The sequence below is a fragment of the Thunnus maccoyii genome, chromosome 23, assembly GCF_910596095.1.
Source record: "Thunnus maccoyii chromosome 23, fThuMac1.1, whole genome shotgun sequence".
Lineage (NCBI taxonomy): Eukaryota > Metazoa > Chordata > Actinopteri > Scombriformes > Scombridae > Thunnus > Thunnus maccoyii.
The window spans coordinates 6257412-6369507 of record NC_056555.1 but is presented as its reverse complement, the minus strand read 5'-3'; the positions used below and the strand labels follow the sequence as shown (position 1 = coordinate 6369507).

At 40.9% G+C, this 112096-nt stretch overlaps 3 protein-coding genes across 5 annotated transcripts; 2 read left to right on the top strand and 1 right to left on the bottom strand.

The window, feature by feature from the left end:
• Window positions 1-6217: 6217 nt before the first annotated feature.
• arid2 (AT rich interactive domain 2 (ARID, RFX-like)) lies at window positions 6218-47969 on the top strand. Of its 2 annotated transcripts, XM_042403229.1 has the most exons (22): window positions 6218-6947; window positions 9203-9388; window positions 9512-9605; window positions 10534-10631; window positions 23842-23975; window positions 29055-29273; window positions 29655-29722; window positions 31502-31571; window positions 31878-32128; window positions 33523-33619; window positions 33719-33928; window positions 34328-34492; window positions 35977-36055; window positions 36564-36698; window positions 37406-37620; window positions 39345-41812; window positions 43866-44020; window positions 44173-44311; window positions 44560-44645; window positions 44984-45107; window positions 45640-45731; window positions 46208-47969. In XM_042403229.1, exons 2-22 carry the CDS (start codon window positions 9297-9299, stop codon window positions 46317-46319), a joined length of 5103 nt encoding a protein of 1700 aa, XP_042259163.1. In that variant the 5' UTR covers window positions 6218-6947; window positions 9203-9296; the 3' UTR covers window positions 46320-47969. The 2 variants fall into 2 exon arrangements, with proteins under 2 accessions (XP_042259163.1, XP_042259162.1); XM_042403228.1 differs by lacking the exon at window positions 6218-6947 and having other exon boundaries at window positions 7674-9388.
• A 4662-nt stretch (window positions 47970-52631) lies between these two features.
• Window positions 52632-69213, top strand: scaf11 (SR-related CTD-associated factor 11). Its single transcript, XM_042403323.1, has 14 exons — window positions 52632-52821; window positions 60848-60894; window positions 61102-61247; window positions 61754-61837; window positions 63226-63305; window positions 63448-63527; window positions 63608-63645; window positions 63765-63838; window positions 64306-64431; window positions 64939-65039; window positions 65740-67953; window positions 68331-68661; window positions 68809-68982; window positions 69100-69213. Exons 2-14 carry the CDS (start codon window positions 60876-60878, stop codon window positions 69125-69127), a joined length of 3495 nt encoding a protein of 1164 aa, XP_042259257.1. The 5' UTR covers window positions 52632-52821; window positions 60848-60875; the 3' UTR covers window positions 69128-69213.
• Window positions 69214-72643: 3430 nt separating this feature from the next.
• On the bottom strand, window positions 72644-84462 carry slc38a2 (solute carrier family 38 member 2). Of its 2 annotated transcripts, XM_042403732.1 has the most exons (17): window positions 84349-84448; window positions 84118-84211; window positions 82746-82862; window positions 82525-82606; window positions 82314-82429; window positions 80287-80360; window positions 80093-80185; window positions 79600-79675; window positions 77877-77959; window positions 77617-77675; window positions 76961-77128; window positions 76775-76854; window positions 76502-76602; window positions 75327-75451; window positions 75087-75231; window positions 74893-74990; window positions 72644-74574 (listed from the first exon to the last, which is right to left on the bottom strand). In XM_042403732.1, the coding sequence occupies exons 3-17, from the start codon at window positions 82859-82861 to the stop codon at window positions 74458-74460; spliced, it is 1533 nt and encodes a 510-aa protein (XP_042259666.1). In that variant the 5' UTR covers window position 82862; window positions 84118-84211; window positions 84349-84448; the 3' UTR covers window positions 72644-74457. The 2 variants fall into 2 exon arrangements, with proteins under 2 accessions (XP_042259666.1, XP_042259665.1); XM_042403731.1 differs by having other exon boundaries at window positions 84118-84462.
• Between the last annotated feature and the right edge of the window lie 27634 nt (window positions 84463-112096).

Here is a 112096-nt window from a genome sequence, read left to right as displayed (position 1 = left end):
TATTATTGGACACTGTGTCCCACAATGCAATGTGCATGGAGCTATTTATAACTGAACATAATTATGAAGTGAAAGAAATTAAACTGTGGATGTCAGATGGCTCCAGTATTAATATAAATTAAAAAAAATTATTTTTGCAGGCTGTCCTTTACGTTTTCAAACATGCCAATTGCCAATAATGTTACAAAGAGTATTCTTAATAGAATTAGAAAAAAAATGCCAGTATACATAATAAATTAGCTTGATTTTTGAATGCGGTATTGGTAGATACTCTCGTCCCAGAATGTAATGCAATGCTGTGGGAAATTAATTTAAATTGTGCATGTTGTTGAGACGAATCCAGACATATAAATATATACAATAAAGTACTAAAATCATAATTGTAAAGTATTTGGCTTTCTCTTATGTTTGTACTGTATACTAACTGCCATACAGCATAGTATGAAAGTAATTACATACTTTATACTTTATATAGACAGCTGGGCACTAGATTGTGAGAAGGATCTGTTGGAGTGTTGCAACATCACTTCCATTTAGTGATCACAGTAAAAAAAAAGATGCTTAATGTTTTTAGGGTGTATTCTGGGAATTTAGAGCTGAAGCTCCAGCAGTAGAAGGTTTTGTGGAAAACTCAAATGAAACAAATTCCTTAATCACCTACTAAACACCTTCTGAACTAAGGGCCAGCTGGGAGCAGTCTTGTTACCATACCATAAGTATCTTGAACAGTAAATGGGAAAGCTCTCATGCATTACCTGTATATAGGCTGAATCCATTGGCAGACTCAGGCTGTCTGAGGGGCAGAGGCAAAAAAATATAAAGGGTACCTGATACATTCAATGGGCCCCCATCAAGACAGAACAACGATGCATGTTTGGTAAAAAGGCTACATCCCTAGTTAAGACTCAGAGTATAAGGAAAACAACACCTCTGTAGTAAAAAGAATTTACTTTTAAACATTTTTTGTAGACATCTCTGTAATAAAATGCAGGGAATTGGTAATGTTTAAAATGTTTATTTCTCAAACACATCTGTAGTAAACACATTGGACTATTAATAATTTTGAGAGTTAGCTGTTTTGAGCAGTCTTATCAGGGAAGTGAGAAGCAAGATTGGTGAAATCAAAAGAGAATTCTTTTGGCCATGAGTTTGTAAATCTTAATGACCTCGTTATGGTCCATTGGGATGCTCCTCTCAATGGACAACAGCAGAAGATCTGAGAGCATCTGAAGCTGGATCTTGATCAGCTTCAGTTTGGAGAATGATTGCTCAACAGATGCAATTATCACTGGCAGCTTAGACTGCACTGACCCAAAGACAATAGAACAATCTAAAGAGGCGTGACTGAGCAAACTAATACTGTATCAAAATCAACTGGATGGAATAATATCAGCTACAATATGTAAGGGTGCTTTACTTCCCTAATGGTCAGCCTACATAAAGTATACATTAATTTCTACCATAATAGCCAGTTTACTCCATCGTAAGAGCATCTTATAGGGAACAGTATCTCACGTTCTTGACTGGAAGGGCACTTCACAATGTTTTTTCCCATACAGTGTGCCCTACAGGGCACTTCACCATGTTCTTTTGTTCACTGAAAGGGCACTCATCATGGCATCATGTTTTCTCACAGCTGAGGGCACCTAAGAGGAAACTATTTCCACTTTCTTTTTCACTGGAAGGGCTCATATAGAACCTCCAGCTCACCCCATTACAATGGCAGCTTATAAGGCACTGCATTACATCTTGTGTGGGCACTTTACAGGACACTGTAGCATTTTCTTCCACTGAAAGGGCACCCATGAGGGCCCTTCATCCTGATTTACCATAACTAAGACAGCCATTACAGAACTTTGGTCTGTATTCTCCTTTGTGTGGGCATCTTAGAGGGCATTTTATCATGTTTGCTCTACTGTGGGGGCATTGGTATTTTTTAGCCCAACCAGTCTGCCAGTGGCTGGATTACTGTATGAACAGCAGCAACAACAGAAACCAAAAACTACAAAAACAAGTAAATCATTGCATTAAACATACAATCAATCAAGATGACACTGAATATTTTGACGGACTGATATATTTCATGATAATCCTCAACATGCCTCTGCCCTGAACTAGCTCCCAACCTTTAAACACAAGCGCCACCTAGTGATGAAAATGGACAAACACACGCATCAGTTTTCAATTAATTAAATAGTTTGGCCACTATTTTTGAAAAAAAAGGAAGAAAAAGATTGCAAATAGCAGCAGAAAAAAAATCTTGACGCATCTTTTGTTTTGTTGATTTGTCCATTTAAAACCTTTTACTCTTTTACTTATTTTTCACAACTAGAGTTTTATTTCTTTGAATCTGGTTCATTCATTTATTGTAAGACTGTCAGGTCAGTCCGTTTATGAATGTATGGAAGTTTATCATCATCAGGCACAGAAAAGAATGATCTGATTACATGCAGTGAAAAGCTCTTGTGTGTGCTTGTGATTTAAAAGGTGGTGGTTTAAATCTCAGACGTGGAGGAAGAGAGTGTAGAGAGTCTGAAACACCTTCCCCCTCTTCAATAGCACTGATGATCTACCACTGAGCAGGGAAATTCACCCCCAAAGACAGCAGCTTTCTCGCGATTAGTCATATAAGGCCTGTTTTGAAGACTGACATCATGTTAGGTTCCACATCTCTTAAGCATCATCCTTATTCTTAAATCGTCAGTTTGGTTAGAAACCAACATGTCTTGGTGGACAATTCAATTTCAAGTATATTTGTATGTGAACGGTGCCCCTTACTGACACACTCTCACCCTTCCTGTGGGTTTGGTTTACTTCTGGAAACAAAAGTGTAATTTACATTATGTTAATACAGACAAAACCTAAACAAAACGTCTTTAACTGCTTTTTGAGACACACACTTAATGAGTTCCAGAAAATTTACTGACCAAGAAGCATTACCTTTTATTCAGCACTGCAACAGTGATATAGGATAAGAGCTTTAAAGATAAAGGGTATTTCAGAGCCAAGAGACAATGCTGCTGATGATCCAGATTGTGAATTGTCCTCTGAAGAGGAATCGGGGGAAGGTTTGTTGTGTAACCTCCTGCAACATTTAATCAAAGGGCAACACAGAAAATGTCCACAAGAGACGAGGGGATGTGAAAATGTGGAGATGGTCACGAAAAGGTCACCATTATCACAACACAGCGTCCAGTGAGATTATACTGCTTCCTGGACCTACATGACTTGCTGCCACTTGAATTCATGACATTAAAATAAAATGTAATAACTAAAGACCAACCAGTTTAGATTTACAGTGGACATAATTAACTTAACAAAGATCAAAGCCACTGTGTCAGACTGACTTGCATGCATATGCTAATATTAGCTGTTAAAGGCAGCTGCCAGACAACAGAGTGGAGAAAGTGGAAGACTGGTCTTTCAACCACTAATCTTTCAAATAATTTCACATCATCCCCTGATGTGCATCAGTGACCTTTAGTGACCGACCGGTTAGGAGGCCCTGGGGCCTTCTAACCCCCCACCCACTGCTCTCTGTGCATAATGTCTGCACTTTATCGCCCTTAAGTTCCTTTTAAGTACAGTGTAACCAGGATTCTTAGGCTACAACAAGTGTTTGATTGTGGAAATTTGTCTACAAAATAACTTTATTTGGAAAATGCACACTGTGAGCATAATCTAAACTAAAATAATAAAGCTGTACAACTATATTTTATCACAGGACCCCTCTACAAGACCGCTAATAATCCATCACACACCTTACTTGATATTGTACTTGTGTGGTGCATATTCTCTTACAAATTTGTAAGTAATCAAATCACCAAAACCAATTGACATACAGTGAACCCAAAGCCTTTAGGTCAAAACTTACAATATTAGCTTTTGGGTTTGACCTAAACCAATACAGGATACATTTTACTCTAAGGCTATCTATGAGTTCAGGAGCTCAAAATACAATATTGTACATATTTTATGGCGCATACTCAAAGTTTTAAGCATCTATTTAATTCAAGTAATTATTCAATTTGGGATCAAGATACAATGCCCACTGTCATTATTCAGTCACATTAATAGGCTGCATTTATATATCCCCTTTGCTATGAGCAAACAATAAAAAACCAGCATAAACACGTTCATAAGTGGTTTGTGTGTTATCATCACATCTTTTCATCTTTTATTCTATTATAATCATCGTTATTTTGTATTTGTTTTGTCTGTTTTTGTGATGTTTCCTCTATTTGAATGTACACATTATGGTATGTGTTGTTGCTTGTGTGCTTGCTCTGTGTATGTTATGTCTTTACCTCTGTTGGTCTCTATGGCCCTGTTCACACCTAGCATTAACATGTGTCTTGGGTGATCTGATCACAAGTGGACAGCTCTAAGTATGTACTGTCACTCTGCACCAATAAAAAAAGAAAAAAAAAGAAAGAAAACCAGCATAACTCAGAAAATAAACTATATAACTGTAGTTTATGATAGATAAATTACATTTGGATGGATGAAAAATTTTTGACTGTTTAACAAGTTTTAATGCAGTTGTAATTCTCATCCTTCAGCTTCTGGTGCAGTCTTATAAAGATGCGACAACATTTAGTTCTCTGGCCTGCTACTTATTTCTTGTTTGATGTGTAGCAAAATGCATATTATGTATGTATGTATATATGAATATTTTATCCACAACAATCTTGTGCAAAGATAAGACTGACTTAAAAAAAAACAAAAGACAAATACACAATAAACACAGCATAACTTCCGGCTTGATCAGGATCACTGTCGCCACCAGGTCACCACTCACTGCTCCCTCCCCTAATCTCCCAGGATGCATCATGCTCCAACTGTGACTGTATCCAGTGTAAAACCTCTCAACTGATCTCTTTCAAGTATGTTCCTAAAGCAACGATGCGAATCCGTCTAGTCATTTAGACATGATGCCTAACCGCCAGAAGATGGAGCCACTTTCCACCCAATAACTCAAGCACAACCTCCCCTCCCAACCCCCCCTGACTTTAGAGACATAAACCTCAGGCGAGGAAGCCACAGCGAGCAGGGAAGTGTAAGGACGTTACACGCGGTTAGCCTCCCACTGGGATCTTTTGTCTGGGTGCTTGGAGGCAGCTTGGGCATACTGGCCCCATTTGCGCCATATGCCAGGAGAGGACTGGCTGTCACATCAGATGAGGACCTCTGTGTGATGGCATAACTGACCGTGTTGCTTTTAAGTGCACATTCACAGTCACTGCACACCACTCATCACTTTTAAAATGCAGTATAAATGGTTGGCTGCAAAGATGTTGAGGTGAGGACTGAAGTTCAGTGTGTTTTATGTTTATAGATTTTAAACCTACATTTCTGATGTATACCTTTATGAAATTCATTCATAATGTAATTCAAGAACTGACAAATTAATTTACATACTGTATATCATCTTTTAAGAATAAAAGCATAAATTAATACTTCTGGAAATATACCTGATATTCATCTGGTGACTGCCTATTATGATGATTTGTTGGGGGTGAATGGTTAGGGTACTTTGAATTAAGCTGAAACATGAAAGTTCATGTATGAAATATGTGTTGTTGTTGTTGTTGTTTAATTGCTAATGGCAGATGCAAAATTTTACCCTACGTTTCCACTGCAATATCAGGTCTGACATATAATATCTTAATTTTACTGTACCTATATTTTGGTGGAAACTGTTGTTTTTCTGCAGGCAAAATGGTCCATCTATCACATAGGAATCTGAAAATCTATCCAAGAAAAAATCCCTAGATTCTGTTAAAAAAAAAAAAGATAAGCTAATTACCTGGGACTACCAAATTGATACACATCAGGCCGTGGACCTGTATTTGATAAGATATAGTCTCAGGGATCCCCATCTGATAAGATTTAATTATTCCATAACTGTCTATACTGTAGATTGGCAGATTAACAGTGAAGATTGTGAAACAAATCAACCAGTAGTCATTCTTACACATTCTCTCATTGGGCTAACTTATAGTCAATCAAATAATAGTGAAATTAAAATATTCCCCATTTTTCTGGGGACCCCCTGGAGCCCCTTCAAGGACCCCTGGGGATTCCAGGACCCCAGGTTGAGAACCACTGTCCTAAAGAGATACACAAATACACGTAAGACGAAAAACTGCAGAACAGCACTGATTTACTTCCCCCAATGCACCTTATACCTACCATAAAGAATGCATTTATGCATCAGAATAATCGGGCCATTTTCTATCAAAGCATTCATAATACAACAGTATTTTTGCTTGATTATGTGAACTATTACTAAACAGTAAGTCCATCAATTCATTTCTTGCAACTAAAATGCAACCAAAGTGCATCTTGTTGTCATTTAGAGTGGAATAAAGAGCAAGTTTGTCAATAGGGAACTGGCCACAATATTACAGTTGTAAATAAGAAGCTATTAGTGACTTTAACTAAATTATGACTAAGCAGACAAGCAAGTGAAACAAAAACATTTCATGCTTTCAAGCGTTGACAATACAATTATACACTTATAACATTTATTACTTGTCAGTCTAAACGTTGAGCTCTCTGATTCACAAATACAGAGCTGATCATTATCTAGCGTTAGCCAACAATACACTGCATATACAGTGGTGGTAGCTACACCCGCAAAGTCGGCAAATAGACGCAGTGTAGAGACCAACGACGCTAATTCATCAATTCAGTTTATTGGTTAGCTACAAGTCGCATCATTATTACTATCATGAACCATTTAGAGTTAAAAGGAAACCAAATAAAGTAGCTATTCAGCTTGTATGCAAGGCGAATACGGCGGCTAACTAGCCTGTTAGCAACAACGAATCTAAATGGACGCAGTTTTCTTGCGGCGAAAACAGCTCAGGGTTAGCTGTAACATAATGAAGTTGATAAACCGTATTATCTTATTATCCCAGTTTGCATGGTTGGGGTTTCTGGTAAGCTGCTAGCATTTGAAGGTAACATTGTTAGCAATATTGGCAGTTTTTAGGAGGGGACTGGAATCTGACGCGCCGATGCTAACGCTTTAAACAAGAATTTATTTGATGGAAAGTGGTTGATATTGATATGGTCACAGCACGAACAGTAGATAAACTCTCTGTTAACGTGAGATGTCAGCAGCTAATAGGATTAACACAAACTGCTCAGAACAGCTTGGTGGTAATGTTGCTAAGTTAGCTACCGTTTGCTAAGCTATCGATGCTATATAACGACCGGCCCAGTTAGCCCAGAATTCGGTCGACGGGCGGGGAGTCCAAACGGCCGTGAGGTTAAACTCCGGTGTGCCGCAGTTTGTTTGCACAAAAAAGAGCTCTAAATAGAAAACCACACGCAACGACAAACACTTTTCCGCTGTCTAGTGTCAATTCCTCAAAATGGGGTCTGTAAACGTACGTCTCCGCCATTTTGTGACAGGTTTTTCATTGAGCAAAGGGGGTACGTGTAATGGTTGAATGTAACCCCATCAACAAGATATCCGCCTTGCTAGTCGCAGGGAAAAGGGATCAGGAGTAATTTTCAACCATCCCATGAGATAAAAAAGTCGTTTGTGAAGTGGTCAGCAAGGGATAGGAGCAGCTTAACACAACGCTTGCACATTTTTAGCAGCAAATTGCTCCAAGAAAATATTCACAAAATACTGAAGTGACCGTATGTGAGTAATCAAAACTTTAACATCTAAGACAATAAACTGATACTTTAACAGGTAGTGAAGAAGTGCGTAATAATGATAATGCATTTGAATTTAAAGCATAATACGTCTATGTATTTTTAGAAAATCTTCCAAAATTAACAACATTGCAAAACAAGTGACACTATATGTTAGACTAAGCCAAATCAAGTTCGGCATAGAGCTGAACATGAAAATCAATCAATATGTGTCATGCTTTTAATTAAGAGTCTCCGCCACAGATGCACTGCGACACTGTTCAATATGAAATGAGACACAAAGATTGATGCATTTCGGAAGAATATTTGTGAATAAATGACTAATTTAGCCTTCAGATGTCAATCATGAAAAAGCACATGGCAACCAGTAAACAACAATCACTCTTGTATTCATAGAAGTAGTGATCTGTTTTTATTCTTATATTATTCTAATATTGAGAGGAATTATTTCTGTTGGACATCAGAAGTTTGCCCCTATACCATATCTTATTATAGAATAATCATCTTTAATGGCCAAATGTGTTTACACATACAAGGAATTTGTTTTAGTGGCTCTCATTGTACTTACACAGAATAACAACACAACAAATCTTCATAAATATACATAAGGAATGACTATATACAGGTGAAACAGTTTCTGTGAATTGTAAACAGGATACGAATAGTGCAAAGAAGTTAGAAGTGTTGAGATAAATATTAAATGTCAACAAGCTATATGACTTTCTGCAGTCTTAAGTAACTCCATATTTGAATGAATTTATTTTATTTGAAATTATTATTTATTATAATACTTCAAAAAGTATTTAATCATGGCCTTGTTAAAGGTGACAGTAGTTTTTGTTTTCTGAGTGGGAAACCCTGTCTTCACTTAACTAATAACAGTGAAGTAAGATACTAATTTTGAAGCCAGTTATACACATACTTAGGCTTTATTTCAGAATAATAAAATAGTATTTTACCAATAAAATGTAGAGTTGCCCTCCATTACGCGCCAAGTTGGGATAACAAGGGACCTATGTTAATTAGTGTTATCCCCTCCCCCCACGGGACATTTCCAAGTACCTCCTGACCCGTTTTCCAAACAGTGAGACGAGTTGTCAGACGGTCCCTAAAAAAGAAAACAGTCTCTATTGTTCCAGCGGCCGCTCAGCTCTGGCCGGCGCAGTGCCGCATTTGGCCGCAGAGGGCGCTGCACGCATGGCAGGCCGGGCGCCGCGGCCTTCTCATCTTTTTGTCTGAGAACTGGATCCCTCTGCCGCTCTACAGTGTGTGCGATAGCCTCGGAGCTGCGTCCGTAACACACTGTCAAACCACTCCAAACGAATACAACCGCGACCAAAAGCATTAATTCAACACGTTCTGCCATGGCGTTTTTAATCTGCCGGTAAATCGGTCGTATTTCTGACTGTTCGCTGGAACTTAGTCCGGGGTTGAATCGGGCTTGCTTTCTGTGTGCATCAGTCTTTATTAGCGAGCTGCCGCTCTTCTTGCTACCAGCTATTTCTTTAACTTTTTAAACACTCAGCTTCGCGAATGACTGAGCGCCGGCGGAGTATGGGATCCTTGGTGTCTTAAGAAGCGACTGAAGTGGGGTTTAACCGTTTTTGCATGCAAAAACAATGGCAAATTCGACGGGGAAAAATCTACCAGATCAGCGAAGGAAAGGACAGGCTTTCCTGGACGAGCTGCGGCAATTTCACCAAAGCAGAGGGTGAGATTGGGGCGTCTTTATCCCCGAGAAATACAACTTTAAATCTGCATTGCATGTGACTGTGAGTTTCCCACAACTGTTATTTAAACATATGTCCATTTATTTCCCGTGTTATTCCCTCAGATCGCCGTTTAAGAAGATTCCTATCGTGGGTGGGAAAGAGCTGGATCTGAATGCTCTCTATATCAGAGTCGTCTCTTTGGGTGGATTTGCTAAGGTGAGTGGGAACTAAAAGTGGATTTTTCTCCACACTCTGCTGTCTGTCGGTGGACCACTCTACAACTCCGTGTGGGCACCCCGGGACAAGTGTAACCCTCCAGAAAAAAAAAACACAACGTTAGTGTGTCGGTGTTGGCCTTGTGCTAGTTTGCCGTGTATCTCTATGCAATGTGGTGGCTTGTGTTGTTGTGTGGTTTTGAATTGAGAGTCCAACCGCTCGGAGTCAGAGTGCAGTTGGAGCGACTCAAAATTAGCGGGCACGTTTAACATCGATTATCGGCACGGAGCCCGGCCTCGCAAAACACCGCGGAGGACATAGCGTCTCGCCCGGGCTTTTACCGGCAGTTTCCACCCGGGGAAAGCTTGATTTTTTTCTCTTTCTCGCCATAGCCATCTTTCTTCGGCTTCATGGCTGATCACAAAATGTAGGCCTCACAGGCCCATGTAGTGAATACAGTAAACGGTACAAAACCTACTCTAAAAATCACACGGCTCGCCGCAAGCTAAAAGCATTTGTTTTTGGATGGTTGTTGGGAGTTTGGCCTCGTTTGGTTTTAACGCCAAAAATGGAAAAAAGTCAAGTTAGCTTGTTAGCTATACTGCTAACTAGCCTCAACAGTAACGATAGTATCCTAAAGGGAGTCAGGCAGTTGTACTCACTGATGTGTCAAATGTAAATATGTTTCGGATAATAAACACATTGTTAGCTAATTAAACGCTATTGTACCAAGTGCTCTGCCGGATAACTTCATGTTGTTCAGCATTTTTACATGTTTTCAGCAGTTTGAGAAAGTTATTGATTAGGGATTCTGATATTGCCTCATTGTGGGAACCTGTAGCAGACCAGATGGTTGCAGTGTAACCGCTCTTTTTTTATTGCTGTTGCCGGTATTTTATCTCCTAACGCACTCATTTCTCCCTCTCAGGTTTCTGACAAGAACCAATGGATTGAACTTGGAGACGAGTTTAACTTTCCAAGGAGTTGTTCCAACGCTGCATTTGCTTTAAAACAGTACTACCTTCGGTAAGTAACCTCGCATGGCCATGCAGCTCTGTTCCTCTCAGGTAGCATGTGGGAAGTGTTTACAAATGTTAAGATGCAGTCAGCAGGATCTAGCCTCTTCGCTCTCCTCTGCTAGGAAGCAGCACTAGTGCAATATTTTGACAGTCAAAGCAAGGTCTATATTGTGTACATTTGTCATGACAAAGTGGATGTTTACTCACTTTCCTTTTCCATGTAAGAACTTTAAAAATAACTCTACATCTTTTACCCAAAAAAAAACAAAACAAAATCTGTGATCACATGTGTCTTCTTTATTTTTTAAAGTCTGGAACATACTTTTGAAGAACATCATCGAGGAGCATTTAGTCTGTAACGGCTATAAATCATAAATTAGTGACAGTTATCCCTTTCTGTAAATGGTGTAGCCAGAGGGCTTCTTGGTTTTGGTACAGCACTAATGATCGCGCTGATCTTGGTGTTGTAATGTGTATCGCATGCTGCCTCCAAGTCTCAACACAGTCAGCTGCCAGTGATGGGAGTCTGGTGTAAATGCAGCTCTCTCCAACAGCTGGCATTTGTGGTTTTGGTGTTACTTGCTTTCTCTGTACTCCTTTTCTTCCCCTCCCACCTCCCATACAACGATTGTTCCCATCACTAGCACCTGCCTGCAGGGGATTACACCTCTGTAGCAGAGAAACTCGTGTAGCCACTCGCGGATATTTTTTACGGGCAACTGCAGATCACTGGTTGATATCATAAGCAGAGACTAATTATCTGTGCACTTCATCTAAGTTGGCTTTTGATGCATGTTGAATGTGTAGCAGCTAATTTGATCTCTTAACTGTGCACAGCTGATGAGACTTGTAGTTCCTTTTTTATAAGTTCCATCAGTGTTGGTTGCAGGGAGAAACACCTCAGGCACATGTACAGTAGGCATGCAGTGCCACTGTAGGTAATGTTGGTCCTCCTGAGAACCATAATGACCACAAACCACCGTTAACCTGCTACATATTTTGTGTGCATGACAATACTCTCTAAAGCTTTTTCTTTTTTATAAAGCAAGATCATGTAATTGAGTGTAATGGTCGGCTTGGAAGCTCAGACAGCTGGCAAGACAGTGGTTTAGCTGTGTGCGTCCGGTAGAAGCAGCGATAGTAGGAGGATGTTGGGTTTCTGGGATTTGATTTCAAAGTAGAACTTATCCTTCTAGGCTCAGTAAAACACTATCCTACAGGAATCTGTTTTTGTCTTTGTCCAACAGGTTCAGTTTTTTTTTTGTTTTTTTTTTGAGTGCGCCTGAAGTGGCTTTCACAGAAAGTCAGTGATCTGATTTGTTGAGCTTCTAAAAAATGTAGGAGGACACAGGCCAACTAATGTCTATTATCTTATGTCAGACAGGGGTTTATAAATACCAGCAGTCTGATCCGATCCCTCTTCTGCAGATGACAAGATGAAGCAGAGAATCATAGGGAGCTATTTGTTAAGCTCACAGCTGTTTTTTAAGAATTAATGATTTTTCCTGAAATCTTTACCTGTGTTTCTAAGAACAGCTAGAACAGCTTGTGTTCACCCTCTAAGTCAATGCAATTATTCCCACAAAAAAAAAATATTTTTGGAAGGTATAGCAAAGAAAAGCCTGACAGCTGAGTCAACCGACACGCTGGATGTCCCACTCGTGTCGCAACAACCGTCGGAGCTACTTTGTAAAGTTTATCTAAGGCAGCGCGGGTGTAGTGGATGTCAGAGGCAGCAGGCAGCTAGACTGGTCTTGCTTCAACTAAGGCTGATAATAGAGAGACTATCCTCTCCTCCCTCACGCTGCCTTTTTGCTGACAGAGTGCGATCACTCCAGGACTACTAGCGGATAGAAATTAGTCTTTTTTTTTTTCCCTCACTCATAATTTAATCACTGCGGAGGAAATTTTCATTTTGCCCTCATCTGAGTTGGTCAGAGGTCATAGCAAGTTACACGGCAGATATGTTCTCACTGGAACTGGTTCAGATTCAGTGTCTCACTCAAGGACACTTAAGCTGGGTGGATGTTTGCTAATATCAGGTGTTAATCTTGATTATCCAATCCAATGACCATCTGTAACCACTGGCTGCCCGGGCATTTTTAAGCTGTGTTGGCATTTTTTTTTCATGTGAATGAAACAACAAAGAACAATAGATGATGATTAGATATCAAGTAATATTGAATGATATTGTACTTTGGCTCAGTTTTAGGCATTTGTGGTTTCAAGCTGTCAACTCTAGTACTTGATGCTTTTTTTTTTTTTTTTTTTAATAAAGTGACTTCTCTTGAAAGAGCTGGCAGGTAGGAGCAGGGATCAAACTTGCGACCTGATCCTGCTACAGGACGGTGTGTGCGTGTCGACCATTCTTTCCTCTTCTCCTGTGTGAAACGAACAGGACGATCGTGATGTGGCTCGGCGCTGGTCAGCACTTCCCACTCAGAGCGGAGTAATAAGCAGCGCTGAAGTTCAGTGCCAGCTCCTGCTGCTGTCTATTTGATATCTGAATGTCACTCGGTAATAAGTGAGAGATGCTTGCCAGAAACATTTTTCCAGCTCGTTTTCAACTTGTTGAAGCGCTGCTCCGACATCAGTCCTACCAACGGTGCTGATTTCATTTCCAACTTCGGGGGGGTGGAAGGATCCGCACTCTGGATCAAAGCGTTGGCATCAAATCACACTGACACACTAAGGGCACAGTTGAAGAAACGCAGCACTGTTTAAGTCCAGCTTCATTACCACAAGCAGAAGACATACGTTTCTTTTTAAAAATGAAGAAGTGTTCAGGTGTGAGAGCGAGTGAGTTATTGATCAATAAGACATGCAGTAAGATGTTGCCAATCAGAACTGCTGATATAAAGGGCAAGTGTTTCAATAAAATCTGGAACATGAAATGCCACGGCTAGGAAAATGCTTGAAAGTCTGAAAAGTAGAGGAACATTTTTTAAAAGGGTTTTGAAAATGATTTAACAGCCTTTTATTTTGAAGTTTTAAAATATAGCAGCCAGTGTAATGTTAATCTGGATCTGCCTGTTTCCCCACATCTATTTCTGTGAGTCCCGTTCCAGCTAGAGAATCTTTTTACACTTCCATAAGTTGACTACATTCATTCTACACGTTTGTACTCCGCGCTGTGTTTCAATGGGTCTGGTTAGAGTTACAAAAAGGCTGCTTCCACTTTTCATGTGGCTACACTGATTTGGCTTTTTCACGTCTCCATGGTTTTCTCCTCCGTTATTAGTTTCATATGATTTTTGGAAGTGGTTCGTACTAAGCTCTTAACCCTCGTGGGGCAACTGAGTCCTGATTTTTTTTTTTTTTTTTTTTTTTCAGTAAAACACCATTCAGTTCATCCAGACACACACTGTAATTTGAGAGTCAATGAGAGGTGTTTTGAAATAAGGCCTCTTATGTCGCCACAGTCTTTGACTTATTCTCCAAACTGCAGCGCATTGTATACAGAAGCCAAGTCAGGTGACGGATACCCTGGTTCAACCTTTGTTTGCCCTCTTCGTTGCATCCCCATCGGGAGGAGATCAGGCCCAGGAGGCACTAACATCGGGGAACCACTCTCTTTATCTTCTGCGTTAGCGCAAATGTTCAACTTCTCTATCGTTTTTGTGCCTTTTATCTCAACAGAAATGGTTTTTCTGACTTTTTTTTTTGCATGTTTAGAAATTTAAACACAAGAGAACGTTGCTCTGAGATACTCTCATGTCATTAGGGATGATTAACTGATTTCACTATTAACCACACTTTAAAACACCACAATCATGCAAATATGGGTTTCTGTTCTCACTTTCAAAGGGACATATTATGGTGTAGTATTTTTCTCTATGGACAACAGTTGTACTGTGAGGAAAATTAAACAAAACTAGACAGTTGAAAAAAAATATATTCATAGGCATAACCGTCAAACTGCAGGCGGAACCAAAACAAGCCTGGTCTACCAGCTTAAAAGGCCGTGCTGCAACAAGTTCAGGTACGCAAAGTTACACATCCTGTCACCTTACTTGTGTTTGAGGAAGGGGGCTACAGTAGTCTAAGGAGATAAGAAGTGTTCTGGCAAAGACAGAGGGACCCGACATTGAAGCGATGTATCCACCAAAAAAAAAAAAAAGTATTTTGGATACATAAAGAACGGACAGAAGACGGATGTCCAATTTGTAAAACTTGCAGAAGAAAAGTCACTGCTGAAGGATCCGACACCTCAAACTTTATGCAACTTGGAGATCACCATCCAGCCATGCATGCTCAAGTGAAGGTAATACACCAAGTCATAGCTCAGTTTAAAAAAAAAATCATTACTTCAGTGGCAACTTGGAGAGAGTCGGCCTTTCAGTGCAACGTAAACCAACGACTACAAAGTGCAAAAGGAGCATTGCACCATTTATGAATGAATGCTCACCAAAAATACATCTTTCCCTCAAGGGCTTCAGTGCAGCCATTTACATCCTGTTGCTCCACTTCCATCTGTGTTGAGTAAACACTACGTATGGTAGGTACATATGTTCAATGCAAAAGACCGACTTAACATTAGAGTTTTGCAGACTTCCAGCACTATACCATTGGGGCTAATTAATAGCATTTCAGTGATTAATAACACCTGCAGAGGAGACGTTCTCAATTTCTTTCTTTCATTTTTTACTAAAACTGAAAAAAGAATATGAGCATATTATTCTTTCAGCTCTGCTGCCAAGGCCAGTTTTCAGTGTCCTCAGTGATTAGAGAAAAAGAAACCAGCACTTTATGACACTTCTTTCTGCTGAATCAACCACCACACAGTAATCTTTCTTTTTCAGAGTTGAACATGCTGCTTCCTATACAGCAAAATCTATACAGCAAAATCATCATTTCACACTTTCATATTATTTCACTATAACCGTTTTCAGTGCTTTATGTGTAACAGGTGCTTTCAAATATACAGGTTTACTCAATTCAGTCAAGATTTGAATGTTTCACATTTTAATATTAATCCTCCTAAACCGTTTCTAGCTTGTGAGCCCACATTCAGGGCCTAAAACTCCCATGACCCCAGCAATTAGATGTGTTTTTTTAGTTGTCATGTGAATTTGAGCATGACATACTCTTTTCCTCATTTTTTTTTTTAGCCATGAAAGGAGCTGCAACTGCATTTTAATTAATGCCATTTCAAACATATTAAATTCATTTTCTCATGGAAAAAATGTCAAACGTATCAGTCATAGAAATCTCCTGTGGCCCTGACTGCATATCAAACAATGCCATGAAAGTTTCTGAACCAAAGATGGAGAAACTCTTGAGGCAGCTTTTCTATCATTTAATGACACTGTACAGGGACTAGCGGTGTAACGGTTTGTGCAGTCGCCCCAAACCGTTGGGTACAGGATGATCAGTTTGGTACGCGACTATCCTCAGTTGGGTACGCTCCCTGACCCAAACAATTACTGTCAAAATAGTTAAATAATCCACTTAATCTGACATGCGGAACAATATAATCTAGCGCTGGAGTTCCACCTGGAACGTTTTTGCAGTGCACCACTTAGCTATAGAATGCAGATAGCATGCTCATGGACGTATGTTCGCTGGCTGAGCATAGTTACCCTGGTTACCCACGTTCATGTAGTGTCACTGCCGTCATTATTAGTAAAGTCTGGTTAGGTTAGGCTAACCCATGGTGGCTAACTTTGAGGCTAACTCCCTTCACTTTAATCAGCAGGTGGCAAGCAGGACACAGGAACCTGGCTTGGGTCTTGAGGAGTTGTAGCATTTATTCACCGACAAATAACGTAAACTGTACACACACTGCACTGTTATGTTCACAGATCTACTGCTAACTTCATACTCTGCTCCAGTCACCAGCCTCCAGCCTCACCGTCACACACAGTCTCTCTCTCTCTCTCTCTCTCGACCGCACACTAGCTACTCTCCGCCTTCATGGAAGACTAATAATACTCTCTATTTTGTCCTGAATTTCAGACGTTCGGGGTCGTCGTCTGTCCATCTTTTGCGTGGATTACATTAATAAATTACTCATGTTGGCTTTTTACTCTCAAAGCTTTTATTGCACTTACAGTAAAGTGTGCACATACACTAGCTAAATAACATACACATTTTGTTTCTATCAGGAGGGTGGGGGGTCTTGTCTGAAGGGCGGCCCCTCCATGGCAATAGTAGGGGAAACACTGATATGGCGTCTCCCCATCCCCCTCCCCTCTCTGACGGTCGCCTTCGAGTGAAGCCGATTTGAACAACTATAAACATATTTGATTTCTGATGTAGTTGGACAAGACGTCTTAAGAAGCAGTTCTGATTAATCATAAATCATCATACAACTGTCAGCTGTCAGCAGGTGTCCTGACTCCTTGCAGGAAATAGAAAGGTTGTTTTCCTTTTTCCACTGCAGCACAACTCAACTTTCATTAAAAGTTACAACCAATGAGCCATTGTTGGATGTTTACATTTTTCAAACTAAAGGATCAAAATGTTTTCTACCTTTTTTTTCCCTGCTGTACCGAAATTATACCGAACTCTGACCCTAAAACCAAAGTACATACCCAACAGTGAATTTTTTGTACTGTTACACCTGTAATGGAGACATGGACAGAGTTTGGAACAGGCAATCACCAAAAATGTATCAGACATTTAAAATAATTTGGAGACTGCTGTATGGTTAATGTTTAATGTAATGTCAAAAAGTGAAGCACACCTGAACTGTTAAGTTAAAGACATATTCACATATCGCATTATTATGACATCACTGTTTTTACTGAAAACAGAAAACCAAAGAAAAAACATCGAACTATCTCCCAGCCTTACACCACAGACACACATCACTATCTCGTTCTGCTTGGCGGTTGTTCACTTTCACACCTGTCACGGGATTATTCTGGTTACCATCATCAGTGTTGCTCTTACACTCCTCACTGCGTATGTGGATAGACTCCCCTGCTCATCTGAAACATCTGGATGAAGTGGCCTTTGATCTGGCTTGCATTAGCTGTGGTTTTATTCCCCCCTGCCTCATCTGAGCTGCTGCTGCTCAGACTTTAGAGATGCTCTGATGACAACCGGTTCTGGATAAAGACGAGACTGTGTGGACTAGTATGTCTGTTTCTGCCTCTTTTTTTTTTATACAGCATAATGAGAGACTTCTTAACAAAATAAGAACTGTAGCGCAAACTTGCTATCACGTTTAACATCTGAAAGCTCTTAAGACTTTGTGTTTTTAGCCTGTCTGTAATTTGACCTGCCCTCCAGCAGTGTTGGCCACCACTGATAGCCTAATCTCTTTCTCTCAGTCTCTTTGCTAACCAGCAGATGGACAGCTCTGCGTTGTACTTGACAGTGGCGCTTCAATCTGGTTAGAATCTGTTACACCACTTTTTTTAAAAGGCGGGTACAGTTAAAACATTAGCACTTGCATGGATTCTTTGCTGGTAGCTTTTAATGGACGTTAGATATAGCTATTGGCTGTGGGTCTGGAGTGGAAGTAGTCATTTTACTTGCAAAGTTTTCTGTTCTGTTTCATTTAGTCCAGACCAAGTGTAAGAAATCAGTATCTCGGTCAGAGAGAATATTCAAGAGAATGTCCCTAACATGTTTGCGTGAGAAGGAGACCTTTATGTATATGGCGAGAAAATCCCCAGTGGGGTTTGTTGTGGTGAGCGCTATTTCCAGAGATACACTACGTATAAGTCTCCACCAGTGTCATTTTCTGCACACTGCCTCTAATGCCACTTAATAATAATTTAAAAAACTCATGCATTCATTGAGCCTCACCGCTGACAAGAAAAAAAAAACCCCATTTATGATTAATGATATGCTCAGAGAAAGAAGACACAACGTCTAAAGTCATTTCAGACAAAAAAAAGTGGAGCTTTTTACAGAATTACAAAACAAAAAATGTACAGTCTAAGGCAATGTGCTTGAGTGGTCACCAGCCGTAGCTCCCACTATAGAAAAGCAACACTACTCTAAGGAAAAGGAACCTTTTTTTTTTTTTAGAAAATATCATTGCCAACACTTGCGGTTATGTCTGGAAAAAAAAAAAAAGTACAAACTTTGGTCTCTAAACGAGCACTTTTTCTCCCTGACAACTATCACCTGGAGGAACTTGCACTGGTGTGAATATTCTTCTACCACAAAAGGCTCCAGTTTGAACCCCAGTAAATGTCACAAACAACCAGATTGACCAGACTGGACATGACTGGAGATGTTTGAAATCCTGAAAGATTGGAGTCATATTAGTATTGCTTAATCTTCTGTGCTGACCTTTCCAAGAGATGCACTTGCGCAGGAATACCATCAGAGCACAATGTTAATACTGTATCTGAGGTTATTCAACAGTTTTCATTATTTGAAGCCTGTCAGGGACATGAGTCTTATGAGTGCTGTCAACTTACTTGCCTCATACTACACTCTGTGGTCTGTACTTGAAGTTTTACAGTATTTTCTCAATTGGCTCAATAAACCATCTCGTCATTATTGACAAAGCAAATCCCCCCCCCCACCCTTCCACCACATCAGCCCGTGTCGGACGGCGGGCTCCATTAACTCCCAGCAAACATTTCTCTCCAGAAATCGGTAGTGGGTGTGTGTTTGCATGTCTGAGTCCACATCCAGCAGGGGGCATTCGACTCCCACACACCACCACCACCACCACTGCCACCACACTGAGGGCATTTGGGCAGCGAGGCAGCTGAGAGTAATTGAAGCCAGGAGTATCTGCACTCGTGTGATCCAGATGACCGTAAATAACACACAACCCCTAATGACAGTGGCTGTTTGCAACCGCACATCTCTCTTCATCGCTTCTTAAGCCTTGTCGGTCCCCCCCCCCCACCCTTTGCACTTGTTTTTTTGTTTTTTTTTTTGGAGGGAAAAACGTACAGGTGAAACACGCCTCGGCATTAGCAGCGAGAGTAAACACACATTTCCCTAAACGGTTGGAGTAGAAATGATGAAAGCCTGGTGGTTTCTGCTGGTTGGTTGTTGCCTGCTACTCAAGTGGGAGGGGAATGATGTTCCTTTCATCACGCGTGTATGAAAAAAGGGGAAGTGCAGACACAAGCAGCTGCAGTCGACCCCCTCCCCAGCTCCCCCCCCCGTGCACCCACCCATCTTTAGCCTCTTTCTGCTTGTGCCCAGACAGCGGTTGATGACGCTGCATTCAGGAGCGGGGCCTATCTCTCCCGCTCTCTGTGCTCGCTCTCTCTCTCTCTCTCTCTCGCTCTCTCGCTCTCTCTCTCTCTCTCTACAAATGAAGCCTGAGTGTATTTATAGTCCAGCGTGTCACCCAGCAGCCAGCGGACGGGGGATTACCTTGGCCATGATGAACAAGCGGGGCCTCATTCAGAAACAGGCACTCGCTCGCTCGGTGACTCACGGCCGCACAGGCAGGGTTCACCACACTATCACCGCTGAGGTATTTCGCTGCGTGCGCGTGTGTGTGTGTGCGTGTGTGTGTGTGTGTGTTTTGTTTGTCTGGCAGATTTCCCCCGTTTTATTATGAGATGTTTCTCAAATCCAAGAAAGCCTGAGTGGATGCTTGCATGCTCGTGGAGAATATTTTTATCAAGTCGAGTGCAAACTTCACGAGAACGCGAGAACGGAGAAGGATTACAGTCACAGATGAATTGCTCGCTTGATGTTGGCTCACAGCTGCTTGTGTCACTTGTTTCTACTACAGACTGTTGCACCGTTCAGATGGGAAGTGATATTACTCAAATAACCCCGTTTACATCACTTGTATTAACCTCTTAATCTCAACAAGGATGCTGGTGTCCTCTGCCAACACTACTGTCTTTCAGAAGCTGTGGGGGGCTGAGTTTGAAAGCTAGAGTAAAGATTCTGGTATCATATGAAACTAGATGACCTGAGGCATCCAATGGTAGGAGGCGAAATAACAATCCAAAGTTAAGCTAAGAACTGGCATGAATGAAAATGGGTCTTTCCTTTTACAGACATGCCCACTTTATGCTAATCCCATGCAGTTTGGGGTAAAACCATGCAGATTTTTTGCATTCAGTATAAATGTATTATTTTTGCCTATTCTGAAAATGGTGTAAATATATTTCAGCATACCGGGGTCCCTAAACAGTCTTGGAATTGCATGAATTTGGTGTGACTGCAAAGCCGAGACTGTTGTGGATTCAATGAGCCCGATTGTATTCATGTGTGATGACGTTAGTCCTCATAGTAGCCGTTTCATTGTAGTGAGACCATTTTTTTTTCACTGTATAAATTGAGCTATTGTGATGTCTTTGATAATCACAGTCTCATGAAACTGTACAACCACAAACTAGAGACCTTGGGCATCAGAGGATGGATGACTTTTTTTTTTTAGGTATATTGACAATAAGGGGGTTTCTGAGCAATTTCCCCAAACAGAAATGCTCACCATCTAATCACCAAACATTCTTACAGAAATCTCTAAATGTCAAAAGTTTTTGATGCCAAATCATAGTGTTCCTCTTGGTGTCTTAATGTGGTATTTTAGAGGGATTTTTTTTGGACAATTTTTATCCATTTTTGAGTGGTCAAAAATAGTAAAATTTTACAATTGACAAATTGTATCGACCCAAAGATTGCTGCAGCAATTTTGGAGACATAATTGAGCATGTGAATGGCCATCGTATACTTTCATCATAATGTCCTCAGCCCTTATACACTATAAACTTTCAAAATTTGAATAGGTGCCTAACCAAAACACAATGTTTATTACAGATTTATGACTAGACGAAGTTGACACACAGTGCTGCATCTCAAATTAATCTTATATACTGTTGACCTGCTAGCTCCCCCTAAAGCCCCCCCAACCATGAAAAGACAAAAATACCATTATTACACTACAACCACAGTCTGATGTGCCGGCAACTGAGCAGCTCCACTGGAGCAGATGGGGTTATCGGCCTTGCTTAAGGGCACCTTAATGGTGGTAATGAGGGAGGGGCAAGTGCTGCTTTTTCACTTGCCCCCCCCCCCCTCAGAATTACCCTGCTGGGGATAGAACCCACAACCTTCTGGTCACAAGCTCACTCCTCTAACCTTTAGGCCACCACTGCCCTATGACTGTAAGATCCCACAGTCATGTAACTGACTAATGTTGCTCTCTGCTGCAGTGACACTCGTCAGCTCTGTGTCATGCAAAGACATGCTTATCTCATGTGGTGCTCATTTTTAGCCTCAGTTCCTAAGTGGATCATGCTTCATGTGGCTGAAAGCACCACAGTCTTGGTAAAAAAACGGTGGTCACCAGCTCTGTCAAGCCAGAAAACAACTTCTAAACTAGCAGTGCTGAGTGTAAGTGGCCATCAAACTGCATCTTAGAATGACCATCGACCTGTGTGATTTACACTGAATGTGCAGACTAATACGTGGATGGCCCCACTTTAGTGTTTCACACTCATGTACATATCATGCCTTTAGTAGATTCATGTTTATCTGGAATTTAAGTGAGAATCTAAAAGATTTAAGCTTTTGAAATTCTCCAACTGTCTCAGTTTTTGTTACTGTGGTTTTTCTGACAGTATGGAAGAGACTGTGAGGTCTTTTCCCTCCAATTTTCTGTTGGTGATTGGCTGTCTGTAGGTGGTGCTCTTTGTCTGGTTGCTTGCACTGCTCGCTATCCACTTGTTTATCTCTTTGTAGTTTAGTTGAGTTTACGTTGAATCATTTCAATGTCCTGCTCTCAGCTGATAGAAACAGTATCCTGTTGTTCCACTGATTAATATGAGTGTTTTCTGTATGTCAGAAGCATTAGAGGAAAGGTTAAGACGTCATATTGAGGGACAGTCACACTGACTGTCCTGGTACAGTAGGCTGCCCTATAAAGTCACATGAATTAATTTCCCCTTGTCATGTTTTAATTGCAAAGTGTGGGGGTTTGCTGCATCAGCGAGTCGTCTCCTTGACGATACGTACAGCTGTAGAGCCTTTGTGATACAACCTGATATAGAAATAGTGATTCATCTCACCCTATTTGAAATAATCTAAAAGCTGTGACTCTTGTTTAAGGATTCTGTCTCGCATCAACGACGGCTTGTTTCTCCTCCTATAAATATGTAATATGATTTACATGTGGGTGGTTTAACAGCTGGTGTACTGTAAAAAAAAAAAAAAAAAAAAAAAAAAAAATCAAAAATGTTTCCATACAGTAGCTTTTAAATTGAAAGAAGCAGGTTGGTGTTTAACATAATTAATTTCTCTAAGGGTAGTTTGTGCGCTACTACCATAAAGGCACCCTGTGGAGTTTTGAACCACCAGTAGGGTCATTGAGCACTACATTACAGATGGGGTCTCCCTTTTTGTTTGTATCACGCATGGGCCGACGGATGCGACTCATGTGCTGCCATCGGTTTCATGCCGTTTGGCCGATTGACAGTCGGTTGCAGTGATCCACCACCAAACGTAGCCATGTGCCAACTAAGTCATTGAAGAAGACTACTAGCTAATAAACATACCGGAGTTTAAAAAAAAAAAAAAAAAAAAAAAAAAGGTGTTTTGCACATGTTTTATGAGGAAGGAAATGCATTCAACACGTGTGTTAGACTTGGAGAAAACACATCTTGGTGAATAATACTGAATATAAACATAAGTTTTGTTTGTGTAGAAGAATGCTCCAGAGGGCACCTTTAACATTCCACATGATGTCCTCGTTATTGTGTATTATTTACATTTTTACAGTCCAGTTACTGAAATCCTAAACAAATAGAGGTATATGTTCTCTCTGTATCTTTAACACTGCAGCTTCTCTTTTGTAGTGTGAATACTCTTCAATTAAAGCACAGAAAACATGATGGAGCCACCCAAACTTAATACAACAATAGAGCTTAAAACTAAACAGGGTTATCAATCTTTAAGAGACAAAGCCATCCACTTAAACCTGCAGTAGCTTCATACATTTACATTTCACGTTGTTGCAGTGAACCAGAGAAGGAGACAGCCTGTGAGAGTCTGTGGCAGAGTAAACCGTTTCCCCTCTAATGGGGGATTCTTGGTGTTTAGTCGATAGAAGCTCAGTGTGTACTCTAGTATCACAGAGGAAGGAACGACGCTTGGGCTTCAAGGCGTCTGCGCTCGTAGGAAAATGTTGCCTGCCCCGCATACATGAAGAAAACAAATCTTAAAGTGACTCAAGTGTTGGAGAGAAAGTAGAGAACAAATTCACAGCAAGCAAGTCTTGGCTCATCGAATGTTTTGTTTCTTTTTTTCTTTTCTTTCCCCCCCCTTCACAGATACTTGGAGAAGTATGAGAAAGTCCACCACTTCGGCGAGGATGATGAGGAAGCGCAGCCGGGGAATCCCAAAGCCTCTCTTCCAATTGGTGCAATTCCCAGCTCTTATAACTACCAGCAACACATTGTATCAGGTAGGCAGGCTGTACTTGTTATTCACAAGCTTTTTTTTTTTTTTTTTTTTTCATTCTGATTCATGAGTTCAGCTGTTGTTTTTTCACTTTCTTTTTGTTTTGTCTTTTTCTTTTCACTTTTTCACTTCTGTATCTGGTAGATGGATTTAATTTCTATTTGCATACTTTCTTGTTTTTTCTGTCTCACTCAGATTCTCATTTTCTCTCTGAAGTTCACTCCGTCAGTCTCTCCGTCTTCTCTCTCTCTCTCTCTCTCTCTCTCTCTCTCTCTCTGCCCCTTGGCCAACTCAAACACTTAATCCTCACAGATGTGATTACAGCAAAGCATCACTTCATCACAGCTGTATGTGAGATGCATGGGAAACCGGTCAGCCCACAGGTCAAGCATATGCATAGAGATGTCTCTCAACCAATAATAGCTGTTTGTTTCGATGTCGGCTGTGTTTATTTCACAAGAGAGGGGAAAAAAAACACCATGAGGAAGGAAATGATTCAGGGTTGCCACGGGTCTGGAAAGTACTTGAAAGTGTTTGGATTTAAATTTAAAAAAAAAAAAGAATCAAGATATTGTAAGTGCTTGGAGCAATAAAGAGGTCCTTCAAAGCCTACTAGAGTTTGAGCCTCGTGTGCTCCGTCATCTCAGAATTCACCTAATGATGCCGTTTTCATACATCTGCAGTGATTCGCTGACGGCTGCGCTGTGTCATCGGCTGTCGCGCTCTCTCATAGGTGTTTCTAGTTCAAATATGCGGCTGGTCACCTAGGTAACCCGCATTGTTTAGTCCCCCTCTCTGGTTAGGGATGGGTGACACACACACACACACAGCCTGCAGTGGCGCAAGCTATCGTCATGTACGCCAACCACAACCGGCTATCAGGAGAAAATGATGAATGAAAGCGTGCGCTCGCTGTTGAAATAATTATGCAATGTGTCGAGATGCTGCAGAAGTTTGTTGACAATAAAGACGACATGTTCTTCCTGTTATATTTCTTTTTTTTATATATAAAAAAGTCTTGTATTTGGGTCTATATTAATCTGGCAAAGTTTCATCCTGATGGAATAAAAGGATTTTCTTTTCCTTATTCCCGAGCGGTGCCTGGCCTTAAACTTCTACCACCATCTAATTAAAGTAAAGCCTTCAAGTCTTTGTATAGCACCGCGCTGGGTTAGACTGCTATTTGTGAACATCCGTGTGAATTATTGGTCTTTATTTTTCAAATAATTTGTCTTTGAAAAGTGCTTAAAAAGTCCTTGAAATCTATCATCACAAAAAAAAAGTGCCAACCCTGATGATTGCACACTGTAATTTTAAGGTCCAGATAGCTTTAATTTCTCTAATAGGCTACATGCTGCACGGTTGCTGACAAATTGCTCCACTCGTCAAACACTTAATTTCAACTGCTAGAAAATCCACTGTAGTGTGTGATGAAAACATATCAGCTGTTCATTTGTTTATCTAATGTGAATGCTGGGGGGTTGAAGCTAAAACTACCATCAAATTGATTATATTCCTACATTTCAAACCAGTACAAACATCTTCCAATTAAGCAGTCATCTCTTTTGATTTATTTTTTTTTTCTTTAAATTTAATCTGTTGGTTTCTCATCTTTCATTTTTGCCTCTTGGTTAGGTTGTTCTGCCAATTTAAAGTTTGCTAAAAAAGCTTGCAGTTTTTGGAACATAATCTACATGGAGATTTTTTATTCATAATCTCATGACGCAGGTAGTCTTGAACACCAACTATTAACATCCCAACCGCCTCGTCAGGCCATTCAGTTAAGTCTGCCTCAGTAATACTCGCTTTTCAGAGGAGAAAAAACATTTATTGCAAAGTTTAGAGAGGAAAAAAGAAGAAATTTCTCTATCTGTTTCTTCTCCGTTTTTTGTTACTTGTCCAGTTCATGAGCCTACTTTATTTGTACGTCACATTTATCACTTTTATTGCATAGTGACTCACTTAATTCAGTAGTCACCTTGCTAAGTGCTGCCGTGTTTGAACCAAGGCTATGAAGCATGCGTTTACAGTAATTGTTAGTCTTCCAGCTCGTTTCCACCTTTCTTGGAAGTTGCCTGCACACACACAAAAAAAAGCATTGATTAATCATGTTTTAAGCCTAAGCGTGCTGCCGCCTTTCATGATGAAAGGGCAGCCTCTGAGTAACCACATCACATTTCAAACAAAATGTTTTTTGTGCAACTTGCCAAGGCCAACCTCTTGTCTGCACTGTCAAACGGCGCTCACACAACAGTGAATGCGAGCTGTCCATTAGTCTCGCTGTGCTCTGAAGCGATTGACTGTCCTGACAGCAGTTATTGATGAAGGGAAGAGGGAAGCACTTGTTGGTTTTTTCCCTTTACCTCAGTTTAGATTAGAGCCTCTAACCTTTTAATCGAAGGCTCTTTTCTCTGTCAGCCCCGCTGCCTGCTGAGCCCATTGACTCCAAAACACGACCGGGGCGGGAAGAGACACACGACAAACAGTGGTGAACTTTTGTTTGTGGAGTCAGACATTAAAGAACACATTGGCTTCCCCCGCCCCAACATTTGACAATGCTACTCTCTTTGAAAGTTTGTTATCGTAAGTTTGAAGTAATGATGCTTCTCTAATGCTTTGCTTGTAGGATTCAGAATTAAAATTTTGCAGACATGCCTTGGGACTTGGTACTTTGGGAATTATAGTAACTAGCTCATTGTTTTGGGTTTCCAGCCCACAAATTTACCGTTGTTTCACTCACACCACACTCGTTGCATCAGGCAGCTGTAAAACTCTAAAAAAAAAAAAAAAAAAAAAAAAACACCCCCCCACCCCCCACTGTACACCACCTGCCCGGCACCAACATACAGTTAGCGACTTAGCTGGTGAACGTAGCGGAGCATTTAGCAGCTGAAGAGCCAGATATTTCCCTCAGGAGTTGGTGGAGACCAAAAGCAGAGCCAAAAGAGAGTGAGCATTAGACAGGTGGCCAGAAACACAACTCCAAATGAATCATAGTGTTATGTGTCAATCGGCAGCTGTTTGCTAACAAGTTTGCCGTATCAACTCATAGAGTAAATATGTTGTTGTGTCATTGCATTTTTAAAATATTCTTATTCTAGTGCTCGATAAATCACCGGAATAATCACATTTGAAATGTCAGGTCGGAGAACCGGGCTGAAACGGTGAGACTCAGTGGTGATTAATTATTGGACAGTTGCTCTGGAAATGTCTGGCTGAGCTGTGGTCTGCTTTGCCTCATCATGTTTTGATTGTAGGCCTACAACAACTGTTAGTTCCCTTTGCTTATAATGTCTTGTGTGTTGGTTTGGGCGGTATCAAGTTATTACAGTATACCTGGATATGTAGAAATCCTGAATGTATGATTTTCACTACCGTCAAAAACACAGACGCTCCTCTTTCTATTAAATGTTGTATTGAGGTGATGTATGATTGTGCACAGCACGGGCCACCAGAGGTCAGTCTTTACTGGTGGAACTGGCGACTGTGAGTGGTGGAGATAATGTTACAGGACTATTAAAAAAAAAAGACAAATGCCTCTGCATCAGTGTGGGAGCATTTTGGGTTTAGTCCCGAATTCCACTTATAACTTTATCTTGATGACTTCTTCTTCCATCTACAAAAGCAGTTTATTAGCCAGATGATTTTATTCAACTGCCTCCACCACCCAGCACATCATCATCATCTCCGTTCAGCCCACTGATGCGTCGTATCCACTGTGGCAACAAGTGTCATGGGGTCCTCCAGCAAGGATCTATGGAAGAAAGGCACTTATTTCCTATCTATTCACAAGTACAAGTATTTAAACCCAGAAAGACTTGTCTAAGTAGGCTAATTGCATATTAGACACAGAGTATTGTAGGCTAGACAATGTCATACATGCTACAATTACTTCTATCACCAGCAGCTCAGCTTTTTTTTTGTTTACTTTTGTTTTTTTTAACACAAGAACCGTAATATACCGTAGTGAAATGTCAGGAAGGTATGACAAAATAGATGGTGCCCAGGCCTACTCGTGTGTCAGATGGGATGCTGTACAGTGCAGGTGTTGGGGGAGGACGAGTAGAGACAGGCGGGTTTTGAATGGAGCAGTTGCAGCTATAATAGCAACTCTGCTGAATGAAATTTGCCTGCGCAAACCTTTTTCAGCATGAAAATCAAATTCACTCAGCAGGACTCCTCTCTCTGTTATGATTGGTTTCCAGAGGCAGCCGTCTACAAAGATTCTGCAGCAAATTGAAACATCCAGTGTATTGAAAATGACACCTATGCACACAGAATGATTGATAATAGAAAATCAAACCGCAGGATGGGAGGAAACCTTTTTTTTTTTTTTTCTTTTTTTTTTTCTAATCCAGTAGATTGCACTCTCACAGACTGAATCATCTATCATTGAGAGCTGCTGAATAATAAGATTCATGTAATGATTCTATTCCCACACACTGTATTTAGAATTAGAAGTCTTTTAATTATAAAAAGCCCATCATGGAGTTTGAGTCAGAGACAAACACAATTAAAAGTTAAGAGAACATTCATGTTCCGTGGTCAGACAAGACACGGCTCATCGAACTAATTTGAAGTAAAGACAGCTTTTACCCAACAGTTTAATGCCCCATTTGGTTTGCTTAAACTCAGTTAAAGGAAAATAAATCTTGGCTAAACTGGTTAAAGGTGTACAGAGGCAACAGTAGTACAACTGAGGGCTGTATCTCTCATTCTATAACTAATATTCACTTTTCACCTTTTTAAAAGCCAAATCTACATTTTCTTCAACTATAGTCTGTCTTAGCATGCTTCATTTCTTCACTCTAGCTACTCCAGTAGTAGTAACCATGACTACGGTTTATATTTCACATCAGCGTAACATGTTGAAGCAATTTATGTGCCACTTTTGCTTTGATGGCTGGATATGCAGTTTCCTCATTGTGAGTCTTTAAATACAACAGAACCATTTCTGTTTTCCCTGTTTCTACAACTGTATTTAACTTTTAGTATTACATCACCACATTTAAGTTTATGAGTTGCCAGTTGGAAGTTTTTGGAGCATTACCCTAACGTATCCGGTTTATTATTTTCCCACCAGACTATCTCCGCCAAAGCTATGGACTGTCTACGGATTTTGCTCCGCCGTGTGACTACAACAAACTGGTGCTGTCTCTTCTTTCGGGCCTACCCAACGAAGTGGACTTTGCTGTTAACGTTTGCACTCTGCTTTCCAATGAGAGCAAGCATGCCATGCAGCTGGACAAGGACCCCAAACTGGTCACGTTGCTGCTGGCCCACGCTGGCGTCTTTGATGACTGTACGTTCCTGAGCTTCTTTTTTTTTTTTTCTCTCTTCACTTAATTAGTTGTGTGCTGTAATTGAAAATGGTGGATGTCAAAAGTGCATTTAAGTTGCATGCAAATTATTGAAGTACTTTTATTTAGAAAAACCTTAATTTTAATCTTAATTGTGCAGCTCTAGAGTAGAACAATTATTCTGCAGGTAAGACTCTGCAAATATTTCCCCATTTGCTGCCCCCTTCTCTCATCTCTTTGTTCTAGGATCAAAGGTGCTAGCTTCTTATCATTTCCTAGATATAATTTATTAAGGGGGAATTGAAGAACAAGAGAATGGAGACAAAGAATACTAAGCTGAAACTCTTGATGCTTCCTCTAACCATCCCTCTGTGCCTTTGTAGCGCTAGGCAGCTTCTCCGGGGTATTTGGGACGGACTGGAAGGAGAAAACCTGCCGGGACTTTGTCAGGGTAAAGTAAAAAAAAAAAAAAGAAGAAGAAATCTTTATTGTGTGACCCGTTATGTGTTCTAGTGGATATGTCTTTTTATTTGACCGTTCTGTATATATAATTAACGCTGCTTGGAACCAAAAACTGCCAGAAATATAGTGGTTGCTCCTCACAGTGGAACCTCAGAGAGCAGTGTTCTCTGAGGCATCTTTAAAACAGGATGGAGGTCAATTCACTTTGAAATCAATCAATTTTAGATGCAGGAGTGAGTTCTCTTGGCTTTTAAGTCCTTAAAGTCCCAGTGAAACAGAAGTTGGAGCGTCTGTAGCTTCTGTACTGTGACGTATTTCCCCAGTGAAACGGAATATTTGAGAGACGTACAGTCACAAGAGGGATTTAAATCAAATTTGATTGGACTGCTAAAAAGTGGGCAGGGCTTACAGAGTTAAGTACAATATTGAGCTACTCCTGTCTGTCTTCAGACTTAGCTGCTATGACCCACAAACGGTGAAACAGGTTTAATATGACCAGTGTGGCTATTTACTCGCCCAAAGTCACATTTCATTGGATGAACTTTAGTAAATGTCCCTGAGTGCAGGATGAGTCAAACATTTGAAACGGTTTTACAAGAAGAGGAAATACAGGGATTTAAAAATAGTCTGATACTGATTTTTTTTTTTTTTTTTTTTTTTGACAGATATTTGGCGTATAACGAGATAAATGAACAATTGCAAACACAGGATTACAACTTTTGTTATACTGGGACTTTAAGACAGCGCAGAGGTCACAGTTAGCTAGAGCTAGAGCCAACAGGAAGCTAGTATCTTGCTCATGGTCACATTGTATCTAACATGAGAGGTTTATCCAAGGGAAGGCTGGTCTTCCTACTCAGACTGTGAAGTTGAACTAACCCATCAGCTGACATTGTTAACCTTAGTTCCATCTGTGACCAGAGCACTTCCTACATTTCTCTAGGACTCCATCCTTTGAATAACGTGTGACGAACACAACACTGAGTGTACAATGAACAAAAGGTGCTGTCTAGTGAGGATCCCTGCTAACGTTAGCAAGCTAGGCTAACTAGCTTCCCCTTTCTGAGTGGAATACAAACTTAAGAGCATGATGGGTCCTCCCAAATGTAAGTGTTGTAAATGGACAAGTGTCTTTAACAGCTAACAAGTGATAACCAGTGCTATCTAGGCTTATTGAAATAGGGAGGAAATATCAACATTTGTAGTCTACACAGTGACAGTAACAGACTCCAGTCAGTAGTGCACCATGGCGGTCTCCTAGCAACGCCAGCCCTTAGGTGTCAGTCAACTACAGCCATGGGAAATGCCCACCCAGAGGCTTGAAGCTTAATCGCTGTTTCCACAAATATGCCCAAAAAACAACTTAATCCTCTTTTGAAAAAAATGGAAAAATATGCGCAGTTGCTGCAGCATCATTATAGATTCTGTAGTAGAAAGTGTAGAGGATTCAAATTTCAGTTCAACTTTAACAACATGGTGCATGGTTTCATGATTATGGGTATAATTGCATTCACTGGCACCACTGCCAGATTAAGCGTATATGTTGGCAGCGCCTACCAGGCTGTAAACTGATATCCCAGTAACCTGAGTTTGTGGGTTTTGTGTGATAGTCATGCTATGCTAACTTGAGATTTGGGTTGTTACAATTGATTTGGTGATGACATGAGAGTCATTTTATGTAGTTAATTTAACATAGTCTAATTTGGCTATAATTGAGTAGCTACAATCCATCAAGATGTGTTACTAACAGCTGCTTTTTTCTCTGCAGTTCTGGAAAGAGGTGGTAGAGGACGCTGAAGTCAGGGAGCTGATCTGGGACAAGAGCAGCCCAGCACAAGGTAAACGCCCTTACAGCTAAAAGCCACACAAAGCAATAAAAGCGTTCATTCCTGTGTGCTCCCACAGTGTATTTATTGACACCTAAAATGCTGTGACATGCTCAAGTGCACAGACTTTCTTTACTATGACTCCCTTTTTAATTTTTCTTTTGTAATACCTGTAATTGAGAACGGGGATGGATCTCATTTGGTTTTTAAAAAGATTATAACCCCTCTCTTTCCCCCACCTCATACACATGAAACATTTCACATTCCCTTTTACCTAGCATGGAGCTCTAAATGGTTCCTCTTCTGTTCTGTCTTCAGATGGTACGTCGTCTGAGGAGCGCTGGCAGAGCCTCTTCCACCCGCCGCGGAACTCTGGTATCAGTGATATGGAGGCCCAGCGGGTGCTGCAGATTGCCGTTATCCTGCGAAACCTATCCTTCGAGGAGGCCAACGTCAAGCTGCTGGCGGCCAACCGAACGTGCCTGCGCTTCCTTTTGCTCTGTGCCCACTGTAACCTCATCTCACTCCGACAGCTCGGACTCGACACGTTGGGCAACGTGGCTGCCGAGGTGGGTCTGGTGTTACTGTTTCGGGGTTTGGACATTGTTGAGCAAAAAGGGAAATTAATATAGAAACATTTTACAGTATGACAGAAGAGCTGAAAAACTATGTAGAGTCACAACTACTAATCAGTGGCAAAGCACTTCGCCAAATATAACCAACCCAACTTTGAATAGGTACCTTTTTGAAACGTGATGTTATGGATTTGGGTCACTTCTGTAATATAGTAAAAATGAGGTGTCTGATGAGAAAGATATGTTTCCAAATGTAGGTTAGTGTGACACAGTAAACCGTCTTGTCTCTACTTCATAACAGTCTGTGGTGCAGTGGTCTGAACAGGTTTGAGTGAACTAATAAGAGATTGTGTGTGGGGGGGGGGGTGTTTAGAGCTTTCTACATGAATGATACATTGGTATGTTATAACTTGAATCACTTGCTTGTTGTTTTCCAGCAGAATAATGAAGCAAGCAGCTCGTGTTAATATGAAAACGTGCGGCATTGACAACAAAGTGTCATGATTTACTGAACAGCCACTAAGCAACTAAGCTTATATTATCTTCCAAAATCAAACGGATTAATGAATAAATAATGAGCTCCTGTTAAAAACAGACATGTCTGTTCAGTTCATCTGGGACAGAGCGGTGGTATGTTTAGAAACGAAATCAAATGTAGCTCTACCTGCAGCTACCTGAAGAAATGAGGACTACGGCTGCCAGATGGTGTGTTGTGACACATGAGGCAGTCTGTTATTTAGAATAATTTTAACACATTAATTTGACCCAAGGTGAATCATCACATCTCCTAGTAGTAACAAACATACAGGCCAAACCATCAAGTCCAACATAGAAAAAAAGGTTGTTTTTAAACCATAGAAATGGAAAATGTTTGTGAAATATTGGCTGGCTCCGAAGCCATAGTGCTTCAGTATCAGATTTATTAATATGAGATATAGAGATGAGCCCAAATCAGCCCTCTATTTTTAGAAACTGCATGCATATAGTCCCTGATACAATCAGTTAAGCCTTTGATGTCATTAGTTGGATGGTTGGGTCTTGGGCACTTAAAACATTCTGTAGATGTGGTACTGCAAAGCCTTGGTTTATCTGTGAATGTTAACAATATAAATACTACTAGAGCACCTTTTTGGTTCACTATTTGTTGTGAAGACCTGAAATTAGTAATGAGTCATGATGAAATTGCTGTATTTTTGCCTCCCAACTTGCAGCTTTTAACTATAGTAAAAGCTATACTATAGGTGTTTTAAGTGTGTCTCTTACTCAGCTTGCCTGTTATCTCAATGAATAATACTGCGGAGGACAGTCTGTCCACTCCGCTAAATGTTTTGAAGCTGACTCATTGGTCGGTGGGATCCTCAAATAAATCTTCTCCTGACTTCTCGTAGCTTCAGCTGGATCCCGTTGACTTTCGGACGACCCATCTGATCTTTCACACCATCACCAAATGCTTGATGTCCAGAGACAGGTTCCTCAAAATGAGAGGTGAGTTTTTTCTCTGCGGAATTTGTTTGCATAAATCAGATGTAGATCAGACATCAAACTCTGGCCTCAATGCGATGATTGTTGTCGCGTTTCCTTTAGCCATGGAGATCCTGGGCAACCTCAGCAAAGCAGAGGACAATGGCGTGCTAATCTGCGAGTATGTGGACCAGGACTCGTACAGGGAGGTAATGATGCTCCTCACCTTGCCTGACCTCATGCTCCTCATGGCCTCCTTGGAGGTGCTGTACCTGCTGGCCCAGCTCGGAGAGATTCCCTGCAGCAAGATCGCGTCTGTCGACCACAGCATAGGTAAGAATCCTCTGTTATCATATCTGTTTTTAACCATCATTCAACATGTGAGCTGTGGTCCAAATGAACCATGGTGGAAAAGTTTACTTACTGCCTAATTTTGAGTCATTCAGATTAATTCTACTTAATAAGTGAACCCAGGGCTTGAAATCTTAAGTCACATGGGCTTAGTAGATTTGGTATTTTGTCTGCCTGCCAAGTTTTGTCACTCTAGTCTCTCCACTCATGAGTAACTGGCTCAAATTTCAATCTAGCTCTCCTTTTACCCATGAAGTATTCAGGTGTTCTTTTCTCTGCTTGGATTTGAATTGTGTTCTCACTGGATATCTTTGTAATAGCTGTAATGTCCTTGCATGTTTCAACTAAGCTCCTCTGTGCTTTCCCTTTCTTTCTTGTTAGACCTGTTAGTGCGGTTAGTATCGGTTGACCTTCATACGTTTGGACCAGACGCCCTAACAGCGGTGCGGTTGATCGAGCATCAGGCCAACGCCGAACAGGCAGCCGAGGTCCGACCACAGCTGGTAGAGCAGGTACCTGCAGCCGTGCAGGGAACACCAGCGCCTGGTGAGTGTTTGTGCAGCGCCTCCGTCTGTCCCTCATACACAATCTGTGACACCGCAGAGGGGATTTAGGTGAAACCCGTCCCTCTAGGCTAATAAATTGTGACAAAGTTTCTGTCTCAACAAGGGTTGTACGTTCTGCCCCCTGCAAGGCAAACAGGAAAATTACAAGGAGGGTAAAATGATTGGATAATACAGTCCTTGTTTTGCTTTGAGTGGAGTGTGTAATGGTCAGATTAAGAGCAGAGCTGATTGTTGCTGGCTGATCTTAACCAGCGATTTTAGCAATAATAAAGGATTTTCATGTGTGAATTTTAACACCTAGGTGTGGGAAATCAATGCAACTTTGAATCTTTTTAAACTGTTACGGTTCACTGGAAATCTGGCATATAGCTTATTCACATGCTGTGCAAAATATGTGAAATTACACATATTAGCCGTTTTTTAAAAGTCTGGCTTTGCTCATAGAAGTTCAGATGCCAGGATCGTAAGGACATTTCTCTGCAAATTAATCACATATGAATAATAATGACAATGTGGCCGCAGTATGTGAACCATGGTATAAAGAGAGAGTAACAGAGGAATCCCATAAACGTTATGTTTGAGCCAGATGAGCTTCAGTCAACCTTGAACAACCTTGACTAAAACTACTACAGAGTAGATTCACCACAATTAACCCGAGAAGAAACCAAATTAAATTTCGGTTGTGCCGATACTTGGTCAGTCTATTAAAATCTATTAAACTCAAACCAGCTCTTTATTTCACTCTGTGTTTGTGTCTTTAGGGCAGAGAGAGAAAAACTTGTTTAATAGTACACAACTGCCCAAAGCTGTAACATTTAGTCACTTATACTGATTAACTCACCTGTTGCTCAGCTACTCAAGATTCTAACATTAGAGCCGTGTGCTGTATCCTTTCCTAAAACTTGTTTGTTTTGTACCAAGTCCTGGCTGAAATGCCTCCTGCATTATGACATCCTTTTTCTTTCTAACCTGGTATACATTGCTTTGAATTTTTATGGGGGGGAATCTAATCAAACGGACAGGTTTCTCTTGCACCAGTTCCATTACCTATTCAACAATTCAAAAAGCTGAGATGTGTTTCTGTTTAAAATCGATCGTCCTTTTGTCTCCGCCCAACATGATACAAGCAGGTGGCAAAGGAATCAAGTGCAGATGTGAAAGCAGCTTCCCAAATTGCTGGCAGCGCCATGAGTGTGTGAAATAACAAGTGACCCCTGGTGGGACTCAAACCCTGCTAACCTTGGAAGTGTTGTTCCTTTGCAGTCAGTGTGCTCCACAGGCCACTAATGCAAAGTTATTAGTTTGCTGACATCTAGTGGACGGCCTGGGGAAGGCAACAAACTTGAAGTTTATTGAATCAATAGGCAGTGTTTTTTTTCTTTTGCTTTGTAGTGCCCTCTTTCAGCATTCAGTAAATCACACGGAGGAATTTACCTACATGGGTTTTTCTTTTTGTCTCCGCAGTAACAAGGGTCCCAGCTCAGTCCACTCAACCACCACCTGGTATTGTTGAACTAGATGGGGAGAAATTTACACTGCAATGGTAAGAATGATTTATCTAGACATATGATGATTGAAATGAAGAACGAGTATAGATACAGATAAAGTATTGATTTTCATTTTCTATTCTAATGCTGTCAATGGGTCTTCCGGCCGCTCAAAGCACTTTACACTACATGCCAGCATTCACCCAGTCACACACACACACACACACACACACACACACACACACACACACACAGTCATACACTGATGGCAGAGGCTGCCATGCAAGGTGCCAACCTGCTCATCAGGAGTTCTAATGCTCATTCAGCACACACTCACACACCGATGGCACAGCCTTTGGGAACAATTTGGGGTTCAGTATCTTGCCCAAGGACACTTCAACAAGCAGACTGGAGGAGCCCATTAGTGGTCGACCCGCTTGGAATGCGTTATGATTTTTTTTTTTTTTTTTTTTTTTTTTTTTCATTCTTCTTGTTTTTAAATAAGACATTGCTTCTTTGTTTGCATAATAACCACTCTACTCACGGTCTGTGTTTCTCCAACAGGCTAAACGCACACTTTGAGACAAACCCTGAGGGCTCCGTGTCTCGATCAGAAATGTACTCCGAGTACCTGGGCATGTGCAGCAAAATGGGGCGAAGTAACATCTTGAACTCCAATGGCTTCCTCAAATGTCTGCGGTCAGTCCCGACTCCTCCCCTGTGTGATGCTTTTATGTTCCACCAGTACAGAGCTCTGAGTAATGTCTGCTCCCTGACCAGAGTTAAGATAAAAAACAGAAATCCGTGCCTCTTGTAGAGCAGCTTTAACAAAGCATAGCTGTTGTGGGTTTTAACAATGACAATAACTCCTCTAGCAACATAGTAGCATGTTTTGTTGGAAGGCATCTTTAGTTTTATTGATGCTTCTTAGTCTAAGAGTGCATGGGAGACATTTGTGGCTTGTAGAGTTTTATCTAGAAAGGTCTGAATAAAACGTACATATGAAGTGTGCATATTATGCAACAGGAAAAAATAAATAACCTGAATATAAGCAGCTTGATAAGACTGTACTACATGATGTATTCACAGGCTACTTGACACAGAAGTACTTAGAGCAAATGCACCTTTGAAAATAAAGCACATTGCTTCCTGTATGAGATTTATTTTCCATGAGGGTATGCACTCTCTACTGGGTGTGTAGAACAGGAAATGTAAAATCTTTTTATGAATTAAATAGCAGCTGTGCTATATCATCAGAAAGGCTTTAAGGGAATTAATTTAAAAAAAAGTCTAAAAAATGTAAAACAGGATCAGTAAATCTGCAAGAGAATTGCAATACCTTTCCTTTAGCATTTTAGCTATGCAGTTTACCCATGTGACGATCCAATTTGCCCCTGCCACCACAGGACTGTGTTTCCAAACCACACAATGCGGCGGCAAGAGGAGCCCAGGGCCAACGGCCAAGTTCAGATCCTCCTGGTAGGGCTAAGGCGGAGGTCAATCCCCCTGCCCATCCAGCTGTACTACCAGCAGCCTCAGCAGCAGCAGCAGAATCCGGGTGCAGCACCTTCTCCAGCAGCTAAACAGGAAGCTCCTGGAGACCCTCAGGCCCCGCCTCCAGGTACAACAAAGAATTCAAATCTTGTCATCACTCCTGTGAATATCTGAACTGTCGTTGATCAGACTGGATAGACACATGGGCATTTTTTTTGTTGAACTGCAGTAGTTTTGTTTACCTTACTTAATAATTTACCAGTCTGATACTTACTCATTTACACCCCAGGAAAAAAGTTAACAAAGTCCATCTGTCTAGTTAACAAAATGGTATGCATCAGATCTTTTTTTGACCACCTAAGATGCTGACTTTTATAATATGTTCCCTCCGGGTCAGTTTTGATGTGCTTGACAGAAGAGGTTTTTAGTTAATCGCACAAACAATGTCAGAAGCTGAAGAACTATGGAGGAAAAGAAAAGGCTCTTCAAAAAAGTGATATTGTGGAGAAGGATGCTGGCAGATTTGCAGAGAGAGCAGAGCTGGTACCAGTGGGACCAAGATGGCTGAACTAATTACAAAGGCAAACATATTGAGAAAATGATCAAAGGAAAAGAAGTCACTTGGAGGAGTTTACATGGGAAATTGAAAGGAAGCAGCTAAGCTGTATCACATGTCATGAACACAGAAGACATTTAGCAGTGGTGCATTGTTTGTTTTGCATCTATAAAATTGAAATGATTTTGAAGATCTGTGGTTGAAACAACATACAAGGTAATTCTTTGAATATTTGAGTATACTGTGCACTTGGTTGTTTGAATGGTATTTTCTCTTTGCTAGCATCTCAAATATATCAAAGCATATTAAACAAGATTACAAAAACTGCAGGAACCAGGCCATTCAGCTATACTACATGTTTAATGTTTTTGGGAAATGATCACAACACATAGTTGCTAAAGTACACAGGATTAAGGATCATGTGAACAGCAATTATAGCTTGTATTGAGCAACAAAGTCAACCTAGCTCAAAAAATGTGACCCACTTTGGGTTGATTAAGGGGATGATGTGAATTAAACAGAAAATGCCTCCTTGCTATTAATTAAGAGTCAGAGTACAGTAGTAAATCTCCAGCCAATTCCTGGTTTTAAAATATGTCTGAGTCTGAAGTTTTTGGCTCCTGTATTATTCATGTCGGCAAATGTGTTGCACCATATATATTGTACACTTCTATCTAGTTAACATGTGCATTGCATGCTGTACTACACACTTGTGTTGTCCTAGTTATTGACCTGTTCTGTCAATTGTTAAAGGCCCACTGGTACATACTGTACATTACTTCACATTAGCAGAATAAACTGCCTGATTCAGGCAGCGACTTTTGTTATTCACTCAAACAACACCTCAAGTGATATATTAATGTATGTGATCATGCACCCGTCACCAGGATTGTTTAAGCTGTTAGAAATCAAAGCACCTTACATTACCTTTCTTTGGGGTCGGGGGGTGGGTGTTGTTAGCTTAAGGAAACCTCGGTGGTGGTCTGATAGGAGCCATGGGGTGAGGAGAGCGAAGAGAGAGATGACGGAAGCAGCGGGGGAGAGAGGAGTCTCGGTGCAGGTGCCTCCTTCTCCTTTCCCCCCTGCTGGCCACCACGATGTTGCTCGTGCTGCCAGTGTTTTGTCGGTCTGCGTCCAGCTCGCAATGAGGCCCTACTTACATTACAGTGTTCTGGTTTTGTACAAGTCAATCAAAAGATTGAAAATGCTCTTTTTAAACTAGGATAATGGGGGCTTATGTTGTTTGTTCTTGGACCTAAACATTTCTGTGTGTTTATGTGTTAATGTGTGTCCAGGCTTACCTCCCGGGCATCCCATCCTTGGACCTCTGTTTGTCCGGGCCCCGGGCCCCAGCCTCAGCACCGGAGGTGCCGCCCCATCAATGGCCTTCACTACACAGGAACCTCCCCATGCAAGCCACCCGACTGTTTCCCGGCACCCTGTGCCCCCGCAGGTGCCTCCACAGTTACCACCGCAATTACCACCAAATCCTCTGGCAGCAGTACAGCAGCAGCAGCAGCAGGTCCGACCTGGTCCAGTGGTCCAGATTCCAACGTCGGCACCGGCCACCCAGAACCACAGCCCCCAGAACCCTGCCGCCCCACCTCCGGCTCAGCAACAACAGCAACACTCCCCCATGCTGCCCACAGGGACACCTGTCACGCTATTTCAGCAGGTACCACAGGGCCACATCCTTACCGCCAGGGTGCAAGGTGTGTGCCCCCCAATCACCCAGCACCCACCCCTGCCTCAAACCCCTCCCCTGTCTGGGCCGCAGGGTGGAGCTCCCCAGGTAGAGTCTCAGTGTGTTGCTGCAGTATCAGCACCCTCCCCTTCCATCCAGGTGGGAGCTGGTCAGGCGTTAAGTATCGCAGGTGTGCCCAATTCCCAGGGGTCACGTGTCACATTTCAGAATATCGCCCCCAAACCAGCGCCAAACCAGTCAGGTGGACCAGCAACGACGATAGCCACTCCTAACCAGCAGCCTCAACAGCAGGCGCAGAGTGTAGTAATAGTCAGTCCCAACCCCCAGCAGAACCCCGCCTACACCCCTGCCATACACCAGATCGTTCTTGCCAACCCCTCCGCCATTCCTGGTGCCCAGACTATCCAGATAGCCGGGCAGCCTGGACCTGCTTCCAGCCCCTGCCCGCCTCCTGCCTCTCACTCCAGTACCCAGGTCCAGCCTAATCAAACTGTCAGCCACGCACTGTCCATGAAACGGCATCAACAGCAGCATCAACAGCAGTCACAGCTCCAAATTATTTCCCAAACTCCTCCCTCTCAGCCTACCTCCACTGAGTCCAGCTTGATCAAACAGCTACTGCTTCCAAAGCGAGGGCCTTCTACGCCGGGAGGAAAACTAATCCTACCCGCTCCACAGGTGCCCCCTCCCAACAGCACGATAGCCCCCAGTCCACAGGTCATCTACCAGGCAGGCTACAGCACCCAGGGACCCTCTCCTCAGCCTCAGCAGCTCAACGTTCAGCTGGTTCCTGGCCAGCTTCCTGCTGCAGGAGCCCCGGCCCTCCAGACAGTCCAGCTCTTGCCAGGCCAGCTCATTTCCACTAGTAGCTCAGGGGCAGCTACCATCATCCAGGGCCCCACGGCAGCTGCACAAGTGACATTCACCGTGGTCCCCAACACTGGCTTCAGCACCTCTACTGCTGCTGTTGCTGCTGTCAGCCAGGGGGCGGTGGCCCCGGGTGTTCCCCCTCCTCCATTCTCTACTGGAACGGTGCCCCACCACGCCCCTGCAGCTCCACCTCCACCCCCGCCCCCACCACCACTGCCAGCTCCCCTCAGAGGAGACAAGATCATTTGTCAAAAGGAGGAGGAGGCCAAGGATGCCACAGGGCTGCACATCCATGAGAGGAAGATAGAGGTGATGGAGAACTCCTCTTTGGCAGAAGGAGACTCCTCCAATGGCAAAACCAGTAATGGCGATGTTGCGGCAGGTGCCAAGCTGCTAAATGGTCGGAAGTGCATGGAGTCTAATCTACCTCCATACCACTCAGGGAACAGCCAGGGGGCACTCAATGGCCCGGCTACGGAGAGTCCCCCTGCTAATGGGAAGCAGGCCCTCTCCCCTGGCCCGAACACCCCTCTGGAGGGCAACCCCGACCCCAAAAAGACTTTAGTCAACGGGGTGTGTGACTTTGATCGGGGTGACAGTGGTGGCAACTTTAACAAAAACATTCCAAATCACATTGCTTCCAAACAGTACTTGGGGAATGGGGAGGTGGGCCCCTCTGAGAAGAGTCACAGCTCAAACCCCCCTCTCCCTAGCCCTCCCCCTCCCCAGCAGGACACTGCCAAAGCCCAGCAGGCTGAGCGCCTGGCCAATGGACCCCAGGCAGTAGGCACCAAGCCTCCCTCGGAATTAACCAATGGACCTTTGGGGCCAGGCCACGCTGTGCCTGTGCTAAGACAGCAACTGCTACCCAATTCCTCCCTCCCCTCCACTGTTAATGTTACCTCCCAGAGTCTTGCTGCCTCTCCTGCAAATGGAGTGGCCTCCGAGGCTCGAGGCCTCAAGAGGCCAGCTGAGAATGAGGACCGCAGTGCAGCGGCAGCATCCTCGGGGATCCCCAATAAAGTGGGAGTGCGGATCATCACCATCAGTGACCCCAACAACGCCGGCAGCAGTGCCACCATGGTGGCGGTGCCAGCAGGAACAGACCCAAGCACAGTAGCCAAAGTAGCAATAGAGAACGCCACTCAGCAGAGGAACTGCTCGCCCACACAGGCAGCTGGCTCAACGGTGAGTCATTGTAGGGTTAGTTTCACAGTAAGCCACATTTATCCACAATGTGTTCTAGTAGTGTGACTTGGTGTCAGGTCTGCCACAAACTGTGTCTACACTAGAGTACTTACTAAGTCATGTATCTTGTCTGTGGTGAGTGTGTTTGTAGTAGTAGGTACGCTTTGGCTTTTTCATTGCAAAGAAACGTGTTTGTTTACATTCAGCATTACTCATCAGACACATTGTGTGTCCTTACCGTCAGATGTTGGTGGCATTTCCCACTTCAAAACATATGCATATCCTTTTTTTTTTGTTAATTTGTATATGTACTGCTATGACTATGAAGTTGTTTATCAACTGTAATCCGTTTGAGAACAAACTGAGAGGCAGCTCAGTTTGCCCCTAGTGTTTGTTTTTTATTGGACAAGACATCAAACTGATCTCTTCCGAGATACAGCGACAGTATAAATGAAAACAAATTTAAAACTGAGAGCGCTCATTGATGAGAAGTTTTATATTTTTTTTCAATCTATGCCTGTCGTGGATGTGAATGTTGACAGATAGCTAGCCAGCCATCATTAGGACACTCCTGTAAACTGAGATATGTATGCATAAATAGTAACACATGCACTTTGCTGTTGTTAGGACAGGCCAGGTATAATCTATGTTAATATTTGAATGAAAATAATCAGTTCATGCATGTTAGAACAGCTCAATTTCTACAGAAAAGACATTTTACAATAGAGAAAGATATAATTTATAATTGATTCATCGAGAAGCTCTAGTTTGTGGTCTTGTTCTGTGGTCATAGTGTCAAATAATGAGCTGTATCACTACTCAGTGTTAACGTAGGGGACATTGTTCTTGCTACAACATGCTATGAGGCTTTCAGGAACACAGCACCATTGACATTTTACTACTGAGCAAAGACTACAGGATTTTTAAATTATGTTTGACATTGTGATAATCATAGACAGCTCAGGAAAACATTGCCTTACACTACCACTAGTGGTCAGAAACTCCAGAGTACCTTTTTAATATGGTTTCAGTATTTGATTCTGATGTGTAATATTTTAGTGTTAGGCCACAAACTTAAGTGTGACAATATTGTGGAACCACAAATTTGCAGCTTGAAAAGATTGCATGTGTGTTAAAGATGGAAGTGAAAAAATGTGATTTAGTTTAGGGCTGATTTAAAACAGTAATTCTGACACTAAACACTGCCACATGTGTTTATTGTAGGTCGTACAAGTCGAGTGGAATCATGTTTCTAATTACAATTCTTTGGCATGGCTTTAATGTATTAAATGCTGTGACTGTGTTGCACTGTACAGTTATGACAAAAGCTGTGCGAATCACGAAACTGATGAACCACGTGTCAAAGAGCAGGTGATAGAAATATGCGTCTGGATGCATCTTTTCTGTTATATAACAGAACATCTGTAACAGGAAAAGTGTCAGCTCAATGATGTTACGCTGGAAATGGGTTGCAGACACTGAAAATCTGTCGTTCTCAGTGTTTGCGGTTCATAAACTTTAAACAAGTCGATCATACGTCTTGAAAAGGCATGTGTTTAGGAGCGAAAAGGGTGCAGTACAAACAATTTTCAAGTCGCACTGAACTCACAACAACAAAAATAAAATATCCACACACTTCACACGTCATGTGGGCTTGCGGGGTCCAGATGTGATGAGTTATTTCGGAGGTTAAGAAGGTGAGGCCAGTTAAGACCATGTGGCTCTCACTGATACCCACCTCCTATAGCAAAGCAGCTGAGAGAACAACCTCTGCCAATAGACAGGCCAAGGTTACATCTCAGCCAACAATGATTTGATATCATCTCATTCTTAAAAAATAGCCACCATGTAAGGGAAATATAATTCTTCTAACTTAACATGCGTAAGTAAGACCTCAGTGAATCGTGTTTTGTGTCACATTATAGTTGAAAGGTGTTGTAATCTTTAAGTGTTTAATCTTCCAGATGTGTTTATTGTATTCACTTCAAGATGTCTCCATTTTTTTCTCATGCTGAATATTTATTTGGCTTTTCCAATCTTGTCTCTTCCACAGCCTACCGTTACCCCGTCCCCGCCCCCTGTATCCCAGCCTGCACCAGCAGGTAACCACAGCCCTCGCCTCCCAACACAGCAAACCCCCGCAGCACCACCCGAGCAAAGCAGGAAAGAGGGGCAAAACTTCAAGTGTCTGTGGCAATCCTGTAAACGGTACGTGTCAGTACGGCGTAGATAGGCCTTTACTCCAGTGATTAATAGCAGACCCAACCGTCTCTCTCTCTTTCTTGTTCATTGCTTTATAATCAACCTCAGTTGAGACGCTGTGGAGCTTCTGCTGATTCGTCCCGTGTTTTCTCCTCTAGGTGGTTTGAAACGCCGTCTCAGGTGTTTTACCACGCGGCAACGCAACATGGCGGAAAAGATGTGTATGGAGGTCAGTGTCAATGGGAGGGATGTGAACCTTTTCCTCGGCAGAGACTGTCCTTCATCACGCATCTACAGGTAAGACTCCTTTGACTGATAGTGGATGACTGATAGGTTGGGCTTTGGAACCATATCTGCAGCTACACCTACAGCTGATTTACTTTATGTTTACAACTCCCCAAATTCTCAAGGTAGCCGTTCACTGTTTCTGACTTTGGCGTCGTCCAGTGGAAGTATTAAAAGATCCCGTACCAACCGTATAAAATAACTAACCACAAAACACTGTGCAAGATTGATCTAAAATCTTAACATTTTGTCTTTTCTAGGATAAGCACTGTTCTCGAGAGGCTTTGCTGGCTGGACTCAAACTAGAAGAGCAGCAGGCGCAGAGTCCCAATCAGACTTCTTCCCAGTACGTATACCTTTTTCTGTTGTTCTTGATATGTGAGTGATGTGTGAGACTGTGCCTTATACAGTACTTGGTAGTTGAATGAGAATGTATAAAATGTCAGTCACTGAATTTTTATTAAAGTGTTCATTGCCTGAGGCATTAAGAATACATTTTGCTGCTCTGAAAGTCTGGCTGTACCTGACTTCAACTCATTTTCTGTACTCTAGACTGGTCGATTTCATTTAGGTGCAATATTTAGATGGATATTAAACCAAAATGCAGTCTAATGGCAGATAAAAATAATGAATTTTTAACAACTGATATTAATGTGTGATGTTTATGCATGATTTGTTGTGAAGGACTCCGCCAGTGGCAGGCAGTACTCCGGCACCGCGAGCACCGAAAGCAATCGTCAATCATCCGAGTGCAGCTCTCATGGCCCTACGCAGAGGCTCTCGAAACCTGGTCTTCAGGGACTTCACTGTGAGTAGAGCGGTTCTGACCAAGACCACATTTCTCCTAGAGTTTCTTTTCTAATTCTCTCTGACACACATACATTTGTATGATTTATAAATCTCTGTGTTGGTCATGGTGGATTTAAATCCCTGTGTGTTTCCTACACTTTTTGGTTCATACACAGGACAGGATTGAGTGAAGATGCTGGAGGGAATGAATTTGGTTATTTCCAAGTCTTCATTAGATTGGAATTTGCACAAAGTGTCGGCAAACTTTCAGAATCAAAGAAATTCTGCAGGTTTCAGAAACTCACGGTTCCTCATATTGTGGCATTTGCTACTGTAAAGACAAACTGTTGGAGTGATATACCATTTTAAGAATGGGCATGGATGTTAAGACAGTCAGATGAATCTAGTGTCCTTGTCTCACTACCAATAAAAGGCACCATTTGTCTTATCTGTCCATATGTCCAAACAAGTGCCTGTCTTCAACTGCAACACCTACTGAACCTTTATCATCTATAAAACTAAACATATTTCTTCTTTGTTCCCTCTTCTAGGATGAGAAAGAGGGACCAGTGACCAAACACATACGACTAACTGCTGCCTTAACGTTAAAGAACATCGCCAAGCACTCTGACTGTGGTCGCATGTAAGTGTCCTGTTTAGTGTTGAGTTCACTTTTTGTTCAGTTGTAGGTGATTTTGTTGCTTGTAGCCTTTTTTTGACCAAATAATAGCTAGGAGCCACCAATTATATTACTTTGACATCAATGAACATGACAAGAAATATGACCCGACCCTCATCCTAGTATTGATAGTTGTGGCACCCTTAGCTTATTTACAGTGTGAATGAAGCTGCACATAAGTTGTAACAAGCCAAGTCAGGGTTGTTGGATGATTTTTAAAAGCGGAGTTCTGCAAACTCTACCTGGATAGTTATTGGTGGTTGGAGAGAACCACCTACAGAGCAGGGAGTATTGACAGGGTCTTCATCATTTTTTTTATGCCTGTGTTTCAGTTATTTTTGCTCACCCCTAGCAGTTTGGATTAGATGTCAATGTTTTCTGATGGACTGTGGGAGAACACACTATCTTTGTGTTGATTCCTTTCCGCCTTTGTCTCCCAGGTTGGTAAAGAGGCATGAAACGCACCTCTCCGTGCTCGCGCTAAGTAACATGGAGGTTTCCACCACGCTCGCCAAATGCCTTTACGAACTGACGCGCTCGCTCCAGGCTTAACGCCAAAAGGACAACCTCTACCACCCCTCATCCCTCTTCTGAGACGAGAGGAGAAAGCCACCGGTGAGCTGTAGCGGGTCTGCAGGGGAGCAGAGGGCAGGAACCGGAACGAAGACCCTCCTTCTGCCGTGCCTGCCGTGCCCCCTTAACCCTCCCCACCACCCCTCCCCACCCCTCTCATCCTCAGCTCCTTCCTCGCCAACCTGTGTTCAAATCCCCACCCTCCTCCCCCTTCCACACACACACACACACACACACACACACCTACACACACACACAAAAAAAACTGCCACGGGGTCTTCCACCAGCTGCCCACCAGGGGGAGCTCTTTCAGACTGCTTCCCCGAGGGACTCCACCGACGAAACCCCAAACACGAGCACATTTTGTTTAAGTTTTTTTGTTATTTTTTATTTTTCTCTTCGTCCCGTGAACTGATGTGTGTGTGTGCGCGTGTGTGTGTGCGTGTGTGTGTGCGCGTGTGTGTGTGTGTGGAGTGAGTGGCGATCGACTGAAGAGTACGGGTGGGTGGGGAGGCGGGGAGGTGGCAGGGTATAGGTGTCCCACAGGGTTGGGTGGAGGAGGACTCAGCTGGCAACTGGCACAGAGAATTTTTTTTTTTTTTTTTTTTCTTTAGAAACTTGGTAGCTTGGTTTTCTTACTTGAGTCAATATATTTTCACTTATTTATTATTGAAATGAATACCATTACAATTAATGAAAAAGAATCTTGTAAATATGTTGTGAATATATATAAAGAAGATCCTCTTTCATGCCGATGCAGCCACTGGAGAACTTGCTCTGTGGAGTAATAGAAGCATTACTTTGGTAGGATTGAATAAAGTAGTATGTTTTTTTTTTTGTTTGTTTTTTTGTTTTTGTTTTGTTTTTTTTTTTGCTTTTTTATGATCCCTGGTCACTTGTATCTAATGTGATTCTATACTCAGCAGTGGATGAATGTACTTAAAAACCTGTAAATAATTCTGCAAAGGTACTGATGCTGTAAAGCTTAGGGAGGGGGAAAAAACAGTTTTTTGTGGAACTGTGACATTTTTTGTATTATAATACCTTGTAGAACTCATTTTGCTGGCTGAAAGAGTATGGAATAATATATCTCATGTCATTTTGTAGAAGAAAAAAAAATATTGAAGGTATTCTCTCCCTTCCTCTTCCCTCACACACCTTCCCCCCTCAACACGCACACACACAAGTAACATATATCCACTGTAAGCGTTTTGTCATTGTACGGGCACAGTGCGCGTACCAAAATTTTTTTGTATTTGTAAATTGGTTTAAATACATGGAGTTTTTATACAGGTTTTCTCCTGTGTTCTTTGCTTTACGTGCAGGTATGATATTTTCTTCACTACTTTTTTCTATCTTAATATAGTGTGGAGTTTTATTGTACTATTTTTTCATTCTTAATACCATGCCACATTCCGGCTCACGTCCTCAGACTGTCCTCTCTACCGTGTGTTGTGTAACATTTATGACTGCCTGTCGTATTAGCATCTGACCGGGGCGACCCAACCATCCTCATTTCTGCAGTGTCAGTAGGATGTGTGACTATACATAGACCTAACAGTCTGTTAGAGATTGGCTTTATTTACTTTGGTGACTGTTTATAGTTTTTAAATAAAACACTGAACATTTTGCTTTGGTTTTACGCTTGTTTCTTCTGTTTTTTTTGTTTTTTTTCCCCCCTTCAACAAGTTCTTCCAATTTCCTATCTTTTATTTCTGACGCTGCCAGGGGTTACATGGAAAGATTGTGGAGTAGCTCAACTAATTTGAAAAAAGAGCTAATGGAAAGCTAATGGATAAACAGTTGAAATAGCTAAAAATCATATATAAATGGTTGAAATCTATAATGCTATGTTTAAGTAGCCTAATGGATAGATTGTAGAAAGCTAAAAAGTTAATGGATAAATAGTTGAAATAGTTTGCTAAAAGTAATGGTTGAAATAGCACAAAGTAGCATAATGGATATACTGTTTAAATAGTTCAAGTTCACGAATAAACAGTTGAAATAGTTGGATTAAAGTAATGGAAGAATTGTTGAAATGACTGTCTAAAAGTAGTCTAACATAGATGGTTAAAATAGTTTGCTGAAGGTAATGAATAAATAGTTGAAATAGTCAAAGATGGTGTATAAATGCTTGAAATAGGCAGCTAAAAGTAATGGATAAACAACTGACGTAATGGATAATTATTTGAAACATCCAGCTTCTGCTGTACTAATGTCATAATACTAATGCAAACTTGACCAAACAGTCCTAAATATTGACAATTCAATTGTATGAAAACATAATTGTAAAAATGCATCTTTTATATGATTAATAGTAATAAATAACATCCAGTTATTTGTGAATGAGCCTTCTGCCAGATGCATCATGGCTCCTGGTTTTTCTGTGCTGAGTAAAAGACGTCTGTACAGATGCCAGTGTTTTAATATGTTTTCATGGTTGGTAGTTGGACTTCAAACAGCCGTCTTGTCTGATAGAACCTAACAAGCTCCATTTGCTGGCATACTCATCCCTTTGTTCTGTTTAACAACTGGTCACTGGCTCTTTCCTTTCAACATAATTGAATTGTTAATGACTTTGCTGAGCGCTCCACTTCCCACAGCCCCAAAAATATATTTTGTACCCAGTCTTATGCATTACAGAGATAGTGCTGCATTCACCACAACTGCTCTGTGTCACTTTTGATGGATACTTAAAGCAATAATCTGAGGATCTGTGGTGGTTCTGCAGTCAACCAATTATTGCAAGCAAAAGCAACTGTTAGCCATTGAGGTTTGGGTTTAATAACCTGTGCTGTCTTTTCAGTCATAGCCATCACTGCTCATTTTAACTGAAACAAATATAAGATGTCATTTGTGTATGCCAGAGGATATCAAGTGTCAATCAAGTGAATATCTGCCACATTTACAGTCGTTTTAAGCATCAGATTCCCTCTTTGTGTTTCCTCGGACAGTGTTTCCCTGTTGAGCTGTGGTGGAAGGATAGTAACAAAAAGAGGAACTTTGGCACTAAAAAGACTAATGTTGAATGTTTTTCAGTAGTATGTAAACAGTAGTTTAATGCCCTTTTGTATGCTTTCATTTGCATGGTGAAACTAGACAAAAGAAAGCACCTTCTTAATTTTTACTGTCAGGTTTTCGTTTTGATATGGGGAGCCAGAAAGCATTTTAATGAATAACATCAACTTTGCAGTGTGACCATCTTGTTTTTTAAGGTAAGTAACGCAATAAAGTAAACAGTTATAGCAACTATATTTGTCTTCCAGCAAGTGTTTCAGTCCCACACAATGATATTTTGAAAGTATTGACCAGAAGTGTTACTCAATATCGTGTCCTGCCTTGTAGTTCCTAAATGTGACCACTATTACAAGTGAGTAATATTTTTGTACTAATATTGGTGTTACTCTTATTTTTTATAATCACACAAATAATTACATGTACATATTTATATCCATAAAAATCGTACAAACAAAACAATATATGTTAGCCACGCATTTTTGTTGTGTTAGTGTTGCAGTTCCTTGCTGTAGCCACTGGAGGGCAGTGAACACTCACATTTAGATGACGTAAAACCTCCCTGGCTTTATGTTTGTGCTCGTCTGGCAGCACCATGCTGACACTAGCTGTCCTAGCTGATTTTATGTGGACACAACTGACAACATTTCATCAAAGATGATCTCACTTAAGTAAAAGCCAAGACGTGAACATATCTATTAAATATTCAGTTCGTCATGAAACGTCATGTCACTACCTAATTAGCCTACATGGGTCATAGGAGTGTGCCTGCATACAAATACGTTATTTGGCAAAGCACAAATAATGTGTTTTTTAGGAATATTTGTTTCATACAAATTTTTTTTTAAATGATTTGTTTTTGGGAAGAAAAAAAGTCAAATGCCAGTGTGCAGGTTGGTCACATCACTATCTCAGTCTCTCTCCTCTGCTCCGCTGTTACGTCTATTAGCAGGTCTCAACGAGGGAAGTCACATCCACCTGCTACATGATGCACATTTCCTATTTTGGACATCACTCCTTGAGTTGGGGGTGTTCCCCAGAGATAAAGCTGAGCTACTGACACAAGTGATGTGCTCTCAGGGGACTCTCCATAACCTGTTGTTCCCTTTCTCCTTTCCACAAAGTTGGGTTGTAAAAAATAGGCAATAAATGAAAAGTGCAAAGCATTAATCGCCTTTGAAGTTCTTCCCTACATGTTACATGCTTTGCTGTCTCTGTTACGGGTGTATAAATAGGTAGAGGTCTGTCTGCAATGAGGCGATGAGTAAAGTTTTAGTCGTCTATGATCTGGGAGACTCCAGTTTGAGGCCCAGTGTGGGGACCACCTTCGTAAGGTAATTTATTCATGAACACTTATTGTAACACTTTAATTTTCTAAAATTAAAAGCGTAATAAAAACAAAAACAGGATTTTTAAGCCTTGTTCCACTTTTATTTAAATACAAATATGAATACAAATACAAATAATTTTGCTGCCTCAACAAATACAGATACAAATACTGGGCTCTCTGCACATCCCTAATGAGTCAATTGATGTACCCCTGAATCTATGAGGATGTCTTGTGTGTTATTATTAGGTTATTCAAATCTTGGCCTGACAGACAGATGTGCCTGGATGTGGTACTGTTGACCCTGAACCAAGGGTGTCTTTGATGGGGACTTAAAACCATCTCTATTACACCCAATAATGTCCTGTTAGCTCATAGATATTAAAAATTTAAAGATCCTCTCCAGACATGTTTTAAGATGTATATAAAATACTCTACTTTGGATAATAATTTGTGTCTGATATACTTTTTCAACAAAAAAGTTAAATTATCTTGTTAAAATCCTCAAAATGACATCTACTCCTTCTCCCCCATTAAAAATTTCAGAATCTATTAACATGCAAATATATTTCATTCCAAAAGTTAAACTGCTACACACAAGATGTCTCCTATTTCACTGTGAAGTTCATTCTCAGTGTTTCTGCACTGGAGGCTTCAGATTTCCACATCACACTTGTGTAAGTTAATTATTGGACAAGGATTGGTTTCCAAACTATTTATTTCTCTGTGCTCAGAGAAAATGAGGACAGAGAAACCCTGCACTTTCAGCAGATGAATATGAAAACAAACACTGCACATACATCATTCTGCACAGTGAAACATCCAACTGTAGGAACAAGAAGAAAAAGATGTTTTTGAGTGGAGGGGGACTGTAAGTAAAAGCGAAGAAGTGAACATATTTTGTTTGTTATTTTTGTCATGACATGTCACGTCATTACCCAATTAGCCTACATGAGTCTATTGATGTACCCTTGAACCTATGTAGATGTCTTGTGTGTTATTATTAGGTTATTCAAATGTTGGTCTATATTGTGCATGATTATTTGTCAGATCACACTGTAGACAGATGTACCTGGATGTGGAACTCTTGACCCATGTGTATCTTTGATGGGGTCTTAGGATCATCTCTTAATACACCCCATAATGTTCAGTTCAGCTCATTGATATTTAACATTTAAGGTGTGCTAACTTGTTGCTAGAATTATTAAAGCATAAGGACATTGTAACATGCTAGCAATATTTATATTCACCTTTTTGACATAATAGTTAATAGTCCATACACGTTTGATTTGTTCATTCATTTGCCAAATCAACAGTATCAAGCATCAAGAAGAAGTGGTAACTAGACAGCAGTGTGCTGCAGTTTATTACCTCATGAAGTTGCTCACTAATTAAATACTAATAAAATATTGTGGCGACCTTATCTGTACTGTTCACTTTATAACCATGTTTACTCCTCTACCATTCTTATGCTCTTATGCTCTTATCAGTAGTTCTATATTTTGTATATTTTGCACAACTGCTATTTAAATACTGTTGTCAGTTTATCTACTGTTCACTTTACAACCATGTTCACACTTTTGTTGACTTGACTTTTGTTGTTGATTGTTGGCTCTTCCATTGATAGATATAGACAGAGATTTTGTAAATATTAGCTTAGCTTTTATAATTTCTTGTATTGTGCACTGCCTGGGAGTTTGACACAACAACATTTCACTATAAGTACTTGTACGCATATGTGACAAAAATCTCGACTACTCAAAGTTTTCTCCACCACTTTTATACTTTTAGGTTGTTATTTTGATGACGACATTTACCTCTACTATAGTATTTGTTTCTAAAGTGACAGTACATTTATTTAAGTACAATTTTACTGCTGTACCATATATGGCTGTTATGTCTTTTAATGTAAATGGTTATGTCCTCTCTGTAATGCTCGGCGGTTCCAGCAGGGGGCGCCAGTTGTACCAACTCTCAGCCAGACCGCGAGACATGTGGCTGGGACTTTCTGAAAGCTCCGCTTCGCTTTTAGCCATAAACAAGTACCGGAGAGTGCGATTCGTCAGCATTTCACAGCAAGAGTTTGGGCACTAAAAACAGTTTCGGAGGTGTAAACCAGCCACAGCAGCACTTTACAAGGTGAGTAACGACAGTTGCCGCTCGCTAACTAACGTTAGAGCTAAGTACTAGCGGGCTAAAGCGACGTAAGCAGGTGCTGTTGTTCAAAGCGGCTAGTTAGCTTTGAGCTAAATTCGAGCTAGCTAGCTGGCTAACTTATGACCTTCAGTGCAATCTTCGAGGCTAATATTAGACACTATTTAGCCATGTTTGCTGCCGTGCTAACAACAGCCAGCTAGCTCTTAGGTAGCTGTGTTTTTAGCTAGCAGTAGCTGCCTGGCTAACCAACAACAACCGTGTTGTCACCGTCGTGTTGGCACTGGTTGATCAAGTTGGTGCTAATTTCTGTCTTCAGGAGCCAGGCCGTGCTTTCACAAGTAGCGTTATCTATCTGCCAACGCAAATGCGATTAAGTTAACCCTACAATCACGCCATTTAATGTAACATGGTGTTGTTATCTCATTTGAGGCTTCCAGGCATATAAGTTAGCCGGTAGTGTTGGTTAAATGGGTGTCTGTGAGTAAACGGAAAACACAGTTGACGTGACAGTTGGAGCATAAGGATTGAGATTAATTGTCGGTGTTGTTTTGGTTTATTTTAATTATTTAGAGATTTTGCGGTTTCCCCCCAACACCAAAGCTCTGGGCCGAGTTTCACTTTGCTAAATGTTTATGATCGTCATTATTAAAGTGATCAAAGCTCGCTCTGGATCAGTTATCGGAGGCAGGCGGCTTCCTGTTCACTGTCATAGAAGTCTTGATGGCATGCTGTAGTTAGGGTTGTCCCCCATTACTGTTAAGATAACACTCAAGAAGTAGGGATTATAAAAAAAAAAAAAAAGTTGTCAAAGTTCACCTGATTACTGATCTTATCAACAGCATCTGTGAATTGGTTTTACACCACCGTTTGTTACTTTTGCTAGATAAAGTGATTCAAAGTTTCAATTGGAAAATATTTCACTTTCACTTCTAGTCAACAATAGATACCAGAAGTTGTAGACATACCATATCACCATATATGTCAGCTGAAATGTAAGAAGAAATTACAGTGCAGAAACACCATAGATACATTAGAGATGATTCATAAACAGTATGGCCATATCGTTTGTCCAGCAGAGAGCACAGACAAGTTTCAACCTTTAATATCCTACTCAGTACCTCTGTCACAGTTCTTTAAAATTTTCCTGTAAAAAGTTAATATTGGCTTTTTTAAATTAGATTATTTAAAAATCAGCTGTGATTTCAAATATTAACATTAATATAGATGAATAATAATTAAAATTCAGCATCATCAACAGTTCACTCTGCTTGTTTTGTGTTCCTGTCCTTGAGTCTCATATCCACCGAGATTTTATTTGCAATGTTTTCATCAAGAGAAGAGCAGCACATCCTTACAGTTAAGAAGCTGGAATCAGTGAATGTTTGCCATTTGTCTTTGATATATGGCTGAAAAGACTAATCAATTATTAACATCCTTGTAGGTTGCTTTTTTCTGTTGACCAACCGATTAATCATCCAGTTGTTTCGCCACAAAAAATGTTGTCTTTGATTCTCAATTTATTCTTTTCACAATTTATCGTGAAGTAAGTGCAGGGATTTATTTATGTGTAAACTACAGACAGCATTAATAACACTTACAGCAGCCATCAAGAGAGAGTGGGATTGTCATGAGTCAGCTACGGGCTGATGTTGGTCTAGAGTGAAACGTGGATGTAAGCTTTTATATGGTGGTGTGTGCCGCAACAGAACAGTTTTCTTATCCTTATCCGCCCTGACAAGAATACAATCTGAGGAGTAAGGCTGAATTCTGACAATTTGTGTTAATGAAAATGGTCAAATTGACGAACATTAGTGTACAGAAAATGTCTGAAATACTGTCTGTTGACAGCTCCAGTCCATAAATGTGGTTTAGCCTTATAACATGAGCAGATCTCTCTCTCTCCTGTGATTACTGCACCTTTCAGCTTCCATGCTCTATTGATTTTTTTTGAAAACTGATCTTGTAATATTTCTGTCGGCTTCTATGATTGAATCAGATGTTATTTCTGATATGTGGGAATGTGGCATTAAGAGCTGTTGTTTGTAGAGAACGTGGACACTAGAGCTGGGCAATAGAGTCAATAATGTGACATAAGACTAGATCATCTGACATTTTGGTTGTCACAGTGTTGTGATGTAGCTCATTTTTGTTTTCCAGTTCTTATGTTTAAGTGAGAAACATTTCTGAATTTGTGTGACTGTTCTAGTTGTTTTGATTGAGCCACAAATTGCTCTACCTGTTTGGTCAGTAGTCAGTAGTACTAGGGATATGTATTACCCTCGCTAGTCGGCACCAGAAAAAACTAGTTGGTTAAACTTATTATTTTATTAATGTACACATTTAAATTACATATTGACATAATTTGCACTGAAATGTTATGTCTTCCTAGTCAAATGTTGCTTTATAAAAAAAAAAAACGAGCATCCGTTACTAATGTTAATGCTGGTTAACTGTGGGATCTAAGACTACCACGTTGTTGAATACCTAATAAAACTGTTAATCTAATGTCACATTGATCAGTAGGCCTAATTGTTACTTTTTGTAGGCCTATTATTGTTAGTTTTCTGATGACTGATTATTATTTTTTACTGTATTTGCTATGTGATTGCGTTCACCCAATGAAAGTGTCGTTGTACTAATCAGGCACATTTCCTGAAGACTTTTGTTACGTTGAATATTGTTTTCAAGAAATGTTGTTTAACTTTTATTTAGTGAGTTGTTGCATGTTTTGTAGGATACTATGCAGTGTTCATAATGCACGGTGCAAAGTTCCACATGTTGCAGTGGCATTTTTCATTCAAAACACCCCTGTTGTTTTCACAACTTTGAACTCGCCCAGCCTAATGGAGACTGTACTCAACATTTACTGAGCGTTTACTGAACCAGTGTTTCTCCTATAATTATAACAACAAGAACTCCCGCCAGGCCCGAAACCATTTTTTTTAATGTCACAAATAACGCCAAATATCCATTCATTTGGAAATCAATAGCTTAGTCTTTTGCAGCGCTGTCCCGGTACGTGAGTCACCCTCTGTGTCGTTGCCTGGGAAACTATTGGTAGCGTAACACCGGTAAGGAATAGGGCATTGCGTAGTATGTTTGTGTAGCGAGTGGGAAAGAGTGAGCCGCAGGAAAGTGACAGTGGATGTGAGCGGAGCAGAGGAAAAGGTTAGCAGTAAATTGTCAGTCTGGCAGTAAATGTACAGTACAGACTACAGTGTAACATCTGTTGTTTCCCCAAGTGCTGCAAAAGGTGAAGGGGGTTAGCTCCAACGTTAGCAACAATGGGTTAGCCTAACCAGAAGACGCAAAACAGAAATAGAGAACGGAGAAATGTGTGACTGCTGAGTTCACTGTGCACTCTGTCCTGTTACATCCAGCCCCCCTGTCAGCGACTAATCGGTTAGTTGAAGATTATGTTCGATTTCAGTTGACAAAGATTTTTTTTTGGTTGATTACAGCCCTACAAATTTAGGATAACCATCTCACAGTGTGACTGCTGCTACGACCTATGTCTACTAACCAACCAATAGGAATGATCAACGTCACAACTGGCACTAAACCCAGGGTTTTCCCTGCCTATCTAACTCAACCTTGTATTACTGGCTGCCCTGCCACCTTTGTTGAAAATTCTGGCATGTGACGTTGACAGAATGAAAAAGGCAGAACTCAACTGCGTGGGCAGTGCAGTGCCTGGACAGTCTCTAGCGCGCACACACTAGAGTTATCTTGTAATTCTTCAAAACAGGCAGTGGTTGTAAGCCTGTTTTGATTTAATGACTAAATAATTATCTATGTGACACCAACGTGAACATTGTGAACTCTCTAAGGCTATGAGGTACTTAGTATATTGTTGTGTCACTCTGGATGTAGATTTTGGTAATGCACCTGGAGCTAGAATTGCTGAGACCTGTACTTTCATGCAGTTGCCATAGTCATTCACATGGCTAGCTTTCAAGTGTGCAAACAGGTTACTTGTGTTGCCACCCTATGCTTTTACGCATCGTTTGCAATTCTTGCAAAGTATATTCTTCTGTGCAGTGTCCGTTATTTTCTTTTAAGCCGAATCATCTCCATAACACTGATGAGGCACTATTTTTGGAATGAAATCCTCAGGGGTTCCAGTGCCGGTACCTGCCTCAAACTGCATCATGTTTAAGTTAGCTAACCTTATCGCATAACAACTTGAACTCAAACAGCTGCCGTACATGAATGACGTGCTTTGCTACATCATGTTGCCTTTTTATTTTTACTTTTTAATCGGATTAAAAAGTACCCGAACAAAGTTGGAGGTCAGATGCTATTTGCCAATTTATCATATGGTGTCCTCGGCTTATGTGCTCCTCACAGAAACCAACCATGCCACCCCGCAACTTTCGTGACTGGAAATGACCGGTCTGTTAGAGACTGATGTCCCTCTGGTACCAGTCCCTATTTGTTTGATTCCACATCTAACACCGGCAACTTTTCTATCGGGCTTGGACCAAACAAAGACATTTTCACATCCCTGTGATAATCACTTATAGATGCCCTATGAGATTTGTAGTCAAACAATCTGGTGCACGTCCCAGGAAACTAATCACTGTAAATGTTCAACCTCAAAATTACCTGAAGCCAGCTCTTTCAGCTCTAAAATCGGCGTCTTCTGTTGCACTCGTCACTTAAGACGCTACTTTAAACTTTGATCCACAGGTTTTTAAGACTAGAAGTGGTTTTGGTTTCTTACATGTAAATATAGTATTTTGCTAAGTCATAACAAATATGATCATTTAAGTATCCTCTTATCTTAAACTCATCTGGATGTTATGATTTTAACGGAGACTTGGCTGATTGATTGATTGATAATCAAACTGTTTCTTTTAGAGGCTTTAATATTGTCAGAGCAGATAGAGCTGGTAGAGAAGGTGGCGTGGCCGTATATATAAAATCATCTCTCTCTGTACTTTAGCTGACTTCAGTCTCAATTTCTAAATATTTTGAATTTTTTTCCTTGAAAATTGATCTGGGGCATAATCATTCAGTAATGCTCCTTCAAAAGCCCAGGAATAATTGGCTGAATTGCACTACTGATTGATCATGAGGTGATGATCCTTGGTGATCTCAATTTGGACTGGCTTATAATATTAACAAACAGACCAGAGAAATATCCTGCCTGTGGTGTTTTTGACCTTGTTGTTAGTGATCACTGCCTGACTGTTGCCTTAGAGATGTGAGACAGAGGAAGACTCATTCACACATAGTGGTCAGAAGAAACTCATAAAAATTTAAATTACTAGGCCTTTCTACATGACCTTTACTTTAGTCCAATCGCTGACACTCTCAAAATCCCTGATCCTGAAATAGCTTTAAGTTATTTAACCAATGTTTTAAATTCAGTCTTAGTTAAGCATGCACTTTTTTTTTTTAATAAAGACAAGAACAAAATGTAGCTCCACTCCCTGGTTCACTGCTGAGCTTTCTACCTTATTTTATTCCAGAAACAAAGCATGGGCTCTGGCTAGGCACACCAGACCCTTGTCATTGGCTTGCCTTTAGACAGTTGAGGAATAAGTGAACAGTTGCCGTCAGAAAAGCCCAAACTGACCGTGATCTGCACTCCTTTACTAATTCCTCTTATAACCCCAGTAAATTCCCGAAAATGGCCAAATCTACTGCAAACAATTCTAGCACTCCTCTACCTGCCTATGTTGTTAATGGCTTTCCTCAGATAATTGATAGCCATGCAATTTGCACTGCTTTTAACAATCATTTTGCTGCATCTTGTCAGTTATTCGAGTTAGTGTTGGTCCCAACAGTTGTGTGGAAGAACATAGGTCATGCTTCCATAATACTACTGCTGAGGTAAACCACTCCTTTATTTTGTCTCCTTTCTCCAGTGGGATGGTAGCTGACGCCTTCTGCAATATTCATGAAAATCAACGGGTGACGACAAACTGGAACCATTTGCTTTGAAATTCTCAGCACAGCTAATTTCTAAATATATAACTCATATTTTCAATCTTAGCATTACCTCTGGCATCATTCCTACACTTTTGAAGACTGCCTATGTTCTTCCTCTCCACAAAGGTGGTAGCAAATCTGAATTTAATAATTATTGCCCAATCTCAAAACTATCTTGTCATGCAAAAATACTTGTTAATGAACAGTTGAAATCATTTTTATCCACATGTTCCATACTAACTCCATTTCAGTCTGGCTTAAGGCCTAAGCATAGCACTATTTCTGCTGCTTCTTTAGTTAGCAACAATATAGTCTCAGCATTCGATAACCAAAAACACTATACTGCTATTTTTATTGATTTAATTGAAAATTTTGACACAGTTGACCACTCTCTGCTTTTACTCCGGCTTTCTTCTTTGGGTTTTGACAAGCTAGCTGCCTGTGGTTTCAGAATGATCTCTCTGACAGGTCCCAGTGTGTCAAGATAGGTAATATCCAGTCCTCTTTTCTCCCCATTACAAAGGGAGTTCCTTAAGGTTCTGTTCTTGGATCAGTCTTATTCAGTGTTTATATATACAATATTACCTCTTCATTGTACGATTGCAAATTTCATCTATACGCAGATGACACAGTCCTTTATTCCTGTGCAGATTCTATTCATGCCACCACTCTACTATGGTAGTTTTGAAATTTGTTTTGTTAATAACACCATAATAGAGAGAGTGCAATACTATAAATATCCAGGTATTTGAGTTGATGAAAAACTTTAAAGTCTATATTGACATTTTGTTATCAAAGCTGAGATTGAAATTGGGCTTTCTTTTTAGAAACAAATCTTGTTTTCCTTTATTTACAAGAAAAAGAATTGTTGAAGCAGTTTTCCTCTCTGTATTGGACTACGGGGATGTTATTTATGGGCGAGTGGGCAGTTCCACTCTCAAACCTTTAGATGCACTATATCACTCCACATTAAGATTCATTACAGGAGATAGTTATGGGACACACCATCGCCTACTATATCAAAAAACTGGCTTGCCTGCTCTGTCAGCGAGGAGGGATCCGCATCTGCTCCTATTTATTTACAAAGCTATTTTACAGAAGCCCTCCCACCCCCCTTATCTCTCAGCCCTGCTTTCTGGGATTGATGTACCCGCTCACACACATGGCTCACCCTGCAGATGCCAACAATTCATACAGTCATGAAGATCTGCTTTCTGTTACTGTGCCCCACATACTTGGAATATGCTTAAAAAAAAGTTGACCTCATTAATACTGCTGAGTCAATTCCAATGTTTAATCGCTAATTTTATTGATTGTAATTGTTAGTGCTTTTAATCTTTTAATTGTTCTCATTGTTTTATTTATTTATTTGTCTCATTGTCAATTCCTGCGCTTTTACCTTTTAGCATAGTTAATTTTACCTTGATTTTAATTGATGTACCATGTATTCTTCCCTAACTGCTACCTCCTAGCTTTCTTTGGTGATTTTAGTTGTGTCTGCTCTTATTGTGTATCTGTACCTCAGCACCATTGTAAATGAGGGTTCTCCATCATCGTGTTATCAAAGGATTTAAATAAATAAGACAATAATGAAATTGTGTTACTTTCTTTGGAAATATGTTAAGTTTAGATCGCTAATTCTGTCATATAGTTACTTTTAAAATGTTTTAGCAAGTTGAATTGTGTAATGACAAAATACTGTTTGAAGAAGGTATTGCAAAAATGTGTGCCTTCACCTGAATCAATACCGGTATACCTTTTTAAAATAAGGTATGGCTACCTGTGCGCTGCCTCTTGGAAAAGTAAACACAACAATCTTAAAAGTTTTACGTTTTGTTTCATCTACTTTTTTTATCCTGCTGTATTGCATAGATTATTTGGTGACTTGATGTTTGGACAAATAGCATTTTATGAGAAAAAAAACAATTTTATCATATTTTTATCTGCTGCTGATTATGCAACTTTAGAATGAAATACCTAACATAGTTCCCCTAATAAGCTGTCCTCCTTTCTTTTGTATTAACAACACCAACATTTAATTTTTCCAACCATCTCTTCTGTGTTGTAGTGGTGATCAGGACAGCCCGGGCCTGGACATGACTGGAGCTGGAAGTGGTGAGACTTAACTCATTACAGTTATGTTTTAGGTGTCATGTTTTCTACAGTAAACTGGTCGTCTGCTACATGTTCAGACACATATTGCATGAACAATGTCCCCCCATCAGCGTGCACTTCTATACTTTACTCACACATTCCTACTTCTTACTTACCAGATCAGTCATGAATAAAAACTTGTGTGTGTTTATTGTCTTGGGTCTTAAGGCGGCCAGGGCCCTCCTGATGGGACGGATGCTGAGGAGGCGGAGAGGTGTCCCATCTGCCTGGGCGTTCTGGCTGGTGGCGAGCTTGCCATGCCTGACAGCTGCTGCCATGTCTTCTGCCTCAGATGCCTCCTCACATGGGCAGAGGTGACAGTCAATGCTGTTGTGTTAAATTTATAATTCCATTAACGATGTGATTACGTCTGTGTGAGGTAGTGATACAGAAGTAGGGAGTTGGTTTTTAGCCAATTTGGATTTAAGAGCATTATCTCGGGGTGTAATTATGTTTACAACAGTTTTATAGATCTCTATTGTGTGTTGGTGGCTTATAAAAATGGTTGAAACATGGAATTTCTACACTGACACAAAAAAACATAAATTGTATGTTTTTCTTACATCTCACATACATATATTTGAAAGCTTTTGTTTAAAATTCAACTAGTGTGGTTTAAGGGCCATTACTGATTTCGGCCTTTTGCCAATAAACTTAATTAAATTTGATCATTTCCATGCCAAAATATCATTTAGTATCTTCCCCCAGAATGTAATTAATGTCAATGTGGAAAAGACTAAAGCGGTTAGACCAGCATGAATTGATGTGTGCCTGTTACTGTGGTATGTTAATGATGTTTTGCTTGTTTTCTTTACCAAAGTTGCAGATGGTTCCTTCGTGCCCGGTGGATAGAAGACCTTTCAGTAATGTTTACAGATGGGATGGGAATCTCAGCTGTGTGCAGGTCAGTCTCCAGAAGAAGCCATTTGCCATCGCTGCTGTTCATTCATGTCCAGTATAATAAAGAGTACAGAGAGGCAATCCATCACACTAAACCAAAAGCTTAATTTTAAAGTTCAACTGTTAATTATATGTTCTCCTCTTGCAATGAAAAAGTTATTATCACTGAGGCCGTCCTTAGTCCCATCTCTCTCCCCGTGTTTCTGGTCCACCTCTTGACTTTCACTGTCATCAAATAAAGGCAAAATGCAAAAAAAAAAAAAAAGATGTTCTCATTAAGGCGCTCTCCTGTGTGCATATACCAGTCAGCATGTGGTTTGTCAGCTGTCTCTGTAGACAGAAAACTTTGCATTTCATTTTAAACAGAGGAGAAAAAAGCAGCAAATGCTCCATAATTGAGAAGCTGTATCTAATAGGGCTGTCACTTTTTATTTGAAATTCTAACTCTCATTAAACATAGGAAAAAAAATTAAATATTCAAACTGTAATGACCTCTTTGAATTCAAGAAGACTATAAATGCAACAGACTGTTTGAAGTAGTTTGTCTTTATCCAGTCGGGGTTGTCCTTAAAATTCACTATGAGCTTGACCTATTGAATGCTCGTAAACCTATTAGTACACTAAGCTAATAAATAAAATGGACAGGACACAAGCAAGCAAAGCCGTGCTGATTGGATAATCACGACACCGAAGCATCTGAGAAGCAGTGTGTGGAAGTATTTTAGGGGTGACACCATAGGTGGCAAAATTACCAGCAAAGATAAGGCTGTTTGCCAACTTTGTAAAGAGCAGTTGCCTTTCTCTACAGCGATAACAAAAGTGAAGACTCACCAGCAAGGCAGCAGAGGCATCAAAAAATTCGAACTCATTGGAATGTGACTTTTTGAAAAAGTGAGAGCCCCAGTATCTAAGGAATATTTGGCATTTATTTCTTCACAAATTACTTTTTTTTTGATTATTCAATTATCAAAATAGTTGCAGATTAATCCTCCATCAGTTGATTAATCGACTCATTTCAGCCCTGCAACTGCAATACAACCTCGTATAACTTGTAACCTTGACATGAAAGTTTGTCATCTGTCTGTCAAAGATGTCAGACACACATCAGCTGTCAGTAAAGCACACAAACCCTTGTCTGACCCAAAGGTTATCCAAGGCTTTGGTCATTCAACCTGAGGACAGCATTTGTTCGCCATGAAGAAGCAAACTACAAACTTTTAGCAGCCACCTTTTATACCTATAGGGCATGCCTGATGGTTATTGGTTAAATATCACTTTAATTTCCTCTTGCACTCAGTGTAAATCACTCTGTGCAAGCTTCTGAGCTTAATGTTGAATTAAAAACATGTTTTACACCCAAACTAAATGTGCTTCTATCCATGTTGTTTCAAGGTTCCTGTCAGGAAGCTAGCGACTGAACCTGAAGCTGAGAGTTGCTGCTGTAGAAACCCTGAACAAAAAGTCTGTCTCAAGTGAGTGTCAATTTTTTACTTAAGCCAGTCTCAGAAGACTTTACAGAGACAGAAGATGATAACCTAATAAACTGTTTGAATATGAAAGCAACTTCTTTGGATTCCAATTTGAGAACAATTTAGATGTAATTTTCTTCTCCAGAAGAAAGCCTGGGAGAAGACTGAGGCGGCAAAAGGTGGAGACGGCGGCTGATTCCAAAACAAAAGGACTTGTGAGGAAATGTAAGTTAAAAACTTTTTAAGTATTTGTGACCAACAAGCATTTTTCTGCAGTGTCTAATAGTCTCTAAATGTCCTTCCAGGTAACAATGACGACCCTTCTTCACTGAGCAGAAAAAAGGTGTGTTTTTGATTTCCTTTTCCATTTTCCCATGTACATCAGTTCTAGTGCCACATGTTTTAGTTTCATGCCATGTTTTCAGTGTTAAAGCTCATCACTGTTTGACATATTTTGTCCAGGTGAGAGGAACAGAGTGCTGTGCTTGGTCACCGTCTCCCTGTGTCTCATTAACGACCACATCGACACAGGACATGTAAGTCACACCTCTCTTGATTAATAATTTTATTATGATTAATTATGATAAATACAGAAACACACTGTTGGTGTATCTGAAATAAGATGGTTTGGTATGATGGTTATCTGTTCCGCACTAGTTGCTAGTCTTGCTAGTTGCCAGCTTTTTATCTTATCAAAGAGAACACAACAGTTTTGTTTACAGTGCGGGGACAGTGCGTTCTAAGAAAGCCCCCTGCTGGAGTGCAAGGCACATTACTTCAAATGGTGCACTCTACCAGCTGCATGTATATTTCCCATTAGTGTCCCATTAGATTGACATAATTAAATGTAATCAACAGAGTAAATCTGCAGCATCTTGTTTAGGAGGGATGCAACATTTGATGATTAAACTAACTGGATTATATTTTTACAGCTTAAATGTAAGTTTTAACACTTGGGGAGTCCTTCATAAATAACTCCTATGTTGTTTTCATCCTCATGCAGTTCAGAGCCTGTGTGGGTGACAGAGGACATACCCTACGACACTGGGTTCAAACAGTGCAAACCCCAGGCACAAGATAATCCGTGGCTTTCTCCTGCTGCTCCCATCACTGCTAATGGCACCTCAAGGTAATGAAATACCAACTGACCACTAATATGGCTTTGTTCACTCCTGTTGCTCCTGTTCTATGTGAATAACCCTTCCAAGGCCAATGTTCATACCAAACAAGTTGGAAGCAGTTTTTTCTGTCTCTGTCCTCTTTTCTACAGTCCAGTTCATAGAACATTTGAACATGAGTTGCACTAATTGTAGGGAAACACTGCGCCACAGAGACTGTAGTGCTTTGGTTCAGACTAAAGCAGTCTGTAGTTTTGTTAGTGACACCTGCAATTTAAGTCTTATAGATGCTTATTTTTGTGTAGATCGTGGTGTCCAGTTGTCACGCACGGCAATCAGCATCCATCCAAACTGGACACTGGATAAACCGTACTTACCCAGATATGTTTAATTGTCACAGTGATCAAACACAATGTAAAGTTGTAATGAAATTACAAAAGAATGAATAAGAGTTAATTACTAATTCAGTCACCGAGCTAAAATCTGACAAAGCCTTTACCTTTTTGTTGATATTACAGGCAGAGTTTCCATCCCACTAATTGGAACCACAGCCCGTATCCATTTGGACTGTGCTCATCTCCCTTTACCTCCAGTTCACTGTTTGGCCCTGGTCATTTTGGTGAGTCATGTCTGACAGATTTTTATGTCAACATCCTTTTGAATTAATTGTTTTAATTTTGTTAATATGATAGTGGCAGATTAAAAAAAAAACACTTTGTGGTTTAGTGTGTAAACAAACAAATGGTAAAAAGAAGTATTTAAACAGTTTGACATTTTGTTCACATTTATGTGTCTTACAAAACACGAGTAAAATACCTGCAAGTCATTTCCAAAAATCTATATCCTATCTGCAAGTAGGTCTCTTCAAGGGCAAATGTTTAATAAGATTTTTAAGTCGAAACTGATCTTTGAACTCTTCTCTCTTTTTGTATAAGGGAATATAAACTCTTAATATTACTGCTGCTTTGACGTATTTTTCCATTTTTCAAAAGACGATAAAGACATTTTTGGAAACAAGCATAACCCTGTATAACCTACCCTCTACATTTGGAAGGACCCATCGTGCCGTTAAGTTTGTGTTCCACTCGGAAAGTGAAAGCTAGTTAGCTTAGCTTGCTTACGATGGCAGTGATTCCCACTAGACGTTACCTTTCATTCATGTTATTTCAACAGCTCTTTAGTCATCACAGCTCCCACACACTGCTGTGATACTACTGTGACACAAAGTGTATATTTCATCATGACTTTCAGAAAATTGTTGATTGTGTCTTTAAAAACAATCGGGGTCTTGTATATCTTATATAGTTTGTCTTCTACAGTGTTTCAGGGTGTAGTGTGCGCCATCACTTGTCCAAAAGGAGGAGAGAAGAGAGGTGGCCGAGCCTCAACCTCCAAAGCTCCCACCAAAGAAGCTGAGTCACGACCATCCAGACGATCTGGACGCAACAGTAAAACCCAGGAAGAGACTCCCGCGTCTGACCCATCATCACCACCACAGTCCAGTTCGTCAGACTCTGACTCGTCCAACAGCCAGCCCACCAAGCCAGGCAGGGCTTCTCAGGTGCCAGCCAAGAGGAAGGGTAGACAGGTAACAAACCGAAAGGCCAGTGGGAAACGGAAAGCCACAACAAGAAAAAAGCGCTCCCCTGAAGTGGTTAGCAGCCCAGCAGTAAGTGAAGAAGAAGAGGGTGATGGAGGTGACAATACTGAGAAGGAGGAGGAAGAAGACAAAACTGAAGTGGAGCAGGAGATGAATAACTCAGAGCAGCAGCAGTCTGATGCTGAAGGAAGCCTCAATGCAGACCAGGATGGTTTCAACTCAGCTGATGAGCAAAGAGATGCTGGACCTTTAAGCAATGATGTGGGACAGGGCAGTGATGAGGAACAATCTAATGAACATGAACAGGAACAGAAACCAGATGAGGGAGATGACTACCTGTCTTGTCCCCCAGACTCTGCTCCTAACAGCCCCGCTTCATCTGAGGGTGACCAGAGCACAAGGGAGGAGGAGCAGCAAGCCAGCCCCATTTCCTCCGAAGATAAGGAGTCTGAGAAGAGGTCACCGTCACCCTCCGACTCTCACAACGCATTGTTGGAGAACCTCATGTCACCACACTGTGATGAGCAGACTGAGCAGGATGATGAAATGGAGATATGTGCAGGGTCAGAAGAAGGCAACAATGAAGAATCTCCAAAGGATGTGAAGACTGAATCATGTGAGAACTCTCCACAGCCTGGTTCTCCCCCTGCTGGACAAGAAGAACCAGAAGCTTCTGAGGACAGTGATACAAAAATGCTTGGATCAGAAGAGCCTTCAGTAGTTGACAGTTCTGGGGAAGGTATCAAGGATGACAGTTCGTCCAAGGATGACAATAATGTTGTCCCTATGGACTGCAGTTCACCCATGAGTGAGCATGACAACGATCCTATTTTGGAACTATCGAAAGAGAGCGCTGACCCAGCTGCTGCAGAACCTCCGTCTTCTGCAAGCCAAGTCACCAAGGACGAGAGCACCAAGGACCAACGGGAGAGAGAGAGGAGTCAAGAGCGGAAGAATGGCCGGCAGCGGCGCTCTCGCTTCCACTCCCCAACCTCCACCTGGTCACCTAAGAGGGACTCCAGACGAGATCCATCGAGACGTTCGCGCTCGCGGTCTAGAGAGCGTGATGGCAGCCCGCCCTCCAGCCGTTCTTCCCGCGCTCGGAGCAGAGAAAGAGACAGGGACCGGGATGGTGAGAGAGACTATTCTAGGAGAGACCGTAGCCGTGAGAGGAGGAGGCGGCGATCCAGGAGCCGCTCCAGATCTAGATCTAGATCCAGGTCCCGGTCTCGGTCTAGGTCTCGATCCAGAACAAGATCCTACAGACGAGGGCCCAGCCCTGAACGGCCAGCCTCCAGAGAGCAGTCTCCTCAGAGGAAGGAGCGTAGGAGCGGGTGGAAGTCGGGGCAGGGCAGTGGGTCTGGCGGTGAGGGACGGAGGTATCATGGAGGCGCTGGCCGCTTTGAAAATGGTGTCCCTGCAGAAACATCACCGGATCGCCAGGGCTGGTCGGATAACCCCGACTGGGTTACAGAAAAGACTCGTAGTGAAGGTGAGAGCAGGAACCGGGACTTTGGCTTTAGTGGTAGCTCGCGCTGGGAAGACCGCGGGAACAGGGGAGAGTCAAGGGGCCGCGGGGGCCGTGGAGGGTTTGAACGCGGCCGGGGCGCAGGACGGGGAGGTGGCAACCGTAGCTTCTACAACCAGCAGGAGGAAACGGCCGATAACCGCTGGCAGCCCAGAAACAACTTCTCAGGTACAGGCAACAATTCAGGGAATGATGCGTACAGCCGCTTCAACGAGAACCGCGGTGGTGGCCGGAGGAAAGAGTCGGAGGCAGGTGACTCTATGCTCGACCGGTCAGGCTGGTCATCGGCATCCAGCTGGGCCGTCAGGAAGACACTACCTGCAGACGTTCAGGATTATTACTCCAAGAGGGAGAGAGGAGGACCAGGAGGCTGGAACCGACCAGAGGAGGAGCAAGCAGCAGCAGGTCAAAATCCTACCGACTCTCACACAGCAGCTGTGAAAATGAGGCTTTTGTGTGTAGTTATTTATCAGCACTGCAAAAACACCACTGCTACTGCTTGACAATATAGAGATGTTAAAAAAGCAAGCAATAAATCAACCAGATTTCCCTCTAAGATACACAGAATAGTCATGTTTTCAGTTTATTGGTCTCTTTGAGGCTAGAAGTATGTAGTACCCCAGGCAACTGTGCTGCATTAGATTTTAAGATGAAACTGTTTTCTTTGACGTTAATTAATTCCTCTTGAAAGTCTCACAAATGTTTAACTTGCACAGCTTCAGTTTTTTTTAAATAAAAGCCTACATGTTTGATTCTACTGTTGTGTTTTCCTTATTCTCCAGATCCCCCTAAAAGCGAGCCTCCTCCTCAGGCCGTCCCGGGTAACGCTCCGGTGCCTGTGATGAACATGATGCTCCTCATCCTCTCAGCTGAATGTTTCTTCATCATCACTACCCCATGCAGGGCCCTCGAGGAGCCCTGCCAGTCAGCTTGCAGCCTGCAGCACCATACGCCATGCCTCCTCAGGTCCCCGTGCACCTCCACCCTGCTGTGCCACTGCTTCAGGTGCCCGCTGTCGGCGCTCAGGGCCTCCCACCCCCTCCCCCACCACCTCCACCCATGCAGCAGGGCAGCCAGACAGCGGCAGCTCAGCCTGATGGCCATACAACACAGGTATGGTGCATTAGGATGTGAAGATACTAAATTCTGTACTGTCACTAGAATAAAGAAGTTGAAAACAGCGACATACAAACTTGCAGCAGTTCAGTCAAACGTATAGCTTTCTCACAATCCTCATGCACATTCTCTGGTTTGCCCCAGATGGCGAGCACCATGGTGGGTTACGGAAAACCCGCCCTGCTTCCCACCCCAACCAAAGCTGGGGTTGCTGTGGCGACCCAGGGCCAGCAGGCAGCCAGCCAGGTGCTACCATCCTCTACAACTCAGCCCGCTCAGCATAACAGGGCTCAAGCTGACAGCTCCAAAAAAGAAAAGGTAACCTGCTGCCACTATACCTGTCACTCCATCACAAACCAAACCATCTCTCAAGAAAAGCGTTTTGTTTCTCTATCAATGTCTTTGACACAATCTGATCTCTTCCTCTTGCTCTAGAAACAACAGATCCAAGAAAAAGCTATAAATGAAGTGAAAACAGCCATCAAACCCTTTTACCAAAAGAAGGAAATCACAAAGGAGGAGTACAAGGAGATTGTCCGCAAAGCTGTAGAGAAGGTACACAATTTCTGACACAATGACTGTTCGCTAAGCCCCGCCATCCTCAGTTACTGTTGCTACACCTGTGAAGCTTTTCATTTTAGTATGGTTTACAATAGTGTCAGATTCTCCTCTTGAAATTCTTGTTACTAAATTTTTAACAAAAGCAGGCCTTCTCATCAACAAAAATCCATGTGTATCTGTATAACCACCAGGAGGAAGTCATGAGGATTTTCCCCAGCTGGCAGCTCATATTTGCAGTAAATCTGAAAGTGTTTGTTTGATCCTTACTGTGTTTTTTTTTTGTTTGTTTGTTTGGTTTTCCAGGTGTGTCACAGCAAGAGCGGTGAGGTGAACTCCAGTAAGGTGGCCAACCTGGTGAAGGCCTACGTGGACAAATACAAACATGCCCGCAAGAAATAAAATCCTGCTCTGTTGCTGGCGTGGCGATGCCCTCACAGACCCATTCAGCTGCTCAAGTGCAATTTCTTCTAGCTGGAATTTGGCCTCCAAACTGAAAGACGACAGGGAGCCAATACTTTCTTTTTTGATATCTCTACCTTTTCTTGAATGATGAAGATTTTTTTTTTATAGATTTTCATATTTTGTTAGAAAAAGAATGACCCAATCAGAAATTGTAATGCAAGAGCCCTTTATTTTGCATAGATCATGTGACTTGGGGAACTACTGTAAGGAGTGCAGGGTAGCGTGGGGGTGGGTGGGACGGTTGATACTAAAACGCGACGCTCAGTAAACAGCGTTTGCTCATGTAGAGGAGAGACTCTCCCAGGTTGCCTGCTGGTACGAGGAATTTCTCCTATATGGCATCCTGATTGCATTGCTTATTAATTGAATATTGTCAATGTTCTTTTTTTAAATATTATATAATATTTCAGATGAAAGCCTAGTTTAAAAAAAACAGTGCATTGCCTTTATTAATCTCAGTGGCCCAATGATGCTTGTGATTGTAATCAGGGCCCTGATTGGTTGAGAAGATGCAAAGTGGGACAGCCAATCAGCAGTGAGTGTGTAATGTAAGGCGCAGGTCCCAGGGGGACAGATCAGGTGAAATGAACCCCATACCCTGCCTGAATGTGTAATAAATGTCAATGCGTGAACATGAACTGTGCAAAGTATCCAGAGAGTAGTGAAATAAATTAGCTGCTTCCTGATCTGCTGTGTGTTTGTCTAAGGTTTCTCATGGAGGAAGGAAACTCCTCCATGTTAGACTTTAAACATGGAGGAATTTACTTCCTCTGGGGGTACATTTTAATGTAGTCTCCATCTTTGTTGTGATGTTTCTGCTCTGCACTTCCTGGAGGCCTTTCATCTTCATCACTTTTCAAACAATGGGTGGTACTGTAATGAGTTTGTCCGTTGGGGTTTCTGCTGAGCTGATGCAGTTACAGTGTCTATCTGTCTTTGGTTGCCAGTTGCACCACGATGGCTCCCCTTTTCTTTTTCCAAGAAAACCAACTGTTTACAATAGCAAATGTAAAACTTTCCATTTGCTGGATGTACAGTAGGTTGCATAACTTTTAATGTATAATGTGAAAAGAAAAAAGTAGTGCTACACAAAGTTGTATTAATTTCTTGGGCTTTCCACTGATCTTCTCTTTTGAAAGAAAAGTTAAACATTCTTTAACTCTTTTGGGCCGTGTACAGTTAATTAAATGAAACCATGTCACGAGTTGAAGGGGAAAATGTCTCTTTGATGGAGCTGCTAGCAGCTCTAGACATCTGAAATGTGTCAAGGCGTGCCAACTGTGCTGCTTTTTCAGAGACAAGCCAAAAAGGTTGGGAACCTCTGCTTAAATCTTTAACAATGTATTGTATTTTAAAAGTTTATGAGATGTGTTTATGTAGAGTCCTGATCATCAAAGTAACTAGCTGTCAGGTATATGTAGTGTAGTGAACAAACAATAGTTCTCTCTGAAATGTGGAGCTGAAGTATAAAGAAGCATCAAACAAGTACAAATACAAGTGCCTCAAACTTGTACTTAAGTACAGTGTTTGATTAACAATATTTTGTTACTTTCCACCAATGAAGAAGCTAACCGATGTAACTTTCTGGCATCATCTTCTGCAAACATATTAAACTTCAGTAGACTAATGAGCCTGGCAATGAAGACTGATGAGTTGAAGACATCATGATAAAAACGTCTTGTGCTGTGGCATGTCCTCTATTGACCACCAGGGAGCAGCCTTGTCAAAAGAAAAGTGATGTTCAACCCAGAGGAAACTGTTTCATTTTAGTCCAACGCACCAGTCATACTTGTTGAGATTCTCTGTTAATCTGCTCTTGGAGAATAATTATTAACCCAAATTATGACTTTTTTCTATGTGCAAGGCTCAGAGTAACTACAAAAAATGTTAGTTTTATATACTCAGAAATATTCAGAATGTGAATATTTTCCTCTGAAAGAGGAAAAGTAAAGAGGATAAAAAATGCTGTTTCGATTTAACATAAGTCATTTATTTACCTCTATAGTCACTACTTATACAGTTTATTCAGCTTGTCATTAGTATCTTTAACTATATATGTGTTACAACAGTAATGTATATATATATTTTTAATTTATTTGTTACATCAATATATCAATACTGTCCAGGAAAACCAGAGAGCACTTAAGCCCAGCATCAAACACAAGAAAGAAATAGACAAGGAAAAAATTAAAAACTAAACATAAATTTAAAAAAAAATTAAACTCAATTGCATCATATAATGACTTGTAATAACAACTAAATAAATCAACAGTAAGCTACATGATATATAAGTGATACATTTCACATGTCTTTATGCAACTGTGCTTATTCAAATTCATGTAGATATGTCAATTTAGTCCTTCATGGCTCTCCAGGCAAGTCCAGACCATGGGTCCAGACAGTCCTTCAACTATTGTGTCTGATGTCTTTGGTCCAAGATAGTTCAGAAAAGGATCCTATATTTTATTTAAAAAAACAACCCACTAATGTATCAGTTTAATACTAGGAGCTCAAAGCTATATTAAAGGCCTTAAGTTGTGTGTCTTCTGGCAGAAACTGTAAACTAGATTGAGGCGGCAATGAAAAATAGGAAGGATTCGTTATTTTTCTCTTTCTTATGTTCTCCAAAGGAGAAATTTAAAATCATCCACCCCCCAAACCATAGGGCCCCCTAGTGGCCTCTGCTGAGGTTGACTATCATTCAGACAGACATATGACCAGATGTGTGAACATCCCTGTTAGCTTCATAATGCAGGGCTTCTGCTGTCTTAGGTCTTTACCCAAATTAGATTTTCCCCACATGTCAAATGTTCCCTTGCACTACACTGTCTCCAGAAACTCATACAAATCCAGCAGACCAGTTTGAACTCTGGGTCCTCATAAACCACAATCATCAACTCTGCTCACATGAAAAGAAGCTGACACAGGACACAAAAACACCAACAAGGCCATGTCATAGATTCTCTTTTGATTTTAATTGGACACTAATTACAGGATATACATAGTGTTTCATTGAAACAAGAGTGTAACACTGGCGGGCAAAGCCCTCTTTGCTCCTGAGGTCAAGAGATGGCTGACGTACTCTCCAACCAAGATGTGCGTAAGAACATTTTGCTGATCTGGGTGTGTGTTCAGGGGTCAAAAAGGACACAAGACTGCTGCTGCTGTATCAGTGGCTTCCACAAGTAAAATTGTTTTCACAGAATCAACACAGTAGGATAATACAGTCAGTCTTAACGCCGATGAACAGTTGAAGCTCCTAATTATCTGAGGAAATTCAATATTACAAATTCACCAGCTTGGGGTTTTTTCATTTTTGTTTTACAGCTCCAATGCATTATTGTAAAAAAAAAAAAGTCCAAACAAAACAAAGCATATATACAGTTGAACTCAATAGATATATATACATATATATATACATACAATATTATATAAATATAGTAAAATAGATTAAATTACATTGATTTCACGGTCTTCCATAAATAGATGTTGGACAATAACAGTTTGGTGATGTGTTAAGTTAGTGTTGGAAGCACAGTGCACCGTCAGATGACAGGCTCACAACCTGACGGGAAAGAAGTCCGCATCAAGCTCTCAAGTTCTTCATTGTGAAACATTTCGAAAGCAGAAAACTGCGCAACCATACGCAAAAACACTCAAGATATTGTAACAGAGGCTCTCTTGACATGTTTGGTTGTAGGTGGTTAAGAACACACCTGACATTTTAGGGTTTTTTTGCAAGTTTAACAGGTATATTACAACCACTGCATGTGGTCAAATTCAAAGTATTCTCCCATAAAGAAAAAAATTTAAGTTTCCCCCGCCCCTGCGTGGGGTGGTGGAACTGGGGGCTTGGCGGCCTCCAGGTCTCGAAGCAGTAGTGTCGTTGCTGCACACACTATTCCAACAAGATCTTCAGCAGGTTATAAAGAGTAAATACAGTTTCGAAAGAGTCCTCTTGTGAGATACTCTGCAGCTCCCAGTGTTGGGTTTGAAAAGGCAGGTTCTGTTGACTTACACTATGTTTTACAAGGAAAGCTGACGCTATAAGCAAGGTCACAAAGCCTTGGTACAAATACTGAATAGGCGGTGTAGTAGCCTGTGAAAACTGAAATGTCTGGGGGGGGTTTTTCACAAGTGTGCTGAACAGTAAGTGCTTTTCAATATACAAAGATGCTTTACAAATACATTTTTGGCAAAGTAAAAAAGGAAAAAAAAACTAATGGAAGGAACTTAATTGTCCTTGAGGATAAAACTTTCAAGTCTGTTGCCTCTTGTCAATCTTCGGGAGGTTCACGTACTTTTCTCAGCAGGATTTATTGTTGCTGAGCTCTGAGGTCACAGCCACACTTGCACACACATAAAACCGTAACCTGAGTGTAAGCTGCATTTTGAACTCTACGACTATGTCATCTTTGATTTGAGGCACCTTCGAATATTTGTTTTCAGCTGTACCATAACTACAAAAAAAAAAAAAGACATTAAGGGTAAAAACGAGCAAAAAATGACAATGAAAAAAGTTATAATAAAAAGAGAAAAAACAAGTAAAACACCATCTTTGTGGCCTATAACAGCATACTGTACAAAGTTCGGATACATTCTCTTGGAATGGCATGGTCTATTGCTCAGGAAGTAAAAGCCGAGCATCAAGTGAGTTCTTGTGTTTTTCTTCTTTTACAATAGGTTTCGATCTTCGTTGGTTGCGCGTTCGTAGCAGTCCAGCACTGAGAAGTCCCCACTTCAGGCAGGCTGCGACAGAAGAGGTGGCGTTTAGTGTCCGTTGTCATGTCCCGCTGGGCTGGCAGAGGCGGTGTGGATCCAGTTCAGGACGATGAGGCTCATGCAGCCGATCATGACCATGAAGCCGCACAGCAGGAAAACAGTAGCCTAGAGAGGGAAACAATTTCATATTTAGCCAATGTGTTCACCCTGAGTGACTTGTGATATTCACCTTCTTGCTGAGAGTTAGATGAGAAAATCAATACCATTCTCTGCACAGACATGAGTATTGATCTTCTTACCTAACTCTGAGCAAGAAAGCAAAACACTGTATATCCCAAAAAACAATTATCGAAGTATTGCTTAAAACTGACTTTAAAAATAAAATCTTAAAGGCTTCTACAGACGGCTTTCTAGTGATTTTAAAGCAGGTACTTTCGCTAATTCTCCACAATATGGCTATAGGTATAACAACAAAGCCCTTACCCCAATCTTTTGCACAGACTTCATGGACTCCTTCTTGACCAGTTTGATGTAGAAAGCGGAGGGTAGGATGAAGATGAGCATGGCAGCAGCAGATGAACCTGGTGAGGGATGAAATTAGCCATTTTAGTCACAAGAATTTCTATTTGAGATGCTTTTTAATGACATTATCACACATATTAAACACAGACACTCACCAATGAAGCCGAAGATGTCCTTGATGGCTGGGACAAAGATGACCAGGGCGTTGGTGCTGGCCAGCAGGACCACTGTGATGATGGTGTGGCGCACCCAGCTGAATTCCTTAGTGGCGCACAGGAGCTGGTTGACAGAGGTACGAATCTACACAGAGAGACACAAAGACAGGTTATCCTTCATGACTCACTAAATTCTACTGACAAAAAGATAGATCCAAGCTCGACGTCTTTGACACTTACAGGGAAGAGCACCACGGGGACGGTGAGGGTGACGGCGGTCAGCACGGCCAGACGGACGATCAGCAGCAGCACGTCAAACTTGTAGTACTTGGAGTAGGTGTGCAGCAGCTCATCCTCCACATGCACTGTGTGGAAAGACAGAAGAAACCATTTAGACCTAAATAGACCCTCATAAGGTTTTGAACAGAACAGGTGATATGTAAAAACAGTAGATGGGTAGAAGGCTTCTTATCTGTCAGATTTGGAGATAGTGGGGTTAGCTGACTGAAAATGGATCCATGACACTTTAAACAGTTTTATTGTGTCTACTATGGAAACAAAATGTGTTGCCCAAACATGTCACTATTTTTGGAGCATTTTTATTAGATTTGTTGCCTCTATTTAGCACCTTTCTAGTCTTCCAACCACTCAAAGCGAGCAATACCTACTCTACCTCATACATATAGATTTAAAACTGACCTTCCTGAGATTGCTTATACCTTCTGGCACATACCGTGTGTTCTAAAGGTGGCAAACTCCACCAAGCAGGTTAGAACAAACGTCACAGTTGTTTTGTAATCCCTACATGCCCTGACTCTACGCACTAACTACGCACCAGGTTCTGCTTTGTCATGACAGTTGAGGAGGCTTTGCCTACTATCATGCTCTTGTATAAACCGGTTTGAAGTTCCTGGAAATTTTCTGTACATTTGCGCTGGTGTCAATGCCATGACAAACAGGAACACAAACATGCTGGCATGTTGGTCAGCTGTATCAGGTGGGGTGTTTCACAGTCTTACATAACAGGCCTGCAGTTGTGTCCTGAGCATTTTGTTCCACATGGGATACTCACTATTTAACTTGGACTTTGAAGTTATTTCCCCCAAACTTTGGTTGTTTGATCCATTCTGACATTCAGTATTCAAGGATAATGACCGCTTGTAAACCCACACTGGCAAGATTGACTCTTTGTTGCCTCGCTAGGTATCTGTCTTGGATGTTTATACGGCATCAAAAATGTGCCAAAACTCTTTAAAAATGTACAAAGAAGAAGCTAACTCCCTTGAGTCACCATTTTAAAATTATTTTGAGGAAATTAGATAAATTCCAGCTGGATTTTGGTATCAGTTATAAAATGAAACCGATGTCTGCCACCATACTTTCAGTGAAAATATTTCCCTGTTAAAGAGACTCACCGTTAAAGGTCAGATATCCAAAGAGGGCGGCCAGCAGGTACATGATGAACATGGCCAGGAAAGACACGTTGGCAACACCCTGCATCTTTCTGCGGGAACGGCTGTTTGGGTGAAAAGGGAGGGAATGTTTCATTTAGACACCAGGACACAGTAATCTTTGTTGTTTTTTGTAACCCTGAGATTAAACTCTTGAGTTTAAAAATGTGAAAATGCTGATAAGAAAACAGCTGCGGTTTGTAGTGCGGATGAACACGATGAAATGAAAGCACTTACTCTTTGAGCTCCTCGTACATGGGCAGGATGGCCGGGTGGCACACGAAGGCAAAGGTCAGGATGGGAACAGCATAGACAGTCTGCAGAAAAGAAACAGATCAAACTGTAAGTTTTTTACACCCAAACATCACAGAAGAGTTATTAGTTTTAGTGCAAAATTTAATTTGGCATGTGGATGAGGTTTACCTGAGAGTTAAAGACAAAGTATTTGGGCGTGCAGGCGTCCTCGCTGTAGTCTACGGCGGTGGTGTTGGGGGGGGCCAAGGTCATGTTCAGCACTTTGGTCATTGTCTCGTTCAGAGCGTTGACGTCCACAGGCAGAGGGCATGGGATCTGGAACTTCTTGATGATCACCTGGAGGACCAGAGGACATTTTTTTTGATTATGATCTGATTTTGTGATGTCATATTCAAAAATGGTTGGACTGCGGAGTCTTTGAGGGGCTGCACTGACATTTTAAAGGTATTTTAAAGCTGATATTTTGGGCTGACATCCAGTAGATATTTTAATTTGTTCTTGGTGGAAAAGCCTTTTTCACCATTTAGATCGTCATTGAAAACAAAAACCTCACTGTAACCAGACTACTGTGAAAGGTTGCTTTAAAAACACTTTCCCAAATCCAGTGATATAAAACACCACAGCTGCAGCCAAATTTCAGTTTCACAATTACAACTGTTTGTGTTCTAGTGTTTTATGTGCAGGAAACCACAGATTTCATGGAAACACTGAAATGTGTTCTCTGACTAAGACTCATCTGGCAACAACACGCAAACTTGTGCCAAAGGAGGTGTGTAGGAAACACATTAATGTGTGTGTGAGGAAATGAGGTAGATTTTACTCACCACAATCAGAAAGAACACCATGCAGAGCAGGGACAGACCACTGGTGTAACCAAGGTAACCTGAGGGGAAGAGGAGCAAAACACAAACATGAGCTACTGTTTTTATCAGCGAGCTGTGAACATTTAAAGACTTAACGTTTGAGGTCTGAACATGTGCAAGTGCGTCACTGACTTTAAACGCAACCCTGCGGAAGCATGGGCCAATGCATCTGATTTTACAACACACACACACACACACACACACACACACACACTGCTTACCCAAGTTCCTGAGCAGTGAGAGGGGCAGGATAATGGTGAATGACACCAATAACACCAGGTAGTCTCCGTTAGTGTACCATTCTCTGAAACACAGGAAGACAGGACAAAACGTCAGTCAAACTGAGTCATCAATGAACTATTGATTACTGGTCTCTGTGTAATTTCCTTTAATTGACGATCATCAATTCACCATTCATCATCACTCTATGCAACTTCATATTAAAGGGGCACTCCATCAATTTTACACATCAAGTTTAGCTTACTTGTCACAGAGAGTATTATTCAGCCCATGTGGCCTTCTGATAAAAAGATTTGATGAGATAAGAGCTTCCTGTTTACAACTTAAGATTTTGCATTTGTTTCAGTTGTAGTTCAGCTTACAGTAGCTTTGATCACATATACCTTCATCTTTCTCCGAGCCAAAGACTGCTTGAGTAACCAGCATCAACAGTAAACTAACTGGCTCTAAAACTGACAATTCTGTGCAGTAAACATCCCATTAAATCCACTTTTCTTCTACATCCTATGATTATCTGCAGCTTCAGGCCTGATCAAACTTCTCAGCTGCTGTTCTGGCAGATCTTGTCAACATCTGCGTGTCAGCTGACACAAAGTGGCCTGTGCAGAATGACTGCATCGCTCACAGAAATAGATTTAACAAAGCGGCACTGAGAAGAGCCCAACCACATCAATTTTTTAAACATGAAGCACGGCCGCAGTGAGCTCATCCTGTGCTCCGTCTCGATGCGGCACCGGCTGCCGTCTTCTAAAAGGGCTCTTTGAAGAGCCGCTCAGAGAGACTGAGCACTGTCCGTCCCTTGAAAACGTCCAGAATCCTCCCCCCTCCCCTCATCCCCACGCAACACCCGCTCCCCTCCATCCCTGCTCTCCTCCAACACAAGGACAAAGACGCTGCTTCACCTTCTCAGACACACTTGAAAAACAACCAGCAGCCATTTTGCTTGACATGCCACTTCACCTAGAAGTGTCTCTGCCAGGCGTTCCGGCTTTCTTTTACAACACCTAATTAAAGATTTTGATTCTTTGAATGGATATACAGCTCTTCAGCTCTCATGCAAACACTCCCTTTAGGTGTGTAAACTAGTCTCTATTGACATTTGGTTGATTTCAAAACTACTTTACAGGGCAGATCTGAATCAATAAAATCTCATCAATTGTCTTCGTCACTTTGTCCGAAGCCAGTTCTGATGAGCTGCCCACCCAATTCCTTAGAAATGTAGTCACTGTTGGGAGAGTTCAAGGCTAATGTGATACTATAAATTAGTCATGATAAGTTTTTGTAAACCAAAGAAACACCCTGCATTGATCACTGTGAAGCTTTAAATGACACTTCCTATTAGGATGCTGATAATTAAAGAGACCCTTAGGAGTTTTTGACCACTAGTAGCTCTACAGAGCAATGTTTTTACAAGTGGCTCCACATTTTGTTTGTACGGTGCACGAGTATGAGGACGCCTTTATTAAGCCACGAGAAAACACACAGTGCCTTTTGGTCCCTAACACTAAATGCAAACATAACTGTGTTTGTTTACAAGAAAAGCTCCACAGGGTACCTTTGAAAACAGTCAAATCAAACAGCCATATCACCTTAAAGGCACTCTGACTGTTGGAAATGTGTACAAACATCTACTTCTACAGATCTGGAGGAGATCCAAAACGTATTTTCTGTTCAGAAGCAAAAAAAAAAAGTCTGAACACTCACCCATTGCTGGATCCCGTAAAGGCTTGAATGACGATGGGCAGCTCGTACTTGACAATGTAGAGGTAGCTTGACATGGCTGAAAAGACAAAAACAACTACAGTAAGTATATTTTCATCTGAACAAAAAAAGGCATGTCATGTCCATGAGGGAATTCTATTACAGAAATAGTGATGTCTAATATTTGGTGAGGGGTTGAGTTGTTCCATAGAAAGAAAAAAAGTTGCGTGCTTGTAGAATGAGTCAAGTTTTTACTGGAAGCTAGGCTACATTCCGAAAACACATGCTGGTTTTCATCAGCCAAGATTTCTGTTTTCCTTCCTTTTTTTTTCCATACACTCAGTTTAGACACAGAGGGACGGAGTTTTAACTTTCGGAATAAACACATGGTGGATAAATATAGAAAACAGGGGAAGGTAGTTCAATTGTAGTTACGTAATACTTAAAAAAAGAAATTACGCCTTTTATTGGCTGTTAAAATGCAAAAGCCTCTCACCTCCGATGTTCTGCATGGTGATGGAGCAGGAAGCGGCGAGTTTCCCTGGCATGCCGAAGGCTTTGTAACCGAGCTGCTCGTACACAAGCGCGCCTTTGAAGAGGAAATACACAAAGAAAGGAAGAGTTAGGATTCAACAATGAATTCCAGAAGCAATTTTGAAGTTTGGATGCATGACTGTCTAACAGACTCACCTCCTTCATTGGCTGTCTTCAGCAGCAAGTGGACAGAATACAAGGAGAAGATGGCGACGGCCACGAGGAGAATCCTGTAAACAGACGAGAGCGATCTTTAGCTGTGCGTTGACTTGCAAACAACACAGAAATGAAGAGGGGAAACTGGTCCTTGATGTTACACGTGCTAATCTACAGAATGAACACTCCTACTGAACATAGGTCTATAAAGGGCAATTCGATGACAAATTTCATGACTGTGGTAAACAAAAACATTGACATTTAGCTAAGGTGAAGGTCAGACAGATGCAACTGTAGAGAAATTTCAGTTTCAATACTCATTTTAATAAACCCCCCCAAAGAGTAGCTAACTTGACCAAACTAAAAAGTGTCAACAATCAGAGGTGCTTTCCTGTGTTGCCTTTAAGACTCATGAGTCTGCAGATTTTCTCTAAGTAGGAAAAGCATCTGCTGTAGCGGAAAAACCTGCATTTTCTAACATTTTGCAGCCTGGATCAGCAAAGACCTTGAAGGCAGCGACGGTCTGCAGGTTCTGTGAGTTAAAAGCAACATCAGCAGGGTTGCAAAGGACGAAAAGTTCCCCAGCATGGGATCCTCTTAACGCCCCGGGTACGCTGCAGAGCCAGCACCGTATGCCGGGGGTATTAATAGTACAGGTGAAAATTAATCTGCAGGTCATTCGAGGCCTGTGCTTCCTCCTGTCGTGCGACCGTCCAGCCGCTCTAAGCCTCTATCCGCTCGCCTCCCCGCCTAATCTTTCATATCTTATCACGTCATACACTGCCATTCAACAAATATATGCTTTGGATAACCTGTTATGAAAAATCTGATTGTACTGCAAGAGATGTGCGTCGGAAATGCCGACGAGATGAGCACCAGGTGGTGTTTCGAAATGCAAAAACTTAACATACTGTAGGTTGAATCACAGCCACATTCCATCAATCAGTGACAGAAAACTGCTAGAAATTCTTTCAGTTAGGCTTTATTTTGCAATTCCCCACTTCCGGCAGATAAAAGAGCGCTCAAATTGGTCTGCCGCTGGCTGACAGTGAACAGCTCTCTGCTCCATTCATGATCTCCTGTGAGTGTACTTTAACTCTCCGTTTACATAACTCTGGCCCAAATGCGGCAGGATTAGCTCGGCTAAGCTGCTTCTCCTGCCTCTCCCTGTGTTTGTAAATTGACATAAAATTGCCAATCAGGTGGAGTGAGGTACCCAAAGTGACTTGTAGCAAACTACAAGCAAATATATTCATATTCTGACGGTGTTACGGAGAAAAAAAACACCTTATCGTTGTTTAAAAAAGCATTCTCCTGGTGTTTCTTCAGCTGGCGTCAGGCTCATGAGTGGATCTCAGAGACAGTAAGCTGATTGGGGCTCAGTGCTGCAAGGTGCTGCTAGTGTGGTAGTAAAACCTTTGGCCTCTTTAGATGGTATTTGTGTGTGATCTAAGGAAAAGTGGTGTTATACAGGACACCAACGACAACTTATCATATTGTGATCTCAAATTGTATTAAATAACCAATAGGGGGAGCTCTCATGGAATCTTATAATCAACACAGTTAAAGACTTTTCGTTTTTTTCCATTTTTCCCACTAAGAATGGACACTCTTTCCACTGTTTTTATCTACAGCAAACATGATAGCGAGTACTTAAAACTACGTCGAGCATTTGTAAACTTTTGACCCCGGCGTAATCTGCAGCCCAGGGTCGAGCGGCTGCAGAGTGAACACACACACACACACACACCACTGGCGGGAAAACTCCTGCAGAGCTACAGCACATCATGGCCTGCAACCTTGCTGCAACAGACACAACCACACCTGCCTCAGCTGCACCCGCATTAGAAAAACAAAAGCATGCTTGTGTCTGATGGTGGTTTGAAATGTATCTGCATTGTTACTTCTGAGCCTTTCTCTTCTGTTTAAAGGTGCTTTGCAGTTGTTTTCGCTTCTATATGCGGCACGTAAAATGGGAACGGAACCCAATCAACGCTTTATGTAGGGTAGAGTAGATAAATACTTACACAAACAGGGCGATGCCAGTGTTTGCCATAGCGTAGGACAGACCCAGGATGCCACTGCCCATGATGGCGTTGCCCAGGTTGAAGACGGACATGCCAAAGGAAGCATTGCCCTGGTGCTGAAGAGAAAATAAGGTATGCACAGTTAAGGAATGAGGAAAACTGATACAGCTGTTTGAATACAAATGTGTTGGAGGACAAGATAAGCTCTTACATATTCAGTCTCATACTTCTTCTTGCCCAGGTTGTGTTCAGGGAGGAAGTTTTGACTCTCGGCATCTATATCAGAGTATTGGCTTTAAAAGAAAATGAAAAAGAGAGAAGAAGAATTTAGAGAAATGTATTTAAGCGTGTAGGGTGTGCAGTTAGTCTTTCAGAATTTTTTTTTTTATTTTTAAACATTTTTGTGTGTTCAGACATATTTTGAAGCCTCACCCGTTCAGTGGGAGCTTCTTAGGGTAAGGGTATTCATTGCTGTTGGTGCTGCTGCTGTCGTCCTCATGAGAGACGTTCAAACGGTTCATCTCAGTTTTGGCAGTGGCCTGTTTCATGCTGTATATTTCAGAGCAGAAGAAGAAGAAAAAAAGAGCAGATGTAATTTTTCTGAGGTGTGATTTATTTATTTTGTCGTATTTCTGCTCCCTGCGTCACATCCATCCCGCCTAAGCTGTTTTTTTTTTTTATTATTATTATTTGTAGCAGCGCGCGTTCACGCCCTTTAGAATAATCAATATTATAGTGAGCAGTGCGCGCCGCAGCCCTTCTTGCATCATGTGACTTTCAGTGAAGGGAGGGGGGAGGAAGGGAGGGGGGAGGGGGGAGGGGGGGGTTGCTGGGTGACGCACCGGCAGTGGAAAAATACCAGACCGGTATCCGCGTCCACCCGACATCACCTCAGCCTCGCTATAGACGCTGAATGACAAAAAACCGCAGTACGCGCTGCTGACTTTGCGCAGATTTCCCTCCGAAATCACTCGAAAAGCCAAATCAAAACAGGGTGTGACAGCGTCTTTTTCCTCACACACAACATTTTTAAAGGCTTTACTAAAAGAGAATGAGATGACACTGAGGAAAAGCTTCAATTCACGTGCATATTCCAAATATGACATCCTAAATATAATATTCATCTTTTTGGCTGAACAGTGCGCACATGTAGATCCAAACAGCCAAGAAAAACAGACCCCAGATCATTTTAATGGCATTATTTCCACAGCCGGCTCCAATGGAAACAATGGCACGTGTTGCCCGTTTATGGGCATGGCTCTCCATTTTGCGCAGAGGCTCGCGCTCTCATTCATAGACGGGTTATGATTAGAGGCTTTTTGAAATTACACAGACACAGAGCCGCTTTTTAAAATGACTTCCTTTTACATTTAGGCTGTGTTTAGTTGTCTGTGTGGCAGTGACAGTCCCGTGCCACCTCCAGACATCAGCCCAGCACTGCAGCATCACTGTCACACTGTCTTATTATTTATTTATTTGGACTAAGGCTGACCTGGTAAGAAAATGACGCCTCGGGCCTTTCAGAACAGAAAGAAAGGACATTTCTGGCTCCATTGCAAGAGCTTCACATATTTAAATATTTAAATTTAAATGGCTGATTAGACCATAAGAACAGGTAACCCAGCTAATTCTAATTGAATGAGACTCAAAATACAAATTAAAGACAGATAATGAGGTATTTATGTAAAAATGAAACCAGAAAACGTGAAATCTTGCCATCTAAAAGCGCAGACTTATCTTTCAAAGCCTGTGTCGCCTACATCCGGTAATTTTCGAGTAAATGATAAGCTGCCGGCATTCTTACCTTTTGAAGATGTGGCAGGATGCCTGTAAAATCCTTTCTAGTCAGATGTCCGGACGATTTGAGTGACAAAAACGACTCCAAAAGCTGACTGATCCTTCAGGAAATATATATGAACAATATATTTTTAAAAAACAATCAATGGATAGGCCTGTTATCAGACAGGATCTGATTCAAAACACTATCTTAGACAGTTCAAGTATTAAAAGAAGATACTCTTAGAATTAAACCGACCGATGCGTAAAGGTAAGGAATTTAGATTTATTTCTAATTCAACCGAAATTCCCAGAGATGCGATGCGCTCGGACAGAAGAAGAGCCTGTTCTGCTGGAGGAGGGGTGGGGACTCACCCTTTATAAAGATGAGCATTGCATCAGCCCGAAGCTGAGAGGGAGAGAGGAGGGGGGGAGGAGAGAGAGAGAGAGAGCGAGCAGCGAGGGGTGGAGCAGAGGCTTGAGTCGTGGTGGAGGAGGAGGCTTTTTACTCTCAGCAGTGACGTGGGGTTTGTATACAAACAGAGCACACAATGACCCAGAGACTCTCTCCTGGAAAACCACAGGAAGCCTGTAGTACACCTTACAATATCCGGGAATAACACACAGAAGATTACTAAGAAAATGAATAGAGATATGGTTACCACAGTCACAAGATTCTGTCATCAATATCAGAAGTCACCTTATGATAATTGTATTTTATACAGAGGTATTACAATACAGTACGGCTGCTATGAACTCACTATAGAGACTGTTTACGGGGCTTCTACTAGTTATGACATGACTGTAATAATCCTACTGGAAGTTACAGATTTGTGTTATGTGTATTTATTCATCTATTTTTTATTTTTTAAAAATAAAACCCAGAATGAGGTTAACGTTCCCTGGTTGAATTCCACAGATAGATCAGACACTTTTTGAAGGTGAAATGGACCCAAAGCGGCCTTGATGTGTGTCAGTCCAGATCAGTGAGTGAATGGAGCTTCAAAGCAGACCTCCCTGTCTGAAGGAGATTACACACAAATGCTGCCATGTGACAGCGTCCATCCTGATCCTCATTCACACAGTTGCCTCTCCTCGCCAGGTCAGGTGTGTGTGTGTGTAAACCTTCCACAGCTTTGATTTCCAGTTTATTATTAATTGCAGAGAAGACTGAGAACTGTACAGTCTGTGAACTATCAGGTTGGGCTATGATTGACCTTTGACTCTGAGTGATAGAACACTCCCTACACTGTATACTGCAACTTATTACTGCTACTATACAAACTTTAGAGGAAATTAGTCATAAAAGGTCCAGCCCACCTTGACTCATAAGACACCAAAATACAGTTGCAGTGGTGAAACATTCGTGAAACACAGACAAGAATGAAACATCTTATATTACACTGCAGACAAAGAACTTTGCCTTCTGCATGAAATAAAATCAGCCACACAAAAGGTTCCCTTCTTGGAAAACAGCTCACTTTTTTTAATAATCTTTCATACAGAAAAAATCATCAGAAATTAAGGACATTTTACATAGAAAACAGTCTTTTCTCTTAAGGTAGAGCAGTAAACCTGCCTGTTTCTAATAATAATGTACCTGAATGTAACTCTGTACACAGAGATCTTTTGGATAAATTCTGCCTCACATAAGGCTCCACATTGTAGTTGTTTTTCATCAGACAATGTGTTCTTAATTTAGGTTTGTACCAAACATCAACAGACCATCTTTCTTTGTACATCAGGAACAGTTTGTGCTGGGCATTGTGAATAGAACACTGTAATCTGTTTTATCATACAAAATAACAACTTCACCTCACTAATCCAGAGATGTCCATGTAAAACGTCCCCATTAAAAACCTTTCTAGTGAGTCAAATCATCTCACATTTGTGTCTGACATTTGATGGTTCTCATCCCATATCACCACTAATGGCCCGCACTGATGTAAGTTTATGAACTCCCAAAAACGATAATATAGCTGTGTAAAGTTTGGTGTTACAGTTCACATGTTCACAGAAACCCCAAATGCCAGACGCATAATCTGAAACAGGACTAATACAAATGAGTATAAGTACAAAATCGCAGATCTTTACATATTTTGACTTTGCTCAGCACTGATCGCAGTGTCCTACCCGCTGAATTCACTAAAACTCTAATACCCTCCTTAAAAGTGAGATGCTCATCCAAAATAAAACCTTAATACTTATACTGGTTGACATATGACAGCACTGTTAAAAGTAACTGCACTTCTTGCAACTGACTGTTGCTTGGAATGTGCTATTTTTGTTTAATCCTGGTTTACCTTTATTTCCAGCACTATTGATAATGATACATTACTGCAACTATCTTTACCACCATAGTTTATAGTATATACAACTGCTAAAACATGTAAACCACTACTGTTACCAGTTCTACTACTACTACCACCTACTACTACTACTGCAAATCTTCTCAATATTACTACTACTACTACTGCTGTCATCACTAATCATCTGTGGTAATTATGTAATAATGTAGTGCACTGATCCCTGCAATTGACTTCATTGTTCACTCATTCCATATTTTGAATGAAATCAGAAGGGGGTCAGAGGTCAGAGATCAGCTACTGACTCACGAGTGATTCAGCCAAAGAAAGACTAAAAATAAAAAGCTGCACATAATGATTATTAAAGGATAATAAAGGACCAGCGGAGCAGTTCATGAAGTCAGTGTTTTGCATCAGCCTCAGTCAGAGGTGACATGCTGGAAATAAAGAAATCTTTCTTCTCTGACACATTATGCAACGTCATTATGTCTTTACGCCCTGAAAAGCTCTACAAAACGTTCATTGCCTCACATTCATTTTGGCTTTGTGATCTTGTGACACGCGTTCAAATCACAAAGACTGAGGAAGACACAAAATCTAATAGGAAATGATTGTTTCTCTTGGTGAGTTTGAACCGGTAATAAAGGAGAATTAACAGTGTTCTGCAAAAAAAAGTCATGGCAATCAGTTTGTGTAGCGCCCATGTGGAGGAATATGATGGACTTCACAGAAGATACTTTAATTTGTTCAACACTTAAAAAATGATCTATTTAAAGTTACATTGTGTCTCACAGCATTCGCAAACACACGTTCACAAACACACACACACATATCCACGCACTCTGGGTAACAAAATGAATCATTCAAAAGGCGACACATTTGCGAGTGAAAGGACACTTCTGTTGATTCTCTCACTCACTATTCCTCATAATCTCTTCGACACACACACACACACACACACACACACACACACACACACATTGTGCATTCCTCTGCCCTCAGTCACACATGAGTACGTTTGTGTGTGGCTCTCTGTGTACGAGCCTTTGTTTGGGGCTTTAGCTCGACCCAGCAGATCTAAGACGGATCAGGAAACTGGAGCGGGGGCAAGGGGTGCAGGAGGGGACGTGGTCTGAATACCAGTGCCCTGTTACCCCCATCCACACATAGACAGAAACACACACACACACTCTGATGTGATGTGGGTTAACCTGGCGGATAGAAAACTGCTCCTGAGTCCACAGGTGAGAGAAGGTGGGTCCAGGGTCAGACAGGTCAACAAAGGTGGAATGAGAGGTGGAGAAAAGCGAATGGAAGATGAAACAGGCTGGCTACTACGGAAAGTACTCCTCTCACAAGTGCTAACATGCTAGTCCTTTTTAGTACTTTCATTATTACAACTCTGCAGTCTCTATTTGACTGACCCCCTGCTACTAATTCTGCTACCAGAGCTGCTGCAGCTTCTAATAATGCTGACTTTGTCATGTGGCCGCTCACCAGTACATCGAGAGCCGATTCTGAGAAGTTTAAGAAACAAGGCTTTCACTGTAACACCGTCTGGATCTGAAGGACTGCACTGAAGCTCTGTAGCATCTGTCTACAAACCCACAACAATGCTGCTCAGCATACTTGTATGGGTTTGTGCATGTGCGTGTGTGTGTGTAATTTGGCAGAATTTGTTTGCAGAGGATAATACAGTAAGTGTAGATTTCTGACCTTTCTCAGGCACATTTTTGTGTTGTAGCTGTGGGTAGCACTTTGTATTTAGAAGGAAAAGGCATTAAAGCATAGACTTCCTGTGCCACTATCAAAAAAGGAAACCACATGACTTTCATAAGAAACAGGAAGATAGAAACATTTTTGCATTCTGAAAGTGCACAACACCAGAAGTGTTGTGCACTTTCAGAAGAAGAGAAAAAGGTCACGTGTACAAAATTCAGGGAAAAACACAAAGCAAAACAGGTTGGTCACAGTGAAGAGACAGATAACAGTGAGTAGGTCCTCATGCTTGGGGTGCTGAGCCCAAAAGGAAATGATGCTCGACAACTCTACTCAAACAATGACTCATTTGTGAATCCTTGTGACTTTTGTTTTAAAGAATTCGTTTTAAAAGGGGATTTGGGGAAATACATGTATCCGCATATTTTTTTTTACCTTAAATACAGAGCTAGTACCAGGAGGTGATAAGCATAGCCTAGGAAAAAAATAAAGACTGGAACCAGGAGTAAACAGCTAGCTAACTCCATGTGATGTTTTTATGTTTTGGTTTTTGTATGGATGAAACTACTGAGATATAACGTGTTAATTAGTGAGCTTTAGAGGTGATGGTCGATGGATATTATTTAACCAGGCTAGCTGTTTCTACCAGTCTTTTTGCTAAGCTAATTGTTTCCTCATGGTAGCTTCATAATTAAAGTATAGATATAAGAGTGGTATCAATCTTCTCATCTAACACTTGTCAAAAAAGTTTCCTAAAATGTGGAAATATTACTAAGTCTTCACTTGCTTGTATTCAGGAAGTGTGATATTAAAGCTGGAGTGCGGGACTTTTGTCTGCCCCCTCTGGCAGTGAGAGTAATTACAAAAACACTGTTTACACGTGCTTATGTCATAAGCTCTGCTGTAGCCTACTCTGTCTCTACTGTTGCGGCTGTGAAACGGTGGATAAATTGTTTTGAACATCATACAACCCCTGCAGAACAACTTGTTTCACTATCAGAATTTGATCCACTCAGTACGATGACATTTGGAAAATGGAGAAGAGCTGCACGATTAAATTATTTTATCCCCATTCATGTTAGTAGACAGCTAACCCGTAGTTCAGCCAGTGTTCATGCTCTGCCAGTTGTGCATATGCAGTATTCATTCATCTGGCCAGCACAGGAAAGTTGTCACAGACACCAGATTTAAAAACACTGTATACTGTGAAATACAGAGATTTATCTGGTGGTGATAGGTTTAATCAGCATTGTGTGAACTCGTTTGACAAGGGCTTGGACATTCATTTATATGGAAAAGTTATGCACTGCAGGTTTAAAATAACATTTTAAACATGTACAGTTTACTTACTTACTTACTTACTTACTTGTACAAGTAAATGTAAAAATAAACTTTCATAATATTTATAGCAAAAAAAGCTAACTGTACACATTGTGCAAACATTCACATCTAGAATGCTCAAGAGGAAGGCAGGTGTCCCATAACAGGATCAACCATATCACTGGCTGTTTGCACTAATAGGATGAATGACTTTGTTTGTTTGGAGAACCTGGTTTGCTGTGGTTTCTGGTTGTGGTTGGAGTTTATTTTCTCTATCTTACAACCGCTACAACACACATTTCTCTCTGCATGTTTATGTAGGGAGTATAATTTCTTTTCTTAGAAGCATATTTTCAGATCATCCACAATGCACAAATTTGCCCTTAGCAACTGTTCCCAATATTGAGTGCTGCACTATTTGGTTATTTCCATTTTTTATTTTGCTTATGTAAAGCTCCCACATAGTGATGGTCCAGTCACACAGGTGTTCTCACTTGTTTCCTGATCAGGGGCCTGTTTCAGAAAGCAGGTTCAACAAACTCTGAGTCAAACCCTGAACTCTGAGTTGATGAACCCCGAGATGGGAGAGTTTCCCTCATCTCAGGGTGAACAAACTAAACTCACTAAACTTGCTTTCTAAAACAGGCCCCTGCTGCCTTTAGGACTGTGTGGGTGTGTACAAACTAACTGATGGACATCTCTGTGACTCTCCTGTTTTGTTGCACCAGTTAAGGCAGGAAAACTAACATCTATGTTGTTTTTATTGGCATGTTGAGTTTGGTGACATGTAATTCCCAGCATAACCATGCCCACCTTCAACCTCAGCCATAAGTGAAAATACCTGTTTCATCACATATAATATATGCTTACTGTACTTCCCTATTTTCAAATATGTCAAAGTGAATCAGCACCCAACTTTGCAGTTTTCTGTCTGCTCTATATGGAGCGTTTTGGTGTCTTTCAGCTCATTGTTTTGTTTTTATGGCCCACAATGTTAATGTTTTGGTTAACTCTCATTGCTCCTATCAACTTTGTTTCCAGCAGTGGCAGGCAGTTGTTTTTCAGTGAAAAAGCTCAGCTAAACTCACTGCATCAATCAGCAGACAGATAAAGTTAGCAACTAGCTGGTGAACATAGTGGAGCATTTAGCAGATAAACAGATATTTCCCTCAGGGATTGGTGGAGACCAAACCACAGCTAAAATGATTATGAATATGGGACTTCCCATACATTTATCATGTGGCCAGAAACATGACTCCAAATGAATGCTGCTGGATGTGTTAAGAGACAACTGCATGCCTTTAGCCTCTGTAACTCTGGTTTGGGATCACTTATACTCATTCTGAGTTTTTTGGTTGTAAAATTAAGAGAGCTGCCTTTCAGATGAGACCACACTTATGAACAGTAACCTTTTTATTTTTCATACATTATTTTCAGGCACAAAAATAGGAGTGCCAGTAGAATTTCTAAATTTCTGAAATCTTTTGGATACAGTAAAAAATTGCATATATCAATCCTGCACCTCTGTCACTTGTCTCATTGTATTTGACCTTCACCTCCTTTGATTGCCAACCCCAAAGCTAATCACCTCTTATGCAGCTGTCCATTTTCTTATGTAAGTGCATTGCCCACTGACCAGATAAATACCTCTCAGGACATCACATTTAACTGTGCCAGTCTCCCACCAAGCCCCCCTCCTGCGTCCAAGCCAGATCACTAACACCACCGCTCCCCACCTGCCCCCCTCCCCCCAGCCTAGACTTATTAACTTTTCATTTTCCCTGACTTTAGACTGGGGATTTTCTTGCTCTTCAACCTTACTCACCCCGTCCCCACTGTGAGTGTTCTTGGAACAGTTAACCTCTAAGGAGGATCTTTATTACAATATAGACGGACAACTTTTTTTTCCAAGGCGGAGATCTCATGATCTGCCTGCTTTATTAGGAAAATAAAGGTCGTTGGGTTTTTCTCCCTTGGCTCTAGGTGTGAACTAAAAGGTCATGCAGAGATCTGCAGGGGTCAAACACAGTGAAGGGTACAGTAACTGGGTTAGAAGAGAACGAGATGAGCTGAGATGGAGACATCTCCTGGTTCATGAGCAACCAGGGAAGAAATTATGTTTGTTCTTGTGGCGTCAACAATTAGGGACGTTTTGGTCTTTTTCCAGGAGTGATTTTACTGATATGAAAAAAACCAAAAACATTTGCATTCAATTTTGGCAAACTAGTACATTTTCCACCCCGGTACTGTTGATTTTTTTTCTTATACAGATTATTATGAAAATGTACTTTCATTTATATAGTTATCTTCATCTTAGAAGTGTTTTACATATATATATATATATATATATATATATATATATGTTTGTGTGCATTTCTTTTTTTGATGGGCATTGGGTGTATGAATGCAACCGCCATCCGCCATTTGACGCTGGTGACACAAAGGGGGCTAGTGGCCATCAGACTGAAAAGCAAACATGTCGCCAAAGAGGAAGTGAGTTATCTTTTGGAAACCTTGTCATGTCGCTCTCTCTCTCTCTCTCTCTCACACACACACACACACATACAGAGCCATAGTTGATCCTGATCGGACGTGAGGCCTGTGATAGAATCAGGGTCACTACGTAAACACTCCTTAGCTAAACAAGACTAACATAGTGGGAAAACCCATAGAGTTTGACAACCATCACGGGATTCTTTGCACAGTTTTGACTTAGCTCTTGTAGATTTGACATGCATCCAATGTTAGCTTGAATATTAGTGCACGAAAAGCACATTTACTTAATTGAAATAAAATTAATGCACTAGGGTGTTTTACACTCCATTAAGCAATACGCCAACATTTTCTACCCAAGTTGATTATCGTCTTGGGTCATACATACAAAGCTCATTAGCTCAATAAAACTGGCCTGCCATTAGTAGTTTTAATGTCCTGCCAAACTTTTGACTGACTTCAACAGAAACTAAATCTGCAACAAAAACTTTTGCTTATGCAATCCAGTTTGTGTTTCTGAAGAACCATGAAGTACTTGCCTTCAATGTTGAGTGAATCCTGTGTCACCAACATTTGGTACCACAAATTCCATCCTCATAGTTTCTGGGCAATCTGAAAGCACTACCCTGGGAGTAGGAATTACAGCCTATAACCTAAAATTAGATCAATGCTCTGTCAAAACTCAAATAAAGTACCTGAGTTCCTGAAAAGGTTCCTAGAGAGAAAGGCTCACACAGCAAAAATGGGCTGAAAATACACTTCCTCATTCCTCATTTTTCTTTCTGATTCATTGTTTTTACTTTTAAACTATCTGACAAACTGCTTTTACAAAACTATCGCCTACTGAGACTGCCCTCCCAAAGAAAACAATGTGATCAGTCATTTTAGCAAATCCCCCAAATAATACGTTTACATTTAAGTGACAAAGCCTTCTTGTAATTATGACTCTTTTCCATTGGTAGTAGTGTGACATTGTTAGGCTGCAATCAGACAGAAATCAGCCCTTTGTTAAAAGGTTGGTGGGGGGTGTTGTTTTATGTACTGGTGAGACACTGAAATGCAATTTATCAGATGCCAAAACACCACACAGTGGTTTGCAACACTTGCAGACAGGATTTTATAATTGTCGAAAGTTATCACGGCTGTAAAAAAGTTGAAACTGAAGCTCTTTTCTCGCGACGATTGCGAGGTTAACAATTGAATACAGCATTCACATTACAAAGTAATCCACCAGGAATGTGCGCTTACATGTTTGTGATTGGCCCACGCTGTGCCTTACTGGAGGATATTATGTTGCACTGCGGCAAAAGTTGAGCCTGGTTCGACTTTTTTGCGGGACCACCGTACATTGTTTCGCTGAGACCTTTTCATTGGCACCCCGGATGTGTCAACGCACTGCTCTATTTAAATGAATGAGAGGGCTACTTGTTTTCACACAGAACTAATGTTGGTGTGAACGCAGCCTTATAGAGCCACAAACTCTAAGGTTGGGGTCAGTTGGTTGAGTCAATAAAACGCAGGACTTTAACAAGGGAGACTATTGTTTGTTGGTTTCTTTTAACATTCCCCAACATATTGAAAGTCATGTAGCATTAACAAAATATAGATTTTAACCCAAACCATAGTGTTTCCCTAAACCCAACCAAGTTGCTTTGTGCCTAAACCTAACAAACCTAAAATCATGAAAGATTTATTTTTTGAACAGTGATTTGTAACATTTTGGAAAGTACTGATAAACAATGTCCTGTCAATAGAGGTGTCAGATCAGAAAACATTTATGTGTCATATTAGAGATCATGGACAAAAGACAAATTTTGTCATTTAATTTGGTGGACTTGTTGGCCTACCTCCTTAGGTAGCTACCTCTTTCTGCTTCTGTGCATTCCAACAAACACAACTAGTGGTGTTTGCAGGTGGGAAGCCAAATCTTGCTACCAGATGAAAAGAAATGGCTGATGTCTCCATGCATATCGGAAGAGATACACGTCTTTCTACACTCTCCCAAGGACAACAAGTTAGCAATAACAATGACCACAGCCATATCAACATGGTTAGAGAATGTAAAGGCTGATTTCAAGGCTGGAATCACTGCAAATTTCAGGTAAGATGTTTCTCTCCCCTGCTTTGATTCAAAACCTGCTTAGATGCCAAGCTAGCATCTTCAAACCAAACGTCCAGGTAAGGCGCCCGGCTGACCCACAGGGTAAAATCTCACTCCAGCTTTCTACATGAGTTATTAAATTCAGCTTCCCTATGTCTAGATGTGCCGGAGCATCCCTTGATTCATGAGCATTACCTTAGTAATCCTCTTAGTGGTGGGAAAGTGGTTTAGCGGGCGCATTCTTTATGACAGGAGCACAAATGGGGGGATCACGTTAGCCTTAGGGGCCCCAGAGGGGAGGGGAGGCCGCTCGTCTCGCTCTCCAAAAACTTTCCACCCAGGATGGCCCTCAGTCAGGCCTGTGAACCCGCTGACTCCCTGTTCGCCTCCGCCAGGCTGCTGTGGGATGTGTGCATTTTTACAATGAGAGGTGGAGAATGAAACACAGACAGATAGAGGGTAGAGAAATGTGTCAGAGGTCACATCACAACTATGCTAACCATCAAACTTATTTCTTTACTTGGCTTGTAGCATTTCACTAGCAGTTAATCACTGGTTCAGTACAGTTAACATGTTTTTAGAGGTCAAGGGTTGAAAATTGGTTTAAATTTCATTTCAGGAGAAGTATACAATGGTGTCCACATTTTAGGTTACTTTCCATGCCAACTATTTCATTAGTGAACGTATTGCAATTAGCTTTAGCTAATGTGCTATTTTTTGTTAATGCTTTACTTTGAGACACAGTGAAATAAAAATATCCTTTTCAAGTTATAATCCATTCTCCCTGATCCCTAATTGTAAATTTATTTCTACTTAAATGGCAAATGTAAAAAAAAAGAGAGGGTTTAAAAAAAAAAATCAAAATCCCCCTCTTTTCTCTTTCTGTAAAAAATTCACATTTTTCCAAGACTCGTCTTGAACTCGGAGCGCATACTTAAATTTATACATTGCAATAGGATTTTGGGCAACAATAGCTGACCCTGCATATCATATAAAACTGCACTTTACCGTTAGCTTGTGGGTTGTAGTAGCTAGCACAACAGTATCACAGTAGGAGCTGTGTGTTTTTATATTTCCAAAGAACGTGGTTGAGGTCTAAATTAACTGAATTAAAGACACCAACAATGAAAACCTGACAATTTAGTTCAGCTTAGTAATTAAGAAAAATAAGACACTATTCTCCTTTTCCATTAAATACATTTCCAAAAGTCGAGCTTCACTTTAGCCAGAACATGTTGTTTTTTAGGTAATGTGACCCAATACACTGACATGTTTTTTGTGTTTATATTATAACTGATTCCTGGTTATTCACTGCAGCATCATGAGTACTTTTGGCTTGACATGAGGTAAAACTGTGAAGTCAGTTATCTCAGTTTCACTACTCACACAGCTCCAGCTGTTTGGCTTTGTGGGGCAGTGTATGTGTGTTTGTGTATTTGTGCATGATGGTGTAGCTCTTTAAACATGAATCGAGTCTGAACGTCTCACACAACCAGCGGGGGGAAAAAAACTGCAAAAAGGGCAGATGGAGGTAATTTGGTTCATAGTGCAGGGTAAAGTTAGGGCACTGCTGCGGCACAGGAATTAGTGGAGCTGCAGTGACTGAGAGGATTAGGAGGATATCAACGCGCGTGCACACACACACACACAGATCAACACAACTAGACACACAGTATACAACTTCACTCCTGAGTGAGGGTTGTTCCTGAGAAAAACACTGACATTAGTCTGTTAGGCAGCAGACACAAAGAAACACACACACACACACACACACACACACCCCATGTGTCACACTAATGACATACAACCTCGTGACTGTCATTTGCCTTCATTTAGCCTACAGGCCTTCTCATATCTGATTTTTTTTAGCTGTGTGCTCGTATTTATGCCAGAATGTAACATGACTGACCCACTGTCAGTAACTGACGAAGCCCCTTGCTACTGTTTTTTTTTCAGTCACAGTACGCAACTCTGAATCTTGAGCTATTGGACAAATATCAAGTCACTGTTTGGCTCTTTTGCATTGATGTGTCCTATACAGCTTTAATTTAACAACTGTTAAATTGTTTTGAGAAATTTTCAGTCAATAGATGGGTCAGAAGAAAACATCAATTGTATTGGCATTCTTGCTTTTTTTTTTTTTTTTAAAGAAAGTGAAACACAGGGCTTAGCCCACCTCAAACCTACTAACCAGATCTACTAAAACCAGTGTTAAAGGTATACTATGCAGGATTTGGTGGTTGGTGTTTGTAAACACACAGCATTCAAAGTTGACCCCTCCTCCCCGGCTCGGCACCAGAGCGAGAGAGATAGAGAGATAGATAGATAGATAGAGAGAGAGAGAAAGAGAGAGAGAGCAGTGATGGTCAAGTGAGTTAGAGAGTGAATGAAGAGAGCGAGCAGCGCTGTGAATCAGATAGATAAAATGTTATTTTCTGATTGTGTCATGACGGTTACGTTCCAAAGCTTAAATAACAACGCCCACACCTCTGCACACCTGCACACAACCCTGCAGGAAGGTGCCGCATTGCCAGATTTTGTGTGAATGCAGAGCTTCATCCTGTCCGCTGTGGCCTCTCTGCTCTGTGTGTGTGTAACTTCAGCCCAGTATCACGCCAAAGCGTGTAATACACTCGCCAGTCCACCAGGTGAATGTCATGTTTTGCCTCACCAAAGCGTGAAAAGTCATCTAGCGGCCATAGTAATTATGACCTGGCGAAGTGACGCAGTTCAGATGACATCTATACAAGTTAACAAATGTCCACATTAGGAGGAGGCGGGTTGGGTGGATGGCTAGATAGCTAGATGACAAAAAGTGGACTTAGCTGCAGGAGATTGCTGTTTGTTTCCCACTTCGAACTGTGAGTGTCACGTTTTTAAAAAAAACATAACTCCCGTTGTCATGGTGTTTACTGTTGCCATGAAGACGAAGAGGAAAACGTGACACCAACAAGGTGGACCAGCTGGTGTATTACACGCTTTGGAATGATACCGGGTTGGTAGCTCAGCTCAGGCAAAGAGACACAGACCTGCAGCTCCTTATACATCCATAACACAGAGATGGAGAGCAGAGCGGAGCAGAGGAGAGAAACAGAGACAGCGATATAACCTGGTCATTACACTATGAGTCCCAACCTCACACCCTGCGTGTTGTTATTGGCTGGGGGCTACACAGCCACTGCCCAAACGTTTACGTCCAGAAACATCCCGAACACAGCAAAATAATAAGAAAATAAGAAAATACAGGCACAGGGCAGAGTCTCTGTAGATAATTACACTGCGACACACCTCTAGTGGGTCATAAGTGATGATTGAGAGGGATTATTTTTGTATGTATGTGTTGTTTTTTAGGAAAATCCTGCATAGTATAACTGTAAGTCATGTGATGAATATAAGATATTGCTGTCTTAATTTTCATGTCTTGGAATTACAGTTTGGAGATACATTTTTCAAATGACTGGTGAGTGAGAAACAAAGCGTGGTTAGCTCATGATAACCTCTGATTTCCTGTCTAGTCTGTTTGTCTCTGCGGCCTTAGTATGGTAATGTCTCTTCAACACAGGAAGTGTAATGAAATGCCTTTGGTGTTACAGTTTCCTCTCTGCAACTGGAGGTGAAGAGGACGCAAAAAGGGTCCTAATGCCAGGAAGAGGCGGTGCTATGCAGCCACGTGCCACCCACAGTAAGACAATGCTCTCGAAACATTCACTAATCATAATGTAAAAAAAATATGTGCAGCCCATATTTCGCTAAGATGTGTTGCTCTTTCTACTGGAGAATGTCAGGAATTGTTTTTTTTCTCTGTATGAGCAACCTGTTATCACTTTTTTTCCCACCTACTAAGTGAGACAAGGAGCATATTACAAAAGTGGCTAATTCAACATGAACATAAATAGGATTTGACAGCAAGTCCTACTCCCTCAGCCCACTAAGAGTAATACCTTGCAAAGGCAACTGCTGTAATGGTGAAGAGTTGTTAAGAAATGTCACAAGAAAAGTAAGACCTCTGACATCGAGGTGAAAAGGTGAGTAGAGGGTTATTGAAAGGTCACAAGAAATCAGTGACTTAACAGTTTCACATCAAAACAGTCAAGTCCGAGTCAGAGGTGAACGAGTTCAAGACAATGAGGTGATACAATAAATGAGTAAATCCAGACTTAGCACGGAAGCAAAAATACCTTGACAACATGCATTGCATCAATAATTTGCTTGTTAAAGAAATAGTTTGACATTTTGGGAGGTACGCCCATTTTTTTTGCCATGTTTTCATATTTTTATGCAAAATACGAAGCTATAGTAAGGAGGCGGTTAGCTTAACTTAGCATTACGACTAGAAGCAGGTTGTTTACTAGCACCTCTAAATCTCATGAATGATTATCTTACTGTTTTTAATATGCACAAAAATCAAGTGTAATGTTATGTTACGTGCTATGTGCTGTTATGTTCTGTAACTACTGTATCTGTATTCTTTCTTTCTTTGTTTTTCCAATCTTTGGACAGAGCCAAGCTAGCTGTTCCCCCTTGCTTTCAGTTTTTAAATTAAGCTTAGCTAACCGTCTCCTGACTCTAGCTTCATATATAGCATTTATTCATGTATGTCCTTTCAAGAAAAAGTTATATTCTGTATACACAGAAGTTTCAGCACCAGCAAAACATTGAAAGCAAACAAGTGTTTCAGTTTAAAAAGGTAAATAACCTTCAACCGTGACTGACCTTCTGCCACAAACACAAAGCAGTTTTGAAGGACCACATATAGATCTTTTTAGTCTGCCAGAGCTATTCTTGGAAATGACTTTACAACTGTGGCAAGTCAACAGGGTTTGTTGTGCATGTGTGTTACTGTGAGTGCAGGCATTTGGCGGAGCGGTGAGACACAGTAGGCTACATATGACTGATTGATTTCTAGTGTGTATGCTAACCTGCGCTCTTCCATCTGCAGGTCGGTTATGTTGACTGACCAGAGACACAGTAGTTTAACTGGGCACTGGAATTATGTTGTGTTATGCAATGTTTTCCACACAAAACTAGAAAGGATCAGGCTTGAATTCGAGGGTCAAGTACAGAGCAAGTGCACTCTGCAGTGATGCGCTACATTTCCAAGGTTGGAACTCCCCATTTTTGACAATCCTTTTAGTTCAACTTGGGAGGTCGGGTGTGTTTTTCCAAATCCAGTTCATTAAGTGACATCAAATGAACATAGCCGCCCACAACAGCTATCTAACACTACTTTTATCAGATCACATGCTTCTTAAAACACTTATAAATATATATATTTTTAGCGAGGCATCTTTTTAAATCCATCTGCTAAAGTAATGCTAGCTGTTTAAACCTGCAATTACAGGCTCTGGTGCTCATATGCAGCTAAACAGAGACAAAAGACAAAGGCGGTAGCTCTAATGCACAGAGGTAAGAAATTTGACTTCCCACAATGAACACAACCACAGGAAAAACTAAACCTAAACAGAGGGAAAACTCGTAGCATTACTGTTAGCGAGAGCTTCTTTGGTTAAACAACAGCAACAACAACAAAAACAGGAAATTTTAAGGATATTATGTAACAGTACCACAGGTGATCACTGAGAAACTATAGTCAAAAATAAAAGATGATCTTTAGGATAACCATTCACATTTTTGAAAAATAAAAAGCAGATTTTTTATTCAAGTAGGTCAAACCAGTTCAATTAAAAAGACCTCAGAATGTATATACTTGATGAATGTATATCCTCAGTGTTCGTTCATCATTTCTGGCCTGATCTGACCTGATTTCAGTAAGGTGTGAACATACTGAGAGGCCACGTTTGGTACCACTGACCTTCACACATACACACATGCTTATACCCTCCTACACACTAGAAGTGAAGACGATAGCCCACTTTTCTTTAAGTGAACCCAACAACTGTAGATGTATTGTATGCGATATCAAACAATACCTCCTTTGTTGGTGTTGGTCCCAGCCGATGAGTCTGTGACTTTGCCTGTGGGCTAATTTATGCAAATACTTTTCCTCTATATAGATAATAATAACAGAATAAAAGAGCAGAAATATTCATTTATGGGACTTTTTTTAAGAGAGTTATAGAAATGTCCTTATGAGTTGCTTTTAGAAAACGTCTGAATTGTGCACAGAACTGGAAGAAGAAGCAAACAACTACTACCTACATTAATTACATCAATTAAAATAACAGGTATTTGCAGTAAAATGTGCTTCACAGTTACAAATTAATTTTGTTAAATCAAATCTCACTTTTTATGTTATTTACAGTCACCATTTTTCAGCAATAGCCATTCGATGTATTTACATTCTGTAATCATCTCTTTCAATAGTCATTGTCAATGTTGGTGGCACAGTCCGCCACTCCCAGGCTGGATTCAAATTACCTTCCCACATAAAAGAAATTCACAGGAAACAAGGCGTGCATGTAATTGAGCTTTACTGTTTGTAATTTTATCTCATCGATATCAGCCTCACTGTTCCTTCTGTTAAGCTATACTGTGAACCAATCACAGGAATAAAGTACAAAACATTTAAATATGACCTGTTAAATGAGGCACAACCTTTCTCACTAAGGTAACCAACTTTATTGTGCTCCACTGCTGTGTGGAAAACTACTCGTGCAGTGTACAGACTGAAACCAGATTGTGTTTGTGGTCCAAATATAAACAAAAGCGTCACCACACAAGAAGTCATAGCACAGGATTGTAAGCTGCTATCATTTCTCCAACCGGGTACCGAGTCTTTAAATACACTGTCTAATACTAGACAACAACAAAGTCCAAGTTATCAGTGTTTTTCATGTAAAAGGTTTGTTTAAAATCATGAACACACGAGTAAAACTAATTTATTTCTCAGTTATGATCATTTGACAACACACACAATAATTGCCATATACTGTATAAGTCACACTCTTCATTAGCTTGTATGTAATGTAATGTATAAGCAGTATTTTAAGCATATACAAGGTCCTAATGGAGTCAGGTCTAATAGCTTAATGTCAAATCTTTTTTTTTTATTGTTCATTGGTTTTAATTGCCTATCTTGGCTAATTGGTAATAAAATATTAATGAAAGTTGCTGAAACATGCTGATACACTGAATAATGTTTAAGAAAGTTGTGCAAAATATCCAAAATGTTCAGGCTTTGTTACTCTTTTGGTTTTGTTACGTAACAGTGACATCATTCTGCTGAGTCACATACCTTGTGTTTGGGAGCTTTACCTGTGTTGCCTTAGTTACCATCACATTTAACCAAACCATGTCTGAGATCTGAGTGAAAAAGTGAAACAACAGTTTGCAGCTAAATACCAAACTGTTGCCAACAGTTGCCAAATGCTGGGTAGCGTTCTGTTCTGTGTGGCACAGGACAGAACTTGAATATCCAACTTTGAGTGTGTGTTCCAGCATGTCTGCCCATGCAGTTATGTTGCAATGAGGGAAAAAAAACCATAAAAATGATCAGTTCCAACACCAACACCTGCTGACGTTCTCACAGGAAGTGCAGACCAGGCTAGCTCACATAGATCTGTAACCATGACATTATAAACAATTACCTTTGCGTCCCCGTTGTACAAAAAGATACAAAGATGTGTTCCAGACTTCCTCATAGCTCAGTATTGCTGTGGCTGTATTCAAAATTGACTTTTAATGGATTTTAAGCAAGGCAGTGGGCCAAAGTGCTGAGACAGTTTTGAGTCTCTGGGGGGGTGAGAACACAGAGCTGGGTTACCAGGCTGTGAGGAGCTCTGTGGCACAGTTATGTAACAGACAGTACAGGAGAGCCAAGTTTGAGGATCTAACAGAGAGTCATCAAGATGGGAAACTACATGATTCACCCGTCTCCACCCAGACCTCTAAACCAGTGGATGAAAACTACTTTATTTTGGGCCAGAGACTGATGTGTGTTCACCTGTGGCAGTTATCCCAAACCCTAGTGTACACTTTACCTGGTTACTAAACAAAAGCAAGTGAAGTTTGATATAATTTGTAGACTGTAAATGTAATAGAAAGAGAAATTCATGCAAGAAAATGCAAAAATTCTGTATCCGGTTTAGTTGCACTGTATTACTTCTACTTATTTCCAATAAGGAATGAAGACTGTCAGCTCGCTTTTAGGTAACGCCAGCAGTTTTCAAAGTTGTGGTAAACAGCAGTTCTTCATGTGGATGTTGAATTTGACAATCTGCTGCAAATGGCAATATTTCTTTATTTGAACAATGAACTCATACTATGATACATTTTATGAATGAGCAGTGTGTAGGCTTTGCCTTCAGGGACATTTTGTTCAAAGTACTCTCGTCCTCTGAGAACTTGATTTACTTTGTCTCTGAGCTTTGTGGCTTTTTGTGTAGAGGTCTTAAAACACCAACAGTCACATGGCTGCAACAACAGTAAAGCCGTCTGGTCCATATGTTTTTATGTAATCTTCACTTGTACAGTGAGATGGAATATGACACTAATTAAACCCCCATTGATTGACAGCTCTCTTTATTGATACAGCCAAAAGATTATTTATTTTTCTTGTCTCAACTTATAATAAGTGTTTCCTCAGAGCTGCTGGTGCCTCAGAAGATGTGATTCGATTGCAAACATTTCTTCTATTAGGTTCATCTGTGCTGCGTTTCTGTGTCTTAATGTTGCATAACACTGATCTGGGGACTGACCCTGCTGCCTGAAACCTTGATGAGTGAATTGTCTTACAAAGTCAATAAAAAGAAGCCTGAAAGACACATTTGATAGTGTGAGGTGTTTTAATTCTCTCCTTCAGGTTACAATAAAGCACTGCACTCATTCATATCAGTGGGATTAACCCTCTGCTGTAGCCATGACTAAAAAGTGTTCAGTTGTGATGCAATGAGCCATGTGATGGTGTCTCACTCTCCATTATTTGTGTCACATTTCAACGTGTATCACTGCACGTTATCATTTTTATCAATGGAGATGATCTCATTTTATGAAAATAATAACTCCCACTCTGTACGATGAGCAAAGTGTGTGAAACTCCACAGTTTGCACCCAAACAGGCCTCCAGATAAAATGCTGCAAATACTCAGAGGCTCACGGGTTTAAGCATTCCTTTGTATACATAACCGTATTTGCAGTATAAGTCAGATTGAAGAGAATGGTATTTTAATGAAAGATTAACTTTTTGCCCAGCGTTTTAACCCTTCCGACCACTTATTATCATTACTGAATGCGCTTTATACCATTAACAAACTGTCTTTTCATTCAGTTCAAAGTCATCCTGTGCAGCATTCAAAAAAGACTGTTCCCATTTAGCTCCAAGCTAAGCTGTGCCAAAAGCACATTTCATCATGACATTGATATGAATGCACATTTGAAAATCTAATACACATCCCCTCAATGGATTGTTTGTGTGGTTACAACAAGACACAAAGAATGCTCAACAGGAACTTGGAATTATTGTTTTTGACACTTACTCAGGGAAATACCTCCGATGTTGATCAGGAATGGCTCCAGTCATTTTATACATAAAGAAATGACATAATGGAGACATCACATAACATTTAAAAATGCAGATGAGACAGCAGTTAGTGTACAGTTACACCCGACATGGGGAGGAAAAGTGCATTCCACACTTGGTCGGTTGTGGCTAGTTCTGTCTTCTCATGGGGTTCATCAAAGTTCACAATCAGAAACCTTTTTGTCTGCTTTGATTTTGTGTCATCTTCTTCAGACACTTATCTCACATTTCTATCTTACTGGCAGTAGACGGACCAGCTCAGCTAGATGAAGTTCCAATGTCTGGTTTGTCTGGATATTTTTTCATGTCATTATCACCAACAGTATTGTTCACTTTTGTGGTGCCAGTTTATTCAAGGTCAGAGCTCTTCTGTGTTTCAGTTTCTAAGCAGCATCTGGCTAATAGCGTTTGTTTCCGTCTATTGTTTACATCCTGCAGTGGTTAAACTCACTGGTCTGGTTCAGGTCAAATATTTACCTGTGACTGATGGCCACGTGAAAATACCTGGGGACTACAACGTGATCATGTAACATTTCCTGGCTTTATTCATTTATCATGCCTAAAAATGTGAAATTCGGAGGGTCTTACCCTTGGATTGGGGTGCAGCTTGTGTCTTGATTTTGATCTTGATGTTTTGTTTTGACATATATTGTGTTTCTGTAATTGATCGCCAATTAACTTAATGTTGCTAGGATACTTTGGGGCAGGCTTTTATGATGAAGGATTGTAGTAATAAACCTGGCTTCCTGTTTAAAGTTTGTATTGTGCAAAGGTACAGTCTGCTAAAGGATACAAAAATACACTGACTGGTCCTTTAATTCATTATCTACCAAATAAAAAAATAAAAAAATCTACAGTCCACTTTTAATACATTTCAGATCAGTCTCATCAAACATAAGCTTGTTTTAAATTCTGGCAAAGCTAAATGTACGCTATTGTCTAGGTCACCTAAGATTATCTAGCCTACTGTCATAATCCACATGCTTCAGGGTTCTGAAATTGAAATTGTTGAATGTTATAAACGCTTTGGAATCTGGCTGGATACCAGACTCAGGTGGAGCACATGTTAAGCAACCTGAAGGTCAAAACTGGATTTTTGTATAGAAACAAATGGTGTTTCTCTTGTGCTAGTTGGAAGATCTTCGTACAATCTACAGTTCTGTCTGCGCTTGATTATGTTGATATTGTGCTTGTTTCTCCACCTTAAAGCTACTTAACTCTGTGTTCACAGTGCGCTGTGCTTCATCACAAGTGATAAATTCCTCACTCACTATTTCATCTCATACGAAAGGGTGGGATGGTCTCTCTTAACAAACAGAGGGGAGCAGCACTGTATGTTGTTTATTTGTAAGGCTCTACTGCAAAAACCGCCTCATTCCCTCTGCTATCTGGTTACATATAAACACGGTACTGATAATGTCAGGTCACAGGATATCGTGACATTAGCTTTACTTCCTGTTCACACTAACCTGGAAAAAGTGATTTCAGATACTCTGCTGCGTACAAATGGAATGCAAAACACTCTACACTCTCTCCCAATCTCAATGAGACTACTTCTTTAAATAAAGTTTTAAATTAAATAAAATTGTTGCTGCACACCACTAACTTCTTCTGCACCAACACTTTTAAAGCAAATGAGAATAAACTGAACATGCGCCGGCGGTCGGTTTCAGCTCACGTTCATTCACGTTTGCATAAACCACTATCACTTACACCAGTGTTTACTGTACACACCACTGTGGATAATGAGGCATGGTGACGAAGCAATACTGCACCAACAGGAGAGGATGCTGAAAAGCCTCCTCACTCTCTTGGAGCCTTAATTTGATCATGGGTTTCTACATTTCTGAGTACGTTCTCTGTTGTTTGTTTACCTTGTATCCAGTTCATGAAAGCTCCTCTGTTATCTGCACGCTCGGTGTTCGGGTTAAATCCTCCACCAAAGAGGAAGTGATGTGTTTCATGTGCTATGTTTTGGAATAAACAAAAGAAGAGCTGGCCACCATGACTGAAATAGACAAAGAACAGACAGACAGTCATGCCTGCACAGTTTTGATCGATGTGTGATCTCTGGGAAATGCACTGTCAACATAACAACAAAACATGAATACTGTGGTATACGTTGTTCTCTGGTCTCCATCCTCATTAATCTTTTTCACATTGTGCCAAGTCATGCACCTGAAGGAAATACAGCACCTGAACAGAAACATACAAAAAAACACGTGGAGAACGAGAGCAGAGCAAACAGCAACTTCAGCTGAACAAACACAACTTCAGAAGACTGTAGAATTAAGTCGTACCTTTTGTGCTGCGAGGGGTCCTTTTTTGTTTTAATAAAGTGCCATCAGAGGGTCGGTCGCTCCACGGATTTACATTATGAATTCCATACTGGTCCCGTCTAAGTCTCTTGACCCCGCTTGTACAATAACTTACATACTTCCTCCTGGCTGTGACCGTCTCTTCCATGAAAATAACACAACTAAGCCTTTTTAAATGACAACTGTACATTCTAACATATTCTCCCTCCATTATGGAATCTTCAAAGTTATTGTTTTTGCATCAAAAGGGGTTTAATGTTGTCTCTGTTCTCTTGCCGCCTCACATTGTTTAAGTTATCATGCAATGTCTGCAAGAGCTTCAAACGACCATGTAAACTCATGTAATTCTTGAAGACGGAGCATCTACAGCTCCACAAGGATGTTAACACTGCACATTTCAAAGAGAGGTGTAGAAGTAGCGCACTGTCAGTTGTCGTTATAACACCAGCTTTTCATCATATAACATAAGATAAACCCTTAGTTAAAACATTTACTTAGTATTTTGGACTTGTGGCAGTGGAATTGACATAGCACACATGTAATCTAGATTACTTGATAAGATTAAAAAAGCAAGTATAGTTTAAAAAAAAAACACAAAACCTAAACCCTCAATTTAAATCATCTTAAATCTTATCAATTTAAATTTCGTCTCTTCAATCTGCTGAGGACGATTATGTGATAGGGCAGAAAGCTCCAGAAGAGCTACTTAATGGACCCTGAGATGTTAACTTCTGTTTCCAAGGTTGAGAAGCCAACATGGACAAGAAGTCTTTAAAGGGATTTAAAAGAAAAGAAAAGAAAAGAAAGTTAATGGAAAAGAAAATTCCATGACAACTGGATAAATTCAATCTGCTGATGAAGCCTGTGAATAAAAGCTCCTGAACAGCTGCTAAATGGACCTTGCAGTGAGATTGTCTTGTCAAATGTTCTAAACCTACACTGTACTTGTGCACATTTGGTTATTATTTAAAGAGCAATTTAATGCCAGACTGAAAAGTGCTGTTTCACTGCTCTCTGAAATGGTTCAGGTCTGTTGCACCTCTGAGCACAGCCAGAAAGACTATTTTATATCTGTATATATATTTTATATATATTTTTTTATATATGTGTGTTATGTATACTCAAATGTCCCAAGCAAAATTCATATACACACTAGTGTTCATCATACCTCAATTTTATATTTGTTAATCATTTTAATTTTAAATATTTTTGAGTAAATTACACATTTTCACTTCCTTTTCAAAACTATTCCATGAATGAACTCCTTTGACTGTTAAAAATCTTTGTTTTGTTTTTTATCTTTTGTTTTGTCTTTGTTTTTGCAAACTTGCAAATTCAAGTTCATACTGGCTCGCTTTCATTTGAAACAACTTTTGCATGTAGTCTGGAAGCATGGTAGTTTTTACTTTATACATTAATTGTGCAGTTTTAAAGTCCACCAAATCTCTATATTTGAGAACATGTGAGTTTATAAGTAACATGTTGGTTGGTTCATGATAATCAGTTCTGTTTATAATAAAAATTGGATTTGTGATTGTTTTGTATGTGTTTCCACAAACCTCCACACAGTAGGTAATGTATGGAAGTATAGAAGAATGGTACAATATATGTAATGAATTTAGACTGAGAATGTCTTTTGTTTTGTGCAATATTGCAATGGACTTTGACATTTTTGTCTTTACATGCTTTATTCTCATTCACTTAAATGTCAAAGTGTGTCCAAACTATTTTCTGTTAATGTATGTTTTAACAGAGTTTCAGCGTTTCAGAATTGGTCACACATGTCTAAACAGTGCACACAATAAGGAAGAATTCGCCAAAACAGTGTAGGCAGATCATACTTATCTGTTTTGACCTGGTTTGTTTCCTCCTCAAGCAGCACTATGTGTGTCAACATGCTGATGGACCACAGCCAGGAAGATTGCTAAAAGTTTCGGTTTTACCGCGGAACTACCCACTTACAGGAAGTTCTTTATCTGATCTGCAGCGTTTGCCAAAATTAAATAGTAAACTATAATTGACGATACATCTTATTTTAAAAAGTATATGTATTTCCGTCAGTTGTGTTAACCAACATGTAAAGAGACATAACAAGAGACAGAGAGCATCTGCTTTAAAGAAATAATAAAATACAGGACTTACAATAGATTATTTATAATTCTTTACTATATTATTGTGGTGTTAGTATCTGTCTTTGTAAATTATGCACATTTGTGCTGGGAATTGAGATACAAGAAGTACTTCAGGAGACACCTCTGAATGTTCTGTTCCAACAGGGACACTTAACAGCAAAAGATGAAAAGATTATTTTTTGGTGAGTAACTATGGAATGTGAACCTTCTGTCGGATAGACAGATGAGTCACACATCTTTTAGTTCCACAGTTAAGAAAACAGGTGGTGCCACAAAAGCTGAAGCTGAAGTGATCAGAATAAACCAATGTAGATATATGTAGAGGTCAGGGGTGTTTTGTTGTTGGTTCACCACCAACCAATAACACATTTTCCAAATTAAGACAAGACTAAGATCAATCAATTTACATGAAGTGTGGATTTTAAATGATCATTGTAAGTAAAAGGTTTACCTCCCAAAGAAACATTCACTTTATAACTTCAAAATCTATAATATCCAGAAGTAATTAAAAATGTATGAACTTTGTCATTTTCCTCAGCTCTACAGAGTGTTACCTTCACTCAGCCCTTTTGCACATTGCGCTGCTGCACACACATGAACCAAAATAGCAGGTGCAGTACAGTCCGTGAGCCTAAGATCTACCACGCTGCACATTTATTATTCAAATTTCAACTGAGGGTGCAAAATATGAAACTGAGGGTGCAATGCATGCTTGTGCACCCTCGTAGAAGCGGGCTTGTTACGTCAAACTAAAGCAGGTCCAGCAGCCATCTCTGTTTTAGGGGTTCGAAAACGCTGAAGTAGTGTGGACGCCAGGCGTAAGGTATGCCTTTTAAAAATTAAAAGGTATTAGTGTGGCTGCAGTCTCAGCCTCTTTCAGCTCATTGTTTTGGTTTGACAGTTCTGGTTGACTGTCATCGCTCTTTGATAGACTCACTGATAGACTACTTGCCCAGCACCAAACCACAGGAAAACAAAGTAAGCAAGAAGCAGGTGAACACAGTGGAGCATTTAGCAGATGTGCTCACCAATGGTCCCAACATATGGCTCAAGAACATACAGCACCAGTCAAAAGTTTGGACACACTTTCTCATTCAAGGGAATGGGAAAGTGGGTCCAAAATTTTGACTGGTGCTTTATAAATTCAGGTATGTTTCACACGGACACATGACACTGCAGGGACGGAGGTCAGTGTTTGCAAACATAGCAGATGCAGTATTTTCTTGGAAAGGGTGTGATGTGCTCAGAGGGGGAAACAAAACAACTGGATCATTGAGGTGAGAAGCAAAGGTTTTAATGCCTACTGCTGCTGAGAAATAAATGAATTCTTTGACCATTCGATTCTTCAATTTGATATTAGTAAAACACCCATCACTAGAAAAGTACAGGACAAAACCTTCTTTTTCAGGTACTACATTTTAATTTCTGGTGTTTTTTCCCCTGTTTTAAAGACAGTCCTCTCTGCTAATAAAATAGATTTACTTTCCATCACAGTAGGAGAAGAACAGAGCTGATAAAGTGCAGCAGAGAAGGTCTGTGGTTGGATATGTTCCCAGGCCAGCAGTATTTCTACAGACTGGGGGAATTTAATGCAATGCAATCTAGAGGACTTATCTATTTCTGTTTAGAGTTTCAAATAAATTAGAAGTGTTACCTTTTTTTTTTACGCTTACACATCCATGACCTGCTGCAGTGTTACACTATTATATCATCTGCTGAGTTGCCTCAAAGCCTCCTGAGAGGTCAGAATCAAGACCATCCTCTTTATTGTGTGTGTGTGTGTGTGTGTGTGTATACAAGACCTGTTTGGGTATGTGTCCTTGGCTGGCATGGTTGCCCTCTCACACCAAAATGCTGTTTCTCTCATAGTGTCGCCATCTTTGCCACCGCCTGTGTGTCACGCAGCACCTTCCAGTTAGACACACCAAATCAAACAGCCCGCTCTGATCTCTGACACTCAGAGAGCCTGAGGAGCTGCCATGTACCTGAGAGGAGGTGACTCTCACTGGAGGTCTGAATCCCATCTCATACTGAAGGCACTTTCTAACAGAAGCAGAACTGTCATTCCAGTCAGTAAAAAAAATAGTAATAACACCTCAGTCACTGTCTTTTGGTCATTGCATAATTTGATCCTCATCATCAGCATTCAAAATCTACATTTAGCTTTAAATTGGTAATAAATCATCTGATCAATAATGAGAAGAAATAATAAGAATAATACTCCAACACCCTGAAACGAATGAACTGAACTCATTGAAATGGCGGATACATACATACATATATACATATACATATATATATATATGTATATATATGTAGTGATGGATCACTGTCATTTTTTTCATTGTTTACATTCTCCTTCCTCTGAGAAGGACGAGGACTGCTGTGTGACATTACACTGCTCCTGCTGCTGCTGCTGTGTGTGTGTGTGTGTGTGTGGTGGGTGGGTGTACATGTGTGAGCTGAGAGCTGATAGGATCCTGGTAATCACATGATCAAAACATCAAACACACCCTGTGCCTAACCTGTGTTTGCTGTAACAACAGTGTATGTTTTACACGCCTATATTGACTGAATGTGTGTGTGTGTGTGTGGCTGTGTTTAGGCGTGCCTCGGTACATGTGTATGTGTGTGTGTGTGTGTGTGTGAAGTCTGCCACATGTGACCCCTTTTACTGTATTAATGGATGCAGGATGCTGTTCACAGAGGAGACATCGGCCTCCAACCAGCAGCCTGAGCTTATGTAACCTTGACATCTCAAAGACACACCAGTCCTTCACACACACACACACACACACACACACACACACACACACACACACACACACACACACACACACACACACATACATTCACACTCTCAGTCATTTCCTCTAGACTGTAAATCTAATTCATTCCATGTTATTTAGCAGAGTCGTTCAGCGGTGGTGACATTTATGTCCATTTAGCTGACGTTGTCATTCAGAGAGAACAGAGCAGTTTTTTTTTGACGCCCCTCAGCTGTTATAGAAATTGAATCTGTGTTACACAACAGCCTGTTAATAACCAGAGTCTTACACCTCAGGTTATTCACACTGAGTGCTGGAATCCAACAAGGACGTCCTTTGTCACCATTACTGTTTGTGATTTTTGTGAACAGAATTTGTGGAACGTATCCACTCTATTACATTTTATTACATGTACGTGATGAATCAGCGTGACTGTAATTTGCAGCTTTGGGATGAAGATCACCACCTCCATGTCTGACACATTGACGATCCTTTGTCAAACAAAGGTGGTTCATCCTCTGTAAGTGACTTGCTGCCCTGAGGGAAGGTGAAATAATTCAGACATGCTACCATCTGAATGAACAGGGAGCTGAGCCTCTTGATTCTGCCTACAAGGTAATCTGTCTTGCGGCCCTCGCCTGTAGCGTGTGCTTGGGTTAGTGTCCGAAAAGAGTATATCGCAGATGCAAGTGGTTGAAAATAGCACCTGGTCTCACCCTGTGGGAAAGGGTGAGGAGCTCAGATATCTGGAAGCATCTAAGAAGCCGCTTGGAGTCATTCGGGCATCAGATCAGGATACCTCCAAGGAGCTTCCTTGTGGAGGTAATTCCTGGTACATCCGACTGTGATAAGGGCATATGAGGGTACGCTATGACATATATACCAGCTGGCTTCAGAGACCAGGCTTGGGATTCACCAAGTGAAGGAGGATACGAGAAAGAGCTACTGTGGCTACGCTGCTTATAGTCTGCTGTCCAGGATCTGGGCTACTAGCCGAAAACTAATCAATGAAGGATGGAGCAGCCGGTCTGACCATTAGACTGGAGCTTTTTTTTTTAAAAGCTGCTATGATCAATATTTTTATACGAGCAATGGAAAAAATGGCAATGTGTAATGTGAAAGGGGTCAAACAAAGAACATTTGAATGTTAGACTTATATTCATGAGGTGGTCAGAAACACGACTCTGAATGAATGCTAATGTTGCTCTGTGTCGGCCGGATGTGTAAACAGGCAACTGTTTGCTAACATGTTAGCCAGATCAACTAAGATATTGATCTGTCATTGTTGTGTTTAAAGCTTGTTTTTCCTGCCTGTAACTGGCCAAAAAATCATTTCATGTAAGTTTAAGGTTCACAAATCACAAGAGTCTTA

What these genes read in the sequence shown, in the direction of transcription:
- arid2 (XM_042403229.1), top strand. Translation starts at nt 9,297, where the DNA reads ATGGCAAATTCGACGGGGAAAAATCTACCAGATCAGCGAAGGAAAGGA. An exon ending in CGCTGGCGTCTTTGATGACT is followed by an intron (nt 29,274 to 29,654) that starts GTACGTTCCTGA and finishes GTGCCTTTGTAG; the next exon opens with CGCTAGGCAGCTTCTCCGGG. An exon ending in TGGGCAACGTGGCTGCCGAG is followed by an intron (nt 32,129 to 33,522) that starts GTGGGTCTGGTG and finishes GACTTCTCGTAG; the next exon opens with CTTCAGCTGGATCCCGTTGA.
- scaf11 (XM_042403323.1), top strand. An exon ending in GGAGGAGCAAGCAGCAGCAG is followed by an intron (nt 67,954 to 68,330) that starts GTCAAAATCCTA and finishes CTTATTCTCCAG; the next exon opens with ATCCCCCTAAAAGCGAGCCT. An exon ending in ACAGCTCCAAAAAAGAAAAG is followed by an intron (nt 68,983 to 69,099) that starts GTAACCTGCTGC and finishes CTCTTGCTCTAG; the next exon opens with AAACAACAGATCCAAGAAAA.
- slc38a2 (XM_042403731.1), bottom strand. Translation starts at nt 82,861, where the DNA reads ATGAAACAGGCCACTGCCAAAACTGAGATGAACCGTTTGAACGTCTCT. An exon ending in CACCATGCAGAACATCGGAG is followed by an intron (nt 79,676 to 80,092) that starts GTGAGAGGCTTT and finishes TTGTCTTTTCAG; the next exon opens with CCATGTCAAGCTACCTCTAC. An exon ending in TTTACGGGATCCAGCAATGG is followed by an intron (nt 77,960 to 79,599) that starts GTGAGTGTTCAG and finishes CCTGTGTTTCAG; the next exon opens with AGAATGGTACACTAACGGAG.